Consider the following 142,682-nt stretch of genomic DNA (forward strand, 5'->3'; position numbering starts at 1 on the left):
TGAAGGCTTTGTGTGTCAATGAAAGGAGCATTCATAACAAGGTGGATGAATTGAATGTGCAGATAGTTATTAATGAATATGATATAGTTGGGATCACAGAGACATGGCTCCAGAGTGACAAAGGATAGGAGCTCAACATCCAGGGATATTCAATATTCAGGAGGGATAGACAGGAAAGAAAAGGAAGTGGGGTAGCATTGCTGGTTAGAGAGGAGATTAATGCAATAGAAAGGAAAGACATTAGCCTGGAGGATGTGGAATCGATATGGGTAGAGCTGCATAACACTAAGGGGCAGAAAACGCTGGTGGGAGTTGTGTACAGGCCACCTAACAGTAGTAGAGAGGTTGGGGATGGCATTAAACAGGAAATTAGAACTGTGTGCAATAAAGGAACAGTAGTTATAATGGGTGACTTCAATCTACATATCCATTGGGTGAACCAAATTTGTAAGGGTGCCAAGGAAGAGGATTTCTTGGAATGTATGCGGGATGGTTTTCTGAACCAACATGTCGAGGAACCAACTAGAGAGCAGGCCATTCTAGATTGGGTATTGAGTAATGAGGAAGGGTTAGTTAGCAATCTTGTCGTGTGAGGCCCCTTGGGTAAGAGTGACCATAATATGGTGGAATTCTTCATTAAGATGGAGAGTGACATAGTTAATTCAGAAACAAAGATTCTGAACTTAAAGAAGGGTAACTTTGAAGGTATGAGACGTGAATTAGCTAAGATAGACCGGCAAATGATACTTAAAGGGTTGACGGTGGATATGCAATGGCAAGCACTTAAAGATCGCATGGATGAACTACAACAATTGTTCATCCCAGTTTGGCAAAAGAATAAACCAGGGAAGGTAGTACACTCGTGGCTGACAAGGGAAATTAGGGATAGTATCAAGTCCAAAGAATAAACATAAATTAGCAAAAAAAAGCGGCACATCTGAGGACTGGGAAAAATTCAGAGACCAGCAGAGGAGGACAAAGGGCTTAATTAGGAAAGGGAAAAAAGATTATGAGAGAAAGCTGGTAGGGAACATAAAAACTGACTGTAAAAGTTTTTATAGGTATGTGAAAAGAAAAAGATTGATCAAGACAAATATAAGTCCGTTACAGTCAGAAACAGGTGAATTGATCATAGGGAACAAAGACATGGCAGACCAACTGAATAACTACTTTGCTTCTGTCTTCACTAAGGAGGACATAAATGATCTTCCGGAAATAGTAAGGGACCAAGGGTCTAGTGAGATGGAGGGACTGAGGGAAATCCATGTTAGTAGGGAAGTGGTGTTAGGTAAATTGAAGGGATTAAAGGCAGATAAATCCCCAGGGCCAGATGGTCTACATCCCAGAGTGTTTAAGGAAGGAGCCCAAGAAATAGCGGATGCATTAGTGATAATTTTTCAAAACTCCTTAGATTCTGGATTAGTTCCTGAGGATGGAGGGTGGCTAATGTAACCCCTTTTTTAAAAAAGGAGCAAGAGAGAAACCGGGGAATTATAGACCGGTTAGTCTGACATCGGTGGTGGGGAAAATGCTAGAGTCGGTTATCAAAGATGTAATAACAGCACATTTGGAAAGAGGTGAAATTATCGGACAAAGTCAGCATGGGTTTATGAAAGGAAAATCATGTCTGACGAATCTTACAGAATTTTTTGAAGATGTAACTGGTAGAGTGGATAGGGGAGAGCTAGTGGATGTGGTATATTTAGATTTTCAATAGGCTTTTGATGGCTTTCCAGAGACGATACCTGGACCTCTTATCTTATTCGGTTACCAGACGTCAATATCTTTGATTTGACCTTTAGCAAATTACAGATCTCATGGTTCATCCAGGACTTCTGGTTGGGGAAGACTCCGGATGATTTTGTGGGGACACGCTCGTCTACAATTTTTTTTAAATGAAGTTTGTGATAACTGTGGTGTATTTATTCAGATCCGCAGTTGAGTCCTTGAACACAGCCCAGTCCACTGACTCAAAGCAATCCCATAGCCACAACTCTACCTCCAGCGATCACCACTTTGTCACCTTAGTCTCTGGAGCTTTGCTCTTTAGCTGTCTGTCTGTATGCAGGTAGAAGGACAGCCAAGTGATCAGGTTTACCGAAATGCAGTCTGGGCATGGAACAGTAGGCATTCCTTATCTTAGTATAACAATTATCTAGTGTGTTGGGACCTCTGGTTATATGCTGATTGTAATTCGGCAGGAATTTCTTGAAACAAGCTTGATTGAAATCTTCAACGATGATATGAAATGCTCGAGGATGGACTGTTTCTTCTTTGGTGAGTGCATCATGTAGTATCTCAAGCTCTTGATTATAGTCGGCCACTGGTGCTATGTAAATTGCAGTCAGGATCACGGATGAGAACTTCCTTGGTAAGTAGAATGGACAGCAGTTGATCGTTAGGTGGTCAAGACCAGGCGAACTCGAGTTCGACAAAACCACATCAGAGCACCACCAAGTTTATTATGGAACACATACCTCCATCTTTTGCCTTTTCCGAATCTCAGTTCGGTCCATCGGTCTTTCTGTGAATCTAAAAGCCTTCAGATCTGATCACCACTTTGTGGAGTTCTGGTCACTACATAAGAAAGATGTGATTGCATTGTAGAAGATACAGAGGAGATTCACCAACATGTTGCCTAGATGGGAAATCTCACATACGAGGAAAGATTGAAGAGACTGGGCTTGTTTTCCTTGGACTGTAGGAGGCTAAGGGAGAACCTAATTAAGGTGTACAAAATTATGAGTGGCCTAGTCAGGGTAAATACTAGAAAACCTTTCCCTATTTAACACACAAGTTTAAAAACTAGGGTATATAAACTTAGGATAAGAAGAGATTTAGAAGGGTTCCAAGGGAAGATTGCTTTCACCCAGAAATTACTTGTAATCAGGAAGCGAGTACTCTCACATTTAAGTATACTAAGTAGCCCTTGAAACATTTACTGAGCCATGGTAAATGGGTTTAACATAGATACAATAAGTACTTGATGCTTGGCATAGACATAGTGGGCTGAAGACCTGTTTCTGTGCTATTTGACTGCATGACTTTCATTAATAGCTCATTATTTTATTCTTTCCAGAACTGTCAAAGTCCATCAGGAATTGTGAAGGATTCAATAAGGTCCATAGCAAAACCTCACCAGTTTCTGATATCCAACACCTAAAGGGTTTGGAATTTCCGGAATACAAGAAGACATGTGCTGGAGTTGGAGTGAAGGATTGTACTCTTCCAGATAGTCAAGCCCCTTACCAAAATGTTATGTATTATAAGTACCACAACAGAGAAAATGACTTTCAGGCTAAAAAAGGAAGAATATCTCACAGAGCTGACATGACTATAGAAACTCAGAGATCCATCCCATTCAACAAACCTCAAAGTTATAATCAAGAAAGTAGAAGTAATTCCACTTCAGAATCTTCAGGCTACATTGCTTCAGAATTGTTAACCAAAAGCAAGCATGACCATTTCCAATCGTATGAAAGAGATCACCATGGAATTCCAGCTCAAAACAATGCATCTCACATGAAACCTGATGCTATGAAAACAGGTTCTTTTATTCTAGATAATTTTAAATTGGATTGTAATGAAACAGAATCAATTATCTCAGGCATTGATCGCACCTCCACATTCAGTACCAATGCTGCACAGAAGTTAGATAGATTCTTACGTAGAAAGCTGGATGCTCAAAACAATTCTCCATATCCTCTAGATTCATGTCATGATGCTTCAAATATTTATCAATATACTGATAATCTGCATGAAGGCATAAATCCAAGGTGCCTGCAGGCAAAAAGACCATATGTTTGTCAATCTAAGCAATTGGGCTCCAAGCATGATTCACATCACCTTGTAGCTTCAAGATCACTGGAAAATATTCGACAAGTCATGGACAGAACTAAGCACATTCAAAACCTGCAGGTTCACTTTGAAAAACAAATCCAGAAAAGTAACAAACACAAAGAAAAGGTGAAACAAAACTCAAGGAGAAAACCTACTGAATTAGCAAAGAGGCAATATAACACCAAAGAGCAAAAAAGATGTAAAGGTGAGACAAAACAGGTCAAAACTCCTCAACAAGATACTTGCAAATGTACAAAACTCTCAAGAACATTTTTGAAGGATCTAGATTGTGATTCAGAGTCCAAAAAATTGAATTCTCCTCACAGTAAAGTATATTCTGAACAAAAAGACTTTGACCCACCTGACAAAATTAAAAATCACAGGTTTAAATATAATGCTGCAGCAGACCAAACCTTTGAAAACTATATATGTCAACACATCAGGCAATGTGAGACTTGCCAAAATATAAATAACTGTTCTGAAGATTCATCTACTGAACCTTTCTTCTGTAAGGATGATCGGAATGGCAAGATCACCTTTAAACAACATTGTTCTTCTTGGGTTAAAAGACCAAATTTGCTAAAAGAATGTCAAGTAGAAAGAAAACAAATGAGTGAGAGCAGTGATGAATGTATTGATATGGGCATGAGAAAGTTCTCAGAAACATTAGCTAAAAATAATAATCCTGGTAAAATGCTGAAAGACCATCCTAGTGGTGATTACAGTCAGCCTTGTGCATGCAACACCTGCAGGCCACTTACCAAACAAAGTGAAAGAATTCAAAACCTTCCAAGAAAAACTATTCAAAAATGCAATGACAGTTTGGAATCTGTTGATTCCAATGTCAACTGCAAACCAAGCAAAAGATGGTATGACTCTGCTAAAGATTCAGTTAATCAGGTTCGTCTGTTTCTTGAAATATGGTCCGTCTTATATGAAGCTTGTAGGTTGGTAACCTTTGACAGTGTAACTTAAGTTTACAAATCTGTCTAATGAAAATGCTCTTCAAAGATTAGCACCAGCATTGTCATAGTTTACCTTCTAAAACTGGCACAGACTGAATGAGAACTCCTTGAAAACAAAAACAACTCAATTGAAATTTAAATTAAATGCTATCTCTATATTATCAAGTAATCTCCATGAACTGGAGACAGGACCCTGGTCAGACCCCACTTGGAGTACTGTGCTCAGTTCTGGTCACCTCACTACAGGAAGGATGTGGAAACTATCGAAAGGGTGCAGAGGAGATTTACAGGGACGTTGCCTGGATTGGGGAGCATGCCTTATGAAAACAGGTTGAGTGAACTCAGCCTTTTCTCCTTGGAGTGGCAGAGAATGAGAGGTGACCTGATAAAAGCGTATAAGATGATGAGAGGCATTGATCGTGTGGATAGTCAGAGGCTTTTTCCCAGGGCTGAATTGGCTGCCACAAGAGGGCACAGGTTTAAGGTGCTGGGGAGTAGGTACAGAGGAGATCTCAGGGTTTTTTTTTACGCAGAGAGTGGTGAGTGCGTGGAATAGGCTGCCTGCAACAGTGGTGAAGATGGATACGATAGGGAGTTTTGGATAGGTACATGGAGCTTAGAAAAATAGAGGGCTATGGGTAAGCCTAGTCATTTCTATGGTAGGGACCTGTTCAGCACAACTTTCTGGGCCAAAGGGCCTGTATTGTGCTGTAGATTTTCTATGTTAACTGTTGGTATACAATGCCGCCAGTAACCACTATATTACTAGTTTTTCATTAATTAATCATTACTCTCCTATGGCAAACATGAGGAAATCTGCAGATGCTGGAAATTCAAACAACACAGTCAAAATGCTGGTGGAACACAGCAGGCCAGGCAGCATCTATAGGGAGAAGCGCTGTCGACGTTTCCGGCCAAGACACTTCGTCAGGACTAACCGAAAGGAAAGTTAGTAAGAGATTTGAAAGTAGTGGGGGGAGGGGGAAATGCGAAATGATAGGAGAAGACCAGAGGGGATGGGATGAAGCTAAGAGCTGGAAAGGTGATTGGCGAAAGTGATACAGAGCTGGAGAAGGGAAAGGATCATGGGATGGGAGGCCTCAGGAGAAAGAAAGGGAGGGGGAGCACGAGAGGGAGATGGAGAACAGGCAAACAACTAAATATGTCTGCTCTCAGGAAGAGGCTTTTCATTCCAGGACGAAGGAGATGTCTTCCTTTTTTAAACAAAGGGGCTTCCCTTCATCCACCATCAACTCTGCTCTCAAACGCATCTCTCCCATTTCCCGCACATCTGCTCTCACCAACATCCACCCACCACCTCACTTGGGAAAGGGTTCCCCTTGCCCTTACCTACCACCCCACCAGCCTCTAGGTCCAACGTATAATTTTCTGTAACTTCCGCCACCTCCAACGGGATCTCACTACCAAACACATTTTTCCCTCCCTCCCCCCTTTCTGCTTTTTGCAGGGATCGCTCCCTACGTGACTTCCGTGCCCTCTCATACCCCCCCCCCCCATCCCTTCCCACCAATCTCCCTCCTGGCACTTATCCTTGTAAACGGAACAAGTGCTACACCTGCCCTTACACTTCCTCCCTCACCACCATTCAGGGCCCCAGACAGTCCTTCCAGGTGAGGCAACACTTCATCAGCTGGTGTGGTATACTGCGTCCGGAGCTCCCGGTGTGGCCTTTTATATATTGGTGAGACCCGACGCAGACTGAGAGACCGTTTCGCTGAACACCTACGCTCGGTCCGCCAGAAAAAGCAGGATCTCCCAGTGGCCACACATTTTAATTCCATGTCCCATTCCCATTCTGATATGTCTATCCATGGCCTCCTCTATTATCAAAATGAATCCAAACTCGGGTTGGAGGAACAACACCTTATATACCGGCTGGGTAGTCTCCAACCTGATGGCATGAACATTGACTTCTCTAACTTCCATTAATGCCCCTCCTCCCCTTCTTACCCCATCCCTGACATATTTAGTTGTTTGCCTGTTCTCCATCTCCCTCTCGTGCTCCCCCTCCCTTTCTTTCTCCTGAGGCCTCCCGTCCCATGATCCTTTCCCTTCTCCAGCTCTGTATCACTTTCGCCAATCACCTTTCCAGCTCTTAGCTTCATCCCATCCTCTCCGGCCTTCTCCTATCATTTTGCATTTCCCCCTCCCCCCACTACTTTCAAATCTCTTACTATCTTTCCTTTCGGTTAGCCCTGATGCAGGGTCTCAGCCTGAAACGTCGACAGTGCTTCACCCTGTAGATGCTGCCTGGCCTGCTGTGTTCACCAGCATTTTGTGTATGTTGTTGTTTCTCCGATGGCAATGCTGCTTTCACAACAGCACTGTTCTGCAGGTCAGCATGACATCTCAAGTCAAGTCAAGTCACTTTTTATTGTCATTTCAACCATAACTGCTGGTACAAAACAGAGTAAAAACAAGACAACGTTTTTCAGGACCATGTTGCTACATGAAACAGTACAAAAAACTACACTGAACTACGTAAAAACAACACAGAAAAAAACTACACTAGACTACAGACCTACCCAGGACTGCGTAAAGTGCATAAAACAGTGCAGACATTACAATAAATAATAAACAAGACAATAGGCACAGTAGAGGGCAGTATGTTGGTGTCAGTAAACTGTTACATAATCTGGTCATGAGAGCCATGCTTCGATGCCTTTTCCCAGATGGCAGGAGGGAGAAGAGTTTATATGAGGGGTGCGTGGGGTCCTTCATAATGCTGTTTGCTTTACAGATGCAGCGTGTAGTGTAAGTGTCTATAATGGCAGGAAGAGAAACCCCGATGATCTTCTCAGCTGACCTCACTATCCACTGCAGGATCTTGTGATCCGAGATGGTGCAATTTCTGAACTAGGCAGTGATGCAGCTGCTCAGGATGCTCTCAATACAACACCTGTAAAATGTGATGAGAATGGGGGGTGCGAGATGGACTTTCCTCAGCCTTCACAGAAAGTAGAGACGCTGCTGGGCTTTCTTCGCTATGGAGCTGGTGTTGAGCCACCAGGTGAACACAAAGAAAGTTGGTGCTCTTAACGATCTCTACCGAGGAGCCGTCGATGTTCAGCTGGGAGTGGTCGCTCCATCCTTCCTGAAGTCAGCAACCATCTCTTTTGTTTTGTTGACATTCAGAGACAGGTTGTTGGCTCTGCACCAGTCCATTAGCCGCTGCACCTCCCTCAGTATGTTGACTCGTCATTCTTGCTGATGAGACCCACCACAGTTGTGTCATTGGCGAACTTGATGATGTGGTTCAAGCTGTGTGTTGCAGCGTAGTCGTTGGTCAGCAGAGTGAACAGCGGGGGACTGAGCACACGGCCCTGGGGGGGCCCCTGTGCTCAATGTTATGGTATTGGAGATGCTGCCTCTGATCCAGACTGACTGAGGTCTCTCAGTCAGGAAGTCTAGGATCCAGCTGCAGAGGGAGGTGTTCAGGCCCAGTAGGCTCAGCTTTCCAATCAGTTTCTGAGGGGTGATTGTGTTGAATTCTGTACTGAAGTCTATGGACAGCATTCAAACGTACGTGTCTTTTTTGTCCAGGTGGGTTAGGGCCAGGTGGAGGGTGATGGCCCCTCTGTACCCTCCCAAGAGGGTAGATAAGGGTAAGGCAGAAGATATTGTCTATATAGCCTTTGAGAATGTTATTCATGTTTGTAGGAATATTTATTGAGCCTGGAGGTTAGGTTGCAAAAATTTCATCACTATCCAAGTTGACATCATCAGTGTGCTACTGAATATTGTTTCTGCCAAGTGCTCAGATTTACTGTTACACTGACTGATAGTCTCTGCTGGGACCCGACCAACCAGATAGTTAAGTGATCTCTGCTGGCCGGTATCCGTGGTTATCGATCATTAACACTGACAATGATCGATAACCAAGAATACAGGCCAGCAGAGATCACTCAGCTATCCAGTTAGCCAGGACCCAGTGGTGACTAGCGGCCAGCACAACAGCCAACCAATCCAAACAATGAGTCAGCCAAGTATAAACACAGGCATTCAAAAGAAACAACAGTCAACTGCATAATGATTATGTCACCATGACTGGAGATAAAACATTTGCAACCTAACCTCCAGGCTCGGCAAACAACCCTACAAATAAACAGCCAACCCGAGCTACCAATCGCTCTTTCATTTCAAAGGCTCCTCAAGGTGGGTTAGTCTGCAAAGCCAGATTACATGGGATCCAGGGAAAGACATGGAATAGATTCAAAATTAGCTTAGCAGTAGGAAGCGGGGGGGGGGGGGTGTTGCACAGTTGAGGGCATTGCAAATATAATGTGAGCTAGTTTTAAAGAGCATGGAAGAACTCGTAACAATTTGTATCATAAAGGATAAAATATTGAAAAAAACTAATAAGACTAAAGACAGAAAAAATTACGAACAATCTGAATCACTATATAGTGATGACAAAGATGGCTGTTGGGCAACAATATAGCTGTATAACTCATAGGTTTGAGAGGAGCTGTCTAAGAAAGCTTATCAAGTTTTCTGAGTGATTTTTAAAATTCATCTCTCAGAATGTGGATATAACTGGCAAAGCTATCATTTATTGATTATCACAGTTTGCCTTGAAATTATGGCGGTGACCACTAAAATCCTGATGAAGGTATTCCATTAATGACGTTGGATAGGGAATTCAAGGATTTAGACAAATGACGATAAAGGACTAACGATATATTTCTAAGTCAGGATGGCATACAACCTATTGAACGTGCAGATAACTGGGTTTCAGTGCAAATGCTGTCTTTGCCCTTGGTGATATAGATTACGAATTTGGGAGAAATCTTCAGAGTAGATAAGGCAAGTAACCGCAGGTGGTACTCATTGCAATGACAGTACAGCTGTGGTGGAGGAAATAGTTATTTAGGGTGATAAATCAGCAGTCAATCAAGCAGATTATCCTTTACTAATCTTGGTAAAGTTGCACATCCACTCAAAAGTAGATTTTTCCATTACACTTACAACATGTGCTATGCAGACAGTGGAAATTCTTTGAGGAGTTAGAATACCATATACCTTTCATTGAAGAATGCTCAGGATCTGGTGCTACAGGTAGAGGGTCATTTCAGAGAGCATTAATCCTACACAACATGCAGAAATTGTGAAATGAAATAAATTCATATGTTAACCTTTTAAAAACTAGAATTGGATTTCACCTACTTCTACTATGTTCAATGTTAACATCCATTCAAGCCCTGTGCAAAATGTAGTGTAATTGGCCAAAAAGACAGTAAATCCAGAAATTTTTTAGAAACATAGAAAATAGGTGGAGTAGGCCATTCAGCCCTTCAAGCCTGCACTGCCATTCAGTATGATCATAGCTGATCATCCAACTCAGAACCCTGTACCTGCCTTCTCTCCATACCCCCTGATCCCTTTAGCCACAAGGGCCATATCTAACTCCCTCTTAAATATAGTCAATGAACCAGCTTCAACTGTTTCCTGTGGCAGAGAATTCCACAGATTCACCACTCTCTGTGTGAAGAAGTTTTTCCTCATCTCGGTCCTAAAAGGCTTCCCCTTTATCCTTAAACTGTGACCCCTCATTCTGGACTCCCCCAACATCGGAAACAATCTTCCTGCATCTAGCCTGTCCAATCCCTTTAGAATTTTATACGTTTCAATAAGATTCCCCCCTCAATCTTCTAAATTCCAGCAAGTATAACCCTAGTCAATCCAGTATTTCTTCATAAGAAAGTCCTGCCATCCCAGGAATCAATCTGGTGAAATCTTTGTACTCCCTCTATGGCAAGAATGTCATTCCTCAGATTAGGGGACCAAAACTGCACACAATACTCTAGGTGTGGTCTCATCAAGGCCTTGTACAACTGCAGTAGAACCTCCCTGCTCCTGTACTCAAATCCTTTTACTATGAATGCCAACATACCATTTGCCTTTTTCACCACCTGCTGTACCTGCATGTCCACTTTCAAAGACTGGTGTCCAATGACACCCAGGTCTCGTTGCACTTCCCCTTTTCCTAATCGGTCACCATTCAAATAATAATTTGTTTTCCTGTTCTTGCAACCAAAGTGGATAACACATTTATCCACATTAAATTGCATCTGCCATAAATTTGCCCACTCACCTAACCTATCCAAGTCACCCTGCATCTTCTTAGTATCCTCCTCACAGCTAACACCTCCACCCAGCTTCATGTCATCCGCAAACTTGGAGATGCTGCATTTAATTCCCTCATCTAAATCATTAATATATATTGTAAACAACTGGGGTCCCAGCACTGAGCCTTGCGATACCCCACTAGTCACTGCCTGCCATTCTGAAAAGGCCCCGTTTACTCCCACTCTTTGCTTCCTGTCTACCAACCAATTCTCTATCCACATCAATACCATATCCCCAATACCGTGTGCTTTAAGTTTGCACACTAATCTCCTGTGTGGGACCTTGTCAAAAGCCTTTTGAAAATCCAAATATACCACATCAACTAGCTATCCCCTATCCACTCTACTAGTCACATCTTCAAAAAATTCTATAGGATTCATCAGACATTATTTTCCTTTCACAAATCCACATCATTTGTCCAATGATTTCACGCTTTCCAAATGTGCTGCTATCACATCTTTGATAACTGACTCTACCATTTTCCCCACCACCAATGTCAGGCTAACCAGTCTATAATTCCCCAGTTTTTCTCTCCCTCCTTTTTTTAAAAAGTGGGGTTACATTAGCCACCCTCCAATCCTCAGGAACTAATCCAGAATCTAAGGAGTTTAAAAAAACTGGATCCCACATTACCAGAACCATTTAAATGGAGCTTCCAACAAGTTATGGCAATCTGAGTAGGGCATCTTTACTCAAACTTGTGCTGCATTCCTATTGTAAGTATATTATACCTCAGAGAGGGACACCAGACGTGTAGTTATTAGTCCAGATGGCCCTACCAAAGAGATTAACCTCATGTTTTCCACATTATACTATACTCTCACAATTGTTTACAATTTTTTGGAGGAAGGGATGAATGTAAGTTTGCAGAAAGGCATGTTAACATAGAATATTACAACACAGTACCGGCCCTTTGGACCATGATGTTGTATTGACCTTTTAACTCATTCTAAGATCAATCTATACACACAAAATGCTGGTGGAACGCAGCAGTCCAGGCAGCATCTATAGGAAGAAGTACAGTCGACATTTCAGGCCAAGACCCTTCAGTCAGGACTAACTGAAAGAAGAGATAGTAAGAGATTTGAAAGTGGGAGGGGGTAGGGGATATCCAAAATGATAGGAGGGGACAGGAGGGGGAGGGATGAAGCTAAGATCTGGTAAGTTGATTGGCAAAAGGGATACACAGCTGGAGAAGGGAGAGGATCATGGGATGGGAGGCCTAGAGAAAAAGAAAGGGAGAGGGGAGCACCAGAAGGAGATGGAAAGCAGGCAAGGAGTGATTGTTAGAGGGACAGAGATAGGATAAAAGAGAGAGAGAAAAAAGGGGGATAAAAAATGAATGAATGAATAAATGAATGAATGAATGAATAAATAAATAAATAAATGGATTGACGGATGGATGAATGAATGAATAGATAGATAGATAAGGGGTGGGGTAAGAAGGGGAGGGGGGCATTAATAGAAGTTAGAGAAATCAATGTTCATGCCATCAGGTTAGAAGCTACCCAGACAGAATATAAGGTGTTGTTCCTCCAACATGAGTGTGGCTTCATCTTGACAGTAGAGGAGGCCATGAATTGACGTATCACAATGGGAATGGGACGTGGAATTGAACTGTGTGGCCACTGGGAGATCCTGCTTTCTCTGGTGGACAGAGTGTAGGTGTTCAGCAAAATGGTTTCCCAGTCTGCGTCGTGTCTCACCAATATATAGAAGGCCACACCGGGAGCACCAGACACAGTATATCACACCAGCCGACTCACAGGTGAAGTGTCGCCTCACCTGGAAGGACTGGACAATCTCATTTTTCTCTTCTCCAGAGCCCTCCATTTTTTGTCATCTATGTGCTATGAGTTTCTTATATGCCCTTAATGTATCCCTCTCTGCCATCATCCCTGGCACAGCATTCCATGCAATCACCAGTCTCTGTGTAAAAAAAAAACAACTTATCTCTAACATCCTCCCATACTTTCCTCCAATCACCTTAAAACTATGCTCCACATATTAGTCATTTCTATGTTGCAATGAAGATATTAGGACTCTGCAAATGGAAATTTTAGTGAGTGAGCGAAAACTTGGCAAATGGAGTTTGATGGGGGGAAGTGTGAAGTTATGCCATTCAGCAAGAGGACGCTAAAGGTAGATTGATCAAAATGGAGAAGAATTGCAAATGAGCGAATTGCATGCACATGGATCTTGGTACTCTTGTGAACAAGTTGCAAAAATGGCAGGCAGGGCAGCAAAAAGTAAATAGTTGCTGCATGATCTACTGAGCTCCTCCAGAACTTTGTGTATGTTCCTCAGCACATTGATCATTATTGCAAAATGATCAGCATTGTTACTGGTGAATCCACACCTGGTTCCAAGATTAGGATGCAGTTATTTAAAACTAAAGTACATGTGAACCACTTCTTAAAGATAGTAGTACAAATCTGAAATTCTCTAGCCCAGGTATTTGAGGAAGCTAGATAATGGTTTTATTTAAAGATGAAGCAGAAAAAAATTCTGGAAGTCCAAAGGGCTATGGGAAACTAGCACAGGGAGATGAAGCCTTCAGCACATCAGCTGTGATCATAGTGAATGGCAGAAAAGGTTTGAGGGGCTGAGAGGCTTTCTCTTACTTTCTTATGTTCTCAGTTAAAGCTGGAACCTTAGAACTATTGATTAAGAGGGTATCCATAGATACATGAAAAGTAGTAATACAGGTGAATAAGGTGGTGAAGGCATACAAGATGCTCACCTTCATCAGCTGTGCAATAGAATGCAAGAGCTAGGATGTTATTTTGCAACACTTTAGAAGTCTGGTTAGGCCAAGTCTGAAGTAATGTGTACAGTTCTAGGAGGTATATGATTATGCTGGAGAGGGCATAGAGGAGAATCATCAGGATGCTGCTTGGATTGGTACCTTTCTGTTTTAAGGAGCAAATGGATACACTGGGTTTGTTTTCCACAGGCTGGAGGAGGCTGAGGGCCAACCTGAAAGAGGTATATAAAATTATGACATGGGTGAATGGGGTAGATACTAGAAATTATTTTTCCATTAGTGGGGGTGTCTAAGGACAAAAGGGCATTGATTCACGATGAGAGGTAGGGGGTTTAAAAGGGAACTGCGAAGTTTTTTCCCCATGGAGAGGTGGTTGAAGAGTGGAACACTGCCTTTAGAGATGGTGAAGGCAGATATCTCACAACATCTGTGAAGCATCTAGGTAAGTGCTTGAATTGCCAAGGCACAGAAGGCTTAGCGCAAGTCAGTGGAATAGCGTAGATGGGTACAATAGGCAGCATGGACATAGTGAGCCAAAACGCCTGTTTCAGTGGAGAACAATTCAATGACTCTCTTCTCTATGCTACAGTGAGCAGCAAATTATAAGACATAGCAGAGACCTGCTGCAGTTCCTTGGAAAGATCCTATGACATGAATGATAAAGTTAACTTGACCTGACCTCAATGCAGAGCTAGTTGGCCTGGGATAACAGTGTGGTCAAAAGTCTTCCCACTACACTTCATATATCGTCATGATGTTGAACTCAAAAGAATATATTATTTGCACTCTTTCCAGTTCTGACAAAGGGTCTTTAAGCTGGAATGTCAACTGCCTGATGTGCTGTTTCCAGAATTTTCTGTTTATTTCAGAAAACATGCACATCGCTCATCAGAAAAGTCTAGCTATCAATTAGATAAGGCTCTTCATTGATGACAAGCCTTTGTCTCTTAGCCTGAGGTCTATCACTGATCTTAAGTTGTCAGTCATAAATATACAATCTTCCAATAATAGTGTTGTCATGAGTGTTACTAGTGTTGTCATGAATAGTTGAATACTGAGCCAATGTTCTTGTCTATTTAAGTACACAGTAGGTACAGAAGCTGCCCCTTCTAGTCTTCCAATGTCCCCTCAAATATAAATAAAATCAAAATAGTATGATGTGCTCAAAAAGCAAACAAAATATTGTAAATGCTGGAAATACTTAACAAGTCAGACAACACTTGCTGAAAAAGAACAGAATTAACATTTATGGTTGATGACCTTCCAAAAGAAATATGAAAAGTTGGAAATCAAACATGTCTATGTTATAGGGAGGGTAGAGAGAAAAAGAAAAGGAATATTAGTGAGAGTGGAGACCATAGGGACAGAATGGCATAAATAATGTGGCATAGGCTACGGGGCATGGTGAATAGCTGCTTTTGACAATAATCTGTCTGAGAAGATGGAAATACATGGGGATGAATGAAAACAAAGGAAGGAAAAAATGCATTGGAGATATAAAAAAAATTGCAGATCATAAGTTAAAACAGAAAATGCTGGTAATACTGGCCAGGTAAAGACAAAATGGTAAAGTGCTTAACTGGGGAAGGGCTAACTTTGAAGGGATGAGGCAGGAACTAGTGAGAGTAAATTGGAAATCGATGTTCAAAGGGGAAAGCACAGAAGCAATTTGGGAGAAGTTTAGGGACCACTTGAGCTGGGTTCAGGATAGGTTTGTCCCACTGAGGCAAGGAAAAAATGGTAAGAAAATGGAACCGTGGCTGACGAAACACATAAGGCAACTCGTCAAGAGAAAAAAGGAAGCATATGTTAGATATAAGAAGCAGGAAGTAGGAGGAGCTCATGAGAAATATAGGGTAGCCAGAAAGGAGCTGAAGAAAGGACTTAGGAGAGCTTAAAGGGGGCATGAGAAGGCCTTGACATGTAGGACTAAGGAGAACCCCAAGGCGTTCTATGCGTATGTGAAGAATAGGAGGATGACGAGAACGAAGGTGGGACTGCTAAAGTATAAACAGGGCAACATGCGCCTGGAGGCAGAGGAGGTTGGGGAGGTCCTAAATGAATACTTTGCTTCAGTATTCACAAGTGAAAAGGATCTTGATCAGGATGAGGTTGAAGTTGAGCAGGCCTGTGTGCTGGACAATGTGGAGATTAAGGAAGAAAAAGTGCCAGATCTTCTTAAAAACATTAAGATTGATAAATCCCCAGGGCTGGATATGATACACCCCAGGTTATTGTGGGAATTGAGAGAAGAATTCGCAGGAGCATTAGCCATGATCTTTGAATCCTCTTTGGCTACAGGGGAAGTGGTGGAGGACTAGAGAATGGCAAATGTTGTTCCCTTGTTTAAAAAAGGTAATAGGGAGAAACCTGGGAACCGTAGACCAGTGAGTTTTACGTCAGTGGTCTGCAAACTATTCGAAAGGATTCTTATGGATCGGGTCTATGAGCATTTGGAGAAGCACAGTCTACTCATGGACAGTCAACATGGCTTTGTGAAGGGAAGATCGTGCCTCATGAGCCTGATTGAGTTTTTTTGAAGAGTTAACAAAAGAAATTGATGAGGGTAGGGCAGTGGATGTGGTCTACATGGACTTTAGCAAAGCACTTGACAAGGTCCCTCATGAGAGACTCATCCAGGAAGTCATGAGGCATGGGATAAGTGGAACCTTGGTTGTTTGGATTAAAAATTGGCTTAAAGGAAGAAAGCAGAGGGTAGTTGTGGAAGGAAAGTATTCTGCCTGGAGGTCAATGACTAGTGGAGTGCCGCAATGATCTGTCCTGGGACCCCTGATATTTGTGATTTTTATAAATGACCTGGATGTAGAGGTGGAAGGATGGGTGAGTAAGTTTGCGGATGGCATGAAGATTGGAGGAGTTGTGGATGAAGCTGTAGGTTGTCAAAGGTTACAAGAGGATATAGACAGGCTGCAGAGTTGGGCAGAAAAATGGCAAATGGAGTTCAATCCGGACAAGTGTGAGGTGATGCATTTTGGAAGGACAAACTAGAAGACTGAGTACAGGATTAATGGTCAGTTACTTAAGAGTGTGGATGAACAAAGGGACCTTGGGGTTCAAATTCATACATCCCTCAAAGTCCCTGCACAGGCTGATAGGGGTAGTTAAGAAGGCCTATGGGATGCTAGGCTTCATTAACAGGGGGACTGAGATCAAGAGTAGAGAGGTCATGTTGCAACTCTACAAATCTCTGGTGAGACTGCACTTAAAGAGTATTGCATTCAATTCTGGTCACCTCATTATAGGAAGGATGTGGAAGCTATGGAGAGGGTGCAGAGGAGATTTACCAGGATGTTGCCTGGATTGGAGAACAAGTCATATGAAGCAAGGTTAGCAGAGCTGGGACTTTTCTCTTTGGAGTATAGAAGAATGGGAGGGGACTTGATAGAGGTCTACAAGATTATGAGAGGCATAGATAGAGTGGATTGTCAGTACCTGTTTCCCAGGACACCAATAGCAAACACAAGAGGGTATATGTACAAAATTAAGGGAGGGAAGTTTAGGGGAGACATCAGGGGTAAGTTTTTTACACAGAGGGTTGTGAGTGTCTAGAATGACTTGCCAGGGATGGTGGTGGAGGCTAAAACATTAGGGGTATTTAAGAACCTGTTGGACAGGCACATGGATGAAAGAAAAATGGAGGGTTAGGGGGTAGTGTGGGTTTAGTACATTTTTTTAAGGATTATATGGGTCAGCACAACATGGAGGGCAGAAGGGCCTGTACTGTGCTGTAGTGTTCTATGGTAGTATCAGTGAAGGTAAGGGAGAGAAGCAGAGTTAACATTATAGGTGGATGACTAGTGGTTGACCTCAATGTGAAGTCCTGAAGGGTTTGAGGTGTCAAGTTAGAAAATTGAGTTCTGTTCCTCAAGTTCATCCTGAGCTACATTGGTATAGTGCAAAAAATCAAACTTTCTGTTGCCTGTCCCTTAGTTCTTCATTCCTTTGCTATAACAGTAGCAAATATTGGGAAAGGTTAAAATGATAACTGGATCCTTTATATCAGTAGTCATTACGGGCCATCTTCAATTTACTGTTGATTTAAAAAATCTAGGTGGATGGTAAATCTGCTTCTATTGCTCTTTCAAGAGTGCAATCCAGAACTTACTGCTTAAAAATGCTTACTATATCCCTGGTGCTCAAAGGAAAAGTGCACAAGTATTCAAAAAAGGTTATTGTGAAATGATAGGATAGTGGAAATGGAAGGTTCTTACAGCCATCATGGACGAAATGAGCCAAATGATTTGTTTCCAACTTGAAACTATTTTCATTCACCTAGTCTTCTGTTCTAATGCCAATAACCCTTAATCTGAGCCTGAGTAGCTACAATTCTGGCAACAGAAAAACGTATCTTTTATTTTAAACTCCAAAACTTCTACAACTTTGCTAAGTACCTTTACTTTCCACTTGGCTTTCATCACTCTAAAAACTATTTTTTAGTCTTTCCATAACACTATCTAGCTTATAAAACAATGGTTAGGCCACGAGTATTGTGTGCAGTTCTGAGATTGTGTTTCAGGAAAAATGAGGAGGTTCTGAAGAGGTCAACAAGGATGTTGTCTTGATTAGAGTATTAACTATAAGGAGAGGTTGGACAAACTTGACGATTTCTCTATAACATTGAGGCCAAAGGAATTTTAGAAAATAGAAATATGTAAAATTATAAGAGGCATAGATAGAGTAGGTAATTAGTATTTTTCTGGGTGGAGAAAAGTAGAATTTTAAAGTAACAATTTTAAAGTAACAGTGGGAAAGTTTAAAGGAGATTTGCAAGGCAATTATTTTTATGGGCATAGTAGATGTCTAGAAGGTGCTGAGAGCAAAGCTACACACAGAAAATGTTGGAGGAATTCAGCAAGCCAGGCAGCATCTATGGAAAAGAATAAACAGTTGACGTATCGGGTTGAGACCTTTCATCAGGACTGGATGATACAAAGATTGGACACCTCCACCTCCTAGAAGAAGATTTTCAAAGCTTGCAGAGGGATCTGGACCAGCTGGAAAAATGGGCTGAAAAATGGCAGATGGAGTTTAATGCAGATAAGTGTGAGGTGTTGCACTTTGGAAAGACAAACCAAGGTAGAACATACAAGGTAAATGGTAGGACACTGAGGAGTGCAGTAGAACAGAGGGATCTGGGAATACAGATACATAATTCCCTAAAAGTGGCATCACAGGTAGATAGGGTTATAAAGAGAGCTTTTGGTACATTCGCCTTTATAAATCAAAGTACTGAGTATAAGAGTTGGAATGTTATGGCTAGGTTGTATAAGACATTGGTGAGGCCGAATTTGGAGTATTGTGTGCAAGAGAGAAGAGGCTGGGTACAGGGCTACGGTGGAAAACTTCATCACATGGTGTGAACAGAATCATCTGCAGCTTAATGTGAAAAAGACTAAGGAGCTGGTGGTGGACCTGAGGAGGGCTAAGGCACCGGTCACCCCTGTTTCTATCCAAGGGGTCAGTGTGGACATGGTGGAGGATTACAAATACCTGGGGATATGAATTGACCAATAAACTGGACTGGTCAAAGAAAACTGAGGCTGTCTACAAGGGTCAGAGCCGTCTCTATTTCCTGAAGAGACTGAGGTCCTTTAACATCTGCTGGACGATGCTGAGGATGTTCTACGAGGCTGTGGTGGCCAGTGCTATCATGTTTGCCGTTGTGTGCTGGGGCAGCAGGCTGAGGGTAGCAAACACCAACAGAATCAACAAACTCATTCGTAAGGCCAGTGATGTTGTGGAGGTGGAATTGGACTCTCTGACGGTGGTGTCTGAAAAGAGGATGCTGTCTAAGTTGCATGCCATCTTGGACAATGTCTCCCATCTACTCCATAATGTACTGGTTAGGCACAAGAGTACATTCAGCCAGAGACTCATTCCATCGAGATGTAACACTGAGCGTCATAGGAAGTCATTCCTCCCTCAGAGTGTCAGACACCCTGAGCCAATAGGCTGGTCCTGGACTTATTTCCACTTAGCATAATTAACTTATTATCATTTAATTATTTATAGCTATATTTCTTATTATTAGAATTATTTATTGCTATATTTCTACACTATTCTTAGTTGGTGTGACCGTAACGAAACCCAATTTCCCTCGGGATCAATAAAGTATGTCCGTCTGTCTGTCTGTCAGTTTTGGTCACCTATTTACAGGAAGGATATTAATGAGGTTGAAAGAGTGCAGAGAAGGTTCACAAGGATGTTGCCGGGACTTGAGAAACTGAGTTACAGAGAAAGGTTGAATAAGTTAGGACTTTATTCCCTGGAGCGTAGAAGAATGAGGGGAGATTTGATAAAGGTATATAAAATTATGATGGGTATAGATAGAGTGAATGCAAGCATGCTTTTTCCACTGAGGGTAGGGGAGAAAAAAAACCAGAGGACATGGGTTAAGGGTGAAGGGGGAAAAGTTTAAAGGAAACATTGGGGGGGGGGGCTTCTTCACACAGATTGGTGGGAGTGTGCAATGAGCTGCCAGATGACCATATAACCATATAACAATCACAGCACGGAAACAGGCCATCTCGGCCCTCCTAGTCCGTGCTGAACTCTTAATCTCACCTAGTCCCACCTACCCGCACTCAGCCCATAACCCTCCACTCCTTTCCTGCCCATATACCTATCCAATTATACCTTAAATGACACAACTGAACTGGCCTCTACTATTTCTACAGGAAGCTCATTCCACACAGCTATCACTCTCTGAGTAAAGAAATACCCCCTCGTGTTTCCCTTAAACTTCTGCCCCCTAACTCTCAAATCATGTCCTCTCGTTTGAATCTCCCCTACTCTCAATGGAAACAGCCTATTCACGTCAACTCTATCTATCCCTCTCAAAATTTTAAATACCTCAATCAAATCCCCCCTCAACCTTCTACACTCCAATGAATAGAGACCTAATTTGTTCAACCTTTCTCTGCAACTTAAGTGCTGAAACCCAGGTGACATCCTAGTAAAAAGTGACGGGATCACTTTTAACATTAAGAAAAACTTGGACAGGTACATGGATAAGAGGGATATGGAGGGATATAGTCCAGGTGCAGGTCAGTGGGACTAGGGAGAAAAATGTTTTGGCACAGCCAAGAAGGGCCAAAAGGCCTGTTTCTGTGCTGTAATGTTATATGGTCCTATGGAAAAAAGGATATTAGAAGTCAGAGTAAGAAGATGGGGGGAAGGGATATAGAAGTACAAGGTAATTAGTGAAACCTGGAGAGGGGGAGGAGTGAAGACAAGAGCTGGAGAGTTAATTGATGAAAGAGATAAAAGGCTGGAGAAGGGGGAATCTGATAGTAGAGGACAGAAGGCCATGGAAGAAAGGGAAGGGGAGGAGAACCAGAGGGAGGTGATGGGCAGGTAAAGAGGCAAGGTGGGAGAGAGAAATGGGAATCCTTCATTTCACATTCCCATCTCTCCTCCCCTTCCCTTTCTTCCATGACCTTCAGTTCTCTCTTATCCTCTCCTCTCCCCACCTTCTTCTTCTGACTTCTAATCTCTTTCTTCCACTCCTGATGAAGGGTCTTAGCCCAAAATGTCAACTGTTCATTCATTTCCATAGATGCTGCCTGACCTGTTGAATTCCTCCAGCATTTTGTGTGTGTGGTTCTGAAAAAAACACCCAGGTTAGACCACACTTCGAATATTGGGTTTATTTCTGGGTACCTCATTACAAGGATGTGGAAGCAGGTGCAGAGGAGATTTACCAGGATGCCCTCTAGATCAGAGAGCATCACAAGGATAGGTTGAGCATAGAAAATAAACATAGAAAATCCAGGACTTTTTTCTCTAGAGAAGAGGATGTGAGGTGGCTTGATAAAGGTTTACAAAATGATAAGTAGCAAAGATTTGTGGACAGCCAGAGACATTTGCCCAGGGCAGAAATAGCTGTATGAGGGGGCATCATTTTAAGATGATTGGAGGAAAATATAGAGGGGTTGTTGGAGGTAGGTATTTTATCAGCAGGCCCTCAACAGGACTCATCCTGAAATGTCTTCAGTACTCTTGTCTATAAATGCTGCCTAGCCTGCTAAGTTCCTCCAGCATTTTGTGTGTATTACTTTAACTTCCAGCATCTGCAAATTTTCTCTTGTTTGTGATTCAACAGTAGTAAATCTTTCAGGCATTTAAACGGGCGTCATGTTCAGAATAATCATGGGCTGAAGGGCCATATTCTACTACAATGTAGTTTCCAGAGTTAGAGAAAAGTTCTTACATATCAATAAAGTTTAGCATAATTTCCTTGGCTATTGCTCAAGTTCCTTGATAGCTTGTAACAGACTTATTAAATGATTTACCATCATAACACTTGTGTACATGAATCCCTGGATTGGTATGTTCTCCTATCTTTTACAGCGATTTAGGTATCTAAAAATAGTAAGAAACATTTAAGTGTTTACATTTAATCTTCAATAATGTTCCAACTGGATGAAATTCCTCATTAAGACTAAGTAAATAAAAGATTACTTTTCTGTACAGCCTATAGCACAAATTTCTGATTTTAATGATACTGATGCATTCTAGATTCTTTTTCAGTATCCCTGCAGGTTTTGTGAAAAATGCCAAAAGCATCATATCCCAAAACACGTAGGCCAGGAGATGAAACACAAACAAAGCAGAAACAACTCAAAGCAGAGACGATCCAGGTTGGAGCCCACATCTTCACTAGAAAAGCTAGCACCTCGAATGAGAAGGAAGGACAGAGTGAAATTAATTGCTGAAGCATTTGACAGGAGAGACAGGAAAGACATTGAACGTGTTGAAAAGGAAAAGGCCCAAAGACAATTACAAGAAGAAGAATGGGAAAAGAAGAAACTAGCTTTCAAACAATCTCAAAACAAGCATAGAAAGAAAGGAAGAGAATCATCACCAAATGGAGCATCTGAATACCGAACAAGCAAATGTAATCCAAGGCAAAAATGCCAAGATAACTGGCAGCATGATAAAAGAACAGAGAAAGTGAAAAGCACAAGCCGGTGTCCTTCAAAAGCATATGCAAATGAATGTGCTACACAACCCAGACACAGACATCATAGGCACAGTCAGTCAATTTTCAATTCTTAAATTATAAATAATAGTATACAATCATTGGTTCAGGTGAAGGCTTATGTTGGAGCAGTCAAGGATACAGTTACTAGATCAAAGATAACAGTAATATTTTAAAATCACAAGGTACCAAATTGTTTTGCCATTACATCCGCCTTACACCTATTCCACTATGCGCCCAGGATGTCCCCGATACAGCTCAAATAGCTTGCTTCCTGATCATTTAAGAAAATTTCTGTATTTATTTCTATGCTAAATCAGCTGAAAATTCGAAATTTTCCTTAAGTATTCTGGGTTAAACTCAGAAGCAAAGTGCATTGGTATATCGAAGTATTACTCTACCAAAACAGGATAAACAGCTGTACTAAGTGCTGCTGCTTTTACCGCTAAAAATTTTTATTCATTATGTCTCAACATATCAAGCTAACATTTTATTTCTATGTTAAGTCTCAAAAAAGTTGATCAATTCCAATAAAAAATTACCTTATAAAATAACAGGTTCTTGATTATGTCATCAAGAATTTTCAGCTTTCCTAATTAATTCCCCATCTGATAGCATGACTCTGTCCTGTTCAACATCCCTACTCTCACATGGGATTTCACTTCCTTGAAATTTAACAAATAAATATGGTGCATTTTATGTAGCAGATTAGGGGTGTACGAACACTATTACATTCAGCTTTATGTTTTAATTTGTTTTACTGTTTAAAATTAATATTAAATAAATGTTTAGTTTTACAGTTATGGTTTTAGAGCAACAGATTTAAGTGAAGATTAGATTGATAAACATATAGCCCACGAGTAACTAAAACAATAAAATGATTGGATATCTCAACAATAATGCTGAAATATTTATCCATACTTAATCTGTTGTATACAATAAAACGCCATGGAAACTAACAGCAGTATTTACAAAATATGTGCAATTTTTTGCAATAAATTTTTTTGCAATAAATTTGCAATTTATATATCTATATACCATTTCTGAATATTTATAGTGCTTAGAATATTCTTGACATTTAGGTATGAATTTATGTTACTCCTCAGAAACTGCAGTGCAAAATTTACTTATAAACTCCAACAAAAGTAATTTGAACAATTCACTTACACTGAATAATCAGAACCACAAAACAATTTCAAGGAAGCAACAGAAAGCCTAGAATTCTTCTGAACACACTTAACTTACAAAATTGTCTTTAAGAGATTATAGTTGATTAAAACATCCAATAATTCATTTTATTGTATATTCAAACAAACAATATTGTTTTAAACAAATAAGATCCATTTCTTATCAACTTGACTATAACTACAAGATTAAATACAGTAACTCCTCTCCCTACGGGAGCTAGCTAACTGGATTCCTAATTGGCTTAATGGTAGGAAGCACAGTGTGACGATGGAAGCCATTTCTTGAACGAGCTTGACTAGTGGTGTGCTGCAATGAATATTGCTGGCACATTCGTTCATCATTTATATAAATGATTTAGATGAAAAAGTAAAAAAAGTACGATCAGTAAATCTGTGTATGATACTAAATGGTAAATTAGTACTTTGGATCATTATTACCACATGTACTGGGGTAACATAACTTCCATACTGATCAAGTTATGACAACATTAAGGTAGCACAAGATAAAATAACAGAATGCAGTGTAATACTTTGGTTAGGATTTCTACTGCTATGTTGTAGGTATTTCATTTTTGCAGTTTTCTGCAAAAGTTGTGTGTCCTGCTGGTAGAATGCTTTGGTTTCAGCTGAAGAAGCCCTGTTGTTCAACTTAGGAATGTTATGTCAGCCAGTCAGGATGGTGGGATCGGGAGAAGATTCTGGAGAGAACGGGGTGGCAAGTGATTTGTGACGGACAGAAGAAGTCTGGTTTGGGGTCTTTTGGCGGGAGAGGGAGAGAGAGGGAGGGGGAGAGGGAGAGGAAGAGAGAGAGAGAGATATGATGCCGTCGATCTTCCCATTATCTTCCGCAGTCCTGTTGTGGTCACTGACTATGACCATGTTGTGTACAACCATTCTTCAGTGGTGGAAATATCACCCAGGCAAGGGTGGACACACAAATAATTCCCCACCAGTCGCACCTTTTCACACTGTGAGGCACTGATTGATTTCCCCAAATCAATCCTCCAAAAACCCTACCTTCATGTGGGTGCACAAAGCTCATTCAGTGTCCACAGTGCATGTCTCGTGGTGTGTCTGTGTCCCAATGGACCTGCTTTTTATCACCATATGCTGGACACCGGCTGTCCATCAATTGGCTCTCTCTGCAGAAATCTTAACAAGCAGGCAAAGTGTCCTTGGAGAAAGGTAAACAATCAGCAGAGGAACCATAACATTAAATCTTGTCTTTCTCTCCCTCTCTCTCTCATTTGCGTTGGATGCCTCCCCCCCTCTCTCTCTTAATAGCAGCACAATTCATAGGGTCAATTCTGGACCCCATTTCAAACACGGTTTGCCCATCACAAAAGTAAAATACATTTCTTTTAATGTCAATGGGCTGTTAATTCCAATCAAACGCAGTAAAATTCTATCCAAAATGAAAAAAAAACAAGTCCATGTATTTTGCAGTATATTTGCAGGAAATTCACTCAAGTGATAATGAGCATGGAAAACTAAAGAGAATGGACTTCACTAATTTGTTTTTCTTCTCATATAAATCAGGACGTAGGAGAGGAATTGCTATTCTTATCTCCAGCAAGCTAAATTTTGAAAAAGTATTCGAAATAGGGCTGTGCTCGCTTCGGCAGCACATATACTAAAATTGGAATGATACAGAGAAGATTAGCATGGCCCCTGCAAAATGGGAGATAAAGAGGGCAGATATATTCTGGTAAGGGGAAATATTGATACAAATTCAGTTACTCTACTGAATATACACGCACCCCCAGGAAGTGATTAATTAGTTTCTTTCAGAAAACTACTAATATTGTGGTAACGGAAACGGAAGGTCTCCTGATACGTGGGAGAAGATTTAAATTTATAATTACAACCAAAGTTAGACTCTTCCAATAGAAAAACCTATGAAACAAAATCCTTACATAAGAAAGTTAATACATTTTTTCAAGATGTCCTCTCTTTTGGAAGAGGACAGCGAGGCTTTAGGGTTACGGTGCGGCGCGGCCATTTTCAAATTGTCCAATTGCGTCTCAGATCGGAGTTCTGAGAGGCGGGACTGCGCAGGCGCGTGAGGAGGCCTGGGAAGGAGGAAAGATATAAAAAGGAGAGACTGAGTGAGGTAGTTCTCTTTTGGAAGAGGACAGCGAGGCTTTGAGAGGAAGTGCGGCGGCGGCCATTTTCAAATTGTCCAATAGCGTCTCAGATCAGAGTTCTGAGAGGCGGGACTGCGCAGGTGCGTGAGGAGGCCTGGGAAGGAGGGAAGATATAAAAAGAACGCAGCCTTAAGAAGCGGGCAGCGGAGTGCGCCAGGAGCAGAGTGTAGGTCTTGGGCTCAGGGGGCTTAGGCGGAAGAAGGCACAGTAGGCTTATCTTTTAGTTCTTGTTATCGTCAATTATTCAGAAAGTATGAGTGTGAGGGCAGCTTGTTGTTCTCGGTGTCGGACGTGGGAGGTCCTGGAGTCTCCGAGCCTCCCGGACGTCCACATCTGCGCCAGGTGCACCGAACTGCAGCTCCTGAGGGACCGAGTTAGAGAACTGGAGCTGCAGCTCGATGACCTTCGCCTGGTCAGGGAGAGTGAGAAGGTGATATAGAGGAGTTACAGGCAGGTGGTCACTCCGGGGCCACGGGAGGCAGATAGGTGGGTCACGGTCAGGAAGGGGAAGAGGCAGGTACAAGAGAGTACCCCAGTGCCTGTACCCCTTGACAATAAGTACTCATGTTTGAGTACTGTTGGGGGGGGGACAGCCTACCTGGTGGAAGTGACAGTGGCCAGGCCTCCGGCACAGAGGACGGCCCTGTAGCTCAAAAGGGTAGGGATAGAAGAAAGAGGACCACAGTAATAGGGGACTCGATAGTCAGGGGTTCAGACAGGCGGTTCTGAGGAGGTGATCGGGAGTCCCGGATGGTAATTTGCCTCCCTGGTGCCAGGGTTTGGGACGTTTCTGATCGCGTCCAAGATATCCTGAAGTGGGAGGGTGAGGAGCCAGAGGTCGTGGTACATGACAGTACCAATGACATAGGTAGGAAAGGGGAAGAGGTCCTGAAACGAGAGTATAGGGAGTTAGGAAGGCAGTTAAGAAGAAGGACCGCAAAGGTAGTATTCTCGGGATTACTGCCTGTGCCACGCAACACTGAGAGTAGGAATAGAATTAGGTGGAGGATGAATGCGTGGCTGTGGGATTGGAGCAGGGGGCAGGGATTCAAGTTTCTGGATCATTGGGACCTCTTCTGGGGCAGGTGTGACCTGTTCAAAAAGGACGGGTTACACTGGGGGGACCAATATCCTAGCGGGGAGGTTTGCTATGGCTACAGGCAGACTTTAAACTAGTGAGATGGGGGGGGCGGGAATCAATTTGAGGAAACTATGGGAGAGGAGGTTAGTTCACCAGTAGGGCAAGTAAATAGACAGTGTGTGAGGGAGGAAAGGCAGGTGATGGAGAAGGGATGCGCTCAGCCCGAAGATGTAGGGGAGAAGAAAGAAAAGGATAATAAATTTGAATGCATTGTTAGGGATGAAAAGAGAGGAGGAGGTGGAGAGTATCTTAAATGTATCTATTTTAATGCTAGGAACATTGTAAGAAAGGTGGATGAGTTTAAAGCGTGGATTGATACCTGGAATTATGATGTTGTAGCTATTAGTGAAACATGGTTGCAGGAAAGGTGTGATTGGCAACTAAATATTCCTGGATTTAGTTGCTTCAGGTGTGATAGAGTAGGAGGGGCCAGAGAAGGAGATGTTGCATTGCTTGTCCGAGAAAATCTTATGGCGGTGCTTTAGAAGGATAGATTAGAGAGCTCCTCTAGGGAGGCTATTTGGGTGGAATTGAGGAATGGGAAGGGTGTAGTAACACTGATAGGAGTGTATTATAGGCCACCTAATGGGGAGCGTGAGTTGGAAGAGCAAATGTGTAAGGAGATAGCAGATATTTGTAGTAAACACAAGGTGGTGATTGTGGGAGATTTTAATTTTCCACACGTAGACTGGGAAGCTCATTCTGTAAAAGGGTTGGATGGTTTAGAGTTTGTGAAATGTGTGCAGGATACTTTTTTGCAACAATACATAGAAGTACCGACTAGAAATGGGGCAGTGTTGGATCTCCTGTTAGGGAATGCGATAGGTCAGCTGACAGATGTATGCGTTGGGGAGCACTTCGGGTCCAGTGATCACAATAGCATTAGCTTCAATATAATTATGGAGGACAGGACAGGACAGGACCTAGAGTTGAGATTTTTGATTGGAGAAAGGCTAACTTTGAGGAGATGCGAAGGGATTTAGAGAGAGTGGATTGGGTCAAGTTGTTTTATGGGAAGGATGTAATAGAGAAATGGAGGTCATTTAAGGGTGAAATTATGAGGGTACAGAATCTTTATGTTCCTGTTAGGTTGAAAGGAAAGGTTAAAGATTTGAAGCACCCTGGTTTTCAAGGGATATTAGAAATTTGGTTCGGAAAAAGAGGGATGTCTACAATAGATATAGGCAGCATGGAGTAAAGGAATTGCTCGAAGAATATAAAGAATGTAAAAGGAATCTTAAGAAAGAGATTAGAAAAGCTAAAAGAAGATACGAGGTTGGTTTGGCAAATAAGGTGAAAGTAAATCCGAAAGGTTTCTACAGTTATATTAAAAGCAAGAGGATAGTGAGGGATAAAATTGGCCCCTTAGAGAATCAGAGTGGTCAGCTATGTGTGGAGCCGTGGGAGATGGGAGAGATTTTGAACGATTTCTTCTCTTCGGTATTCACTAAGGAGAAGGATATTGAATTGTGTAAGGTGTGGGAAACAAGTAAGGAAGTTATGGAACCTATGACAATTAAAGAGGTGGAAGTACTGGCGCTTTTAAAAAATTTAAAAGTGGATAAATCTCCAGGTCCTGGCAGGATATTCCCCAGGACCTTCAGGGAAGTTTGTGTAGAAATAGCAGGAGCTCTGAGTGAGATCTTTAAGATGTCATTAGAAACGGGGATTGTGCCGGAGGATTGGCGTATTGTTCATGTGGTTCCATTGTTTAAAAAGGGTTCTAGAAGTAAGCCTAGCAATTATAGACCTGCCAGTTTGACATCAGTGCTGGGTAAATTAATGGGAAGTATTCTTAGAGATAGTATTAATAATTATCTGGATAGACAGGATCTGATTAGGAGTAGCCAGCATGGATTTGTGCGTGGAAGGTCATGTTTGACAAACCTTATTGAATTTTTTGAAGAAGTTACGAGGAATGTTGACGAGGGTAAGGCAGTGGATGTAGTCTATATGGACTTCAGCAAAGCCTTTGACAAAGTTCCACATGGAAGGTTAGTTAAGAGGGTTCAGTCGTTAGGTATTAATGCTGGAGTAATAAAATGGATTCAACAGTGGCTAGATGGGAGATGCCAGAGAGTAGTGGTGGATAATTGTTTATCGGGATGGAGGCCGATGACTAGCGGGGTGCCTCAGGGATCTGTTTTGGGCCCAATGTTGTTTGTAATATACATAAATGATCTGGATGATGGGGTGGTAAATTGGATTAGTAAGTATGCTGATGATACTAAGGTAGGAGGTGTTGTGAATAATGAGGTGGGTTTTCAAAGCTTGCAGGGAGATTTATGCTGGTCAGAAGAATGGGCTGAACATTGGCAGATGGAGTTTAATACTGAGAAGTGTGAGGTTCTACATTTTGGCAGGAATAATCCAAATAGAACATACAGGGTAAATGGTAGGGCATTGAGAAATACAGTGGAACAGAGAGATCTAGGAATAACAGTGCATAGTTCCCTGAAGGTGGAGTCTCATGTAGATAGGGTGGTGAAGGCGGCTTTTGGAACTCTGGCCTTTATAAATCAGAGCACTGAGTACAGAAGTTGGGATGTAATGTGGAAATTGTACAAGGCATTGGTAAGGCCAAATTTAGAATATTGTGTGCAGTTCTGGTCACCGAATTATAGGAAAGATATCAATAAATTAGAGAGAGTGCAGAGATGATTTACTAGGATGTTACCTGGATTTCAGCACTTAAGTTACAGGGAAAGGTTGAACAAGTTAGGTCTCTATTCATTGGAGCGTAGAAGGTTGAGGGGGGATTTGATCGAGGTATTTAAAATTTTGAGAGGGATAGATAGAGTTGACGTGAATAGGCTGTTTCCATTGAGAGTAGGGGAGATTCAAACGAGAGGACATGATTTGAGAGTTAGGGGGCAGAAGTTTAAGGGAAACACGAGGGGGTATTTCTTTACTCAGAGAGTGATAGCTGTGTGGAATGAGCTTCCTGTAGAAGTAGTAGAGGCCAGTTCAGTTGTGTCATTTAAGGTAAAATTGGATAGGTATATGGACAGGAAAGGAGTGGAGGGTTATGGGCTGAGTGCGGGTAGGTGGGACTAGGTGAGATTAAGAGTTCGGCACGGACTAGGAGGGCCGAGATGGCCTGTTTCCGTGCTGCGATTGTTATATGGTTATATGATGTTGGTCTAAGTGATATATGGAGGGACCTTTTCCCCAGCAGAAGGGATTACACTCATTATTCTGCCACCCCCCCCCCCATTCTGTATATACAAGAATAGACTATTTCATAACATTTGGAAAAGACAAAGACAAATTAAACTCTTGTGGAATTGGGACAATAGATGTAAGTGACCATGTAGCTATATATTTATCTGTTGATTTTGACCTACAACCAAAGAATACTATTTAGAAATTAAATTCAAGTCTACTCAATGATCCCTACTTTAAGCAACAAATTAAAAAAGAAATTGGTCTTTACTTAGAATTCAATGATAATGGAGAGGTTTCAGCTTCCCTTCTATAAGATTCTCCGAAGGCTGTTTTAAGAGGGAAAATTATAGCAATATCTTCATATAACAAAAAAAAAGGAAAAAAATTAGAGGAATTACAAAGTAGGCTGAAGGAACAAGAAAAAAAGCACAAATTGAAATTGGCACAGGATATATCAGAGGAAATTTTTTTTAAGTTAGGAATGAAATTAATAGTCTGACTATGCAAGAAACGAGGAAAAGTATAATGTTTCTGAAACAGAGATTATGAAAGTGGATCTAAGTCTATGAAAATACTGGCGTGGAAACTGAAAAAAAATAGCAGAAAATACAATTCATTGAATTAGGGATCCAAGAACAAAAACGATTAAAAAATAAGCTACGTGAAATTCAAGAGCATTTGAAGTGTTTTACAAAACTCTATATTCCAAAGTTCCAGGGGGAAGCATAACCCAAATTGACACCTTCTTGAATTCTCTAGTTACCCACTTTAAGTGAAGAACAAAATAGAACGATGACTGCTGACATAACTGAAGTTGAATTAAAAGCTGCAATTAGTAGGCTTAAATTAAGCAAGTCACCAGGATCAGATGGGTATATGGCAGAGTGGTACAAAGAATTTAAAAATGAGTTAATTCCTGTCTTAGTCCCCACACTGAACTGGGCTCTAAAGAAGGCACAAATGCCACCCAGCTGGAAGGAAGCGATAATCTCAGCTATACCGAAAGAAGGCAAGGATAAAATGGAAAGTGGGTCATTTAGACCAATATCCGTTCTTAATGTAGATTATAGATTATTTACCTCCACCATGGCTAAATGATTAGAAGAGTTTCTACCCATACTGATACATAAAGATCAAACAGGTTTTATACGACAACACCAGACACAAGACAATACACGAAGGACACTTCACATTATGAATCATATACAAAAAAACAAAATTGAAGCAATAGTGATAAGCGTGGACGCTGAAAAGGAGTTTGATTCGGTTAACTGGAATTTTCTTTACAGAGTTTTACATAGATTTGGTTTCCATGACACAATTATTAAAACTATACAGGCAATATATGACAACCCTACTGCTAGGGTTAAAATCAATGGATATTTATCAAATAGAAAGGGGCACAAGACAGAGTTGTGCATGGTCACTGCTACTCTTCGCATTATATCTGGAACCATTAGCTCAATATGTCAGACAAATTTAAGATATCGGGAAATTACTATCAAAGGGACAGAGCATAAATTGGCCTGTTACACGGATGACATTTTGATCTATCTAGGGCAACCAACATACTCTTTATCAAAATTGATGCAATCCTTTGAACAATATGGTCAATTATCAGGATACAAGATAAACATAGATAAAACCCAATTACTTTCATATAACTATAGCCCACCAAGAGAAATTGAAAGTAGATATACCCGGGCATGGCAAACAGAGTCTATCAAATATTTGGGCATCATTATGGCAAAAGATTTGGCAAAATTATCAGAATGCAACTATCAGCCTATATATAAAAAATTAAGGAAGCTATAACAAGATGGAACCCAATTCCTTTTTTCATTCTCAGTTCAAGGATTGAATTTATTAAAATAAATACACTGCCCAGACTATTATATCTCTTGCAGACTCTACCAATTGAGACTAATCAAAATCAATTCAATGAATGGAACAAAACATTATCAAGATACATTTGGCAAGGTAAAAGGCCTAGAGTTCGTCTCAAAACTTGCAATTAGCAAAGGAAAGGGGGGGATGGGGCCAACCTCTTAGAGATTATTATTTTGCAGCACAGTTGAGAGCTGTGATATGTTGGTACAACTCATCATATGACGCTCAATGGAAAAATATCGAGGTGGGGATACTTTCCATCCCCATACAATTTTGGCTGATAACAACCTACAAATGTACATAAATACTATTGATAACCCATGGGTGAAGTGGACTCTTAAAATATGGAGAACTATTATAAAAAAATATAAACTAGAGGAAGATATTGCAATTCTTAAATAGTGTGCATATGACTCAGATTTTACACCGAATAAACTGGATGCTAGATTTAAGGACTGGACAACTAAAGAAATAACAGTTCTTTGCAATGTAATGAAAGAAGGAACACTGTTCAGTTTTGAAATGCTTAAAGAGAAACACTTATTAGAAAAACAAGACTTTTATCGGTATTTGCAGATGTGACAGTATGTTAATAGGAGGGTTAAAAATGTAACCAAGGCAAGTACAGTACATGCTTGATAGAGCTATTTAGAAAAGTACATAATTCAGATAATGGTAGTAGAATCATTTCAAGCGTGTGCAAGGGTTTGTCAAATCTTAAAACACAAAGAATGGACAATAATATGGAGGTATCAATGGAAGTGTACTAGTTCACAGAAATGGATGGAAAAACTTGATATTTTATTACACCCTCTCAGAAATCCCATTATGATAGTAACCTCCCTGTTTGCTGGAGAAATTGTGGAAATCAAAATGCAAACCATTTTCATATTTTCTGGGAATGCCCTGTTATCAAAGACTATTGGAGTGGGATACACAATGCCCTACAAGACATTTTTAAATGTGAAATACCCTTAGAAAGTAAGACCATATATTTTGGATATATACCTCAAGAATGGTTGAAAAGAGATAAATATTTAAATATACTGCTGGAGGCTGGTAAAAAGACTCTTACTAGGAAATGGTTATCATAGGAGAGCCCAACCTTAAGCGCATGGATGAATTACAATTGACATTTACAAAATGGAGAAGATAACAGCATCTGTTCATCATAAGTTGGAACAATTTGATATATACTGGGAAAAATGGTCTGTTTCCGTGCTGTAATGTTCTATGGTTCTACGTTTTAACTACGTAACACCTTTTTGGCCTGATTTTATCCTCACAAATCAATGAGTATGTTGTAAAAAAAAAAGATCACTTGCTACTTGTACATAGTTTTCTCCTTTCACTTGTTCTTTCTTTCCTCTCTTTTCTGTAAGTGTATACCTCAGATAAATATTAAGTGGAGATCTGTGGCATACATGACTATATGATATATATGAACAATATCGGAAATACATCTTATGGAAATGTTTGTTTGATGATGAACAATAAAAAATAAATTACGATAAAAAAGAAAAAAAGAATAAGAGAGAGGAGTGTTAAAGTCTAGGCGGTTACATCTGACTTGTAGGCCTCATCAGTCAGAGCACAGCATTTAAGAGTTAGGATGTTACACTGAAGTTCTACAGGATACTTGGGAGTATTGAATATAGTTCTGGCAAAAACATCATGAGGCTGGAAAGAGTGCAAAGACTGACAAGAATACTGCCAGGCTTCAAAGAGATAAATTACAGGGCAGACTAGGACTTTACTCCCTGGAAAGTAGGAGACTGAGCGGTGACCTTCTAGAGATTTATAAAATCACAGATAGAGCAGATGTACACATTCATTCCTTACCTATTAATGCATAGTATAGAGAGAGTGGTTCCAGGGACAGTACTTGGTACTGCATATGGGATGTAGGAAGTCTGGAAGACCTCCAGTCTCACAGATGAACGTATCTGCACCAGGTGTACCAAGCTACAGGTCCTGAGAGAACATATTAAGTAACTGGAGCTGCAGTTGACTCATACGGGGGAATGAGATGATAGACAGGAGCTAGAGGAAGGTAGTCACCCCTAGATTGCAAGACAGGGAACTGGGTGACAGGAGAAGTAGGGGAAAAGCAGAACCAACACAGAGTACACCTGCAGCCATTCCCCTCAATAATAAATATATAACTTTAGATATTATTGAGGGGGAACAATCTACCCAGGGAGAGCCACAGAGATTGGGTCTCTGGCACTGAGTTTGGTGCTGTGGCTCCGAAGATTACAGAGGTAGAGAGGAGTGCACCATTGTTAGGCGATTCTTTAGTCAGAGGAACAGAAACAAGGTTCTATGGGCACAATAGAGACACCCGGATGGTATGTTGCCTCCCTGGTGCCAGGATCAGGGGTTACGGTGGTATGAGAGAGGAGATGGCCAAAGTAAATTGGAAGAAGCTGCTGGCAGGGATGTCAGCAGAGCAGCAATGGTGTGTGTTTCCATGAAAAATGAGGTACAGAACAAGTGTATTCCAAAAATGAGGAAATACTCAAATGTAAAATAGTACAAGCGTGGCTGACAAAGGAAGTCAAAGCTATTGTAAAAGCAAAAGAAAGGGCATACAACAAAGCAAAAATTAGTGGGAAGATAGAGGAGAGGGAAGTTTTTAAAAACATACTAAGATCAACTAAAAAAAGCATTAGAATGGAAAAGAGGAAATATGAAATCAAACTAGCCAATAATATCGAAGTGGATAGTAAAAGCTTCTTCAAGTATGTTAAAAATAAAAGAGAAATGAGAGTGGATATAGGACCACTAGAAAATGAGGCAGGAGAAATAATAATGGGGGACAAGAATATGGATGATAAACTAAATGAGTATTTTGCTTCAGTCTTCACTGTGGAAGACACCACCAGTATGCCTGATGTTGTAACGTGTGAAGGCGGAGAGGTTGGTGCAGTTACTGTTACAAGAGCAAAGGTGCTCAAAAAGCTGAAAGACCTAAAGGTACATAAGTCACCTGGACCAGAGGAACTGCACTCTAGTGTTCTGAAAGAGGGAGCATTAGAGATCGTGATGGCATTAGAAATGATCTTTAAATAATCATTGGACCCTGGTATGGTGCCAGAGGACTGGACAATTGCAAATGTCACTCTTTCAGAAAGGAGGAAGGCAGCAGAAAGGAAATTATAGACCAGTTAGCCTGAACTCAGTGGTTGGGAAGATGTTAGAGTCAATTGATAAGGATGAGGTGATAGGAGTACTCGGTGACACAGGACACGATAGTACAAAGTCAGCATGGTTTCCTTCAGGGAAAATCCTGCCTGATGAACCGGTTGAAATTCTTTGAGGAGATTACGAGTAGGATAGATAAAGGGGATGCAGTGGATGTTGTATATCCGAAGTTTCAAAAAGGCCTTTGACAAGGTGCCACATGAGGCTGCTTACCAAGTTAAGAGCCCATTGGATTACAGGAAAGCACTAACATGGTCAGAGCATTGGTAGAAGGCAGCGAGAGAGAATAAAAGGATCCTTTTCTGGTTAGCTGCCAGTGATTAGTAGTGTTACGCCTGTGCCACACCCTCCTTTTTTGAGAATCGCAAGATCGCTATTAAGTCAGGGCAAGAGACCCAGGAAATGAGAGAGAGACGTTTGGAATGTCCTGGCCCTCAGCGATACAAAGCCACGGAACAGGTCATTGTCTCTTGGAGACGGAATTGTGTATTGAATACTGTGCTTCGTGGAAGCCCTCAGGCAACGTGGGCTGGTTGGGGGATGGCATCATTCCACCCTGAGTGACATCTGAGACCCCGTGAGTGGGGATAAAAGAGAGTCTGGGGAACGGCCCCTTCAGACGCACCAGGAGAAACACTAGAAATCCTGTGACAGCGTTTAATAGCGACAGCCAGTGGGCTCGCGTGCGGCCTTTTCCTTGGCCTAGGAATTGGTGGGCGTCCACGGAACGGCTTAACTAAAAGGACCAACTACAACAAACAGAACTCTCGAAGGATCGACATCATAAAAAGGAAAAGCTGGCAAGTTTAAACATCTGTCTCTCTCCAACCAAAAGCTGCAGCTTGAATGAACTAAAGAGACTTTTATATTTCCATCGGACAATACATTATCCCTGAGACAACGATAGAACTATTTCTTATTGATTATTATTATACCCGCACTTTTAGATTTAGCATTGACGACGTATATTATCTGTATGTTTGCATTGATATTATTTTTGTGTATTTTTATCAATAAATACTGTTAAAAATAGTATCATCAGACTTCAACGGACCTCTCTATCTTTGCTGGTAAGTGTCTCAGTTACGGGGTACTTAACAATTGGGGTTCTCGTCTCGGGATTTGACACCAAATTGCTGGTAAGTGTCCCAGTTACGGGGTACATAACAACTGGGGTTCTTGTCTCGGGATTTGACACCAAATTGGGAGGCCAGTGAATCGGGCATGTAAGTCCAAACTTGGATCTGGTTACGCGGGTAGCCAGACGGGAAACCAGCAAAGATGGACATGGGTGAATTTATAGAAAACCCGACTCTGGAGGCGCTAGAGGCGGCCACCAAATTGGACTTGATAAATCTGGCGAAAAGGCTAATACTTGCAGAGGTGAGGTTGTTAATGAAAAAGCGGGAGGTGCGAAAGGCCATAACTCAGTATTATATTGAGAAGAATGTGTTTGCAGCTGAGGTATTGGAAAATATCACTGAAAAGGTACCAGTTAGTGGGAAAAGGTACCAGTTAGTTAGAAATTAAGGTTGGAACATGCAATTAAGTTAAAGCAGCTGGAAGCAGCTGAGAAGGAGAGAGAGAGAGAGAGAGAGCTGAGAAAGAAAAGGAAAGAGCCAAGAAGGAGAGGGAGGCAGAGAAACAGAGGAAACATGACTTGGAGAAGTTAAGGCAAGAGTGAAGAGATCAAGGGTCAGACTGAGAGGAGTGGTTTAATGTTAGTCGGGAGTTGAGGTTTGTACCTCCGTTCAAGGAGACGGATGTTGATAGTTATTTCTTGCTTTTTGAAAAGGTGGCAGTGAATCAGAAGTGGCCCAAAAAGCAGATGGTGGCGTTGTTACAAAGTGTGTTAAAAGGGAAGGCACAACGAGCATATACAGCATTGTCCATGGAGGAGGAAGAGGCGGAGAGTTATGACAAAGTAAAAGCGGCCATTCTCCAGACTTATGAACTGGTACCTGAAGTGTATAGACAAAAGTTCAGAAATTTAAAGAAAGGGTGGAATCAGACGTATACCGAGTTTGCCTATGAGAAGGGTGTGCTCTTGGACCGTTGGTGTACAGCAGAAATAGTGGAAGAGGATTTTTGGTGACTCAGGGAGTTAATTCTGATTGAGGAATTTAAAGGTTGTGTTTCAGAGGATATCCGGATGTATTTGAATGAGAAGCCGAATAAGTCCATCTCCGAATTTGCTAGGTTCGCAGATGAATATGCCCTAACCCACAAGACAAAATTTTCCTCGAATAAAGGTTCCCAGAGAGACCGTAGGAACGATATAGAAAGCCTGCCGGCTGAGGCAGAGGTCCCACCAGGAGCTAGTGGTAAGATTGAGGGGGAGAGGCAAGACGGCCAGAGATTTCCGGGCTTGACCTGTTTTAATTGTGGAAAGGGGGGACATATTGCAAAGCATATTGCTTTGTTCCAAGGAAAGAGACAGGAAAAGAGAAAGCAGCAGTCCCTATTGGATGTGCCGTGGTAATCAGTAAATTAACAAGAGAGCCCCGGGTAGACAGAGTACGAGAAGGGTCTGAGACTTGTACGTCAAACGGAACCGTGTCTGTGAGGGAGAGAGACACATCAGTTCCAGTACGGATCTGGAGAGACATGGGGGCTGAACTATCATTGATTAGCAGTAAGGTACTGGATTTTGGTCGCAAGACAGGAATGGTAGCTGTGGAAGGAATAGGAAAAGGGATGGAAATGGTGCCCTTGCATAGGATCATTATGGATTGTGAGCTGGTATCCGGACCAGTTGAAATGGGGGTGCGGTCAGAATTCCCGAGAACTGATGCAGAAGTCTTTCTGGGTAATGATTTAGCCGGTGGTAAGGTTTGGTCAGCAATGACGCTGACAAGACAGCCGGTGGAGGCTCCACCCTTAGATTCCAAGATCTATCCCACATGCGCGATCACTCGCAGCATGTCGAGAAAGGCAGCTGAGAACGAGAGCAGTTTAAATCCGGCCCGTATCGAGAAGGCCGAGACGTTTTTACCGATCCTGTACCACGAGGGTTTAGAGGGTGGTAAAACTAAGAGTAGTAAAGTGAAAGAGAGTAAGGGAGAGGAGGTAGCCCTGCCCTCAGCGAGGAGAAAAGTTATACAGGCACGACGTAAACATGAGAAACAGAAAAAGCTGCTAAAAGGTCCAGAGTTGGACATGGATGACTTGTCTGGTTTGGCAGAACTGTTTGAAGAAGTTGAAAATTCTAAAGGTGTTCCCGATAATGAAATGAGGGCAGTCCTAGATGAAAAGGGTGCCCTTACCTTGAAGAAGTCTGCTGGGTTGGCAGATGAGGTTGCTTCAGCCCGCGGGGGTGAGTTTACTCCGGAAGGGAGTTGCCCAGAGAGTAGCTGGGAGAATCAGGGGAATTTAGAATTTGGACCGGGTATGGGTATTGAAAGCCTGGAAGAGGCAAATGTCCCGTTTGAGTGTGTCCAAGATGTAGATGCACGTGGTATTAAACCTAGTAATGGAGCTCAGAAAAAGTCTGAGGTATTTGATTCAGTTGAAAAGGAATGCAATCCTTGTGGGTCAGATGGACTTGGTTCAGTGAAGAAAGGGTTAACCTTGGTAATAGTGGGAAGTGAGAGTTCCCAGGTGTTTGTGCTCGAAGGTGTGTTAAAAGTTAGTGAGGAGATCAAAGGTGGGGAGATGAATATTATTATTGAAGGAAAAGGGAAATATGTAGTTCCCAAATTGAATGAAGAAAATTTAAAGGCTGGACTGATATCAGAAGCAACCACCAGGCTACAAAGACAATGGCTTGGTACCAGAAAGCCTGTGAATCAATTACAGGTTGAGTTGGAAGGTAAAGGGGCCCCACACGCTATTGTTATTCCAGAGTGTGGTGTAAAAAGGCAGAATTTGAAATGCTGTTTGAACAAAGAGTTTAAACTGAAAACTAATAGCCTGAAGGGTCCTGAAGAGAAAACTAGCAACTTGCTTAAAATTAAAGAATTGGGTAGAGATTCGGAAGATGGTCTAAGTTTGGAACACATTGTTGATAAAATAACTCCTATGGAAGGAGCAGATGAAAGCCTATTTCGCCAGGATGCACAAGCTCCCCACGTGGGAATTAACCGGAAAAGAGGCAAGGGTTAATGGGGACGCCATTTTTAAATAGCAGAAGCCGGTTTTAAGGGATTTCGACAAAGCATGTGAATAATAAAAGACAACCCCCATGGAAGCCTGCCTGTTAAGTTTGAAAGCAACATAAAGATTAGTATTTGCATGAACTTTTGTAGTATACCCGTAAGCTAAGATCACAACTCTTTAGTTTTTATTTGCTAAAGAAAAATAAGACCTAAAAATAGGTGGTTATTAAATTGGAGTCTGATGCTACAAGACTTTAGTAAGGTACAAGATGTTAAGATATTAAAGGAAGTGACAATGTAATCGGTAACCATCTAGATACTGAATTGAATGTATAAGCGTATTACTCTGTAGAGAAAAAAAACTTTTGTATTATGTTAGATTCTAAAATCCTGCAAGACTCTGTATTCGTTTTTTTCTGATGGTAAAAAACGCGTTGAAGAAAGGGGGTGTTACGCCTGTGCCCCCCTCCTTTTTGAGAATCGCAAGATCACTATTAAGTCAGGTCAGGAGACCCAGGAAATGAGAGAGAGACGTTTGGAATGTCCTGGCCCTCAGCGATACAAAGCCACGGAACAGGTCATTGTCTCTTGGAGACGGAATTGTGTATTGAATACTGTGCTTCGTGGAAGCCCTCAGGCAACGTGGGCTGGTTGGGGGATGGCATCATTCCACCCTGAGTGACATCTGAGACCCCGTGAGTGGGGATAAAAGAGGGTCTGGGGAACAGCCCTTGACACGCACCAGGAGAAACGCTAGAAATCCCGTGACAGCGTTTAATAGCGACAGCTATGAATGTGTGGCTGAGGAACTGGTGCAGGGGGCAGGGATTTAGACTTATAGATCATTGGGATCTCTTCTGGAGAAGGTATGACCGAAACAAAAGGAACATGTCACACCTGAATCAGAGGGTGTCCAATATCCTTGCGGGCAGGTCAAGTAGAGTTGTTCAGGTGGGTTTGAACTAATTTGGCAGGGGGACAGAAACTGGAGTGGTAGTGCTGAAGATGAGATAGTTGGATTACAAATGGAAGGAATGTTTAGTGAGACTCCTAGCAAAGAGAGGCCGATGAGAGCAAAGAGGGCAAAATTGCAGTCAACCATTGCAACATAAAAGGCAGACAAAATCGAAAAGGGTGAATACAGGACTGAAGATGGTATGTCTGAATCCATGCAGTATACAGAATAAAGTCAACAAGGAGACGTGCAGTAGTGAGATCGATCAGCGGGTTGAGTGGTGTCACAACAACTTTTCACTCAATTTCAGTAAGACAAAGGAACCGATTGTGGATTTTAGGAAAGGGAAGCCAGGAGAACACACATCAACCATCACAGAGAGGTCAGCGATGAAATGGGGTGTGCAGCTTCAAGTTCCTGGGTGTCGTATCTCAACGGATCTATCCTGGGCCCAAAATATTGATGCAATTACAAAGGAAGCGCATCAGCTATACTTCATTAAAAGTTTGAGGAAATTTGGTTTGTTACTAAAGACTCCAGCAAATATCTACACAAATATGTAGGCTCAGCCAGCTCTATCATCAACACAATCCACCCCACCATCAACGACATCTTTAAGAGAGTGCCTCAAGAAGGTGATATCCGTCATTAAAGACGCCCAACACCCAAGACATGCCCTCTTATTGCTACCATCAGAGAGGAGGTACAGGAGCCTGAAAACGCATTCTCAATATTTTAGGAACCGTTTCTTCCCCCTCCACCCTCAGTTTTCTGAATGGTCCATGAACATTGACATGCTATTCCTCTTTCGTTCTATTATTTATTCTGTAACTTATGTTTCTGTACTATACTATTGCCATGACGTACGTCAGTGAAAATAAACTTCATTCTGATTCAGAACTGAAAAGTTCACCACTTCTCTCTCAAGTGTCTTAGAACCATAGAACACCACAGCGCAGTACAGGCCCTTCAGCCCTCCATGTTGTGCTGACCCATATAATCCCTAAAAAAAAGTACTAAACCCACACTACCCCAAAACCCTCCATTTTTCTTTTATCCATGTGCCTGTCCAAGAGGCTCTTAAATACCCCTAATGTTTTAGCCTCCACCACCATCCCTGGCAAGTCATTCCAGGCACTCACAATCCACTGTGTAAAAAACTGACCCCTGATGTCCCCCCTAAACTTCCCTCCCTTAATTTTGTACCTAGGCCCTCTGGTGTTTGTTAGTGGTGCCCTGGGAAACAGGTACTGACTATCCACCCTATCTATGCCTCTCATAATCTTGTAGTCTTCGCTGACTTTTTTTCGTATTTCCAACATCTGAAGTTTTTTCCTGTCTTCCCCCTAATAGTAGAGGACACACCTGTGGCGCAAGCAACCCAAATGAACTCTAATCCTTACCTGACCAAGGATGGCGGTCCCCAAAGGCTCATTAGACTTCTTTCTCCACAGCGGTTGCCCGATCTACCAGCTGTTACTAGCACTCTGTGGTTTCTGGCACCTGCAGAGATGTGTGTGTGTGTGTGTGTGTGTGTAGGGTGGGGGAGAGACACGGGTTTATTCGAAGCAACAGCCCGCCCCGCTGCCGGGAGTTGGTCTCCTCCTTCCGATGTCCACACCTCACCGCATCCATTCAGGCTGCTCGACCTGCTGAGCTTTTATTTTCCTCCCTCTCCCAGCGGTTTCTTTTAATTTCTTTATCCTCTTCAAACCCGTTCCTTCCACTCATTCTGTGCATCCGACGCCTTCCCGCCCAGGCTTCCGCGCGCACGCTCCCGCGCTTGCTTCAACCGTCCCCGGCCCGCGCGCACCGCCCACCCCTCCCCCACGGGTCCTCCCGCCCCGACCCTGCAGACCACCACCCCCCCCACGGGTCCTCCCGCCCCGACCCTGCAGTCCACCACCCCCCCCCCCCCCACGGGTCCTCCCGCCCCGACCCTGCAGTCCACCACCCCCCCCAACGGGTCCTCCCGCCCCGACCCTGCAGACCACCACCCCCCCCACGGGTCCTCCCGCCCCGACCCTGCAGTCCACCACCCCCCCCCCCACGGGTCCTCCCGCCCCGACCCTGCAGTCCACCACCCCCCCCCCACGGGTCCTCCCGCCCCGACCCTGCAGACCACCACCCTCCCCCACGGGTGCTCCCGCCCCGACCCTGCAGTCCACCACCCTCCCCCACGGGTCCTCCCGCCCCGACCCTGCAGACCACCACCCCCCCCCCCACGGGTCCTCCCGCCCCGACCCTGCAGACCACCCCCCCACCATGTGTCCTCCCGCCCCGACCCTGCAGACCACCACACCCCCCCACCCCACGGGTCCTCCCGCCCCGACCCTGCAGACCACCACCCCCCCCACGGGTCCTCCCGCCCCGACCCTGCAGACCACCACCCCCCCCCCCCACGGGTCCTCCCGCCCCGACCCTGCAGACCACCACCCCTCCCCCACCGGTCCTCCCGCCCCGACCCTGCAGACCACCACCACCCCCACGGGTCCTCCCGCCCCGACCCTGCAGACCACCACCCTCCCCCACGGGTCCTCCCGCCCCGACCCTGCAGTCCACCACCCCCCCCCCACGGGTCCTCCCGCCCCGACCCTGCAGACCACCACCACCCCCCCCCCACGGGTCCTCCCGCCCCGACCCTGCAGACCACCACCCCCCCCACGGATCCTCCCGCCCCGACCCTGCAGACCACCCCCCCCCCCACGGGTCCTCCCGCCCCGACCCTGCAGACCTCCACCCCCCCCCCACGGGTCCTCCCGCCCCGACCCTGCACCTGCAGACCACCCCCCCACCATGTGTCCTCCCGCCCCGACCCTGCAGACCACCACCACCCCCCCCCCACGGGTCCTCCCGCCCCGACCCTGCAGACCACCACCCCCCCCACGGGTCCTTCCGCCCCGACCCTGCAGACCACCCCCCCCCCCACGGGTCCTCCCGCCCCGACCCTGCAGACCTCCACCCCCCCCCCACGGGTCCTCCCGCCCCGACCCTGCACCTGCAGACCACCCCCCCACCATGTGTCCTCCCGCCCCGACCCTGCAGACCACCACACCCCCCCACCCCACGGGTCCTCCCGCCCCGACCCTGCAGACCACCACCCCCCCCACGGGTCCTTCCGCCCCGACCCTGCAGACCACCCCCCCCCCCACGGGTCCTCCCGCCCCGACCCTGCAGACCACCACCCTCCCCCACGGGTCCTCCCGCCCCGACCCTGCAGACCACCACCCCCCCCCCCACGGGTCCTCCCGCCCCGACCCTGCAGACCACCACCACCCCCCCCCACGGGTCCTCCCGCCCCGACCCTGCAGACCACCACCCCCCCCACGGATCCTCCCGCCCCGACCCTGCAGACCACCCCCCCCCCACGGGTCCTCCCGCCCCGACCCTGCAGACCTCCACCCCCCCCCCACGGGTCCTCCCGCCCCGACCCTGCACCTGCAGACCACCCCCCCACCATGTGTCCTCCCGCCCCGACCCTGCAGACCACCACACCCCCCCACCCCACGGGTCCTCCCGCCCCGACCCTGCAGACCACCACCCCCCCTGCAGACCACCACCCCCCCCACGGGTCCTTCCGCCCCGACCCTGCAGACCACCCCCCCCCCACTGGTCCTCCCGCCCCGACCCTGCAGACCACCACACCCCCCCAACCCACGGGTCCTCCCGCCCCGACCCTGCAGACCACAACACCCCCCCCCCACTGGTCCTCCCGCCCCGACCCTGCAGACCACCACACCCCCCCAACCCACGGGTCCTCCCGCCCTGACCCTGCAGACCACAACACCCCCCCCACCCACTGGTCCTCCCGCCCCGACCCTGCAGACCACCACCCCACCCCCACGGGCGCAAATCCATGGTCTATCAAGACTAATGGAGGCCTACTACTACCACTACTTTATATTATTGGCTGGTATTTCATATTTCATCTGTTCTCTTCTTATAGCTTTTTAAGTTGCCTTTTGTTGGATTTTAAAAGCTTCTCAGTCATCCAACTTCCCATCACTTTTGCTACCTTCTGTGTCCTTTCCTTGGCTTTTATGCAGTCTTTAACCTCCCTTGTCAGCCACGGTTGCCTATCCCTGCCATTTTAAAAATTCTTCCTCTGTGGGGCATATCTATCCTGCACCTTCTGAACTATTCCCAGAAACTTCATCGATCTCTACTCTGCCATCATCCCTGCCACTAACCCTGTCCAATCCACCTGGGGAAGTTCCTCTCTCATGCCTCTGTAATTCCCTTTATTCCATCGCCTCCATTTCCTGACATCCAAGCTCTCCCCATCTTCCACCTACCTTTAAGTGATAGAAATGCACGACGTCTGCCATCCCCAAAGGGATCCCACCAGCAAAAATATCTTCCCTCTCTGCAGGGATTTCCCACTCTGTGATTTCCTTTTTCTTTCATCCCTCCCAGCACATAACCCTGCAAATGACTGAAATGCTGTACCTGCTCATCCATGTCCTCCCTTTCCGCTATTCAGGGCCCCACTCATTCCACTTAAGGTAACAACTCACCTGATAACTGGTGGGGCCTCCTAGTGAATCCTGTGTTCCCGATGCAGCCTCCACTACATGGTTGAGACCATATATAAATTGGGAGTATGCCTTAACCGAGCACCTCTGCTCCATCTGCAAAAAGTGGTATTTCCCAGTGGACATATATTTTAATTACTATCCCGATTTTCGTTCTGGACATGTAACCCACGGCCTCTTTTGCCATGATGGACTCTCTCAGGGTGGAGGAGCAACATCTCATATTCCGTCTGGCTAGCCTCAAATTTGTTAGCAAGAGCATCAATTTCTCCTTCAGGTAATTCTTTCCTCTATTCCCCATTCTGGCCTCATGCTACTTTTCCTCATCTGCCTGTCAGCTCCCCCTGGTCCCCATCCTTCCCTTTCTCCCATGGTCTACTCTTCTCTCCATTCAGATTTTCTTCTCCAGCTCTTTACCTTTTTCACCTATCACCTAGCTAGTTCTCCTTCTCCCCTCATATTTTTCATTCTGGCATCTCCCCCCTTCCTTTTCAGTCCTGATGAAGGGTCTCAGCCTGAAACGTCAACTGTTAATTCATTTCCATAGATGCAGTCTCACCTGTTGAGTTCCTCCAGCATTTTGTGTGTGTAGTTCTGAAAAACACACCCTGATTAGACCACACTTGGGATATTCGATTTATTTCTGGTCACCTCATTATAAGAAGGATGCCGAAGCTTTATAGCAGGTGCAGAGATTTACCAGGATGTCTTCTACAAACCCCATTTCCAGAAAAGTTGGGATATTTCCAAAATACAATAAAAACAAAAATCTGTGATATGTTAATTCACGTGAATCTTTATTTAACTGACAAAAGTACAAAGAAAAGATTTTCAATAGTTTTACTGACCAACTTAATTGTATTTTGTAAATATACACAAATTTAGAATTTGATGGCTGCAACACACTCAACAAAAGTTGGGACAGAGGCATGTTTACCATTGTGTTACATCACCTTTCCTTTTAATAACACTTTTTAATCGTTTTGGAACTGAGGATACAAATTGTAGATTTGCAATTGGAAATTTTGTCCATTCTTGCTTGATATAAAACTTCAGCTGCTCAACAGTCCGTGATCTCCGTTGTCTGATCCTCCTCTTCATGATGCACCGTACATTTTCAATAGGAGATAGATCTGGACTAGCAGGCCAGTCAAGAACACGCACTCTGTGTCTACAAAGCCACACTGTTGCAGCCTGCGCAGAATGTGGTCTGGCATTGTCCTGCTGAAATAAGCATGGACGTCCCGGGAAGAGACGTCGCCTTGATGGCAACAGATCTCTCTCTAAAATCCTAATATACACCTCAGAGTCAATGGTACCTTAACATACATGCAACTCACCCATGCCATGGGCACTGATGCACCCCCATACCATCACAGATACTGGCTTTTGCACCTTTCGCTGATAACAATCAGGATGGTCGTTTTCATCTTTGGCACGGAGAACTCGATGCCCGTTTTTTTCCGAAAACTAGCTAAAATGTGGACTCATCTGACCACAGCACACAGTTCCACAGTCTTTCAGTCCATCTAAGATGAGCTTGGGCCCAGAGAACTCGCCGGCGTTTCTGCATAGAGTTCACGTACGGCTTCCTCCTTGCGTAATACAGTTTCAAGTTGCATTTCTGGATGCAGCGACGGACTGTGTTAAGTGACAATGGTTTTCTGAAGTACTCCCGAGCCCAGGTGGCTATAATTGTCACAGCAGCATGACAGTTTCTTAGGCAGTGGCGCCTGAGGGCTTGAAGATCACGCACATTCAGCAGTGGTTTCCCACTTTGCCCTTGACGCACTGAGAATACTCTGAATCTTTTCACAATATTATGTACTGTAGATGTTGAAAGTCCTAAATTCTCTGCAATCTTGCGTTGGGAAATGTTCCTTTTGAACTGACTAACAATTCTGTCACGAATTTTGGCACAAAGGGGTGAGCCACGACCCATCCTTGCTTGCAAAGACTGAGCCTTTAATGGACGCTACTTTTATACCCAGTCATGATACCTCACCTGCTACCAATTAGCCTGCTTAATGTGGAGTCTTCCAAACTGGTGTTCCTTGAATATTCTGTGCACTCTTCAATCTTATTTTAATTCTGTCCCAACTTTTGTTGTGTGTTGCAGCCATCAAATTGTTAAATGTGTGTATATTTACAAAATACAATTACGTTGGTCAGTAAAACTATTGAAAATCTTTTCTTTGTACTTTTGTCAGTTAAATAAAGGTTCACATGAATTAACATATCACAGATTTTTGTTTTTATTGCATTTTGGAAAATATCCCAACTTTTCTGGAAAAGAAGTTTATAGATTGGAGAGCATCCCAAGGATAAATTAAGCAATCTAGGACTTCTCTAGAAAGGAAGATGAGAAGCGACTTGATAAAGGTTTACAAAATGATAAACAACGAAGATTAGTAGATAGCTAGAGACATTCCCCAGGGTGGAAATAGCTAATATGAGGGGGCATCATTTTAAGATGATTGGAGGAAAGTATACGGGGGGGATGTCAGAGGTAGGTATTTTAACACAGAGTGGTAGGTACATGGAATGTGCTGCAGATGTGCTATAATATTCTATGTTCTTTTGAAAGGGTGCAGAGATTTAACAAAATGCTGTCTGAATTAGCGTGTTTTCTAAAGAAAAGTTCAGCAAGATGGGGCTTTTCCCTTTGGAGCAAAAGCAGATGAGAGCTGATTTGATAGAGGTGTATAACATTTTAAGAGGCATAGAGATGACAACTTACACCTTTTACCCAGGGCAGCAATGGTCACATGTTTAGGGTGAGTGGAGGAAATTTTGGGGAAGATGCCTGATGTATTTTTTTTAATATCGTAGTAAGTGCCCGGAATGCATCGTTGGGGTTGGTGGTAGAGGCTGATACATTTAAGAGCTCTTAGATCGGCATGTAGGTGAAAGAAAAATTGAGAATTATAGACTATGTAAGGGAGATGGGTTGATTGATCATGGGGTAGATTAAAAGGTCAACACAACATCATGGGTGAAGGGCCTGTACTGTGTTGTATAGTTCCATGTTGTTTGCTATTATATATGAAATTAAGAACCAGAAATCAGATATGGAATTTACCTTATTTAAAACTACTCTAATCATCTTTTGTCCAGTTAATAGTTTTCTATCAGCAAAGTGGAATGCATGGGAAATTTCAAGTATATTTTTCATTCTCATTAGCTCCTGTTTTTTTTTTGCCTCTCCATAGGATGTGGAGAGCAAAAGACAAAATGTTCATAATGCCCCACATCACTGTGAAGGATCTTAGAACCAACTAGTCCAATTTCTTGTTGTCTCTACAGAGAGAGCCATAGAATGTGACAGCAGAGAAACAGGCCACTCAGCCCATTTTGTACATGCTGAACTATTAGTCTGCCTGGTCCCATCGACCTGCAACCAGACCATAGCCTTCCATACCCCTCCCATCCATTTACCTATCTAAATTCCTCTTAAATGTTGAAATTGAATCAAAAATCTACCTCTTCTTCTGGCAGCTTGTTCCATACTCTCAGCTTGTTCCACCCTCTGAGTGAAGAAGTTTCCCCTCAAACTCCAGTTAAATATTTTACCTTTCATCCTTAACCCATGACCTCTAGTTCTAGTTTCACCCACTGTCAGTGGAAAAGCCTACTTGCATTTACCTTATCTATACCCTTTATAACTTTGGATACTTCTATCAAATCTCCACTCATTCTCATAAACTCCAGAGAATAAATTCTTAACCTAGTCAACATTTCCCTCTAACTCAGGTCCTCAAGTCCCAGCAATGTCTTTGTAAATTTTCTCTGCAATCTTTCAGTCTTACTGATATCTTTCATATTTTACATATTCCTTTTCTCTCATTCCTTTTGCAAGAGAATTCCTTAAGTACCAGTAAGCACATGATAAGCCGACTGCCAAGTAAGTTACTTACCTTAGGAATAGTTGTTCACTGCATTAAGAAAGTTGGATGATGATTTAAATTGAAATTTTAGTCTTGCGTTACCATGATAACAGTATTATTACAATTGCCACCTTCTCCAAGATCATTTCAAATACAGAAAATGATAAATAAGATTGGAGGGAAAATTAATAATTATAGTAATTAAAAGATCTATATTTTCTTTGGTCAAAGCTAAATTCAACACAAAAGAGGAGAATTAACAGCTGGGTCAAGAACTTGTTTAAACTGTTTAGTGCATGAAAAGTTTATTCAAGTAATCACTGCAATGAAGCACAAGTAATAGAGTAATACAGTAGTCTCTGAAGTGTATTTACCTCTGCATTTACAGACCTCTGACCGTAGTGTCAGCTGGGCATATAACCAGTAACAGTAAATTAAGGTGCTGAGAAAACTGGACAGTTAAGGGTGGCTTTGCTCGAAACTTCAGCAAGCTCAAAACATGAATAACGCTGTATACTTTTCATAAGGTGCATAGCGTACATCAAACAGTGAAAACATCCAAAGCCCACTCTCCTACCCAATAAACCAGAAGGAAAAGAGATTGTAGAAAATATGGGTGCTGCAACTTCAGAATAATCCAGGATTTTTTTTTAAAGCATTCAGCAGTCCCGAATTTATTCCAGAAATAAAGCTAAATCTTAGTCTGTATTAAAAAAAATTATTTTGAAATAAATCTCAAATGCTGCACCAAACAGGTTTAAACCATGCATAAAAGACAGGCAATAAATACTCTCAAATCTTATAAAGACTATACATCCAGGGCCAGCTTTAGTTGAAAACTGCATAACTGAAGTGAGGAATTATCAACAAACTCAGATATTTTTAAGTTGTATCAGAGGTGATGTATCTTCAAAAACAAGACATAGAAATCTTGTCAACATTATCACAGAGAAATTAATTCTATAAATAATTGCTTGTGGCAAAGACACAGCAAGTCAAAATTTTCAAATTTGGATTTAATCTGGATTAAGCGACCAAAAGCAAAACCAGATCAATTAGGAGGCAGAAAAAACAGTTCTGGTTGAAACCGCTAAAATGCATCTGGTGTACTCTTGTTCACTTTGGAAAGACACTCTGAAATTAGATCAATTAAATAAATAGGAATTATGATCATATAAATCTTAGGATGACCTCAATTTCTGATTGCAAATTTATATTTCTGAAAAGCTTTTTTGCATAAACAATTTTGAAGTTTTATTGCATTTCTTCAAAGGTCACACACAAACACACATTTTCCCATCCAACTGGCAAAAATCAGCATTATAATATAAACTGTCTGCAGTGTACAAATCACCTATACTACTTTCATCTACTTTCTCCCAATCATCTTAAGGGCAACCTTTTCAATACCAGTCTCATTATCTTTTTGCTGCTAGAATGAGAATGCCTACTTGTTGCCAAGAACACTTTCACAATCCCACTAGAAACCAAGCATATCAACAGAGATTCTTGGTTAGAAAACATGAGGCACCTATTCCACATTTCCAGTTGTATAGGACCCAAGGAGCTACAAGTGAAGGGGAAATGCATCAACTCGCTATACCCAAAAAGTTATGTCATCAGTAAAATTCAACCGCAAAAGAGAGAGCTGGTTGTAATCCACAATATTCCAATCTACTTTACATCCCTGGTATTCACATGTCTTCAATGAATGGAAGAAAGGCACAATTTCACTGGCAAAGGAAAAGGACCTAATTGTATTTTCCCAAAGGCAAGAATCGCAGAAGTTGGAAATTTAAAATAAACAAAAATGCTGCCAATTCTTAGCAAGTCAGACGACATCTGCAGAGAAAGAAAAACAAGGCTAATTTTTCAGGTCAAGTGCTCAAAACCAGACCATGTTTCCATAGTGGCATATGCTGAAGATCATGTTGAGTGGATCGTTTCTTCTGGTTAGAGTCTGGTTAGAAGTACTGCACAGAAATAGACCATTCAGCCCATCTAGTCTATGCCAAACACTAGGACCATAGCCCTCCATACCCCTGCTATCCATATCTCCCCACTATTGGAAACATCCTCTCTATATCCACTCAATATAGGCGTTTCAATATTCCATTGATTTCAATGAGATCCCCAACCCCCATCCCTGCTAATTCTTCTAAACTCCAGTCAGTACAGGTAAAGAGCTATTAGATGCTCCTCATATGCTCCTCACTGAATTTGCTCTCCACTTAGAAAACAGTCTGTGTCTTTGCTCCTTCAACCAAAGATCATGACCATACACTTCCGTGCATGGTATTTCATCTGCCACTTCTTTACCCATTCTCCCAATCTAAGTCCATCTACAGACTCCCTGCTTCCTCAACCCTACCTGCTCCTCCAAGTATATTTGTAAAATATTGAGTGAAATATTTGCAGAATTTCAATCTAGTTGGTTAAAACCACTTCCAATCTTTTTTCTTACATGAAAAAAAACTTTTTTTTCATCTTACCCTTGCACAGTGATTATAGATAAGAAAATTTAGTCAATTGAAATTAAATTGCCAAGTATTCCAGCTAACTACTATTAGTATACAGTGATACCATGGGACTAATCGCAAGTATTAAACACAAAGTCCAAATTCAAACTACAGTCCCCATTTTCCCATCCGAAAAAAAACCTTTAGGCATTCTGTAATACAATTTGATCTGTATTGATGACACTTCCACAAATAAAATGTTTGGACATGTCATTATAATCCTGAAATAAAGAAATCATGCTGGAAATACTGTGGGGGGGTGAGGCATGATCTTTCTAAAAGTAAGTGACTGACTATTCTAACCCTTAGTGGAAATTAGAAACAAGAATGAAATCATTGGAATGCTTTGCAGGCATGTTAATAATTCAAGTCAGAACAAAGTTTTAGTAAAATAATAGAGCAGTACAATACGGAAATAGGCCCAATGGCCCATCTAATCCATGCCAAACTATTATTCTACCTAGAAACATACACAAAATGCTGAAGAAACTCAGCAAGCCAGGCAGCACATATGGAAAAGTGTACAGTACAGTTGACATTTTGGGCCAAATCTCTTCAGCAGGACTCAGCCTGAAACATCAACTGTACTCTTTTCCATAGATGCTGCCTGGCCTGCTGGATTCCTCCAGCATTTTGTGTGAGTTATTTGGATTTTCAGCATCAGCAGATTTTCTCTTGTTTATCATTCTGCCTAGTCCTGGTAGTAGAACAGTTCAGGCTTCAATATATTAGACTATAATATTGAAGTTTGGACTGGTAACCTGAGGCATTCTCATGGTATTAATTGATAATTTTAGCTTATTTAATTTAATAAATCTGGAACTTAAGAGATAGCATCTGTAATGGTAGCTATGAAACTTCCAAGCAGGCATATAAGCTATCTCGTTGATGGAACACCCTTCAGCTAATGAAGCCTGCCAATTCTACTGATCTGCTGAGACTTCAAGCCAAACAGTAACTGGCTTAGCAAAGTGACTCACTTTAAAGATCAACTATGAATAGACAGTTAATGTCAACTTTATCAGTGATGTCCATATCCCATGATCAAATGAAGGACCACAGACATTTTATTCTCCACAGATACTGCCTGTCCAGCTGAGTACCTCCAAAATCTTTTATTTTTTTTTAAAACAGTAGTTTTTGTTTTAAAAACATTAACTACAATTTTAAACTCACAATTGAAAACTAAGTTGAGATTGTGGAACAACCGAATTCCAAAAATAAAATCCTAATATATTAGTGGGCCTGTAGTTTAGTAGTACAAATTGATACTAGCCCAAAACCATAAGTGAACCACAAGTCAGCAGGATTATGTTACAAGATAAAGACAATTTTAAAACCTTACTATTGCTTTTTCATGTCCCATGGCCACCTATGAAAAGTTGTTCAAGCAGTTTCTTGTAAAGTAACGCATTTTTTTTAAAGTCAAACTTGCATGGAATCCAGACAGTAAAAGGGTCATACAGTGCGATAGAAAAATACATAGTATGTTCAGTAGAAAGAAATAACTAAACTTCCACTTGTTCAATTACTACAGCACATTTGTCCAAACACCATTATTTAAAACTAGTTTTACTCATGCATTTTCAACAGCTATACAAGCTCTGGGTTCACAGTGAAAAAAAAACACTTTTTTAAAAATTTAAGCACAATACATTCTTCTCACTTTCATTTAACGGTTATAAATTAAACTATTTTCTTAAAATGTAAATTTATTTGGACCAGCTTCCTTCATTGTCCTTCATTACCTCATGCTTTCTAGTTGTGAAGACTTGAGCATCTAAATGCATGTAACTCTGATTTGTTCAATTCTGTCATATCTGATGCATGGTCCCATGAAATGTTCATGTCAAATCATTTACAACAAAAACAAAAAATATGTACACTAAATGATTATTTTAATTGCAAGAGTTAGGTGCATCACAGAACATTAAAAGCCATTGTCCTTTGCAGGTTCCTCTTCTTCATCAACCTGTGCTAATCCCAACAGTTGAAGAACTGAGATTAACAAAACCCAATTTCTTCAGCTGAACACACTGATAAATGGGACAATGATTTAAACTGAGATCATTACAGCTTGATTAATGAAAGTATAACAAAACCATTTTCAGTTATCTAATTCAACAGAACCCAACATTTAAATCTATTGAGCTATTTTCACACGGACTCAAAACCTACTCCCTAGCAGTGGGAGATGGGGGAAGTATGGCATCACTGACAGCAATCCATGAATCTGAGAATTAAATTGTGAGTATGCAGTTAAATCAATTGTAATGATGCACAGCAATAATACTTGGAAAATACAACTATTCAGCTCCAAAATACAGTTTGCACTCCAAGAACATATCTCCAATTCAACTAGCTAAAGAGCATATTGTATAAATGCTAATTGATACCTTCTTAGCAAGGTCCAAAGCTCTCCCCATTAGTAAAAGTAACCTTCTTTAAAATGAAGAAAAATCACTTCGGTCTACAAGCTCCAACTTCTTTCAAGGGCCAGAGGTGGCTAACTGTGGCTTTATTAAATTTTCTTAACTGCCCCTACAATAGCATGATTCTTTTACAAATTTTCTTCACCTTTCTACTCATTCACATCCACTGCTCAACCTCCCGTCTAGCCTGCAATGTAAAACTCCTTCAATTTTTCACACAGTGTTGGCCTGCATAAGACAACAAGATTAATATATTAAAGATATTGATACTAAATTAAAGTGTCAGAAGTCACAATTTTACAGGATTCACATTTAGTAAGTTAATTTTAATATTGCCAACTTAGAAATTCTAAACGTGCAGGTTGAGGTTGGGATTATACAGACCCTGAACTAGAATTCAGCATGTTTACAGGCATAGGATTTTTTTTCTCAAGTTGCCTTAAGTTCAGAATACTTTAATTTGTTACCATAATAAAAGTATTTTGCAATATAGCTTCAATCTTCCAGAGAAAAAAAAAATCTTCAAATTTAAGTAGACTATTTGCAATCTTCAAATCTCTGTTCTGGACCAAGGGAGCCACTTAAACTCACTGGACTATATGGTGAAAGGGGATTAACCTGACCCCCAAGCAACTGAGATTGAAAGCACTGGTATCCACAGTGAAGCTGTACATTCACAGCTGCCCATCCATGCAAACATGCTTATTCACGGGGGAGGCAATTGGATTGTTCGAAAGGAAGATTCATTAACCTAGACAATACAAGGAAAGATGGCTTTAGGATAATTTATCGTAATGCCAAGGACACGTTCTTCCTTGTCCATCAAGATCTCACTCTCTGCTGTGCCCGATGATCGTCATGAGGAACAAAAAGATATTGATGATGTCGGTATAGAGGTTGAGTGCTGCAAATACATATTCCTCTGGACTGATAACCAGCTTTTTATTCCCCAAGATCATCTGTGTATCAATGGCCAAAAACTGTAAAAGAATTAGAATAGACAGTTAGCATAAACAAGTTCTTCATAGAATCTATACCAAACGTGATGGCTATCTACACTAATCCAATTTGCCTGCATGAGGCCACGTTTCCTACCAAAGTACCTGGCTAAACACCCTTTTAACATTGTTTCTGCCTCTGCCTTGTCCTCTGTAAACTCATTCCAGATAATCACCACTAGGTAAAAAACTTATCCCTTAAATCCCCTTGAAATTTCTCCATATGAAAAGCATTTGATGGCTGGAGTTTAGGAGAAAGGGGGGGAAATCTCATCAAAACTTGCTGAATAATTAATGCCCTAGACAGAGTGCATGTTGAGAGAATGTTTCCAATAGGAGAGTCAAGGACCTGAGGGCACAGCCACAGAATAGAAGGATGTCCCTTTAGAATAGAGATGAGGAGGAATTTCTTTAGTCAGGGGTTGGTTAAGTCTGTGAAATTCATTGCCACAAATGGCTATGGATATATTGTGGTCATTGGGTATAGTTAAAGCGGAAATGAATAGTTCTTGATTAGTAACGGCGTTAAAGGTTACAGGGAGAAGGCAGGAGAATGGGGTCGAGATGGATAATCAATTAGCTACGATGGAATAGCCGAGCAGAGTGGGTGAGCTGAATGGCCTAATTCTGCTATGTCTTTACGGTCTAATGCAAAGTGTGTTTTGTATCATCATTTTAGATAACACCGACTCTCACGTCTAATTAAACATTAGACAACCTATCCTTAAAGCCTTAAACAGAGATGAAGTTGGTAACCTAGGCAAATGTGCACCTGGCTTGGGAAAAATGATAGCTTAGGCTGGGAGGAATCTGTTCCAGTGGCCCCCCTACCCAGAATTTGTTGCCACAGATCCATTCCATGGGCAGTCACAGCTCATTATAAAAAGAGTATAAGTGTCATCTTATAATTTGAGGGAAATGAGAGAGGAAAGAAAAGATGAGCCTTTTCCTTTCGTGAAGCATTTATACTTACCACTGTAAAGATCAGTGCACCAACAGATGCATACACTATCTGGAGAATCCGGTTTTGCATAAAAATGCAAAGAATTCCAAAGAAAAAAAGCACGACAACGGACACCAGCATCACACCCATACAGGAAGTAAAGTCATACTTCGTCTGTGAAGTAGGAAACAACCCCATTAGCAAGCCAGCAGTCCAAGTTCCAAAAATACTAACACTATCCTGTGTACATGGAAACATACAGTGAAACGCATCATTTGTGTTAACAACCAACACAGCCTAAGGATGTGCTCGGGTCAGTGCTCAAGTGTTGCTACACATTCCAGTGCCACCATAGCATGTCCACCATGCTCAGCAGAACACAATAAGCAACAAAGCAACTGCAAAACAAGCCCCATTTCACCCTCCCATCCACAAACATACTCAGTACTTTAACCCCAACTCAGACCTGCAGACACTGTACTTTGACCTCCCAGGTAACAATCATGTCCCAGTTTGACCACAAGTGTGACAGTGAGATACTTACAAAACTAAGTCAAGTTAAAGATAACTCAACCAGCTAACGGAACTATTCATTTACACATCATGTTATGGAATCCAGTTTTTCTTAGATCACTAACGGTCACAATGGGGCCAGATGCATGTATGTAACATGTCTGCAAAGCTTACCTGCATGGAGAAGATCACAACGGTAAAGCAAACAGCTGCAGTGATCCCGACGGCCATCACGACAGATTCCGTATTGTAGAAACTGGCAATCATTCCGACCATGTACGACATACTCAGAGTCAGGATGGACTGCAGACAGAAAAGCCACCGTGAATAAGCTGCGAAGACAATGCTTATACCACTGTGGATCAGGAAGATGCTTCTAAGTTCAACGTTGCACGTTTCTCTATGCTGGGGCAAGGGAGGCAACACGAGTGATGGGCTGAATAAACTGGTTTTGTGCTGTAGCTTTCCAGTAATTTCATTCTAAACTGCAAGCAACTGTAAATTCTCTGGCATTATCATATCAGACAATCATCTTGTAACCAGCATATAAGTGCAATCACAAAGAAGGCACGACACTTACTTACTTAGAGGTTTACACAGGTTCAACATGTCACCTACAACTTTAGACATACTTCTATAGATGCATGTTAGAGAGTGTCCTAACTAGTTGCATCCCAGCCTGGTATGGAAACACCAGTGCCCAACAACAGAAAAAGCATTCCACAGCTCCCAAAAGTTTCTTTTAGAAAGAGGTGGATGCAGCCCAGTCCATCACAGGTAAAGCCCTTTCCACCACTGAGCACATTGACAAGGAGCTAGGCCTCACGAAAGCAACATCTATCATCGAGAACTCCCACCATCCAAGCAATGCTCACTTCTCACTGCTACCATTGGGCAGGAATTACAGAAGCCTTATGTCCTACACCACCAAGTTCAGTAACAGCTATTACCCTTCAACCAACAGGCATGGATAACTTCACTCACTTCAACACTGAACTGATTCCACAACCAACAGATTCACTTTCAAGGGCTCTACAATTCATGTTCTTTGTATTATTTATTTTTTGTTTGCACAATTTGTCTTCTTTTGCTACTGTTTGCAGTGAAAACTTGCACTAAAAAAAATTGGTCAGAAACCTGAAGAATGTTACCAAGATTTTGTGTTTAAAATGCAGCTAATGTGGGAGATGTGGAATGCTTTTTTGTTCTGTATCTCAGCTAATAGTTGTTGTGATTAAATTAAATACAGTTGATCATAGCCATTGCTTTAGGTCAACCTCAGCTCAATGATTCAGCAAAAGTACGGCAAACTAGTTCAAAATCGTAAAGCAGTTTCCAGTTATATCTTCATGTTAAGGAGTCTGAAGGAAATTGAATCATTAAAATTAAGGCCATCAGACCAGTTACCATTACTATTTAATTTAGACCACTATAAGACATAGGAGCAGAATTAGGCTAACTGGCCCCTCAAGTCTGCTCCGCTATTCCATCATGGGTGATCCATTTCCCTCTCAACCCCATTCTCCTGCCTTCTCCCCATAACCTTTGAAGCCCTATCAATCTCTGCTTTAAATATACTTGGCCTCCATGGTTGCCCGTGGCAATGAATTCCACAGATTTGCTACCCTCTGGCTAAAGAAATCCCTCCACATTTCTATTCTAAAGGGATATCCCTCTATTCTGAGGTTATGCCCTCTAGTCCTAGACTCCCCCACTATAGGGAACATTCTTTTCACATCCACTCTACCTATGTCATTCAGTATTTGATAGATTTCAATGAGATCACCCCTGATTCTTCTAAACTCCAGCAAGACCCAGAGCCTTCACACCCTCCTTGTATGTTAACCCTTTCATTTCTGGAATCATTCTCAAAGTTTAAAGTAAATTTATTATCAAGTTCATACATATAACCACATACAACCCTGAGGTTATTTTTCTGTGGGCATACATAGCAAATATAATATACATAGACAAACAAGTGAAAATCTGCAGATGCTGGAAATCCAGTTGATTGTTGAAAGAGACAAAGGGCTGGAGAAGGGGGAATCTGACAGGCGAAGCCAGAAGGCCATGATAGAAAGGGAAGAGGAGGAGCACCAGTGGGACATGATGGGCATGTAAGGACATGAGGTGATAGAGGGAATGGGAATGGTGGGCAGGGGGGTGGCTACCCAGATGGAATACAAGGTGTTGCTCCTCCAACTTGAGTATGGCCTCATCACAGCAGTACAGTAGGCCATGGACTAACATGTTGGAATGGGAATGGGAAGTAGAATTAAAATGGGTGGCCACTGGGAGATCCTGCTTTTCTGATGGATGGAGCGTAGGTCTCCCAATCTACACCAGGTATCACTGATATACAGGAGGCCACACCAGGAGCACTGGATACAGTAGTTGACCCCAAAAGACTCACAGGTGAAGTCTCGCCTCACTTGGAAGGACTGTTTGGGGCGCTAAGTGATAGTGGGGGAAGAGGTGTAAGGGCAGGTCTAGCCCTTGTTCCGCTTGCAAGGATAGGTGCCAGGAAAGAGATCTGTAAGGAGCAATCCCTGTGCAAAGCAGAAAGTGGGTTTGGAGGGAAAGATGTGGTTAGTGGGGGGAGGGATCCCATTGGAGACGGCAGAAGTTACTGAGAATTTTGAGCTGGACACAGTTGGAGCTGGACACGAAGCACAAAATGTAAGAGATGCAGGTGAGGGGAGCATTGATGGTGGCGGAAAGGAAGTCCCTTCCTTTGAAAGTGGACATCCCCTTAGTTCTGAAAAATTCTAGTGAAGCTTCTCTGGACCCTCTCAAATGCCAACATGCCTCTTCTTAGATAAGAGGCCCAAAACTGCTTGTAATACTCCAAGTGAAGTTTGACCAATGCCTAGTAAAGCATTACATCCAGCTTTTACATTCTAATCCTCTCAAAGTGAATGCTAATGGTCTTTTTGCCTCCCTGACCAATGACTCAACCTACAAACAGGAAACTTACTGCTAGTAATTTACATCTACACAGACCACACACAAATATTAATGTTGCTATTTGAATCACCAGAAAATACATGCACCTATTGTTAAATATATGGATAGAGAGCCATATTGTTTCAACAAATTTCAGAATGAATCAGAAAACAAACAGAAGTTAGCTGATAATATTAATAACTTTATTTGTAGAGCACTTTTCATACAGGTGATGTATTTCAAAGTGCTTTACAATAGGATGAAGTGCAAACCTGAAAATAAAAGACAAAAAGATGTTAGTTTAAAGCAAGGTTAAATAAATAGGTTTTGAGCTGGTGTTTAAAAGTGCCAACTGAGTCTGCGTCCCTTATAGTTTTAGGGTTTGAATTCCACAGTTTAGGAATATAGTTCAAAAAAGCTGTCCTGCCAATTATCCTTTGAGGGAGATTGTTTAAAGTTAAGAGACCAACAGAAGACCCAAGAGTTCAAGCAATATTATAAAACTAAAATGATTCTGTGATGTACTCCGGTCCCAGAGCATTAAGTGCTAGTTAAAGAGGAGTTAATTATGCAGTGAGGAAAAAATCTTTAATCAAGGGATAACCTTTTTGTACCCTCTCAAGCTAGCTGCCAGCAGAAAACCTGACAGGTGTTTTCAAAATGTAAAGTGCCCTCTTTGGTCAAAGGGCAAATCATATCTTAATTCAATTCCAAATTTATCTTCCTCCTCCCCCCCCCCCCCCCCCCCAATCTCCTGTTCTCCTATCAAGCTCCTCTACTTTGGAATAAACTCTGGTAAGGCAAACTGCCATTAATGTCATAGTTACCTACCAAAGCAATAAGATTCCAGGGGTGTTTCCTTCTGAACTCTCCACAACAACTGAGAGCAATAAGTGAGACGAAGAATACTCCATATGACACATAGTAAAGCCAGGGGGTGCGCCTCACAAATTCCTTTGCATCAGTCACGAACGTACAGATGCACACAAAGGCAAATGTCACCAGCAGCTGTACAGTCAATACCAAGTAGACCTGAAAGGAAGGACAATAATCATTCTTGTGAATATCAAGAGTTATAAAATCCAGTGCTTCCAACAGATAATTATTAGGCTTGTGCATCCCCCAGCTCTGTTGCTTCCATGTTCTTGTCAAACTACAGTGGGGATATGGTAACAACTGAGACAGCACAGGAAAGATTGACCAGGATGGTGCCTGGAAAGAAAGGCTTTACTTGGAGATTGGATAGGCTTTGTATATTCACACTGGAATGTAGAAGGCTGAGGTGTGACCTTGTAGAGGCTCACAATATTTTGAGGGGAATGGATATGACAGATGATCAGAAGGCTTTTTCTGAGCAGGGGACAATTATGAGATGGCACAGGTTTAAGATGGGAGGGGAGAGATTTATTTAAAAGAGATCTGAGGAGGTGCTTTTGTCCCAAAGACCGAAAGTAGACAGGTTGTTAGATAAAAAAATTTAAAAGGAAATTGGCCAAACTCAGGCAAAAGGGACTAACTCACTATGACACTCTGGTTGCTTTAGATGATTTGTACAAAGAGCCCACTTCCATGCCTATATGATTCTCTGAATGTCAACAGATACAGATTCCTTAAGGATGGTATAGCAGGGGTGGTGGGAGTGTAGTGGAGATAAGCTCCCACTACCTAGTAAATACTCCCAATGGTGTTCATCTCAAATAGCCTGTGACAACCAAGAGCCTTCACATGTGGCTTAGCCACTAAGCTCGCTGCAACCATTTCCACTGACAGGATAAGGGCAAAGGTAGGTTACTGGGCACCTTAAAATCAGACACTTCAGACAGATGAGGCTTGTCAGCCATGGATGGCAGCTCATCTAGGAGAACGAAAACTCTGATCTCAGCCTCCACTGTCTTGCAGCTATATCCACTTGTGGGGAAGGCTTTGAGAGTAAACCCTGAGGAAAAATCCAGAGATTGAAAACCTAGGCAGTCCTATGTTGAGTTATATGCTGACTGGCAACTCTTGCGATGCTGATGGTGCTAAATGTATCATTCTCTGTAGTTTCTTTGGATTCATCGGCTGAATGGAGAGGGGGGAGCCTGTTACATAGGCAACAGTTTGCTTTCCTTATCATACTGCCCCAGCTTGCAAGTTAACTTGCATCGACAGCTAGGATGCAACATCCATAGTCAATCCCACTGAATAAAGGGCCTACCCACTATCAGATTCTTGTTATTCTTGTTCATTGACAAGTTCCATTACTTTTCTGATGACAGAGAAGAGTGATCGAGCAGAGGTGACTGGAATATCAGGATGCAACTGGTTAATTTTCCCACATGGCCTCAAAGTTAACAGTGGTACTGGAAACACTGGCTCTATGTTGCCGTTACCTCTAAAGGCAGTCCTTTAGTAATACATCACGTGGATGGTGTAGAAGATTGTCGTAAGTTACAACAGGATATTTTAAAGAATGCAGAGCTGGGCTGAGAATTGGAAGGATCTGGAGAAGTGTGAGGTGATTTACTTTGGAAGGTCGAATTTGAAGAGTTAATGGTAGGATTCTTCGCAGCCTGGAATAGCAGATGGATCCTGGGGTCCATGTCCATAGATCCCTCAGAGTTGTCACGCAAATTGATAGGGTGATTAAGAAGGCCTTCGTTAGTTCAGGGATTGGGTTCAAGACCAGTGAAGTTGCAGCTAAACAACTGCGCCACCCTTTACCAAAGATTGGACCTAGACTTAATATTTCTGAAAGATGGGCAAGAAGGGAAAGTGTCGTAGCATTACTGGCTAGAAAGATTAATAAAACAGCACCAAAGGATACCAGCCTGGATGACAGGAAATTTGTATGAATGAAGCTAAGAAAAGGCTGAAAACACTAATGAGAATTGAAAACTGAATCGCAAACAGCACTGGTACTGCCAAGAAGACCTTTTAACAGGAAATTAGAAGCGCTGCTTTAAGGGTTCAATGAGCAACATAGTGGCACTGTGGTTAGTACAATAGCTTTACAGCGGCAAGATCATGGTTCAATTCTTGCACTGTCTGTGAGGAGTTTGTACATTCCCCTGTGACCCCGCTCCAGGAGCTCCAGCTTCCTCCCACATTCCAATGACCTACAGGTTAGGGTTAGTGAGTTGTGGGCACTGTCCCCTCTAAGCTCCAGGGATGCATGACTGCACAATAACTGAGATGCTCCCAGACACACAGACCCTGTTGCCACGCAGCTGGAATAAAAACAGATGAGCAAAAGTTTAAAAACTGTGAAAGATTTTCTCTGTTCTACTGTATTTCATTATACCGCTCAATTAATAAATCAAAAGTATGATTTTTCAATTTTCATTCTAAATGTTCATAGTAACATATTACACAAAAAAAAACATTTAAAATGCTGCACAGTTTCCAGACCTTGTAAACATTTCCTGTGTTGGTCCTTGCAACTGAAAAAAAATTAGAGGCACCGTTGGTTATGGGTGTGCTATGTTGGCACCAGAAACATGGTGACACCTCAAGGCTGCTCAACACAACCTTCACTGATTTGATTTGATGAAAAACGATGCATTTCACTGCATGATTTAACATACCAGTGACAAATAAAGCTAATCTTTATCGTCATGGGTGACTTTAATCTGCATGCAGGCTGAGTTTACCACATTAGGAGCAATAGTGTGTGTGAAGCAGGAATTCCTGGAGAATCTGTGGGAAGGATTTTTGGATAATACATCAAATACCTAACTAAAAGCAAACCAACGAAACTGAATATTGTATGATGAGAAGGGATTAATTAGCAATCTGATTGCGCAAGTTCCCTTGGGGAGGAAAGGCCATAATAAGATACAGTTCTTAATTAAGATGGAGAACACCCTGGTTGGTTCTGAGACAAATCAGATTTCAATAAGGTCTCAGAGCAGCTGAAGAGCCAGCTGTCACAGTATGAGATGAACAGATTGGAAAATCTTACTGAGTGTGACAGTGAACAGCAAACATTTAACAAACACATGGATAAACTATAATTACTTGCTCCTGTCAGACAAAAGCAAGGTGATTCAACCATGACAGAAAGAAAATTAAGGGAGTCAAATTAAAAGTAAAATTTTATTACTAAAGTACCTATATGTTACCATATATTACATTGAGATTCAATTTCTTGCATGCATTTGCAGGAAAACAAAGAAATACAATAGCATTTACAAAAAAAATCCTAAACAAGGCTGGTAAACAACCAATATGCAAAAGATGACAAATAATGCAAATACAAATAAAATAATAATGAGAACACAAGTTTTAAAGAGTCTTTCAAAGTGAGTGTGTAGTGTATGGAATTAGTTCAGTGTTGAGGCAAGTGAAGTTATCCAGACCAGTTCAGGAGCCAGATAGTTGTGACTGAACCTGATGATGTGGAACCCAAGGCTCCTGCACTTCCTGCCTAAAGATGGTAGTGAGAAGGGAGCATGTCCTGGATGGTAGAAACCCCAATGATGGATGCTAATTTCCTGTGACAGCACACCTTGTGAATGTGCTCAATGGTGGGGATGGCTTTGCCTATGATGGACTAACATTAAATCCAAGGAGGAGGCACATAGTTTGAGAAAGCAGCAAACTCAAAGGAAGGAAGCAGTTTAGAGCTCAGCAAAGGAAGACCGGGGTAGGGGTGGAGGAAAATAGCACAAGGTAACGGGGACTGTAAACGTTTCTATAGACCCCATGCCATTGGGATGGCATAGTAGTATAGTGGTCAGTATATTGCTATTATAGCACCAGTGATCAGGGTTCAATTCTGCTGCTACTCCTAAGAAGTGTATACGTTCTCCCTGTGACCACGTGGGTTTCCTCTGGGTGCTCTGGTTTCCTTCTGCATTCCAAACACATTCAAATTAGTAGGTTAATTAGTCACACGATTATAACTGGGCAGTACAGGTTCAATGGGCCCAAAGTGGCTGTTGCAGTGCTGTATCTTTAAATTTAAAAAAAGAGAGGAGTTAAAGATTAGTTAAGACTATTGAAGGCCCTAGTAAAGTGGAATTTATAAATGTCAACAAAGAAATGGAAGGCAAATTGAGCAAATTCTTCAGTTTTGCCTAGATCTGGTGAGAGGGAGGAATCAGAGAAATGGCAAAAAATGGAGGGATTGAAAGCCAGTAAAGCCTCTGGGTACACTGTTTGCAACTCAAAGTGATCTTAGAAATACTTGACACATTGGTGGCCATTTTCCAACATTCTTTGGACTCCATGGATTGGGAGATTCGAATGCAACACCCATACTTAAAACAAAGAAGTGAGAGACAAAACAATTATATACTGGTTGGCCTGACAAAGATAGTGGGGAAATGCTAAAATCTATTATTAAAACTGCATTAGCACAGCTCAAGGTCAATATGGTGAGTCTCACGTCTGTGGTAGAACAGTTACAAGAGAAGATTCTGTGGGATAGGACTTACAAGCAATTGGAAAACCATGGCCTAATTACAGAGAGCCAGCATGGCTTTGTGCACGACAAATTGTGTCTTACTAACTTGAGTGAATTTTTAAAAGATCATTAAGGCAGAGTTGTGGATGTTGCCCACATGGATTTTAGTAAGGCATTTGACAGTCCCTCATGGGAAGCTCACACAGAAGATTAAGATGCATGGAATCCATGGTAAATTGGCAGTTTGACTCAGAATTGCCTTACCCATAGAGAATGGGGGATAGTGATCAACAGGACTTATTCAGTTGGAAATGTGTCTCGTGATGTTCCACAGATATCTGCACTGGGATCTTTGTGATATTGCACAAACAACATCATTAATTACCTAGATGGAAATATAGCTGGGTGGGTTAGTAGGTTTGCAGACAATACAAAGAGTGGTGGTGTCATGGATAGCATCGAAGACTGGCAAAGGATATAGCAACATATAAGTCAGTTGCAGATATAGGCAGAGTTTAACCCCACCAAATATGAAACGTTGCACTTTGGAAGATCAATAGTACACTACTGATGACAAGACCCTAAACATGGATCCAGGATCTAAACATGATGGATCTAGAAGGTCAAGTCCACAGCTCCCTGAAAGTGGCTGGACAGGTTAATAGAGTGATTAGAGAGCATGTCTTTTGAGGATAAATTGCATGAGCTAGGGCATTTTTCTTTTGAGCAAAGGAGTTTGAGAGGTGATTTGATAGAGGCATATGAAATAATAAGAAGCATAGACTGAATGGACAGTCACAAATACCTGGGGATACGAATGGACAATAAACTGGACTGGTCAAAGAACATTGAGGCTGTCTAAAATTGAATGCCAACATTGCATTTGCCTTCTTCACTACCGACTCAACCTGGAGGTTAACCTTTAGGGTATCCTGCACAAGGACTCCCAAGTCCCTTTGCACCTCTGCATTTTGACCTCTCTCCCCATCTAAATAATAGTCTGCCTTTTTATATACTTTTTACAGGTTGTGCAGCTCTGCCCAATGCATGATGTTTAGCATGCATGAGTGTGCTACAGCTTTATTCAGCTGGAGTCACAAAATCACAGAGACATTCAGCGTCCTCTCTGCTGGTCCCACTAACCTGCATTCAGCCTATAATCATACAAGCCCCTCCACTCCATGCATCTATCCAAAGGCACCTTAAATGTTGCAATTGTACCCACCTTGATTAGCACTTCCTCTGGCAGCTCATTCCAGGTACTCACTACCTTCTATGCAAAGAAATCACCTCTCAGTTCTCTTAAATCTCTCTTATCTAACCTTGTATCTGTGCCCTCTAGTTCAGGGCTCCTCAATCCTGGAGAAAAGACTACATCAACCCATCTCATCCACATCCCTCATTTTGATGTTACCCTCATTTATATCCCTTCCATTTCCCAGACTTTTGCCCTCACCCCTTTTCCCACTGTCCGAACATGGATAGAATTCCTCATGTCCTTACCTACCACCCTATCACCGAATACATTCTTTACCTCCGCACCCTCCCCCCCGCCCCACAACTCTCTGCAGGTATCTCTGCGATTCTCTTGTCCATTCGTCCCTCCTCAATAATCTTCCTCCCGGCATTTATCCCTGCAAGTGGCCTCTCCTCCATTCAAGGCCCCAAAAAGTTCTTTGAGATGAGGCAAAATTTCACCTGCAAAGCTGTTGGGGTCAGCTACTGTATCCAGTGCTACAGAGGCAGCCTCCTCTACACTGGTGAGGCCCAATGTAAACTGGGGGACTGCTTCATCAAGAACCCTTGTTTCATCCTCAACAAGCAGGATTTTCTGGTGGCCAACTAATTCAATTTCAATACCCATTCCAACACGTTGGTCAATGGATTCTTCTGATGCCACAATGAGGCCACTTTCAGGTTGGAGGAGCAACTCCGCATATTCCATCTGGGTAGCCTCCAACCTGATAGCACGAACATTAATTTTCTAACTTCTGGTAATTCCTTTCCCTCCAACTTCCTTCCTCTTCCAATCCCCACTCTGGCTCCCTTCTTCTTTTCTCCTCACCTGCCTATCACTTCACAGGCACCCCTCCTCTTTCCCTTTCTCCTATCAAATTTCTTCTTCTTCCACCCTTTAACTTTTAAACCTATCACCTCCCTACTTCTTACTTCATGCTCCCTCCCTTGATGGTTTCTGCAGGGCTGCAGGTCTCTTGGTCTCACCCATCATCTGTCAGCTTGTACTACTTCTCACCCCCAACTTCTTATTCTTGACCTCTTCCCCCCTTCCTTTTCAGTCCCAATAAAGGGTCTTGGCCAAAGCATCAACTGTTCATTCCCCTCCATGGATGAAGAGTTCCTCTAGCATTTAGTGTGGGTTAGTCACTTTTAGCTCTGCCTGGCATGCCCTTCTGCACTCATTGAAGCAGGGTTGATCACTTGCATGGATAATGTCAAGGAAATGTCAGACAGACCGTGGTGGTGAATGTTTCTGCTGTTCAGAATTGCTGCCTATGAAAAATCACTTCAGTGTTAAGTAACATGCATTCAAGAAAATGAAGAGTAATGGCTGTGATGTTCTTTGGGTTGCTGTGAAGTTATGAACAGTATTAAACAAATGCAAACAATCTGTTTAATGCAACAAAAAGAAGCTCAGCACAGACTAAATGAGCTGAAGGGCCTGTTTCTGTGCTGTAGTGCTCTATTACAGTTCAGGGCATCAGAGTTCAATTCTGGGATCCTTTGCAAGGAGCTTGTGCATTCTCTCGATAAACAAGTGGATTTCCTCCTGGTTCCCCTGTTTCCTCCAAAAGTCCAAAGATACACCTTTTAGTAGGTTAATTTGTCATTGTAAACTGTCTTGTGATTGGGCTATGGTTAAATTGGGGGTTGCTGGGTGGTGCAGCTCACAGTAGGAAGGGCCTGTTCCATGCTGTATCGCCAAGTTTTTAAAAATGTTAAAATGATTAATTGGCTGGAAGAACTTAGTAGGTCAAGCAACATCTGTGGAAGGAAAAAACTGTTGATGTTTCAGCTCAAAATTCTTTCATCAAATGTTTTCACCCAAACTTCCTTTCCTCCCACAGATGCTGCTCGACCCACTGAGTTCTTCCTGCAGATTGTGTGTTGCTTCAGATTTCAGCAAATAGTCTCCTACGTCTCCATTAACCAGATGCAGTGTCTTTATGAGAACAGAATAGTGGAAAAATGAGTGAACTAATATATCAACAGGAAGTGGAAAATAAACATTTTCTGGAAGTGAAGATTATTACCATGTCTTCAAAAAGCCAGTGATGAAGAAGTCAGGACAGATGTACAGGAAACAAGATTTGTATTTTTAAATAAAGAATCCAACCTGCAGAAGATACCTGCAGCCCCGCAGAAACCAGCGAATCCATCCCCATCTATCATGCATCCTCCCCAAATAATTACATAGTGTTCCCATAAGTCAGGTGTTCACAACCCATAGAAAACTAGAATTTGTTTGCTTTCAGCTTTCTGTAGGGATCACTCAACTCTGTGACCCACTTGTCCCTCCCCAGTGATCTCCTTCCTGGCACTGCCCCCTTCCTATCTAGTCCCACTGGAGGGGCTCAACTAGAAACAGCCAATTGTTTATTCCCCTACATGGATGCTGCCTGAGATGCTCCATAGAAAATGCCTGAGTTCCTCCAACATTTTGTGTGTGTTGCTTTATTTTGTTTGTAAAGTTTTTAGGCTCCAAGTGAGAGACGCTCACCTTTCTAATAAATGCTCGGCGGATGTTCTTATCTTCGAAGTTTGCTGCACTGAATTCCGCGTTGTCATAATAAGATGGAGGGACATCATCATGGTAGCCAGGGCTTCCTAAGCCAACTTCAAGGAAAGAAATAAACACCTTACCACTAGATGGCACATTACTGTGTATACATAGAATGAATGACATTGCAACTGTGAAACAGCTTTTAGATTTGTATTTTTTTAACAAAACGTTTAATCTTGAAATTAAAAAATGAAAATTCCAACAATATTATTTTCTGGATCAATGTATCTAGAATATACATCCAGAACACTGGACAACAAATGTTTTCAGAAGTTGTTTCCTCAGAATTTTTTTCTGTATGATAAGACACTTGAAGCTGAACACAAATATAATTTCAGACTACGTGCATCAGATAGGAATTTGGAGAAACAAGAAATTAACTTTTATTGAATATAATGTGTTTAATTGCATAATGGTCTGATGCTAAACTAAAGAAGTCTTGTTGATTATTTTTATTTCTACTCAATGTCTGAGGCTTCTTGCTTAAGTGTGCAGCAATAATCAGCCAGCATTGATGGATTCAATCCGGCTGGTGGCATGCTGGCATCAGCGCCGGACTTCGGAGCGAAGGCTCCTGAGTTAAAATCCAGCTGGCTCCCATCCGTGCTGGGTTGAACGTCAAGCTAGTAACTTGGCCTCGTAAAAATAAGAAAGCCTGCTAAAAAAAAATGCCTTCATGACAACGTCCAGATGACTCCCTCTTGAACACATTTCCTCCAGACATGTCTATTGAGTGCAATGTCTTTCCAGTTTTTAGAAGTTATGCTGAACTTCTACAGGCTGATTTTGACGTTATCTTTGAAGCATTTCCTTTGCACACCAGGGCTCGCTGAGCTTCCTTCAAGGATCTGATGGGAAAGCGGGAATTTAGCATCTGAATGACATAACCTATCCATTCATCCACCTACCTTTTTATTCTGGTGTCTTCCTCTTTCCTTTCCAGTCCTGATAGAGAGTCTCAGTCCAAAGTGTCATCTGTTTATTCATTTCCATAAATGCTGCCTGACCTATTGAGTTCTTCCAGCAATTAGTATGGGTTGCTCTGTATTTGAGCAACACACACAAAATTCTGGAGGAAATCAGCAGGCCAGTCAGCTTCTATGGGGAAAAAATATAGTCAATGGTTCGGGCCAAAACCCTTCGGCATTGTTTCAATCCGAAATGTCGACTGTACTTTTTTCCACAGATGTTGCCTGGCCTGGTGAATTCCTCCAGCGTTTTGTGTGTGTGTTGCTCTGATTTCCAGCATCCGCAAAATCTCGTGTTCATACTGGAGTTGGTATTGTTTTATTGTGATGGAGTTGTTGTTCAAATTGGCTTCCTTCAGTAAGCTGGAGTTAGTGCACCTGTTCTTTCAGCTAATCCTCAAAGTTTTTCGTAAGGATCTTTAATAGTACTATTCCAGGGTTTTCAGGTGTCAATGTCTTAAAAACTAACGGGCTACTATAAGCGTTCCATGATTCAACTGCTAAAAACTAAAAACTGCACAACTGCATTCCACAAGAACACAAACACTAGGGTCCCAAGGAGGAAGGAAGAAGGGATAAAATGGATGAAACATTTAAATTCTCCATACCGTTTGGATGCATCATTGGAGGTGGAGGCATGGGCGGCTGGTGGAATGGACCCTGCGGATACACTGGCTGCGGTGGCTCTCCAAACGATCCTTGAGGTAGGCCATGCCCATAGGCAGATGGTGGAAAAGGTGGCTGTCCATAACCCGCTACTGGATATGGAGGCTGCCCGTAGTTAGCCTGAGGAAACGCAGGCTGTCCATATGGTGGGGGCTGTTGTGGATAATGTTCATTTCCATACGACATCTCATTACGTGGATACGGAGGCTGCTGTGGATCTCCTGCAACTAGGTACGCCTTCTCCTGAGACATTATCAGCAATATCAATCGTTATCCTTCACCTATAAAGTGAGAAGAAGATCTAATTACTTCATCAATGTAGACATTAAAATAAATGATGGTAAATTCTGTCACACTTAACTTGGGACAATCATTGGAAAAAGTAGATCTCAAATAGCAAGTATTGGTTAAGTCTATCAACTGCAGTTTATCTAACTGGTTATAGGATTTGTTCATTCATTAAGTGCTATGTTGTATGATGTGGGCGATTATGGTGTTTTCATAACCATGACTGTTCTTGGCAAATTTTCTTTAGAAGTAGTTTACCATTGCTGCCTAATGGGCAATGTCCAGCCATTATTGATACTCTTCAGACATTGTCTGCCTGGTGTCAACAGTGGCATAATGGAGGATATACACCAGCTGCTCACATGACACAAGGAATTCAGTTTGAGCACATACCATTGTTAAAAGTTATACCCATCCAGGGTTAGAATTACTGATAGCCTCCTAGCTTCGTAAAGCTTCATAGACTTATACAGAGCAGAAGCTGGTCCTTTGGCCCAACTCAGCCACGATGACCAAGTTCCCCATGTTAACTCATTCCAAATGCCTGTGCTTGGCCCATACCCTATCCCTCTAAACCTTTACCAACCATGTCTGCCCAAATTATATTTTTTAACAACTGCTTCTACTGAAGATAAAGATTGTATTTGTCACATTTACACTGAAACTTCGCAACATACAGTAACATGCATTGTTTGTGCCACATCAAATCAGCGAGGATTGCAGCAGTCTGCAAGAGTCATCATGCTTCTGGTGTCAACGTAGCATAGCCACAACTTACTAACCCTAATCCATACATTCTTGTCTTTTACTTAATGTAGAAGATAAAAGGAGCACCCAGAGAAATCTCACACAGTCACAGGGAGAACATACAAACTCATTAGGACAGCATTGGGAATTGAACCCTGGTTGGTGACGCAGGCGCTGTAAAAAGATGTACTAGGCGCTACACTGCTATGCCATTTCCTTCTACCTCTTCTGGCAGTTCGTTCTATATACCTGTTACCCTCTCACAGTGGCTCGTAACAAATTAAGCTTGTTAGCTATCTCTGGCTAACAGTCGCTTGACTCAGCATTGCATGGGTAATTGTGAGACAGCCAATTACAATAAGCAGCACACATCCAGAGTCAGTATGATTCGGGTTCAACATAAACAGGGAAGTTGCAATGTTCTGCTAAGGAAACAAAAATTATTTTAGGGAAATGGAGCTGCAGCTCAATGACCTTCAGCTTGTTTGAGGAAAGTGAGGCAGTGATAAGAGCTATAAGGAGCTGGTCACCCCAAGGCTACAGGAGACTGATAAATGAGTGACTGTCAGGAGAGGGAAGGGAGAAAGTCAGATAGTGGAGAACACCCTCATGGCCGCATCCCTCAACAAAAAGTACTTCATCTTGAGTACTGTTGGGGGTGGGGAGACCTACCTGGGGGAAGCAACAATGGTCATACGTCTGGCACTGAGTCTGGTCCTGTAGGTCTCAAGGGTAGGGAACTAAAGAGGAACTGCAGCAGTGATAGGGAACTCTAGAGTCAGGGGGACAGATGGGTGATTCTGTGGATTCAAAACAGAAACACAAATGGTAGTTTGCCTCCCGGGTGCCAGGGTCCACAATGCTTTCTGGACACATCCACAATATCCTGAAAAGGGAGGGTGAGCAGCCAGAAGTCATGGTACATATTGGTAACACCCACATTGGAAGAAAGAGAGAAGAGGTCCTAAAAGCAGAATACGGGAAGGAAGCTGAGAAGCTGCAATATGACAGGAGGATAGGAGCCAGGATGATAGAGCTGAGGATGAGCCTTCAGGTTTACAAGTAGATTATGGATGGAACATGAATGTAAGGAAGGACAAGCCAATGATTGGCTATAAATCCAAGCAGAGCCAAGAGTTACATTGTACCACAAAGGCGAAGAATGCAGTACTTAACTGCTGTATTTAAATGCACATAGCATTCGGAATAATATGGATGAACTCGTGGCGCAATTAGAGATTGGTTGGTATGTGGCTGAAAGAAGGACATAGTTGGGAGTTTAACATCGAAGGATGTACTTTGTATTGAAAGGACAGGCAGGAAGGCATAGGCAGTGTGTGGCTCTGTCAGTACGAGATGGAATTACATCTTTAAAAAGAGGTGACATAGGGTCAGAGAATGTTGAATCTTTGAGGGTGGAGTTAACAAACTGCAAGGATAGAAATACCATTACAGGAGTCATATACAGGCATCCAAATAGTAGCCAAGATGTGAGGTTGAGGTTGCAAAGGGAGCTGGAAAAGGCATGTAATGAAGATAATGACACAATTGTAATGAGGGACTTCAATATGCAAGGCGATTGAGAAAATCAGATTGGTGTCGGATTGCAAGAGTGGGAATTTGTTGAATGCCTACAAGGTGGATTTTTAGAGCAGATTGTGCTTGAGCCTACTTGGGGAAAGACTATCTTTGATAGTCTCTTATTAGGGAGTTTAATCTAAAGGAATCTTGAGACAGAGATCATAATAAATTCATACTGAAATTTGAGAGGGAGAAGCACAAGTCACATGTATCACTACTGCAATGGAATAAAGGAAATTACAGAGGCACGAGAGAGGAGTTTGCCCAGGTGGATTGGAGGAGGTAACTGGCGGAAATGACGGCAGAGCAGAGGTGGCTGAACTTTCTGGGAATAGTTCACAGGATGCAGGGTACACATGTCCCACAGAGGGAGAAGTTCTCAAATGGCAGGGGTAGGCAACTGTGACTGACAAAAGAAGATAAGGACAGCATCAAAGCCAAGGAAAGGGCGTATAAGGTAACAAAAGTGAGTGGGAAGTTGGATGATTGGGAAGTTTTTAAAATCCAATAAAAGACAACTAAAAAAGCTACAAGAATGGAAAGGATAAAATATGAGCACAAACTAGCCAATAATATAAAGGAGAATACTAAAAGTTCTTTTCAGTTATATGAAGAATAAAAAGAAGGTGAGAGTTGATACTGGACCACTATAAAACAATGCTGGTGAGGTAGTAATGGGGGACAAAGAAATGGCAGATGAACTTAATGAGTACTTTGCATTGGTCTTCACTGTGGCAGACACTAGCTGTATGCCAGAGGTCTGTGAGTGTCTGGGAGCAGGAGTGAGTGCCATTGCTCTTACAAAGGAAAAAGTGCTAGACAAACTCAAAGGTCTTCAGGTGGATAAGTCACCTGGACCAAATGAACTACATCCCAGAGTCCTGAGAGAGGTAGCTGAAGAGATAGCAGATGCAGTGGTTATGATCTTTCAAGAATCACTTGATCCTGGCAGAGAGGTAGGTAAAAGAAAGAAAATTATAAGCCACTTAGCTGAGTGTCAGTGGTTAGGAAAGTGTTGGAGTCTATTATTAAGGATGAGGTTTCAAGATACTTGGAGACTAATAATAAAATAAGTCAAAAGTCAGCATGGTTTCTGTAAAGGGAAATCTTGCCTGACAAATCTGACAGAGTTCTTTGAGGAAGTGGACAAAGGAGAGGCAGTGGATGTTATTTACTTGGATTTTCAGAAGACGTTTGATAAGGTCCCACACATGAGGCTGCTTAACATGATAAAATCCTGTTGCGTTACAGGAAAGATACTGGTATCTTTAAGGATTCACTGCTAATGTAATGAGTTCTCTGTAATGTTTCACTGCCGAGATAACAGTTTCTCTGCAGCAGCAATGTTTGGGTTATGGCTGGAGATAACAGGGCTGTGGTATGCATGTTAGCCAATCAGGATTCTGCTGCCCTGTCTTGTGAATCTGGAAGGAGATTTTTCACGGACTTTTGCCGGGGAAGGATGAGGAAAGAAGGCACGAATGGAGAGATTTGGTAGACTGCTGGATGGGGTGGACTTGGAGTGAGAGTCCGAAGGGCGGCGACAATCGGAGGAGGTCGATGGTGGATGATCAACTTATCAGCGAGCTCCAACTTTATGCACAGACTGTTTAATAAGATGGGCCCTTTTTTTCGTTTCTTTTCTAACCATATAGTCAAAGTAAGAATTATAAAGCTAAACTGTTTAATCTAATATTGTGTACTGTTTGTTGTTTCAAGGTACTGATTTGTGACAGGGGACACATCGCGCAGCATCCACCCAAACAAGGTTTCTTAAGTTTGGCCGGGCTGAGGGATATCACCCCCTATATTAAGCCATTAGCTAAAGCGAGAGTTACACTGGCATGGATAGAGGAATGGCTGACAGGCAGGAGGCAGCAGGTGGGAAAAAAAAGGAACATTTTCTGGTTAGTTGCCAGTGACTAGTGGTATTTCTCAGGGTTCAGCATTGGAACTGCTGCTTTTCACATTGTTTATCAATAATTTGGATAGTGGAATTGATGGCTTTGTGGCAAAATTTGCAGATGATACGAATATGGGTGGAAGGGTAGATAGTGCTTAGGAAGCAATCCAATTGAAGGAAGACTCAGATAAATCTGTAGAATGGGCAAAAAAATTAGTAGATGGAATATAGTGTTGGGAAATGTACAATAATCCATTTTGATAAAAGGAACAATAGTGGGGATAGTTATCTAAATGGGAAGAAAATCCACATATCAGAGGTGCAGAGGGTCTTAGGAGTCCTCATGTAAGACTTCCAGAAAGTTAATTTACAGGTTGAGTCTGTGGTTAAGAAGGCAAATGCAATGTTGGCATTTAGTTCAAGGGGAATATAATAGAAAAACAAGGAGATAATGCTGAGTCTCTATAAGAGGCTAGTCAGGCTGCACCTTGGAGTAATGTCAACTGTTGGGGGTCCCATATCTCAGAAAGGATAATGCTGTCATTGGAGAGAGTCCAGAAGAGAATCACGGGGATGATTCCAGTAAAGAAGGGGTTAATATGAGGAGCTTTGGGCCTGTACTCACTGGAATTTAGAATAATGGGGGGGGGGGGGGGGGGGAATCTCACTGAAACATATTGAATGTTGAAAGGACTAGATTGGGTAGATGTGGAGAGGATGTTTCCTGTGGTGAGAGTATCCAGAACTAGAGGGCCCAACCTCAAAATTGAGGGGCGACCTTCTAGAACAGAGGTAAGAAGTTATATTTTTAGTCAGAGAATAGTAAATCTGTGGAATGCTCTGCCACTGACTATGCTGGAGGCCAAGTCCCCGGGTATAGGGTATGGCGAGAAGGCAGCTATATGGAGTTGAGTGGGATATAGAATCAGCCATGATGGAATGGCGGAGCAAACTTGATAGGCTGAATGGTATAATTCGGTTCCTATGTCTTATGGTCTCAGGATCTACACAAAATAAAATACTCAAGAGCATAACTGTAATTAATTAAACATGTTCTTAGACAGTATATTATAATCTTCCCCCACCAAAAATAGTCATGTCCTCATGACTTTGTAAGCCTTTGCAGTGTTATTAATACATTATTAATAACACAGTACTTATACTCACTATCACTAGCATTTCTGTTCCCACCCACGTTCTGACAGTATTCAGGGTGCGACTACAGCATTCAAATGAATTACATGATTACAGGACCTCCAATCCATTTGTAAATGGAAGTAACATATCTCACCATTGGGACTGGTTCTAGTCTGTTTCCCAGATGCAGCGCATGTCAGCCAACCTGGAGGTTTCCTGACCTTCTTATATCAGTTTCAGTTTCTTCAGTCTCAGCCTCTCCTTGTGGCTGTTCCTGTTTACTTGGAGATGCCTCACCCTGTCGATCAGTCATACCTTCCAGCAACTCAGTTCCTTCTGCCCCCTGACTGAACTCAGCTTCATCTCCAATTATATTTGCATCTAGTTCCCCTTCATTGTTTAGTATCATGTCTGGCTGTCCGACGGTTGTGCTTCCTACTATATCCAGGTCTGGAATGGCAGATTCAGACATCTCTTCATCAACCCTTGGGAAGTTAGCATAAGGCAAGCCACATACCAATTTCTCTGTCCTCTGGGTCAGTGGGTTCATCTGGTTTCACTTCAGGTCTTTCCACTGAAATTACATCTACCCTCAGCTTGTTGCCTTTCTTTTCTCATTCTCCTTTGCAGAGTTATTTTACTAGATGCAGGTTCCAAGTCAGATTTTGGGTCAACATGCACTCTGCATCCCAGAAGTAAAAGATGTTCCAATGGAGAATTCTGACAGGACCATTCTCATCTTCTGGCTTTAACCAGAAAATTTAGCAAATTTGGAGTAGAAACCCAATGGTCAGCCAACTTACGCTTCCCAAATTAGTCATATTTAATAGAACGCTCCCCAGGCATCAGTTGAAAGAATGATATTTTGATCGTATCTCTTCTCATTTCCTTGGTTTTGAAACAGCCGGTAGCTCTTAAGTTTTTTGCAGTTCTTTCTTTGTATCAGACACATACTTGAGATACATCTTCTGCAGCAAGTCCTCACTGGTGGATCCAAAACAAAGATGCAAAGAAACACACACAAAATGCTGAAGGAACTCAGCAGGCCAGGCAGCATCTATGGAAAAGTGTACTTTCGACATTTTGGGTCAAAACCCCTCGGCAGTTCATTGACTTTGATGTCAACTTCCCCCACTCAGGAGAATGAGATACGATCATCACAAGAAAAGGATGTGCAATCAGCATATTGCATCTGAGGGTAACATCTCTTCTTGATGTGTTCCTGACAAGCCACTGTCACCCTGTTTGCATGGAAAGCCAAAGATAACTGCAGTTCAGACCTCAACAGCACTCCTGCAGGTAAGCGTTACTCTTCTTCCCGATCATCAGGAGCATCCGCCAGGATAGTCTCGGCAAATTTAGGGGTTCTTTTCACTCCAGCTACTCCTCCAGGATGTAACATGACAGATATAGACTGGGAGTACTACACAGTTCCTCATTTATGCTCATCATGCTGCTTAGGAGGAACTTGTACCTTCTCAAATGCAGCTTGAAACACAGAGTGAATGGACAAGGTTTTCAAACAGTACTCTCCATTTCTCTCCTTGCATACTCCCACAAGCCTTTTCGCAACTTAAGTATTTGCTCCCACAGAATGGAAGCTTCTAACTCCTTGTACCATGCCTACTTTGTGTGCAATTGGCTAGCTCACCCTAGATCACATGTTCCAACCTTCCAAACCAGCCAATCATGCAGGACCTTGCCAAAAGGTTTGCTGACAATGTCTATTATCCTGCTGAAAATATTCTTGGTAACCTCTTCAATGAAAAAAAATCAAATTTTTGAGATACAATTTCCCATTTTGACTCTCCAAAATCAGTCCCTATCTTTCCAAATGCAAATGAATCTCTCATATCAAGTATGAGAGTCCTTTGATCTTTAGACTACTCAGCAAAATTTCATCTGGGAGTCCACCCAAATGTTTCCGGAAAACATGTTTGTTACTCAAAGCACCTTGTAAAGCAAAACTCATGCTGTAACAGGATAATTAAGGAACACACAGGAGAGACTGTAGAATCTAGAATCTGGAGCAATGGACAAAACTCTGAAGGAACTCAGCAGGTCAGGCAGCATCTATGTAAGGAAATGGGCTGTCAACATGTCGCTTCAGGTCTGGAATGAAAGAGGAGATAGGCAGTTTAAAGAGGTGGGATTAAGGCAGGGCAACAAATGATGGGTGACAGGCAGACCCAGGTGAGGTGAGGACAGGAGAGAGTGGAAAATAATGCAAGAAGCTGGGAGGTGACAAAGGGCTGAAGAAGATAAAATCTGACAGGAGAGAACAGTGGACCAAGGAAGAAAAGGAAGGAGATGAGGAGGGAAACTGGAGGAAGGAATTTGTGGGTGACAGGCAGATCAAGAGGGCAGGTAAAGGAAAGAGAAGGGGTGATGAGCTGATGGGATAGGGAAAACAAAGGGTTGGCAGAGGGGAATATTTAACAGAAGTTACAGCAATTGATGTTCAGGTAATTTAAAGTCTACCAAGGTGGAATAGAAGGAGCTGTTCCTCTAATCTGCTTCTAGTCTCAATTTGAAAGTACAGGAGGCTGTGGATAGACATATCAGTGTGAGAATAGGAAGTGGAATTAAAATAGCTAGCTAACAGAGGACCTTGCCTGGTGCAACAGACAGAGCGAAGGTGCTCAATGAAGTGATATTCCAATCTGCCTCAGGTCTTGCTGACAAAGGTGGCTGCACCAGGAACACAAGATGCAACACCCAGATAAGTGCTTAGTAAACATTAAAGGAAAGGCAGATAAACATTGTATCAAGTAAAAAAGTAATGGCCTACTTGAAATGTACCTCCTCTCTCAGAGTATATGGAAACCAAGTGAAGCAGAAACCAAATATGCCAAACTGCAGCTTATTACTTCGATGAGTCACGTGAATGGATTAAACCAATAGAAAAATGGGTCATGTGTAAACAATACAAATCCCTGCTGCAATACAAACATGCTCTATGATGCATTAGGTAAAATTCAGTGACTTACACGATGCATCTCACATACATCAAATCTGCAATGGCCAATAAAGATCACTAACATCTCTACTTCCTCAGGTGGCAAAAGTCCCATTAACCTTCACCAATTTTTAATCAAACATCCTTTCCGGATGCATCACGGCTAGGTATGGCAACCATGTGACAACAAGAAATTGCACAGAGTTGTGGACTCATCTTAGCACATCATGGAAACCAGACTCCCATCCATGGGACTCTTGTCTTTTCTTCTCACCGCCTTAGTAAAGCAGCTTAGATAAGCAAAGTCCCCATCCATCTCTCTTCTCCTCTCCCCCACTAGCAGAAGTTCCAAAAGCTTGAAAGCACGTGTCACCAGGCCCAAGGACAGCTTCTATACCGCCGTTATAAGACTATTGATGTCTCCCTGAGCAATGGATGGACTTTCAACCTCACAATATGCCTGATTATGATCTTGTATTTTACTGGTTTACCTACACCGCAGTTTCTCTGTAGCTGTTAAACTTTATTCTGTATTCTGTTATTGTTTTACCTTGTTCTACCTCAATACACTGTGTAATGATCTGATCTGATGAACAGTATGCAGGACAAGCTTTTCACTGTACCTTGGTATTTGTGTCAATAATAAACCAATTCCAAAAAAAGTCACTGAATAGTTTCAAAGATCAACCACTCCTTAACGGAAGCCTTAAAGAAGGGAGAGTAATACCATGTTAAATACCCGATTTAACAACTTAAAAAGCAGGGCCTAGTTAAATACAAATGGGATCAGTACAAAAACAAGCCCTTTGGCTCGTCATGATACCACAAGACTTCCAGTTTGAACTTCAGAAACTTTCAGCCAAAAACTGAGCTGAAAGGGGGAAATATTTAGAAAATTTAACATGCTAAAGATTCCCACTCTCAAATTCTAACTGTATCCTTGTCACCTACATCATTACTCACCAGTAGCATCATCCCCACATTCCGGCTCCTGGCTAGTCTTACCTGATGGCAGGACTGATTCTGCCCATCCAGAACCTTCTGCCCTACCCTAACTTTCACCATTGAAGGCCCCCTTCCTTCCTGCCGTCTGAATGAGTGAAGCCATTAGCAAGAATCCTCTTCAAACAGAAGCTGAGACCTTCATCATAGAAGTTCCAACCGCCAGCTCTATGACATCACCCAATTCAGTCCATGTGCTGCTGAAAGATATGTTAATGTCTTTGCCAGTTATTGCTCATTCTAGAGATTTAAGAGTCAAGATTGTATAATGTCATTTCCTGTGATAAAGCAGTGGTGGTTGGGGTGTGGAGGAGTGGGTTAGTGGTGGAGGTGTTGACCAGCCTTACTGCTTGGGGCCAGTAACCATTTTTGAGTCTGGTGGTTCCCGATGTGGATACTATGTAGCTTTCTCCCTAATGGGAGTGGGTCAAACATCCATGAGAAGGGTGGGTGGGATCCTTCATGATGTTACTGTACCATCCCTTTTCCAGCACCTTTCTGTATATACATCTATAACTGAGTGGTGGGCATCCTTTCATACTCGTCCAATCTTGGCTTGGAGTCCTCAAAACCTAAGCAATTCAAATGCTCATACACTCAAAGCCTGTTTTGAGTGAACTTTGCTTCCATTGCTTCTTCCAGCAGTACATTCTAGGTACTCATCACTCCCTGCATGAAGAAAAGGCATAGGGAGAATTTGTGTGAGACTGGAACTAGAGCTGTTGAGTTAAGGGTGAAAGGTGCAATGTTTAAGTGGAACATGATGTGGAATGAGCTGCCAGTGGAAGTGGTAGGTGCGGGTTCAATTGTAACATTTAGGTTTGGATAAGTACGTGGATGGAAGGAAATGGAGGGCAATAGTCCAGGTGCAGGGCAATGGGCCTAGGCAGAAAAAAAGTTCAGCACAGACTAGATGGGCCAAAGTGTCTGTTCCTGTGCTGTAGCATTCTATAACTCTATGATTCATGTTCTTTTTTTAATTTTTTGCCTCACATAAAATCTGTGTTCTCTAATTTTATGTACCTCTGATACGGGGGGGAAGAGTATCCTTCTGTCTCCATATCTATATGGCTCATAATTTTATATACCTTAATTATGTCCCCGCTTAACCACCTCCACTTCAGGGAGTGCAATCCTAGCTTTCCAGTCTGAAACACTCCATCCCAGGATATGTGCTGTAGAGCACAAGAGACTGCAGATGTTGAAATCTGGAGTAAGAAAAAAATAAGATGCAGGAGAAAACTCAACAGATCAGCAAACAAACAGTCAATGTTTCCAGTCGAGGCCCCTCAGTTCTTCACTCAGAGGGTGAAACGAGTATGGAATGAGCTGTCAGTCAATAGACAATAGGTGCAGAAGTAGACCATTCGGCCTTTCGAGCCTGCACCGCCATTTTGAGATCATGGCTGATCATCTACTATCAATACCCGGTTCCTGCCTTGTCCCCATATCCCTTGATTCCCCTATCCATAAGATACCTATCTAGCTCCTTCTTGAAAGCATCCAGACAATTGGCCTCCACTGCCTTCTGAGGCTGTGCATTCCAGACCCCCACAACTCTCTGGGAGAAGAAGTTTTTCCTTAACTCTGTCCTAAATGACCTACCCCTTATTCTCAAACCATGCCCTCTGGTACTGGACTCACCCAGCATCTGGAACATATTTCCTGCCTCTATCTTGTCCAATCCCTTAATAATCTTATATGTTGCAATCAGATCCCCTCTCAATCTCCTTAATTCCAGCGTGTACAAGCCAAGTCTCTCTAACCTCTCTGCGTAAGACAGTCCTGACATCCCAGGAATTAACCTTGTGAATCTATGCTGCACTTCCTCTACAGCCAGGATGTCCTTCCTTAACCCTGGAGACCAAAACTGAACACAATACTCCAGGTGTGGTCTCACCAGGGCCCTGTACAAATGCAAGTGGATTTCCTTGCTCTTGTACTCAATTCCCTTTGTAATAAAGGCCAACATTCCATTAGCTTTCTTCACTGCCTGCTGCACTTGCTCATTCACCTTCAGTGACTGATGAACAAGGACTCCTAGATCTCTTTGTATTTCTCCCTTACCTAACTTTACACCGCTCAGATAATCTGCCTTCCTGTTCTTACTCCCAAAGTGGATAACCTCACACTTATTCACATTAAATATCATCTGCCAAGTATCTGCCCACTCACCCAGCCTATCCAAGTCACCCTGAATTCTCCTAACATCCTCATCACGTCACACTGCCACCCAGCTTAGTGTCATCAGCAAACTTGCTGATGTTATTCTTAATGCCTTCATCTAAATCGTTGATGTAAATCGTAAACAGCCGTGGTCCCAATACCGAGCCCTGTGGCACCCCACTAGTCACCACCTGCCATTCCGATAAACACCCATTCACCGCTACCCTTTGCTTTCTATCTGCCAGTTTTCTATCCATGTCAATGTCTTCCCCCCAATGCCATGAGCTTTGATTTTACCCACCAATCTCCTATGTGGGACCTTATCAAATGCCTTCTGAAAATACCAAAAGCCTTCAAAGTGGTGGATGCAGGCTTGACTGCAACACTTAAGAGAATTACACAGATGGGGGCTATGGTCCCAGTGCAGGTAATGGGACTAGACAAAACAAGAAATTGGCATAGATTAGATGGACTGAAGGGCCTATTTCTGTGTGCTAGTGCTCTCTCACCCTAAATTCCTACTCAATCTTGCCTATCTAAACTTAAAGCTATGCTGTCTGATTCTCAATTCCCCAATCCTGGGAAAAAAGACTATGCCCATTCGCCCTGCTATTCATATGCTCCATTTTAAGATTTGTAAAACTCTGCCATATTCCCCCACTCACTGAAGTTCAGAGAATTAACTGAAGTTAAAATCCATGGAAATGAAACCAAAATGACTACTGTGGTTCAGAAGTCAGCTGGGCTGTGTAAGTTGAATGTTGATAAGACATGTGTCAAAGTGGCAAAATGTGATTAGAGGTAGGCCAGAAAGATCTGTAATTGCTGGAGCTGTAAATAAGTTCATTAACCAACTGGTGAGTGGATAAACAGCCAGATATCTAGGCCATTCAGCCTATCCAGTCTGCTCTGCCATTTCATCATGGCTGATCCATTTTCCCCTTCAAGCCAACCTGCTTTATGGATCACCCATGCTGACCCATAAAGGATAGAACAAATATTTTTAAATCTGATAGAGAAAAAACTACAGTGGCTATCCACAAAGACTTTGTGTCCAATTAAACATCATGAAAAGGTTGAGCGAGCTTGAGTTTTTCTCTTTTAAGGAAGATGAGAGATAACTTGAGACTTGAGAGGTGGCAATAAGGGTCTGAAGCCAGCCTCTCCCCTGCCTCTGGCCCAGGCAGCCCGACCTTTGCAATCTGGCCCAGTGCTTAAATTGGCTGAACCTAAGGTCGCTCCTCACTCTCAGACCTGGGCCCTGCTGGAAGGGCCCAGATCCGGAGGTGAGGAATCTGCAAGATCTTTAAATTTTCAGAACTCACTGGTAAAACCTAAGTATGTTAAGTATTAATAAGCATAATATTCAACATCGCAGAAAATCTGTTAGACTGGTACAAAAGTCCAATGAGTGACAGATTACTGTTATATTCCAATGGGTATTTAATGGAGAAATAGTAATCCACTTTGGTACAAAGAATGAGATTGAACAATGACCAAGCACATAACACTGGTGTAACACCGCTCCAGTAGCACAGATTTAAACCTCAAGAGCTGGCTGAGCAAAATTTCCTGCAACCATTGGTCTTTCTCCATATGTTCCCGTTTCCTCCGACATCCCAAAGATGTGCTGGCCATTATAAATTACTCCTTTTTGGTTGGGGTCGACCATGGATGTTGCATCTTAGCTGTCTACGTATACACAAGCTAATATGCAAGCCAGTGCAGTACGATATGGAGAGCAAGCGATTTCCCATGTAGTAAGCTCCCCCTCTCCATGCAGCTGATGAATCCAAAGAAACAGCAGAGACTGATACAGTTTGGAACCAGTGGCATCACAGGAATGGCCAGTACAATGTTGTACACATGTTGCCATAGGGTCTCCAGTTCTAGATTTTTCCTCAAGATTTATTCCCAAAACCTTCCCCATGAGTGGATATAGCCACAAGACAGCAGAGGTTCAAAATCAGTTTTTCTTCTGCTGGATGAGCTACCAACCACAACTGACATGCCTTATCTGCCCAGAGTAACTGGTTTTAAGGCACCAGTAACCTGCCTTTGCCCCTTCTCCGGTCAGTAGAAATAGTTCCGCCAGGCTTAGTAGCTAAGCTGCACATGAAGGCCAAAGGTTGGCCTCAGTTGTCAGAGGCTATTTTGAGACACATGACATTGGGATATTTAACAGGTCGTGGGAGCATATTACCACTACGCCCCACCCCCACTGACTCTGACAACCTTAAAGAACCCCTAGGGTCGGTTGGTTTTAGGAGAACTAGGAGGAGACTAATGCAGAAACTCCAAGAGTCAGTTTCAACTTGATAGAATGAATGGCCTCCCCTCATAGAAAACTTGAGAATGGGAATATAGAAACAAAGAAACCCTGCAGCACAATACAGGCCCTCCAGCCCAAAAGCTGTGCCGAACGTGTCCTTACCTGAGAAATTACCCAGGGTTACTCACAGCCCTCCATTTTTCTATTTTTCTCTGTTTTTCTGAAGAGCCAACTACCTTTTACCCATCTCCATCCATCTCTTCAGTTTGGTTCCCATCCCCCTGCAGCACTAGTTTAAACTCTCCCCAATATCCCACCAGGATACTGGTCCCCCTGGGATTCAAGTGCAACCCATCCTTTTTGTACAGGTCACTCCTGCCCCAAAAGAGGTCCCAATGATCCAGAAGTCTGAATCCCTGCCCCTGCTCCAATCCCTCAGCCACACATTTATCCTCCACCTCACCCTATTCCTATACTCACTGTCACGTGGCACAGGCAGTAAGCCTGAGATAACTAGCTTGGTGGTCCTACTTCTCAACTTCCTTCCTAACTCCCTATACCACAACCTCTGGCTGTCCTCCTTCCCACTTCAGGATATCGTAGCCACAATCAGAAACATCCCGGACCCTGGCACCTGGGAGGCAAATTACCATCTGTGCTTCTTTCCTGCATCCACAGAATTGCCAGTCTGACCCCCTAACTATAGAGTCTCCCATCACTACTGCCTTCCCCTTCCTTTCCCTACCCTTCTGAGCCACAGGGCCAGACTCTGTGCCAGAGGCATGGCCATTCTCCCCCCCCCCTCAAGCAGGAGTACTTATTGTCAAGGGGTACAGCCACTGGGTGCTCTCTAGCCTCTGACTCCTGCCCTTCCCTCTCCTGTCTGTTACCCACATCTGTCTCCCAAGGCCCCGGAGTGACTACATGCCTATAGCTCCTCTCTATCACATCCTTACTCTCCCTGACCAGACGAAGGTCATCAAGCTACATCTCCAGTTCCCTTACACGGTCCCAGAGGAGCTGCAGTGTTTATAATATAGCATGCCATTAAATGAATCTTGCTGCTGTACCAGAGGAAACAGGAAATATATAGAAAGCATCCTATCCAGATACATTGTGGCTAGGTATGGCAACTGATTTATATGTGACTGCAAGAAACTGCAGAGATGTGACACAGCTTGTACATCATGGAAACTAGCCATGATAGTCCAAATGTCCATGATAGACATTGTCTTCCCCTCAATTGGGCACAAAAATCTGAAAGCATACACCACCAAGCTCAAAGACAGCTATCCATCTGATAAAAGACAGCTGAATGGGCTGCTAGCACAATAAGATAAGACTCATGACCTCACAGTCTAATTTCACTCACCCCCGCTCTGAACCGTCTCCAGAACCTATGGATCTGGGGTCTACAATTTCAAGGATTCGACAATTCATGTTCTTAGTAGTATTTATTTATTATTTCTTTGTATTTGCACAGATTGTCTTCTTTTGCACATTGGTTGTTTATGTGTAGTTTTCATTAGCTCTATTGTATTTCTTTGTTCTACTGTGCATGCCTGTAACAAAATGAATCTTGGTGACATGGTGACATATACATACTCTGATAATAAATTTACTTTGAACGTTGAGCCTTCTTGTCTGTCTGCACTCTGCTGCTGTAACATAGTATTTTGCATTCCATTGTTTTACCTTGCACTAACTCAATGTGGTGGTGTAATGAATTGAAATTCAACATTACGTCTAAAAACTGGGAAGACATTGCAGACGCACCTGGAGGAATTCTCACCAAGAGGGAACTGTGCTACATGAGAGCGACCTCACTGTGCTGCAGAGAATAGGTGGCAGCTGTGAAAGGAAAGAATAAGCATCCAAAAAAACCCAGCCACTAACCAAAGTCCATAAGACACAGGAACAGAATTAGGCCACTCAGCCCATCGAGTCTGCTCCACCATTCCATCATGGCTGATCCCAGATCCCATTCAATCCCACACACCAGCCTTCTTGCCATATCCTTCAATGCCCTGACCAATCAGGAAACTATCAACTTCAACTTTAAATATACCCACAGACTTGGCCTCCACCACAGTCTGTGGCAGAGCATTCCACAGATTCACTACTCTCTGGCAAAAAAAAAATCCTCACCTTTATTCTAAAAGATTGCCCCTCAATTTTGAGGCTGTTCCCTCTAGTTCCGGATACTCCCACTGGAGAAAATATTCTCTGCACATCTATTCTATCTTGTCCTTCCAACATTCGGTATGTTTCAATGAGAACCTCCCCCCCCCCCCCCCCACCGCATTTTGCAAATTCCAATATGTACAGGCCCAAAGCTGCCAAACATTCTTCATATGTTAACCCCTTTGTTCCTGGAATCACTCGCATGAACCTCCTTTATAAGTTCTCCAATGACAAATCCTTTCTGAGATGCAGGACACAAAACTGTTGACAATACTCCAAGTACTGCCTGACTAGTGTCTTATAAAGGCTCAGCATTATCTCCTTGCATTTATCTCCTATAAATGCCAACACTGCATTTACCATCTTTACCACAGACTCAACCTGTAAATTAACCTTCTGGCAATCTTGCACCAAGACTCCTAAGTCCCTTTCCACTTGTGATGCTTGAATTTTCTCCCCATTTAGATAATAGTCTGAACTAGTGTTCCTTTTAACGAAATGCATTATCATATATTTCCTAAAAATGCATTCCATATGCCAATTGTTGCCCATTCATCCAATTTGTACAAGTCTTCTACAATCACATTGCTTCCTCAGCACTATCTACCCCTCCATTTATCTCTGTAACATCCACAAACTGCCACAAAACCATCAATTCCATTATCTACATCATTGACAAACAATGTGAAAAGTAGCAGCCCCAATACTGAACCGAGAAACACCACTAGTCATTGGCAACTAACCGGAAAGGGCCCCTTTTATTCCCACTCACTGCCGCCTGCCAGTCAGCCATTCAGTTATCAATGCCAGTGTCTTTACTGTAACACCAAAGGATTTTATCTTGTTAAGCAGCCTTATGTGTGGCACCTTAGCAAATGCCTTCCGAAAATCCAAGGAAATTACCTCCACTGCCTCTCCTTTGTCCACCCTGCTTGTTACTTCTGTGAAGAACTCTTAACAGATTTGCAGGGCAGGATTTCCCTGGACAGAAACTATGTTGACTTTGGCTTTTTTTATTATTAGTCCCCAAGTACCCTGGAACCTCGTCCTTAATAATAGACTCCTGTGGTAATATATTCAGTTAAAGGGTTACTTTGCAGGTCACTGTTCTTGAATATACTACTAACGCAATGTCTTATTTGTAAAAAGTTCCAAAAACTCCCTTTATCTACAAAATTATATTTCCTCTGAAATCCACATGACATAAAAATTCAATTCTCATAGAAATCATCTACTGTATTTACACCTTTAATTTTCCATTCTTTCCAGTATGAGATAGTCACAGATATTATTAGACACCAACTAGATTCTACAAAATGGGGATTGTTGATAATAATTTATGCTGGAAATGTAAAAATGAGGGCACATATTTTCACATGACTTGGGAGTGTTCTATGGTTCGTCCATTTTGGTGTAAAGTTCTTGATTTGTTGGTGAATTGGTCGGGTTCCACACTGCCCTTGTGCCCACGGCTTTGTCCCTTGGGTGACAGGACAATGATACCTAATGTAAACAATGACAAATTTACTATTTTAAAGGTGGGTCTCATTACAGCTGCAAGAATTATATTGCAAAACTGGAAAAAACCCAGATGTCCCACAGAGAAGGAATGGACTGAGGAAATGATTAAGATTTGACAGACAGACAGACATACTTTATTGATCCTGAGGGAAATTGAGCTTCATTACAGCTGCACCAACCAAGAATAGTGAAGAAATATAGCAATATAAAACCATAAATAATTAAATAAAAATAAGTTAATCATGCCAAATGGAAATAAGTCCAGGACCAGTCTATTGGCTCAGGGTGTCTGACACTCTGAGGGAGGAGTTGTAAAGTTTGATGGCCACAGGTAGGAATGACTTCCTATGACGGTCAGTGTTACATCTCAGTGGAATGAGTCTCTAGCTGAATGTACTCCTTTGCTTAACCAGTACATTATGGAGTGGATGGGAGTCATTGTCCAAGATGGCACACAACTTGGACAGCATCCTCCTTTCAGACACCACCGTCAGAGAGTCCAGTTCCACACCCACAACATCACTGGCCTTACAAATGAGTTTGTGGATTCTGTTGGTGTCTGCTACCCTCAGCCTGTTGCCCCAGCACACAACAGCAAACATGATAGCACTGGCCACCACAGCCTCGCAGAACATCCTCAGCATCGTTCAGCAGATGTTAAAGGACCTCAGTCTCCTCAGGAAATAGAGACGGCTCTGACCCTTCTTGTAGACAGCCTCAGTGTTCTTTGACCAGTCCAGTTTATTGTCCATTTGTATCCCCAGGTATTTATAATCCTCCACTATGTCCACACTGAACCCTTGGATGGAAGCAGGGGTCATCGGTGCCTTAGCCCTCCTCAGGTCCACCACCAGCTCCTTAGTCTTTTTCACATTAAGCTGCAGATGATTCTGCTCAAACCATGTGACAAAGTTTCCCACTGTAGCCCTGTACTCAGCCTCATCTCCCTTGCTGATGCATCCAACTATGGCAGAGTCATCAGAAAACTTCTGAAGATGGCAAGACTCTGTGTTGTAGTTGAAGTCCAAGGTGTAGATGGTGAACATCGTGTTGGGAAGACTTAACAGTGAGGGAAAAGTGCAAGACGGGTATTTCTGTTTCTAAGTCTTATTTGTTTTCCTGTCATGCGATGGCTGTGTAAATATGCTGTACTGTATCTGCTCTATGATATGCTGGGCTACTTTGTTAAATAAGAATAAATAATAATAAAAATTTGAATTTAAAAAAATGGACTCCAACACCTTTACCAACCACTGAGGTTAGGCTAATTGGCCTATAATTTCCTTTCTTTTGCCTTCCTCCCTCCTTAAAAAGTGAAGTGACATTTGCAATCTTCCAGTCCTCCAGGACCAACCCAGAATCAAGTGATTCTTGAAAGATGATGACCAATGCACCTGTTACCTTTTCAGCAACCACACTCAGGACTCTTGGGTGTAGTCCATCTGGTCCATGTGACCTTCACACCTTTGAGTTTGCCTAGCACTTCTTCCTCTTGTGTTAGCAATGGCACCCACTCCTGCTCCCTGACACTCACAGACTTCCGGCAAGATGCTCGTGTCTTCCACAGTGAAGACAGATGCAAAGTATTCATTAAGTTCATCTCCCATTTCTTTGTCCCCCATTACTACCTCGGCAGCATAGTTTCCAGCTGTCCAATAACAACTCTCATCTCTCTTTTACTCTTTATATACAGGTGAGTGTCTCCCCCCACCCCCCCGCTTTACAAATGTTCGCTTTACTCCACTTCACTTTTACAAAAGACCTACATTAGTAACTTGCTTTCGCATTACAAAGATGATTTTTGCTTTTACGAAAATTTTTGCCAAATAAATTAATGGTTCTTCACTTTATGGCATTTCAGCTTAAGGAAGGTTTCATAGGAACGCTCAACCTTTGTAATGGGGGTGACACCTGTAACTGAAAAAAAACTTTTGGTACCCTGCTTCATATTACTGGCTAGTTTGCCCTCATACTTCATTTTTGGCCTTCTTATAGCTTTTTTAGTTGCCTTTTGTTGGATTTTAAAAACTGCCCCATTATCCAACTTCCCACTCACTTTTGTTACCTTATACGCCCTTCATTGGCTTTTATGCAGTCCTTAACTTCGTCAGCTATGGTTGCCTACAACTGCCATTTGAGAACTTCTTCCTCTGTGGGGCATATCTATCCTGCACCTTGTGAACTGTTCCCAGAAACTTCAGCCATCTCTGTTCTGCCATCATTCCTGCCAGTATACTCCTCCAATCCACCTGGACAAGCTTCTCTCTCATGCCTCTGTAATTCCCTTTATTCCACTGTGATACAGAAATATCTCAATTATGCTCCTCCCTCTAAAATTGCAGTATGAATTCAATCATATTATGATTACTGCCTCCTCAGCGTTCCCTTACGTTAAGCACCCTAATAAGATCTGGGTTATTACACACACGCAATCTAAGATCGCCTTTCACCAGTAGGCTAAAGCATGAGCTGCTCTAAAATGCCATCTTGTAGGCATTCAACAAACTCCCTCTCTTGCAATCCATCATCACTTACTCATGTCCACACTGCACCAAAATATGTGGATTCCCAGACCGGCCTTTACAGCCACCTGAGGACCCATCAATAGACTAATATTGCTTAGGAGAACATTTTACTCAACTTGAGAAATAACACTACAACTAATGACTTAATCCATATAGAAGCCAAGTACACACGATGAAATCTTCAGGTGCTGGAAATTCAAGCAACATGCACAAAATGCTGGTGGAACGCAGCAAGCCAGGCAGCATCTATAGGAAGAAGTACAGTTGAAACGTCCCAAAACGTCATTTGTACTTCTTCCTACAGATGCTGCCTGGTCTGCTGCATTCCACCAGCATTTTGTGTGAGAAGCCAAGTACAACTGGCTTGGAAGGCAAAAGGAAGGTTGTCTTTTATTACAGGTCTATTTGAGTACCACAGCAGGTAAGCCTTCCAGAAACTGGAATACTGAGTATAACGTTGGTATCCTTGTTAGACACATAGAAAACCCACATCACAATACAGGCACTTCGGCCCACAAAGTTGTGCCAAACATGTCCCTACCTTAGAAATTGTCCATTTTTCTAAGCCCCATGTACCTATCCAAAAGTCTCTTAAAAGACCCTGTTGCCGGCAGCCCATTCCATGCACTCACCACTCTGAGTAAAAAACTTAGCCCTGATATCAGCTCTGTACCTACTCCCCAGCACCTTTAACCTTTAGCCCTCTTGTGGCAACCATTTCAGCCCTGGGAAAAAGCCTTTGACTATCTACACGTTCATCTTATACACCTCTAACAGGTCATCTCTCATCCTCCGTCGTTCCAAGGAGAAAAGGCCAAGTTCACTCAACTTATCCTCATAAGACATGCTCCCCAATCCAGGCAACATCCTTGTAAGTCTCCTCTGCACCCTTTCTATGGCTTCCACATCCTTCCTGTAGTGGGGCAACCAGAACTGAGCACAGTACTCCAAGTGGGGTCTGACCAGGGTCCTAAATAGCTGCAACATTACCTCTCGGCTCCTAAATTTAATTCCACGATTAATGGAGTTCAATACACTGTATGACTTCTTAACCACAGAGTCAACCAGCACAGCTACTTTGAGTGTCCTAAGGACTTAAACCCCAAGATCCCTCTGATCCTCTGCACTGCCAAGAGTCTTACCATTAATACTATATTCTGCCATCATATTTAACCTACCAAAATGAACCACTTCACACTTATCTGGGTTGAACTCCATCTGCCACTTCTCAGCCTAGTTTTGCATCCTATCAATGTCCTACTGTAACCTCTGACAGCCCTCCACACTATCCATAACACCTCCAATCTTTGTATCATCAGCAAAATTTACTAACCCATCCTTCCACTTCCTCATTAACGTCATTTCTAGAAATCACTAAGAGCAGGGGTCCCAGAACAGATCCCTGCGGCACACCACTGGTCACCGGCCTGAATGCAGAATATGACCCATCTACAACCACTCTTTGCCTTCTGTGGGCAAGCCAGTTCTGGATCCACAAAGAAATGTCCTCTTGGATCCCATGTCTCCTTACTTTCTCAATAAGCCTTGCCTGGGGTACCTTTATCAAATGCCTTGCTGAAATCCATATACACTACATCTACTGCTCTTCATTCATCAATGTGTTTAGTCACATCCTCAAAGAATTCAATCAGGCTCGTAAGGTACAACCTTCCCTTGACAAAGCCACTCTGACTACAGGCAGTCCCTGGGTTACGAACGAGATCCATTCCTAAGTCTGTCTTTAAGTCGGATTTGTACACAAGTCAGAACAAATACATCCGGTCTTATTTAGCGTCAGTTAGTTAAACGTTTGTCTTAGTATTTAGTATACATTTTACCTTTCTATGCATATAAAACACTTAAAAAACACTTCCAAATACACTAAAATATCTTAAACGTAATACAGTACATAATAATACAGTAATAATAAGTCATCATCATCAATAAGGGTAACTACATATAGTTCCATCGATGTCTTGCATACTGGAAGGGGCATTCGTGAGGTAACATTATGATGGACCTAGTGCTGGAGAGTCAGGGTTTGATTCTGCTGCTGGGGAGGGGGGTCTTACAGAGCTTTGCTTTTTCTTGTCATAAATGGCCTTGTAGCAGCAGAGGTCCTCAGTAACTGCACAGTCTTTGGTGAACCTCTCTGCATTAGAACCTTGCTCCTCTAACTTTGCCATCCCTGCTTCAATGAGACAAACTGCTTCAGCTAACTCTTTCGCCTAGTCTTCTTCTTCCCCAAATGTTTTCATCTGCTGCTCTCGTTCCATAAGGTCTTCATTGGTCTGTTCTTCGGCATGGGAGTTGAGTAACTCTGTGACATCATTTTCACTGATGTCTAACTGCAGTTCATTACCAACATCAACCACAGCTTGCCTGGCTTCAGCAATGTTGTCAGCTGTAAACCCCTGAAAAGCATGCGCGAATTGGGGGCACAATTTAAGCCAAATGCAAAGTTACATAATCACCACAGTGTTAACAGCAATGTGATCCGACTTTAAATGGTGGATGGCATTCTCCTTCCTTGAGCTGACGAACTTCTGAAGCCGCACAATGTTTTCATGAGTGTCACAAAGTAGTGCGTGTGTTCGTTATTACGAACCATTGTATTTAGCTCAAATTTTCAATATAATAGGCTTTATGGCAGTCCGTTCTTAAGTATGAGTTGTCTGTAAGTCGGATGTTCGTAACCCGGGAACTACCTGTATTCCTGATCATATTGTACCTCTCCAAATGTTCATAAATCCTGCCTCTCAGGATCTTCTCCATCATCTTACCAAACACTGAAGTAAGACTCACTGGTCTATAATTTCTGTGGCTATTTCTACTCCCTTTCTTGAATAAAGGAACAACATCCACAACCATCCAATCCTCCAGAACCTCTGTGCACTGATGATACAAACATCATCGCCAGAGGCTCAGCAATCTCCTCCCTCGCCTCCCACAGTAGCCTGGGGTACATCTCATCCGGTCCCAGCCACTTATCCAACTTGATGCTTTCCAAAAGCACCAGCACATCCTCTTTCTTAATATCTACATGCTCAAGCTTTTCAGTCTGCTGCAAGTCAGCACTATAATCAGAGAGATTTAAATTTGTTAGAGGGATAAACTTTCTTTGGGGACTGATTTCACTTGGTTGATTTCTGGGAAGAGCTTGTCTAATGAAAAATGATAAGAGTATGTTAGGTCAATAATACTCCGAGTCAGAACAGTGAAATAGAAAAATTCTGAAGGAACTTTTCCTTACCATTCATTTTTCAGTATGCAGATGTTGCTAACAAAGTCAGCAAGCTTTTATTGCCCAGCCTTCGCTGCTCTTGAGAAAGGGGGAAGCAAGTTTCTTTACAGAGTGCAGTTCTTCGAGGAAGGAACTGCCACAATGCTGCTTCAATGGGGATTTTTAAAGCTTGGACTGAAAGAGTGAATGACTTAAGTTAGGATTTTGCAAAACTCTTTTTCCTGGAAAGAAGAAAGCTGCAGGTACTTTCAAAGCAACTGCAGTTCATCTGCAGTCACAAAGATCATCTTTATTTGTCATATGTACATCAAAACATAGAGCAAAATGTGCCATTTGTGTCAACAACCAACAAAGTCCAAGAATTGTGCTGGGGTCAACCCACAGGTGTTGCCACATTTCCAGAACCAACACAGCATGCCGCCAACTCAGTAATCCCATCTTTGGAATGTAGGAGGAAACCAGAGCACCCAGCAGAAAGTCATGCAGTCACGAGGAGAACGTGCTTGCTCCTTACATACAGTGGTGAGAATTGAACCCACAACACTAGAGCTAATCACCATGCTGCCCTCACAACGGTAAAGGGCATGAATAGTCAAGATTAAGACTGATAGCCAATTCAGTGGTCTTTTTGGTCCTGTATTGTGTTGAACTTCTTGCATTGTTGGAGCTCAAAGGTGGAAAGGTCAGGATATGTGATGGTAAATGTCAAAGGTTGGTGGTTAAACTCTCCTTTCTTGGAAGTGGTCATTGTCCAGCACGTTTGTGAAACAAGTACAACTTGTTACTTACAGTCCATTTTTGAATATTATCTCATTACCTGATGGGTTAACAGAGATGTTAACTATGGTTCTCTCTCCACAGATGCTGCCTGACCCATTGAGTAATTCCAAAATTGGCTACTTCGGCCATCTCTACTTTTTGCCTCTCTGCTTAAATCAGAAAAAATAACTCACAGTAGTAAACACTACATTTAAAAATATTGCAAATGTATTGAATTTGGTAGACATTCATATGCATACATAAATCTTTTCAAAATACAAGCCACATGATGAATGCTTTACAATTCAATGACCTTGGACAATGTCATTTCTTTCCCAATGATTTGCTGCATTTCATCATACTTCAAATTAAACTCCAATTTTAGATTAAGCAAAATATAAACCAAATTCACAAATTTTGTAACAATTTAGCCCAACCAATTTTAAATTTCCTCACAGAGGAAGACAAAAAACATTCTTTTACTGGAGTACCTGACCATTTCCTTACATTGAATCATAGAAAACTTAGAGCACAATGCTGTGCCGAACATGTACTTACTTTAGAAATTACTTAGGGTTACCCATAGCCCTCTATTTTTCTAGACTCCATGTACCTATACAAAAGGTTTCTTAAAAGACCCTACTGTATCCACCTCCACCAACGTCGCTGGCAGCCCAAGCACTCACCACTCTCTGAGTAAAAAACTTACCCCTGACATCTCCTCTGCACCTACTTCCAAGCACCTTAAAACTGTGTCCTCTCGTGCTAGCCATTTCAGTCCTGGGAAAAAGCCTCTGACTATCCACATGATCAATGCCTCTCATCATCTTATACACCTCTATCAAGTCACCTCTCAGCCTCTTTCGCTCCAAGGAGAAAAGGGCGAGTTCACTCAATCTGTTTTCATAAGGCATGCGCCCCAATTCAGGCAACATCCTTGTAAATCTCCTCTGCACCCTTTCTATGGTTTCCACATACTTCCTATAGTGAGGTGACCAGAACTGAGCACAGTACTCCAAGTGGGGTCTGACCAGGGTCGTATATAGCTGTAACATTACCTCTTGGCTCTTAAACTCAAACCCATGATTAATTAAGGCCGAAACACCATTGCGCCTTAACCACACAGTCAACCTGCACAACAGCTTTGAGAGTGCATTTTTCTCACTTATATCTGGTACCCCACACCACTTCCTTACTATTAGCCTTTCTTGGGATATTAACAAAAGCCAATTGCATTGTAAATAATTCAAACTCAATATAACTTCAATATAACTGTTTTCTGGATGTGATAAAATAGGCAGACACAGATTGCATGATCTATTCAAACTCCACCTCAATGTTTAAAACTCTTGACTCGAGACCTCTGAACGGTTTCTCCTTGTCCTGTGGGGCATGCCTTATTCTGATTGTCAAAAGTCACTTCTGTTATGATTGGTTAGTTTACAAACTGCAGCTGTTTTTCCCATTGGATAACTGCCTGGTGCCCAGTTTCAAATATCCTGGGTATATCCAATAGCACATGGAAGGGGCATGCTCTCTTCTTCCTTTGTTTTAGGCAATAATGCACATTGTGATTGGGAAGGTATGCTCTGTGCGCACTCTTAACCAAGTATGTTTGTTGAATATTCAGCTTTGTATTGACTGTAACTTGGGGAACATGAATGTTTGGTCAAATTTTTACTTTTTGTAAATAAATGATTTAATATACCCATTTGAAATCAGTGCACTTCCTGTCTCACTTGCCAGACCCATGAACCTCATTCAAAATTACACTCCTTTGCTGTAGCCTCTAGTGATTTTATTTTAATTTTATTTTATTTAGGAAGGCCCACAGTAACAGGGCCTTCCAGCACAATGAACCTACGTCACCCAATTACACTAATATGACCAAAAAACCCACTAGCATGTACAAACGTATATACATATTTGGAATATGGGAGAAAAGTACAGCATCCGGAGAAAACCCACAACCACAAGAAGAACTTACAAACAGCATCAGAATTGAACTTGGGTCACTGGTGCTGTAAAAGCGTGATGCTAACCACTATGTTACTACGCTGCACCTTTGTGATACGTTGTCAGGTATGGTCAGACCAGATGAAGAATTGTGCTCCTGACCAACTCTGCAAAAATTATTCATTACTGCACTATCACCTTAAAATACAAGAGATTAACTCCTTAACTTCTTTTCTCAACAGATATCTGGAACCTCCTGCCTCATCATCCCTTACCTTCAACAGTTCTGATGCTCAACTTCTTCCTCAGACCAAAAAGATCCAAACCCCTCTCACTAATCCCTAAATTCACACTTTCCTGGTTTCACTCCTATCTCCCTCTTTTCTTTACAACCTCAGCCTGTACCACGAGCCACACCAGTTCATTCGAATTGTATTCCCAGCCTACTGTGAACCATTCAGTCACCCATTCTGGGGCTCACGGCAGACAGAATGGCTCTCTGGATCTCAGGAACACATAAGCCTTTCCACCATGACAAGGTGACAATCTTTGGAGAAGTGGACCCCACAACATTGTAAATGCTCCCCATTTCTCCTACACTCTAGCTCTTGTCTCTTTCTTCAAATCCATTCTAATCAAGTTTCCAAAATAGTAAAACATCTTCTGAATGTTATAAGTAGCATCCTTTGACAATGATGAACCCTCCATCCTCTTCCTCCAACTGCCTACTGCTGACATAATGCCTCCTCTCTATCTTTCAGCTAAGCAATTCTGTTTTCTCCTGGTTCCAATTCTTATCCTTCCACAGGCAGAAAGCCACCTATAAGAAAGAAGGGTCCATTATCAAGGAAACCACCCTGTCCCCCATCCAGGCCATGCTCTCTCCTTGCAACTGCCATCAGACAGGAGGTACAGAAGCCTTTGGTCCCATACCATCAGGTTCAGGAACTCTCACCTCAACATTAAACTGATTCCACAACCTATAGACTCACTTTCAAGGACTTTCCAACTCATGTTCTCAGTATTATTTTTTGTTCATTCAATATGTCTTCTTTTGTACATTGGTTGTTTGTCAATCTTTATGTATAGTTTTTCACAAATTCTCTTGTAAATCTTTATTTTCCTGTAAAATCCTACAGGAAAGTACATCTCAAGGCAGTATATGGTACATTAATACTAAATTTACTTTGACAGTGGCTTCAATTCCTGCACAGCAACACTGAAGATTCCCCTCCCTCTTTCAACGTGTACTGTACTGGTGTTCAAAACCTCTTCTATTCAGATCCCAACTCAGACTGAGACATCTGCATACATCATCGCTGTACTCCCAGTTTAGCAACACATTTTATAACTTATATCCCCAATAATCCTTGCCTCTCCCTGCCTCTGTACCATTCCCCAGCCCTGCAATCCAATGAAATCTCCACAGATCAGATTTTAATCCCTCTAACAAAAATATATGTGTCTTCACCCATCTGGAATCCGAGCCTTCTTACTCTATTACTCCATTCTCCTGTTTTATGACATTCCTTCAAACCCACCTCTTTAATTGAATTGAATTGACTTTATTACTTACATCATTCACATGCATTAGGAGTAAAAATCTTCACGTTGCGTCTCCGTCTAAATGTGCAATTTATAGTCATTTGTAATAAATAGTATGTACAACAGGACAGTCAACATAGTAATACAATTGTATCAGTGTGAATTAATCAGTCCCGGAGCCTGTTGGTCCTTGCTTTTATGCTGCGGTACCGTTTCCTAGATGGTAGCAGCTGGAACAGTTTGTCATTGGGGTGACTCGGATCCCCAATGATCCTTCAGGTCCTTTTTATACACCTATCTCTGTACAGATGTGCTGGGCTGTCCATACCACTCTCTGCAGATTGAGGGAAGTACTGCTCTCATACCAGCCAGGATGCTCTCAATTGTGTCCCTGTAGAAAGTTCTTAGGATTTGGGAGTCCATACCAAAATTTCTTCAAGCACCTGAGGTGAAAGAGGTGTTGTGCTTTTTTCAACACACAACTGGTATATGCAGACCACATAAAATCCTCAGAGATGTGTATGCTAAGGAACTTAAAGCTGTTCACCCTCTCAACCCCAGATCCATTGATGTCAATAGGGATTAGCCCATCTCCATTCCAATTGTAGCCCACAAACAGCTCCTTTGTTTCTGCGACATTGAGGGAGAGGTTGCTTTCTGTGTCAGGGTGAAGACTTCTTCTCTGTAGAGTGGTGATGCAGCAACAACCTGGCACTTAGTGTCAGTAAGACGAAAGAGCTGATTGTGGACTTCAGGAAGGGTAAGATGAAGGAACACATACCAATCCTCATAGGGATCAGAAGTGGAGAGAGTGAGCAGTTTCAAGTTCCTGGGTGTCAAGATCTCTGAGGATCTAACCTGGTCCCAAAATGTCGATGTAGTTATAAAGAAGGCAAGACACCAGCTATATTTCATTAGGAGTTTGAAGAGATTTAGCATGTCAACAAATACACTCAAAAAACTTCTATAGTAATACCGTGCAGAGCATTCTGACAAGCTACATCACTGTCTGGTATGGAGGAGCTACTGCACAGTACCAAAAGAAGCTGCAGAGGGTTGTAAATCTAGTCAGCTCCATCTTGGGTACTAGCCTACAAAGTACCCAGGACATCTTCAAGGAGCAGTGCCTCAGAAAAGCAGCGTCCATTATTAAGGACCTCCACCACCCATAGCAAGCCCTTTTCTCACTGTTATCATCAGGTAGGCTGTACAGCGATTCAGGAACAGCTTCTTCCCCTCTGCCATCCGATTCCTAAATGGACATTGAATCCGTGGACACTACCTCACTTGTTAAAAATATATAATATTTGTTTTTTGCACTTTTAAAAATCTATTCAAAGTACATATATTGTAATTGATTTACTTGTTATGTATTGCATTGGAATGCTGTTGCTAAGTTAACAAATTTCATGTCACATGCCAGTGATAATAAACCTGATTCTAATTCTGTAGGTTGCCTCATGATTATTTGAGATTTGGGCCCCTCATCTTAGAAGAGATGTGCTGGCATGGGAGAGGGTCCAGAGGAGGTTCACAAGGATAATTCCAGGAATGAAAGGTTATCATACAAGGAACGTTCGATGGCTCTGGGTCTGTACTAGCTGAAATTTAGAAGGATGGGGGGGGGGGGGGGGGGAATCTCATTGAAACCTTTCTAATGTTGAAAGGCCTAGACAGAGTAGATGTGGAAAGGATGTTTCCCATGGTGGGAGAGTCTAGGACAAGAGGACACAGCCTCAAGATAAAGCGGCGCCCTTTTAAAACAGAGATATAGAGAAATTTCTTGAGCCAAAGGGTAGTGAATCTGTGGAACTTGTTGCCACATGCAGCTGTGGAGACCAGACCGTTGGATGTATTTAAGGTAGAGATTGACAGGTTATTGATTAGACATGGCATTAAAGGTTACGGGGAGAAGGCAGGGAACTGGGATAGAGGAGGAGAGAAAAAAAAGGATCAGTCTTGATTGAATGGCAGAGCAGACTCGATGGGCCAGATGGCTCAATTCTGCTCCTATGCCTTAAGGTATTATGGTCTAATCAATGTAGTATATTTAGTTATCAGATTGGAGTAGTGGATGGCAACACAGTCATGGGTATACTAAGAGTAAAGGAGGGTAATCGAGCTTTGTCAAACTTCAGCTTACATTTAAGTTCCTTTCTCCGTCCCACCTCCCATCAGGTTGAAGATATAATAGTCTAAAGGCACATACCACCAAGCTCAAGGACAGCTTCTATTCCAATGTTAAAAGACTACTGAACAATCCCTAGTGTGATAAGATGGAGCTGTGCTCACAATCTACCTCATTATGGTATTATTTGCCTATGCTGCACTCTCTCTCTAACTGTGATACTTCATTCTGCATTCTAATAGTGTTTTCCTATAGACAGCACTGCCTCAATGCTACATTGTAATAAAATCTATACAGATGACATCCAAAACAATGTCTTCACTACCTCAACACATCAGAATCAGATTTATTGTCACTGACATCATCCATGAAATTTGTTATCTTGTGTCAGCAGTTCAGTGCATAAACCTTCAGTCTATATACAGTCAAGTCATACCAGAGGTTTTATTGAAGGAGTGAGGGGATCAGAGGTGACACAAAAATAGCTTCTATTAGCTTGATATTATTCCACTATCTAATGAAGTCACACAAACAAAAGCATTTTTTTCAAAAATGTCACTCATTTCACCAAACCTGGATTCTGAGTTTAACTTCAAAGATGTACCAAAAGGTGCAAATACTTGTTAGCACTCCTGTCAGTGAAAGTGTTGGGAAATGAGGTGGGTAGCGGTAGAAAACTGGTGAGGGGGTGTAATATTAAGAAGTTAGCATCTCGTAGGCAGCTTGTGACCCTGGCTATTTTTTGTAAGGATCATAGCAGCTAAGAGCTTGAGAAAAAAACTACAGAATCCCAAATGCTTTCTCGTAGGATAAGCTGAGCTTGAGAAAGAATATAAGCGCACAAATGCTTTCTCATAAGATAAGCTGAGCGGGTGACATCATCTTTGGTACGCGATCTGCGCATAACTTCGGTTTTGCTTAAAGTAACTTGTATCATTGCTTGACTAATTGCTGTGAGAAACCTATTTTGCCTTGTATTCCTTATGGCACCTGCAAGATAAGCATAAAAGAGTGGCTATTTTCAAGGGCAGGAGGCTTTGGATGTGCTTGTCTGTGCTTGTATCCAGACATAGTAGCAATTAAAACTGTTATACGAACAACTTATGACTGATAAAGTTAACAATACTCGTGTGTACAGAAACTAAGGGGGAGAACCCACATGTATCTGTGTATGTGACTGCATTATATAAAGAGAACTGTATTTGCTTCAGGAGGGAGAGACCCTCGAAGCTGCCTCCGAGAGAGTGCTTAAGGAGGGTTCTCTCGAGTAACTTGCTAATAAAGAGTTAAAGTTACTTTCACCGTAGTACATGGCATCTTTGCATCCGGTAGATCAAAAGAAGTTTACAACAGGGGAAGACTTAAAAAAGTCTCCTTACATCAAATGAGATATACTGATCATAGGTTGAACAGATTGTAAAGATAAAGATGAGCTTTATTTGTCACATGCACATCGAAACACACACTGAAACTGATTGTTTGCATTAAATAATGAGGATAGTGCTGTGCTGCCATGCTATCAAAGCTGACTTAACAGTCCCACAAATCACTAGTCCTAACACGCACGTCTTTGGAAACTGGAGCATATCCACGTGGTCATTGTGTATATCACAACCTGACAACAACAGAACAAAGTTGCCCTTAGCTCAGACCAGCAAAATTTGAAACACAGCTGCCAGATTAGAAATGTCAGAAATCCTCCAGTCTTCCCCCAGCTAAAGTGTTGCCGACAATGAACTGATCACGAGGTTAGAGCAGCATGTGAGTGCTTCAGGAACGCAGCATAACTAAAACCAATGAGAAAGGATTTGCATACTACTCAGCATTTAAACAGCTCCATTTTACCAGCAGGACATTAACCAGAAATGTAAGTGTTAATGTATGAGGAGTATTTGATTCACTGTAGTGTAGAAGAAGGAGGGGAGGGAATCTCCACCATAATGTAGCAGTTAGCACAACACTATTACGATTTGGGGTGTTGGGAGTTCAGAGTTCAATTCCAGCGTCGTTTGTATGCTCTTCCTGTGAGCTCCAGTTTCCTCCCACAGTCCAAAGACTTACCAGTTAGTAGGTAATTGGTCATTGTAAATTGTCCTTTGATAAGGCTAGGGTTAAATAGGTAGGTCGCTGGGGGAGGGGGGGGTGCAGCTTGTGGCTTGTTCTGCATTTTTTCATTGAAACCTCAATAAAAAAAATCAACCATAAATTTCATTGAAACCTATTGAACACTGAATATAGTGAATGTGGAGCGATTGTTTCTTAATAGTAGGGAGTCTAGCACCAGAGGGCACAGCCTCAGAACAGAGAATAGGGATGAGAGGGATAATAAATCAGCCATGATGGAATGGCAGAGACAAGTCGAATGGCAAATTCTACTCCTATTGTCTTACGGTCTTAACAAAATCTAATTGTTTGAAAATTCCATTTGGGATGGTAGTGAAGGAATTTTTTTTCAACTAAATCATCATGCTGCTAATGTACAAACACTAGCGTTGCTAGATAATTTATGAGAACATAAGACGTAGGAGCAGAATTAGGCCATTTGACCCAATGAGTCTGTTTTGCCACTCCACCTTCCCTCTCAACTTCCATTCACCTACCTTCTCCCCGCAGCCTTTGACACCCTGATTAATCAAGAACCTATCAACCTCCACGTTAAATATAACCAATTACTTGGTCTGCACAGCCATCTGTGGCAATCAATTCCACAGATACATCACAAGCTGGTTAAAGAAATTCTCCCTTATCTCTGCTGTAAATGGATATCCCTCTATTCTGAGGATATGCCTTCTGGTCCTAGACTCCACTATAGGAAACATCTTCTCCACATCCACTCTATCCAGAACGTTTAGTATTGGATAGGTTTCAATGAGATTCCCCCCCCTCCACCCCCATCCCCAATTCTTCTGAACTACAGCAATTACAGGCCCAGAGTCATCAAACACACAACATGAATAAAATTAAATACATTTGCAAAGTTAACACATTGTATCATCTGATAGAGAAAAATCATGAGTTTTCCAATTCAAACAGGATGAATCGCCAGTGATTTCATCTGCATACTAAAAACAACCAATTAGCACTCAACCACAGCCAGCAGCGATAAAGCAGCTTAAATGAAAAGTCTCAATGTGTCGGGGACAGTGTTGACAAGATGAAACACACTTTTATTTAAAACCTTTTAAGCTACACCCTTCCAAAGCTCAGATCTTGCATGGGTAAGGTCTTAAACAACATCAAGGCACTGAAGGAACTTTGCAGGTCAGTCAGCATCTACGAGGAAATGAATAGTCCACATTCAGGCCAAAGACTCCCAGTCTCAAATGGAAAGATCAGCTGTTCATTTTGTTATGCTCCAGATTTCCCGCATTTGGTGTCCCCTGTGTCTTTTAATAGCACTTTTCAAATAACATTAGCTTTGCCACATGTTCAAAGTAAATGTATGATCAAACTACATATATGTCACCATGTACAACTCTGAGGTTCATTTTCCTATGGGCATACTCAGCAAATCTATAGAATAATAACTACGAGAGGAAGAAGCACAAGTCACATGTATTAGCTTTGCAGATGACACAAAGCTGGGCGGCAGTGTGAAATATGAGGAGGATGTTAGGAGAATGCAGGATGACTTGGACAGGTTGGTTGAGTGGGCAGATGCAGTTTAATGTGAGGTTATCCACTTTGGTGGCAAGAACAGGAAGGCAGATTACTATCTGAATGGTGTCAAGTTAAGAAAGGGGGAAGTATAATGAGATCTAGGTGTCCTTGTTCATCAGTCACTGAAAGTAAGCATGCAAGTACAGCAGGCAGTGAAGAAAGCTAATGGCATGTTGGCCTTCATAACAAAGGGAGTTGAGTATAGGAGCAAAGAGGTCTTTCTGCAGTTGTACGGGGCCCTGGTGAGACCACATCTGGAGTACTGTGTTCAGTTTTGGTCTCCATGTCTGAGGAAGGACATTCTTGCTATTGAGGGAGTGCAGCGTAGGTTAGGACTGTCATGTGCTGAAAGATTAAAGTGACTGGGCTTGTACACACTGGAATTTAGAAGGATGAGAGGGGATCTGATTGAAACATATAAGATTATTAAGGGATTGGACCCGCTTGAGGCAGGAAATATGTTCCCGATGTTGGGGGAGTCCAGAACCAGGGGCCACAGTTTAAGAATAAGGGGTAGGCCACTTAGAACAGAGTTGAGGAAAAACTTCTTCACCCAGAGAGTTGTGGATCTATGGAATGCTCTGACTCAGAAGGCAATGGAGGCCAATTCTCTGGATGCTTTCAAGAAAGAGTTAGATAGTGCTCTTAAAGATAGCAGAGTCAAGGGATATGGGGAGAAGGCAGGAACAGATTACTGATTGTGAATGATCAGCCATGATCACATTAAATGGCGGAGCTGGCTCAAAGGGCCAAATGGCCTACTCCTGCACCTATTGTCTATCTATATTGCAATGGAATAAAGGGTATTACAGAGGCATAAGAGGAGCTTGCCCAGGTGGATTGGAGGAGGATGGCAGAGCAGAGATTGTTGCAGTTTCTGGGAACAGTTCACAAGGTTCAAGATATGTCCCACAGAGCATAAAGTTCTCAAATGGCAGAGGTAGGTTAGGAACACATAAAACACAGGAAAAGACCATATAAGGTAGCAAAAGTTAGTGAAAAGTTGGATGATTGAGAAGCTTTTAAAATTCAACAAAAGACAAATAAAAAAGCTATAAGGGAAAAGATTCAATACAAGGGAAAACTAGCTAATAATATAAAGCAGGAAACGAAAAGTTTTTTCAGTTATATAAAGAGTAAAAGCAAGGTGTGAGTTGATACTGAACCACTGGAACATGATGCTAGTGAGGTAGTATAATGGGGGACAAAAAAAATGGCAGATGAACTTACTGAATACTTTCCATTAGTCTTCACTGTGGAAGACACAAGCAATGTGTCACAGTGTCAGTGAGTGCCATTGCTATTACAAGGGAAAAAGTGCTATGCAAACTCAAAGGGCTAGAATGGGATAAGTCACCTGGGCCAGACGGATTACATCCCAGAGTCCTGAGAGAGGTTGCTGAAGAGAATGATTGCAGTGGTCATGATCTTTCAATAATCACTTGATTCTGGCATTGTCCTGGAGGACTGCAAATGTTACTCCATTCTTGAAGAATGGAGGAATGCAAAAGGAAGAATATCGTAGGCCAGTTAGCCTAATTTCAGTGATTGGTAAAGTGTTGGAGCTTATTATTAAAGATGAGGTTTCAAAGTACTTGAAAGCTAATGATAAAATAATTCAGAGTCAGCATGGTTTCTGTAAAGGGAAATCTTGCCTGACAAATCTGTTGAGTTCTTTGAGGAAGTAACAAGCAGAGTGGACAAAAGAGAGGCAGTGGATGTCATTTACTTGGATTTTCAGAAGGGATTTGACAAGGTGCCACACATGAGGCTGCTTAACAAGATAAAATCCTATGGTGTTACAGGAGAGGTACTGGCATGGATAGAGGAATGGCTGACAGGCAGGAGGCAGTGAAAGGGAATAAAAGAGGCCTTTTCTCGTTGGCTGCCAGTGACTAGTGATGTTCCTCAGGGGTCAGTATTGGGATTGCTGCTTTTCACATTGTTTATCAATGATTTAGGTAATGGAATTGATGGCTTTGTGGCAAAGTTTGCGGATGATATGAAAATAGGTGGAGGGGTAGATAGTTCTGGGGAAGCAATGAGATTGCAGCAAGACTTAAAACAAATTGGAAGAGTGGGAAAAAAAGATGGTAGATAGTATCTATTAGAAAAACCTATTTTATCACTGAAAAGAAGCACTTGCATAGCAACTTACACAACCATTTCAGAATATTTAAAGCACTTACACTACCAATGAAAAACTTCCCAAGTGCAGTCATTAACTGCTCTATTTCCTCAATAAAGGAATTTGTGTACAGCAAGGTCCCTCAAGCAGCAAAATGACTACATCATTTGTTTCGACCATAGTTGTACCGTGGAGAGCATTCTGACAAGCTGCAGCACTGTCTGGTATGGAGGGGCTCCTGCACAGGACTGAAAGAAGCTGCAGAAGGTTGTAAATCTAGTCAGCTCCATCTTGGGTACTAGCCTACAAAGTACCCAGAACACCTTTAGGGAGCAAAGTCTCAGAAAGGCAGAGTCCATTATTAAGGACATCTAGCACCCAAGGCATGCCCTTTTCTCACTGTTACCTTCAGGTAGGAGGTACAGAAGCCTGAAGGCACACACTCAGCGATTCGGGAACAGCTTCTTCCCCCTGCCATCCAATTCCTAAATGGACATTGAATCTTTGGACACTACTTCACTATTTTTTAAATATACAATATTTCTGTTTCTGCACATTTTTAAAAATCTGTTCAATATACATAATTGATTTACTTGTTTATTTATTGTTGTTATTTTTATTTTATTTTTTTCTCCCCTAGTTTATGTATTACATTGAATTGCTGCTGCTAAGTTAACAAGTTTCACGTCATAAATCAGGTGAACTTATCAGCAGAACTTATCTGCTCTTCTTTAAGCAAGCTAAACAGAATGTTTCCTATCCACTGGCCACACAGACAGGAACTCTTCAGTCTAACATCTGAAATACAACATGCTCTCCACCTACTCACAAATCTGACTCAGATGCCAAACACCTACCCACTAAATCATATTAAACATGAGTTATAGGGAAAAACTGAATACATTAGGCCTTTATTTCCTGGAACATAAGTGCATATAGGAAATTTGATAAAGGCAAACAAAATTAGGAAGGTAAATGCAAGCAGACTTTTGCCACTGAGGGGGAGTAAGACGGGAACTAAAGGCCATAGGTTAAGAGTGAAAGGTAAAATATTTAAGGGGAACCTGAGGGGGAACACTCTCTTCAGAGTGTGAAATGAGCTTTTAGCAGAAGTGGTGAATCCAAGTTCATCTGTAAAATTTAAGAGAAGTCTAGATAGGTACATAGATGGCAGGGGAATAGAGGACTATAGTCCAGATGCAGGTCAATAGGACCAGGGTCTGCATGGACTAGATGGGCCAAACAGCCTGTTTCTGTGTTGTAGTGCTCTATAATTCTATGACAGGGTTGACCCGAATCAATGTGAGCAAAAAGGAATTATTTCACAGATACTTCATACTGCAAGCTCATCCTATCTGGGTTAGCTCACCATATTAGCACTGCAAAGTTAGGAATAATTTATAATGACCTCAGGGCACAATATCCTGTGTCATGGAAGTAGTAAGCATTGCTCCTCCTGCTTGATACCTACTTCAATCTCTCATGGCAAGCACCAGGCCCTCTTTCTGTATCCTTCAATGTACAATCCCAAGATACCAGTGACAGCAAATTACTCAAATCAATACCCAAATCAAAAGTCTGAAGAAAATGGGGGGGGGGGGCGGGGCGGGGGGGAAAAAGCAGAAGAGGAGACCAAAGCATAGAGGGCACAATACAGCCAAATTAGGAGAAATCCGTTAGATCATAGACACAAGAACAGATTTACACCTTTCAGCCCATCAAGTCTGCTCCGCCATTCCATCATGGCTGATTTATTATGCCCCTCAAATCCATTCTCCTGCCTTCTCACCGTAACCTATGACGTCCTTACTAATCAAGAATTAATCAACTTCCACTTTAAATATACCCAAGATCTTGGGTCTCCATAGCTGTCTGTGGCAATGAATTCCACAGAGTCACTACCCTCTAGCTAAAGGAATTCCTGATCTCTGCTCTAACGGGGTCTCCTTTTATCTTGATTCTACCCTCGCTGGTCCTAGACTCTCGCATGACATAATCCATATATAATCCCAAAGCTGTTGTGTCTTTTTCTCCTATTGAGATTATTTACCACAGGGCAGAGCTTAATGCCCCATCACATTCAATAACATGGTCAGTCAACCAACCACTAAATCAGGTCCTTTAATGAATATTCAAGTACATATTCTGTGTTACAGAAGTGTAGAAAATGTTGTAAGAATCTGAGTTTCCATTTTCCTGATGAGCCATTAAACTAAAATCCTTTTTGCTGATTCAAAAGGGAAGATTTCATTATTTAAAGTACAGAATTTTCTCAATGCAACATACACAAAAATAGGTGTTGGTGTATGATATTAAATCCCATTGCACCTGTGTTGTGTGTGGTGGGGAATTAATTGATCCGTTATTAGCCAGTGGTGGTGAGGGAGGTGCTGATACAAAAGTTGTTGGGGATGGGGGGAGAAGGAGGGATACGGCGGAGTTGCCATTGTATGTTGTTATTGGGAGTGTGAAGGGGTGTAATTTATTGTTTTGGGGCATACAGGAAACACAAGGAACACAGTTGGTTTAGAGAGGGCCAAGGACAGTAGGTAACTGGATGGCGCAGCTTACGTAGGTCATCTCAAACATATTATAATGTTCTGCTATACAATTATCCAAATGTTTACAAACTGTGAGCTGTCAAAATTAAGTCACATTTAACTCCTGATCTTCACAAATCCAAACAATTCACAACAAATTCACTTCAAAATGGTTCCTAGTTGTAATGTAGTTTATGGAAAATGCCAAAAGAATTCAGCAGATCAGGCAGCATCTACGGAGAGGAATCAACAGTCAACGTTTTGGGCACGACCGTTCTTCAGGACTGAAAAGGAAGGGAGGGCGCCAGAACAAAAAAGTGAGGGGAAGGGAAGGAAGACTAGCTAGAAGTGATGGGTGAAGCCAGGTGGGTAGGAAGGGTAAAGGGCACCCATCTGGCTTCACCTATCACCTTCTAGCTTGTCCTCTTTCCCTTTTTATTCCTTTCCAGTCCTGAAGAAGGAGAAAAAGTAAAAAAATATATACTACTAATAGATTATAATGACAAATCAGACAGAACAATATCACGGAAGGAAGGAATATATATAAAAAAAGGCTCATGATAAGAATCACCTTCCCTATCACCTTCCAGTTTGTACTCAAAGTTCAAAGTATATTTATTATCAAAGTACAACCTTGAGACTGATTTCCTTGCAAGCATACTCAATCAATCCAATAACCACAATAAAAAGAAAGACCACACCACCAGCAGGGCAGACAAGTGTGCAAAAGACAACGGACTGTGCAAATACAAAAAGAAATAAATAATAATAATAAATAAGCAATAAACATTGAGAACATGAGATGAAGAATCCCTGAAAGCAAGTCCATGGGCTGTGGGAACAACTCAGTGATGGAGCAAGTGAAGCCGAGTGAAGTTATCTCTATTGGTTCAAGAGTCAAATGGTTGAGGGGTAATAACTGTTCCTGAATCTGCTGGAGAGCATTCTGATGCTTCTGAGAAAAGAGCATAGTGTAGGTGGTGGGAATCCCTGATGCTAGATGCTGCTTTTCTGCGACAATGCTCCATACAGATGTGCTCAGTGGCGGGGAGGGCTTTACTCCTGATGGACAGGGCCATATCCACTACTTTTTGCAAGATTTCCCATTCAAAAGGCATTTGTGTTTCCATTCCAGGCAGTGATACAGCCAGTCAATATACTCTCTGATACACATCTAGAGAGGTTTGTCAAAGTTTTTGCTTTCATGCTGAATCTTTGCAAACTTCTAAAGACTGCCATGCTTTCTTCGCAGGTCCTCCAAAATAACACCAAGGAATTTAAACTTGCTGACCCTCTCCACCTCTGATCTGATGAAAAATGGCTCACGGACTTCTCATTTCCTCCTTCTGAAGTCAAAAAACAGCTCCTTGGTCTTGCTACATTGAGTGAAAGGTTATTGTCGTGGCATCACTCAGCCAGAGTTTCAATCTTCCTCCGACACGCTGATTCACCTTTGATTTAGCCTATGGCAGTGGTGTCACCAGCAAACTAAATATGACATTGGAGTTGTGCTTAACCACACAGTCATAAGTGTAAAGCAAGTAGAGCAGGGGGCTAAGCACATAACACCATGGTGTAACCGTGCTGATGGATACTGTGAAGGAGTACAATTGTGGAGGATTGTACAATCCAAACTAACTGGGGTCTGCAAGTGAGGAAATCCAGGATCCTGTTGCACAATATTGAGGTCAAGGTCTTTGCTGCCCAGGTGTTCCAGGATTGAGGGAAGAGCCAATAAGATGGCATCTATTGTGGACCTGTTGCTCCAGTAGGCAAATTGGAGTGGATCCATGTCACTTCTCAGACAGAACACTCCATCACAGGCAAATTACCATATTCTTCTTCGGCACAGGCATAATTGAAGCCTGCTTGGAGCAGGCTGGTACCTCAGACCGCCAAAGCAAGAGGATAAAGATCTCAGTGAACACTACAGCCAATTGATCAGTACAGGCCTTTAGTACTTGGCCAGGTCCCCATCTGGGCTGGATACTTTCCATGGGTTCACCCTCCTGAAGGATGCTCTCATGTCTACCTCAGAGACTGAAGTCACAGGGGGCTGTGGGATTACTCCTTCCCCTCCCCCGCTTCTTATTCTAGTTTCACCTCCCTTCCTTTCCTGCCCTAATGAAGGTTCTTAACCCAAAACATCAACTGTATATTCCTGTCCATAGATGCTGCCTGACCAGCTGAGTTTCTCCAATATTATGGGTGTGATACTCTGGATTTCCAACATCTACAGATCTGTTTAAAAGATCCCAGGCCATTTTGGCTACACAGACAGAACTTAAAGATCTGGGAGCAACTTGATGACAAGTATGCTAATTAAATGCCTGGCAACAGGAACTTTTTATTTCTCTTTCCCAACGTTCAGGTGGACGTCAGCAAAAGAAATCAATCAGCATTGATCCATCCAAGATATATTAATTCAATCCACGAATTGAATAATAAATTCAGTTAGAAAAGGTGTCTACTTAACGGGAGGAGATTAAAATGATGAACAGGACATTAAAAACTTGCATCCCATCCAAGGACAATCTCTGCATTCTGGTGCATTACATCACTTGTCTGGTCTGGCCTGCAGTTTCACACTGAATATAATGGGTTTTTCACTAGTCATACTACAGATCCTTCCAGATTATCAACGGACAACATTTGTTACAAGAGCTATGGAGGGGGCATTTTTCATCTTTAGGAACTTTTGAGTTGTCCATTAAAGAGGCTTTAAACTCACTCTATTCAATACAGGGACTACAAGATGATTCATAAAACTGATAAACAGATTGATAACCTATCTTTTTAATGAAGAGTTCTGAAGGAGCAACCAGAGAGTAGATTTTTAAAAAGTCCAAGTCACTGATGGAGATTAAGAGGTCCTTAATTAAAGAACTGCAGTGTTTAGAATAGTTTATTGCCACAATAATATTTATACAAATGGTTTAGAACATGGAACAATACAACACAAGTACAGTTTCTTTGACCCATGATGTTATGCCATCCAAGATCAACATAACCCTTTGCTCACTCATCTATCATCCATGTGCCTACCTACAAGTCTCTTGAGGGCTTCTAATGCACCACCCCCCTGGCAGGGCATTCCACTCTCTGGATAATAAAAACTTAACTCTGACTCCCGCGCTCCCATACTTCCCTCCTATCACCTTAAAGTTATGCAGGCTTTAACAAGGAACTCTACATAATCAAAAGAGAAGCAAGAGTAATGTGGAGAGAATCTATTATGAGAGACAGCTAAAGCAGATCAACAAAATGGAGATGTACAACTGGAAAAGGAACAGCAAAAGACAAACTGACAAACAAGAACAAAATTTTAATATGAATATTCCAAACCTAAAACTCAGTATCAGCAAAAAATTGTAACAGACAAACTGGAGTCACAGAGCACTACAGCACAGAAACAGGTCCTTTGGCCCATCTAGTCCCATCGCCCTCCGTAGCGCTCCTGTCCATGTACTTATCCAAACTTCTCTTAAATGCTGCAATCAAACCCACCTCCACCACTTCCACTGGCAGCACATTCAACTCTCTCACTAACCTGAGTGAACAAGTTGCACTTAAATATCTCATCTTTCACCCTTACCCTACTGTATGACTTCAGGTTCTAGTCTCATTGAACGTCAATGGAAAAGCCAGCTTGCATTTGCCCTAACTAGACCCCTCATAATTTTGTACACATCTATCAAATCTCCCTTAATTCTCCTACTTTTCAGGGAATAAAGTCTGAACCTACTCAACCTTTCCTTACAACTCAGGTCCTCCTTAGCAACCTCGTTATAAATTCTCTCGATACTCTTTTCAAATTTTCCTTTTGGTAGGTGACCAGAACTTCACACAATGCTTCAAATTTGGACTCAGTACAGATTAAGGTAAGAGCTTAGAAAAGATAAGAGAAGGAATTTTGCTTAGATAGAGGGTAGTTAATCTATAGAATTCATTACCACAGACAGCTGTGGAGGCCAAATTTTTTGGTATATTTAAAGCGGAGATTGATAGTTTCTTGACCAGTAAGTGCATCAAAGGATTTGGGGAGAGGGCAGGAGAATGTAATTGAGAGGGATAATAAATTAGCAGATTCAACTGGCAAAATGGCCTAATTCTGCTCCAATGCCTTATGGTATTATTGAAGCTTCAGATTAATTCTAAAAAGAGTCAGCAAGGACAATAGTGATACCAGAACAAATAAAATCTCAGCAAACGAGACAAGGCAAAATAAAGCCACAGCATGAAGATGGCAAAGGATGGATGTATGGTCAGAAGCTCACAACACTAACAATGTGAACCACACCAAAACACAGGAGGAATCAGCAGGACAGGCAGCATCTATGGAAAATTGTATAACCCATGTTTCTGTTTGGCCCCTTCATTGGGACTGGTGGAAAATGACACATCACTACAGCACTGAAGACCGAAGAAGACTGCATCAGTGTAGGGTCTCCAGTCATCCTGCATGCCATGCCACTGGACCCTGACCCTGATCTGTCAAGGATTGTGTCGTGGCTGTCCCTGCATCAGACTGCTCCTGGCAAACAAAGTCACACAGGTGTTCTCCATTAATGGAATAACCCCTCTGGAGAATATTGTACTTAACTAAATATGCTACTACACTTCTTTAAAATCACCTCTCATCCTCCTCTCTACAGAGAAACCCTCTCTTGCACAGCCTATCAGCCTGGTAAATCTCCCCTCTATCCTCTCTAAAGCTTCTACATCCTTCCCATAATGAGGCAACCAGAAATGAACACAAAACTTCAAGTGTGGTCTCATCAGTTTTATGGAGCTGCAACCCAATCCCCCACTAGACACCATACACCTTCTTAACTTATGGTACAAATTTGAGAGCTCTATGGGCATGAACCCCAAGATCCCTCTGTTCACACTGTTAAGAATCCTCCAATTAACCCTGTATTATATCAAATTCGACTTTCCAATTCACACCTATTCAAACATTCATTATCATTATGAGTCGTGTCATGGTCTTTGACTTAGCAAATTTTTCTACAGAAGTGGTTGGCCAATGCCTTCTTCAACAGAATCTTAACAATGTCAAATTCACTCATCCAATGCAAATCATCCCATTAAAACAAGATCCCAAACTTGTGGCCAACCTGAACCAGACATCCATACACAGATGATTATGAACACTGGCTTATTTAAGAAATGTGATGCACCAGTTCAATATAAAAATTACTATGCTAGGCAATTAACATCACCTCCCACACAGAACCATTTAAAATATCAAAATCCTCTTTCAACACAACTGCAGACGGTTGAGATTTAGAAAACAATCTAATCTCAGCCTTCCACTGTTATTGTTCCAACATATTCAAAGAACATACACACGGCCGAATGATTTAACCCAAGAAATATCCGGTCTTTGATCACAATTATATCACTTCCAAACAGTCCAGGATTGGATAGTACCTACCAGCATATTAAAAAATATGCCTAGCAAGTGTAAGTGGTGCTCTGAATATCAAACTGGTCTGAGTTTAGTATTTCCAAATACTGAATGCATGATAGCATAACAGTTAATGCATCACTTTAAGATCTAGGATTAATTCCCACCGCTGTCTGTAAGGAACTAGTATGTTTTCCTCGTGAATGTGTGTGTTTCCTCTGGGAGTTCCACATTGCAAAGACATGCACATTAATGATTTGGATGATGGAATTGTTGGCTTTATTGCAAAGTTTGCAGACAATATGAAGGTAGGTGGAGGGGCAGGTAGCTTTGAGGAAATAGGCTACTGAAGGACTAGGAGAATGGGCAAAGAAGTGGCAGATGAAAAGCACTGGTGAGGCCCCAATTGGGAGCATTGAGAGCAGTTTTGGGCCCCTTATCTTAGAAGGAATGTGCTGAAACTGGCAAGGGTTCAAAGGAGGTTCAAGAAAATTATTCCAGGTTTTAATGGTTTGTCATATGAAGGGTGACTCTAATGGCTCTAGGCATGTATTAACTGGAACTCAGAAGCTTGAGGAGTGACCTCATTGAAACCTATCGAATGGTGAAGGGCCTTGACAAAGTGAATGTGGAAAGGATGTTCCCCATGGTGGGAGAGTGCCAGAAGACAGCCTCAGAATAAAGGGGTGTCTTTTTAGAACGGAGAAATTTCTTTAGCCAGAGAGTCGTGAATCTGTGAATTCGTTGCCACAAGCAGCAGTGGAGGCCAAGTCTATATGTATATTTAAGGCAAAGGTGTATAGATTCTTGATTGATCAGGGCACAAAGAGATACAGGGAGAAGGCAGGGGATTGGGGCTGAGAGGAAAAATGGGTCAGCCACAATAGTGATGCAGACTTGATGGGCCAAATGGCCTAATTCTGCTCCTACATCTTATGGTCAGGGCTAGTGAGTTGTGGACATGCTATGATGGTGCCAGAGGCATGCCAACACTTGCAGGCTGCCCAGCACAATCTTTGCTGGTTTGACTAGATGCAAACAATGCATTTCACTCTGTTTCCATGTACACAAGCCAAAGCTAATCTTTAAGTTTCAGCAAGACCACATCACTCTGGGGTTCCCAACCTAAGGTCCAAAGACCCCATGCTTAATGGTATTGGTCCACACAATAAAAAAGGTTGAGAACCTCTGCTCTACACAGTCAAAGGCACAATGTTAACATTCTATACAGTCCTATACATTGCAGTCCTCTCTCCTGTCACCTTCATGTCAACCGCAATACTCATTTTAACTAATGCCATTTTCCATACCTTCGCAATTCCAAAGCTCATCTATTAAGGACATCAATTAAATGGCAACTGCTGTGAGCAGAGCTGCATGAACAACAGTCTAGATAGACAAGTTACTTTAAACGCAAGTGTTTCCTATAAACCATACACAGGAGCACAAGCCCTGACAACCATTCCATGGAGGGTTGTGCTTCTAGTCAGTGAATCTAATCGCCTGTCCTGTCAATCCCAAAGGCCGACCAGGTTAGAGAAAAACATGCCACAAAACCTCCACACCAACACATTCACTTCCTTACTGGTGACCATTTCCCCCTGAGATTGTTCCTCCTCTGACACTCTCTCAACAACATTCCTACCCCACAGAGATATCTCCATACCCCTGACTATCTGTTCCTCCAGTCCCACCTCACAATACCATAGCCTCCACCACCACAACCCCCTCTGATGCCCCTACCCCACAGATACCTCCATGTTCCCTTCTATCCCCTCAATCCCCTTCCTCACCATTCATATCCCACCTTCTCACCCACATACCCCCCTCCTCCATCAAAACCCCATTCTCCTCCTTCAATACCCCAATTCCTCCTCCTCTTCAATCCCACTCATCCTTCCCCTTCCAATCCCTCTCAAACCCCCTCCTTCTCCTACCCTGCCCTCTCCGTTTCCTCCCTCTCAATCCCCTCCTCCTTCTCTCCCCATCCCCCAATCCATCTCCATCAATCCTCTCCTCTTCCCCCCCGCCGCAAAACCCCATCTCCCCCTCCATCTCCCTGTAGTTTACGGTAGCGCCTCCTAATCCTCTTTGACGCAACAAGAAAAAGAAGTTTAGACGACGGAGGACGAAAGCCACCAAATTAGCCGCGAGCTAAATTTTATCAGCAATAAACACGAATCATTCGGCTGCGCAGCGGAGCATCAACCACGACGGCCCATCCCTCCGACTCCCCAACCCCAACGAGGATGTTTCCCCCATCTTTCCCCCTTGGCCCATGGACACTAATCGAGAGGACGAAGCCCTTGCCCAGGCCTACCTGCGGCGACCCGACTCCCGCAATGCCAAAGTCGAAACGCACCTCGAGCTCTTCCTCTGCCGCCCGCTCGCCGGGGTGCGCGCTCCCGCTCGACGGTGGCGCGCAGCGAGGATCGGTGGCGGGCTGCGCTAGGGGGCGCATTTGGTGGAGTGAGGTAAGAATGGAGGGGGAATACGGGAGAGGGGATGAGGTAGGGATGGAGGTAATCGAGGAGGGAAAATCAGGTAAGGATGGAGAGAGATAGGTAAGGAGAGAGGGAGTCAGGAAGGCAGAGAGAATACTGGAGAAGGGTGAGATAGGGATGAATAGGGGAGAGGCAGTGAGGTAGAGATGGAGGGAATAGGGGAGAAGGGGGTCAGGTAGAGATGGAGGGAGATCAGGGGAGCGTGATGGAGGGGGAACAGTGGAGAGGGAGTGAAGTAGGGTTGGAGGGGGAAATGTGGAGAGAGTGAGTTAGGGATGGAGGGATAATAGAAGAAGGGGAGTGAGGTGGAAATTGAGAGGCCCGCAGAAGTGAGAATATGGGTGGAGAGGATGCATGAGGTTTTGGTGGAGGGAGAATGGAAAAGAGTAAGTGAGATAAACATTGAAGGCTTATAGAGATAGGGGACAGAGAGTGAAGTGGAGGGCCCAGTTAAGGTGGGAATGGAGGGGAACAGGAAGAGTGAATGAGGTATAGGGGACGTGAGGGATGGGGAAGTTGGAGAAACATGGAGGGGCATGAGGTGGGGGGAGTTATTTATTTAGATATACAGTGCAGAACAGGCCATTCTGGTCCACTAAGCTGCAACGCCACCTTTTTAACCCCAGCCTAATCACACGACAATTTACAATGACCAGTTTAACTATTAACCAGTACATCTTTGGACTGCGAAAGGAATCTGGAGCTCCCGGAGGAAACTGCGTGCTTTGATTTTCTTACAGAGGATGCTGGAATTGAACTCTGCCACCCCACGTATGAGGTGTGGAGTCGCAATAGGGGAGGGATGTGGGGGTAGAACATGGGACAGAAGGATGAAAAGTAGCTGGCAAAAGAGTTTTGTGGAGGGCATTCGGGTGCCGAGGTGAAAGGTGTCAAGATATGGATAGGATGAGGAAGAGAGAAGAATGGAAACAAGGAAAAAGACAGAGGTAAAAAGGAATAAATGCAAGAGATTCTGCAGATGCTGGAAATCCAGAGCAACACACACAAAATATTGGAGAAACTCAGCAGTTCAGGGAGCATTTATGGAAATGAATAGATAGTTGATGTTTCAGAACAAGGCTATTCATCGGGCGAACATAAGAAATAGGAGCAGGAGTAGGCCGTCTGGCCCATCAAGCCTGCCCTGCCATTCAATAAGAATGATCTGGCCATGGACTCATCTCCACCTACCTTCCTTTTTCCCATAACCCTTAATTCCCCTACTATACAAAAATCTATCCAACCTTGCCTTAAATTTATTACTGAGGCAGCCTCCACTGCTTCATTGGGCAGAGAATTCCGCAAATTCACCACACTCTGGGAAAAGCGGTTCCTCCTAATCTCCATCCTAAATCTACTCTCCTGAATCTTGAGGCCATGTCTCCTAGTTCTACCAATGGAAACAACTTTCCTGCCTCTTTCTCATCGATCCCTTTCATAATTTTATATGTTTCTATAAGATCTCCTCTCATGCTTCTGAATTCCAGTGAGGACAATCCCAGGTGACTCAATCTCCCCTCAGAGTCTAGGTGAGAGGAAGAAGGGATGGGGAAGATAAGAGGAAGCTTTGAAATGAGATGGTAGGATAAGATGATGTGAAAAATATGGGGAAAGGAGCAGAAAAATAAATGAGGATGTATGGAGGGAGGACATAGACAGGGAGGCAAGGGATGGTGGCAAGAAGGTATCCTGTCTGACTGCATTGTGTGGTACGAAACAGCAAGGCATTGAACCACAACATCCTACAGAGGTAAACCATTGAGAATATCACTGGGGTCACCCTCCCGCTTATTTGTGACATTTTCCAGGATTGTTGTAGACAAAGGGTCCAAAGCATTGTTGAGGATCCCTTCCATCCATCACACAACCTTTTTAATCCACTACCATCAGGAAGGAGGTGCAGGATCGTCAGGACTAAGACTGCCAGACTGGGTAACAGCTTCTTCCCTCAGGCTAGGAAACTAATGAATACCCTTCCACCACCGAGGTCTCATCAGTAGGACAGTGAGCTGTTTACCGTTTACCTGTGCTGTGCGCTACATGCATTTAGAATTATATTTTATTCACTTATTTGCAGTAATATTTTGTTTGATGTGCTGTGTGAGATGTAAGTTTTGTGGTGCACTGAGGTCTGGAGGAACGTTATTTCATTTGGTTGTAAATATGTACAGTGAGATGACAGTAAATCTGAAGATGATGGGGAAAAGGGTAGGGGAAGAAAAGAGGGTAGAAGGAGACTGAAAGAAGAGTGTATTGAGTCTAAAAACCAGGAAGACATGCTGTGGACATAGAAGAATTGTAGTTCGGCCACATTTGGAGGGTAGTGTTCACTTGGTGTCACCACACTATAGCAAGAATGTGGAGAGTTTGGAGAGAGCGTTCACCAAGATGTTGACTGGACTTATTTAGCTATAAGCAGAGTTTGCACAACATTAGATTTTATTTCTGAAGCACTGGAGACTGAGGAGTTAATGCACCATCAATAACTCTCCGAGACGTGAGGCAAGATATTGGCTTTTATTGACTGGAAGAAAGAACAAGCAGTAATTGACCACCATGCTACATCCTGGAGACTGAGGGCAGGGCTCAGGCCTCAATCGCCTTTATACCAGGGTCTGTGGGAGGAGCCACAGAAGCAGTCAGCGGGGGGGGGGGGGGGGGGGGTGTCCAGACAGGTAAATGTAGTAATGTAGTTCACCACAGGAGTGGCCTGATAGAATTATATACAATCCTATAAAACACAGGCAACTGCAGATGATAGAATCTGGTGCAAAATAAAATCAAATGGCTGTAAGAACTCAACAGACCAGACATCATTTGTGGAGACAACGCAACAGATGACAATTGGTAGTGGTTTATTATAGTCAAATGTACTGAGATGCAATAAAAAGCTTGTATGCTGTTCACACAGATCAGATCTTTGCACAGTGCTTTGAGGTAGAACAAGGTAAAACAATAACAATGCAGAATAAAGTGTAAAAACTAGTGAGAAAGTGCAGTGCAGGTAAATGACAAAGTACAAAGAGGTAGACTGTAAGGACAACGATACCTGCAAGAAGTGCATCCAGCTACAGCTCCTAACAGACCGCATTAGGGAACTGGAGCAGGAGCTGGATGACCTCCGGATCATTCGGGAGATAGTAGCTTCCGGGAGGTAGTTACACCTAAGGAACAGGGCACAGGTAATTGGGTTACCGTCAGGTGAGGGAAAGGGCAGGTAGTGCAGGGTTCCCCTGTGGCCATTTCCCTGCAAAACAAGTATACCAATTTGGATACTGTTGTGGGGGATGGCTTACCTGGGACAAGCCGGAAGGGAGGGAGGAAGAAGAAGAGGAGAGTGGTAGTGATATGGGACTCCATAGTCAAGGGTACAGACAAGAGATTCTGTGGTCGTGACAGACTCCCAGATGGTTTGTTACCTCCTGGGTGCCAGAGTCAGGGATGTCTCTGATCGCATGCACAGCATTCTGAAATGGGAGGGTGATCAGCCAGATGTCGTGGTACACATCAGTACCAATGACATAGGTAGAAAGAGTCAGGAGGTCCCAAAGAGTGAGTACAGAGAGCTTGGTAGGAAGTTGAAAAACAGGACCTTGAGGGTAGTAATCTCCGGATTGCTGCCTGTGCCACGTGCCAGTGAGGGAAAGAGTAGGATGCTCTGGCAGATGAACACATGGCTGAGAAACTGGTGTAGGGGGCAGGGTTTCAGATTTCTAGATCATTGGGACCTCTTCTGGGGCAGGTGGGACCTGTACAAGAGAGACAGGTTACACCTGAACTACAAGGGGACCAATATACTTGCAGGGAGGTTTGCTAGTGTTATTGGGGAGGGTTTAAACTTGATTTGCAGGGAGATGGGATCCAGAGTGCCAGAGTAGATAGTGGAACAGGGTAAAAATAAATGATGTTAGTAGTTCATGCAAAGTCATAAATAGTAAGGTTGTGTGTGGTGGTAATAATCTTCTGAGGTGCGTATATTTCAATGCGAGGAGTATTGTGGGAAAGGCAGATAAGCTGAGGGCATGGATTGACACATGGAATTATGACATCATAGCCATTACTGAAACTTGGCTACAGGAGGGGCAGGACTGGCAGCTTAATGTTCCAGGGTTCTGATGTTTCCGATGTGATAGAGACAGAGGGATGAAGGGTGGGGGAGTGGCTTTGCTAGTCAGGGAAAATGTTACAGCAGTGCTCAGGCAGGACAGATTAGAGGGCTTGTCTACTGAGGCCATATGGGTGGAGCTGAGAAACAGGAAAGGTATGACCACATTAATGGGGTTGTATTATAGACCACCCAATATTCAGCAAGAATTGGAGGAGCAAATCTGCAGAGAGATAACAGACAACTACAGGAAACATAAAGTTGTGATTGTAGGGGATTTTAATTTTCCACACATTGATTGGGACTCCCATACTGTTAAAGGTCTAGATGGGTTAGAGTTTGTGAAATGTGTTCAGGGAAGTTTTCTAAATCAATATATAGATGTACCAATTAGGGAGGATGCAATATTAGATCTCCTATTAGGAAATGAGTTAGGGCAGGTGACGGAAGTGTGTGTAGGGGAACAATTCTGGTTCCAGTGATCATAACACCATTAGTTTCAACTTGATCATGGATAAAGATAGATCTGGTCCTCAGGTTGAAGTTCTAAACTGGAAAAAGGCCAAATTTGAAGAAATGAGAAAGGATCTAAAAAGCGTAGATTGGGACAGGTTGTTCTCTGACAAGGCTATGATTGGTAAGTGGGAGGCCTTCAAAGGAGAAGTTTTGGGAGTGCAGAGTTTATATGTTCCTGTCAGGGTTAAAGGCAAAATGAATGAACCTTGGTTCTCGAGAGATGTTGGAACTCTGATAAAGAAGAAGAGAGAGATGTATAACATGTATAGGCAACAGGGAGAAAATAAGATGCTTGAGGAGTATAAAAAGAGTAAGAAAATACTTAAGAAAGAAATCAGAAGGGCTAAAAGAAGACATGAGGTAGCTGTGGCAGTCAGGGTGAAGGATAATCCTAAGAGCTTCTACAGGTATGTTAAGAGCAAGAGGGTAGTAAGGGATAAAATTAGTCCACTTGAAGATCAGAGTGTTCGGCTATGTATGGAACCAAAAGAAATGGGAGAGATATTAAATGGGTTTTTTGCTTCTGTATTTACTAAGGAAACTGGAATGGAGCCTATGGAAACAAAGCAAACAAGTAGGGAGGTCATGGAAGTTATACAGATTAAAGAGGAGGAGGTGCTTGCTGTCTTGAGGCAAATCAGAGTAGATAAATCCCCAGAACCTGGCAGGGTATTCCCTCAGACCTTGAAGGAGACTAGTGTTGAAGTTGCAGGGGCCCAGGCAGAAATATTTAAAATATCGGTATCTACGGGCGAAGTGCTGGAGGATTGGAGGATAGCTCATGTTGTTCCGTTGTTTAAAAAAGGCTCAAAAAGTAAGCTGGGAAATTATAGGCTGGTAAGTGTGACATCAGTAGTAGGTAAATTATTGGAAGGAATACTAAGAGATAGGATCTACAAGTATTTGGATAGACAGGGACTTATTAGAAAAAGTCAGCATGGCTTTGCGCATGGTAGGTCATGTTTAACCAATCTATTAAAGTTTTTTGAGGAAGTTACCAGGAAAGTGGATGAAGGGAAGGCAGTGGATGTTGTATACATGGACTTCAGTAAGACCTTTGACAAGGTCCCACATGGGAGGTTAGTTAGGAAGATTCAGTCGCTAGGTATACATGGGGAGGTAGTAAATTGGATTAGACATTGACTCAATGGGAGAAGCCAGAGAGTGATAGTGGAGGATTGCTTCTCTGAGTGGAGGCCTGGGACTAGTGGTGTGCCACAGGGATCAGACACAAATAACAGGGTCCATTGTTATTTGTCATCTATATCAATGATTTGTATGATAATGTGGCAAATTTGATCAGCAAATTTGCTGCTGATACAAAGATTAGAGGTGTAGTGGACAGTGAGGAAGGTTTTCAAAGCTTGCAGAGGGATTTGGACCAGTTGGAGGAATGGGCTAAAAAATGGCAGGTGGAGTTTAATGCGGACAAGAGTGAGGTATTGCACTTCAGAAGGTCAAACCAAGATAGAACATACAAGGTAAATGGTAGGGCACTGAGGAGTGCAGTAGAACAGAGGATCTGGGAGTACAGATACACGATTCCCTAAAAGTGGCATCACAAGTAGATAGGGTTGTAAAGAGAGCTTTCGGTACTTTGGCCTTTATAAATCAAAGTATTGAGTATAAGAGTTGGAATGTAATGGTGAAGTTGTATAAGATATTGGTTAGACTGATTTTGGAGTATTGTGTGCAGTTTTGGTCACCTAATTACAGGAAGGATATTAATAAGGTTGAAAGAGTGCAGAGAAGGTTTACAAGGATGTTGCCGGGACTTGAGAAACTGAGTTACAGAGAAAGGTTGAATAGGTTAGGACTTTATTCCCTGGAGTGTAGGAGAATGAGGGGCGATTTGATGGAAGTGTATAAAATTATGATGGGTATAGATAGAGTGAATGCAAGCAGGCTTTTTCCACTGAGGCCAGGGGAGAAAAAAACCAGAGGTCATGAATTAAGGGTGAAGGGGGAAAAGTTTAAAGGGAACATTGGTTGGGCTTCTTCACGCAGAGAGTGGTGGGAGTGTGGAATGAGCTGCCAGATGAAGTGGGGAATGCGGGTTTACTTTTGACATTTAAGAAAAACTTGGACAGGTATATGGATGAGAGGTGTACGGAGGGATATGGCCCAGGTGCAGGTCAGTGGGACTAGGCAGAAAAATGATTCGGCACAGCCAGATGGGCCAAAAGGCCTGTTTCTGTGCTGTAATTTTCTATGGTTCTAAGGTCAGGAGTCCAGTTTATCATACTTGGGAACCATTCAATAGTCTAATAACAGTGGGCTAGAAGCTGACCTTGAGCCTGGTGATACATGCTTTCAGGCTTTCTGCCCAGTAAAAGAGGGGAGAAGCTGTAGATGTGATCTTTGTTTATGCTGGCTGCTTTCCTGAGGCAGTGAGAAGTGTAGACAGAGTTCACGAAGGAGTGGCTGGTGTCTGAGCTGTTCCCACAGCTTTGCTGTTTATTGCTGTCACATGCAGAGCAGTTGCTGTGCCAATATCCAGATAGTATGCACTCTATGGTGCATCAAAAAAAAATTGTTAATGGCTGACGGACATGGCAAATTCTCTTTAGCCTCCTGAAAACATAGAAGTGTTGGTGAGCTTTCTTGGCTGTGGTGACTATGTGGTTGGATCAGGACTGGTTATTGTTGATGTTCACTCCGAGGAACTGGAAGCTCTAAACACCTTTAACCTCAACACTGTCGGCACATGTCCACTGCCCCTAGCCACTTCCTGTAGTCAATGAGCAGCTAACATTGAAGAACATGTACTCTGGCTCACTGTTATTTGAGGTACAGTGGCTGAACAGGATCTGACCACACAGTCATGAGTAAAGCACAGACGCAGCCTGGTGGGGCACCAGTGTTGAGTGTAATCGCAGCGGAGGTGTTGCCCCCTATTCTTACCAATTGCAGTCTGTTGGTAAGGAAAACAAGGATCCAGTTGCAGAGGGAAGTGTTGACTGCCAAGGTCTGGAGACTGGTGATGAGTTTGCTTGGGATTATAGGGTTAAAAGCAAAGCTGTAGGCAATAAACAATACTCTGACCTACGTGGGTATCTTTAATATTCAGAGATGAATGTAGGGCCAGGGAGATAGCATTTGCCTTTTTCGGCAGAAGGCAAATTGCATTGAGGTGGTCTGAAGGGCTGGAGTTGACATGTGCCATGACCAGACTCTTGTCAGGGCCATTTGGCAGCTGTTTTAAGGCTCATTGTTTCAGGTTGTGATCCTGCATCAATAGAATTGTGAGAGCCATGGATTCAAGATTGTTTAATGGCATTTCCAGTACACAAGAGTAAAGGAGAATGAAATAATTGTTACTCCAGAGCCAAAGCAGCACAAAGAAACACAATAATAAAAACAACAATAGATATAAACGCATTAGACTGATTGTGCTTCCATAAAGTGACACAAGGCACAGCGTCACTTCTGTACACAAGGTGACAGACAGGAAATGATAAAGTTTAGGTGGTCGAGGTGTGGAGAGGTGGGTTAGAGGATGGAGGTGATGCTCAGCCTTACTACTTGGGGAAAGTAACTGTTTCTGAGTCTGTGGTCCAGGTGTAGATGCTACATAGCCTCCTCCCTGATGGGAGTAGGACAAACAGTCCATGAGCAGAGTTGGGGGCGTGGGGATCTTTCATGATGTTACCGGCCCTTTTCTGACAGCTTTCTGTATATACGTCCTTGATGGCAGCTCAGCTGGTACCAGTGTGGTGTAGAGCAGTCTTGTTTCATTTTCATTTTTAGAATCTTTTTATTGGTACATAATCTTCTACAGCTATAAAATGATACAAAACTTCAACAAATTAATATATATAATTAATAAAGCTGAAGAGTAAAAAAAGCTGATCGTAATGTATGAAAATGAAAAACAAGTTTATATATAAAGAAAAGAAGGAAAAAAAAGAGAACCCCAACTAAGAAAAGAAAACCAACTGACTACAAAAAAAGGGAATTAGGAATCAACCCCCAGAGCAATACGTCTTACTGTCATTTATATATGTAAAGAAAAAGAATCATCAACCGCCAATTTATGTTTATATAGAATAAGATTGGAAGGAAACTATATAAAATAATTCAAATCAAATGATAATACTTGGGCAGTTTTGACTACCTGCTGAAGCGCCTTCCTATCCACCACAGTGCAGTTCCTGTACCACCTATCACCTGTAGAATGATGTGCAGTAGAAACGTCAAATACCAGAGGGTATATAAGTTTAAGATGAGAAGAGAAATGCTTAAAGGAGATTTGCAAGGCAAGTATTACTGAACAGGGTGTGAATTACCTGAAATGTGTGGACAGGGTAGATAGTGGAAGCTGATAGCAATGTTTAAGAGGTACTTAGATGCACACGTGTAAAGGGAATGGAGGGATAAAGGCTATGTGCAAGCAGATGGGATTAGTTTAGAATTAGAATCAGATTTATTATCACTGACTTAAGTAACATGAGATTTGTTGTTTTGCAGCAGGGGTACAGTGCAGACATAAAACTACATTAAATTTCAAACAAAATATCTGAAGGAACTCAGCAAGTCAGGCAGCATTGATGGAGAGGTATGAACAGTCAACTGTTTAAACTTCAGGGTCTAGGCCCAAAACGCCGATTGTTTATTCCTCTCCATAGATCTGCCTGACTTGTTGAGTTCCTTCAGCACTGTGTCTGTGTTCCTCAAGATTACCAGCATCTGCAGAATCACTTGCTTTGTAAGTTTCAAAAGTAAACAAATAGTGCAAAAAATAATGAATAACGAGTTGGTGCTCATGGGTTCAATGACTGTTCAGATATCTGATGGTGAAGAGGGAGGAGCTACTTCTGAACCATTGAGTGTGGGTCTTCAGGCTCCTGTAACTCCTGCCCAGTGGCAGTAATGAGAAGAAACCATGTCGTGGATGGTGAGGGTCCTTAGTAATGGATGCCACCTCTTGGGGCTCAATGGTGGAGAGAATTGTACCTGCGATAGACCTGATCAGTCATGACGGTAATGGCACCGTTTTTGAAACAGACATGGGGCCAAAGGGCCTGTTCTGTGTTGTAAGAAGAGGAGGGGTGAAGACAGAAAAGGAGAGGGGAAAGTGACAAAGGGAAAGGGGAAGTGTAGAACAGTAAAAGGGGACTGGGAAGTAAGAAATTAGGAGAGGAGTGGAAAGGGAGGGGAAACAGAAGCAAAGGGGAGGAAATGAGAAAGGAGGGAGAGAGGGAATGGGAAGAAAAGTGTAAGATGGTGAGAAGGTAGAAAGAGGGAGTAATAGAAGCTGGAGAAGGAAAGCAAGAGGGAAAGGAGTGAGGAAGGGAAGAGGGAGAGGTTGGGAGGATAAGGCAGAAAAGGAAGAGAAGGATGGAAGTAACGGGATGAAGATTAAAGATCAGTTTTATTTATCACATGTACACTGGACATACAGTGAAATGCGCTGTTTACATCAAAGACCAACACAATCCAAGGATGTGCTGGGTTAGCCGGTATATGTCACCAAGCTTCCAGCACCAACGTAACATGCCCACAGCCTACAAATTCTAACCCGTACATCTTTGGACTGTGGGAGGAAACTGGAGCACTGGGAGGAAACCCACATGATCACAGGTAGGACACGCAAACTCCTCACAGACAGCAGTGGGAATTGAACCTGGGTCGCTGGCACTGTAATAGTGTTACTCGCTATTAAATCGAGGAGTGTGAGGGGGAAGGATGGGAGAGAAGAATGTGAAGAGGAAAAGGGTAAGTCATCAAAGAGAAAGAATAGGCACATGGCTACAGGAGTAAGTCAGTGAATAGAAAGGGAGAGATAAGATGGAGGAAGTGGGAAAAGTGAAAATAGAAAGGCTAGACAGAAATGTTAAGAGGGCAGCATAAAAGGAGAGGAAGAAGGGAAGGAGAAAGGATGGAGAGTTGGAAGGTATAGAGATGGGGAGGGCGGATAATTGAGTTAAGAGGGGAGAGAGTGCAAAGGAAGAAGGGTTGAATAGCAGACAGAGGTGGAGTTTGAATCACAGAATCTGAGCACAGAAACAAGCTCTTTTGCTGTCGATTTTCTGCCTAGACCCATTTACACCTGCCGAAAGGAATGGAGGGTTATGGTCTGCCTACACCTGGACCATAGCCCTCCACACCTCTCTCATCCATGTACCTATCCAAACTTCTCTTAAATGTTACAATCAAACCAGAATCCACCACTTCTACTGGCAGTTTGTTCCACACTCTCACCACGATCTGAGTGAAGAAGTTCCCACTCACCTTCCCCTTAGATATTTCATCTTTCACCCTAACCCTCTTGCCTCCAGTTCTAGTCTCACCCACTCTGAGGGGAAAAGCCTGCTTCCATTCACCCTGATGGAGTGATCACAGAGATATGACACAGAGAGGAGTACTCCTCAGAAAGGATAGGAAGGTGAGGCAACAATTAATGCAGCAGTCTCACGACTCTGGAGACACAGGTTCTGAAATGATGGGTGCCCTCTGGGTGGAGTTTACATGATGGCAAAAAGAATCAATGGGATATTTATGTGCGTGGGTGAGAGAAAAAGTTTCAGAAGTATGGAGAAATAAGGGGATGGAAAATGAAGACACAAGAGACTCCAGGTGGTGGAATCTGTGTGAAGTATCTTGGTGAACCTCTTCTGCACCCTCTCAAAAGCCTCCACATCATCCCTGTAAAGCAGTGACCAGAAATGCACACAGCACTCTAAACATGGTTTATTTTCTTAAGGTTGTCATTTATGGGGAGGGTGTGGAAGGGAAGTGGGGATAACCACCCACTACTTACTAAATGCTCCCAATGCTGTGCATCTCAAATAGCCTCTGACAAGCAAGTCCAGCTCCTAGCCTTCTCGTTTAACTCGGCTACTAAGCCTGGCGGAACAGTTTCTACTGACAGGAGAAGGGGCAAAGGCAGTTGCTTTGGGCAAATGGAACTGATTAGCTATGGTTGGCAGCTCATCTTGGAGAAGGGAATCTCTGATCTCAAACCACTGCTGCCTTGTGGCTGTACCCACTCATGGGAAAGGCCTCAGGAGAAAATCCCGAGGAAGAATCCAGAGCCACCCTGCCTCTTCCTCCACCAACTTCATCAACATTACCTTCCATTCCTTTCTCACTTGTCTGTTTCTGTAGCTTCACTTTAAAATTCCACATAAAAATAAAGATTGCTTTCATTAATATCTCCTTTAAGGGGAGGAGGAGATAAAGTATACACACACACAGTGTAAACTATTGATAATCTCTTCACACCAGCTGTCTTGTATGAGTTGTTGGCAAAGCATTATACGGAATTTACTTATCAGGAGAGCACATACTGTTAATGGGCTGTGTGTCATTCACTCAATGGTCACTTTATTCAGCACACCTGTTGCTAGTGTGATTTTTGGGTTTTGGACATATACATTTAACAGCTGACTGTCTACCACTCTTCCCATCTGAAATTTATTGTGCATTTAATTTGGAGTGTGGCTGTGAACAATGGGTTTCTAAAAGCTGTGAATCCCAGTCCAGACAATGCTGATTAAATTTCACAAAATGCTGGTGGAACGCAGCAGGCCAGGCAGCATCTCTAGGAAGAAGTACAGTTGACGTTTTGGGCCGAGACCCTTCGTCAGGACTAACTGATAGAAGGGATAATAAGAGATTTGAAAGTTGGAGGGGGAGATCCAAAATGATAGGAGGGGGAGGGATGAAGCTAAGAGCTGGAAAGTTGTTTGGCAAAAGGGATACAGAGCTGGATAAGGAAGAGGATCATGGCTTGGGAGGCCTGGGGAGAAAGAAAGGAGGAGGGAAGCACCAGAGGGAGATGGAGAGCAGGCAAGGAGTGATTGTGAGAGGGACAGAGAGAGAAAAGAAGGGGGGGGGGGAGAGAGAGAGGAAGAAATAATAAATAAATAAATGAATTTATCCAGTTGGAATCCAGCACCAACTTGATTTTCCCAATCTACCTGTATATTGAAATCCCCCATGACTATTGTCCTTTCAGCATGCATTTTCTATCTCCCATTGTAATTTGTAGGCCATATCCTTCCTACTATTTGGGGGTCTGCATACAACTCCCACTGGGGTCCTTTTACCCTTGCAGTTCCCTAGGTCTATCTACAGTGATTCAACACTTTCCAACCCTATCTCAGCTCTTTCTAATGACTTGATTTCATTTTTAGCGATAAAGCAATGCTGCCCACTCTGCCTTCCTGCCTGTTCCTTTCAATACAATGTGTATCCTTGGACATAAAGTTCCCAGCTATAATTTTCTTTCAGCCGTGATTCCGTGATGCCTGCAACACCTTACCTGCCAATCTGCAACTGTGCTGCGAGTTCATCTACCTTAAACTGCGCACATTCAAATATAACAGGCTTAGTCCTGTATTCACCATTTTCGATTTTGTCCACCTTTTGCATTGCAACTCATTCTGTTGACTGCAATTTTACCCTATCATTACACATTACCTCTGTTTATAAACCAAATACCTCAGCTTCCTCCACCTTTCCTATGATACTTCTTGCACTGAAATATCTGTAGCTGAGGACATTAGCCAAATGTTTCACAGTTCCTCCAGTTCCAGCTCCAACTCCTTAATACAAATTGTTAGAAGCTGCAGCTGGATGCACTTCTTGCAGACGTAGTATTCAGGGACACTGGAGGTCCCCCTGTCTTGCCACATCTCAGAAGTCAAGCATTCATCTATCCTGTCTGGTATCTCCGCTGTGCGAGCTGAGCAGATATAAACAAAGAAAGGAGAAAAAAAACTTAACATTGAGCTTTTCTTTGTTTGCTTTCTCTGACTGAAGCCTCTCTTCACTGAAACCTTGAAGAGCTAAAGCCTCAAGATCACCACTCAGATGACGGCCACTGTGACAATGGCTGCTGCATTTGCCCCACCATCCTTTAATTTGCTCTTGTTAATCAATCCCAATGCAGATTAGTTGCCAGTCAAAGCTTATTCCACTGCCGCTACTGGCTGTTCCCTTTTCTACTCAGGCAGTGGACCTGAGTGAAATCCCCTCTTCTCAAAATTTCCAGTGTCCAGATTGGTCACTGGTCAAAACTGACAACGGGTAGAATCCAGCAAATCACATTGTGTTGGTCATTGATGTAAAACAATTTATGTTTCAATGTTAAATGTACATGTGACAAACAAAGCTAATCCTAAAAGAGTAACACCCCTTCAGCACTATCTTCTGTCTTCTATGACCAAGCCAATTTTGAACCCAGCCTATCAAGTACCTTGTCTAATGCTTTACTAAAGCCTATGTAGAGGACATCCACCATCCTACCCTTATCAGTCATCTTCCTTGTCTTCTCAAAACACTTGCGAGACATGACCTTCTCCTGCTGACGATTAAGACCATAAAACACAGGAGCAGAACCATTCAGCCCATCTAGTACGCTCCAATATTCACTCATGGCTCTCTCAACGCCATTCTTCTGTCTTCTCTCTGTAACCTTTGATGCCCTGACTAATCAAGACCCTGTAAACTTCCATGTTAAATATACCCAATGACTTGCCCTCCATGGCAGTCTGTGGCAGTGCATTCCACAGCTTCACTACCCTCTGGCTAAAGAAATTCTTCCTAATCTCTGTTCCACAGGGACATTCATGAGACACAAGAGCAGAATTACGCCAATCCACCCATTGAGTCTACTCTGACATTTGATCATGGCTGCCTTATCCCTCTCAACTCCATTCTCCTGCCTTCTCTCCATAACCCTTGACTTCCTTACTAATATGAGACCATAAGACATCCTTATATTCTGAGGTTTTGCTCTCTGTTTCTAGAGTCTCCGACTACTTGAAACATCCTCTCCATGTCCAGTCTATCCCTAATAAAATAGAACCTGGTGGCATGGTGCGAAGACAATAACCTATCCCACAACGTCAGCAAGACAAAGCAATTGGTTGTTAACTTCAGAAGGAGAAGCGGATGGCACGACCCCATCTACATCGGTGGTGCGCAGGTGGAACAGGTCAAAAGCTTTAAGTTCCTCGGGGTGAATATCACAAATGACCTGACTTGGTTTAACCAAGCAGAGTCCACTGCCAAGAAGGCCCACCGGCGCCTTTACTTCCTGAGAAAGCTGAAGCAATTTGGCCTGTCCCCTAAAACCCTCACTAATTTTTATAGATGCGCCGTAGAAAGCATTCTTCTAGGGTGCATCACAACCTGGTATGGAAGTTGTCCTGTCCAAGACTGGAAGAAGCTGCAGAAGATTGTGAACATAGCCCAGCACATCACACAAACCAATCTTCCATCCTTGGACTCACTTTACACCTCACACTGTCGGAGCAGTGCTGCCAGGACAATCAAGGACACGACCCACCCAGTCAACACACTTTTTGGCCCTCTTCCCTCCGGGAGAAGGTTCAGGAGCTTGAAGATTCGTACAGCCAGATTTGGGAACAGCTTCTTTCCAACTGTGATAAGACTGCTGAACAGATCCTGACCCGGATCTGGGCCGTACCTTCGAAATATCCAGACCTGACTTGCACTACCTTACTTTCCCTTTTCTATTTTCTAATTATGATTTATAATTTAAATTTTTATTAGATTTACTTTGATTTGTACTTCAGGGAGCGCGAAGCACAGAATCAAATATTGCTGTGATGATTGTATGCTCTAGTATCAGTTGTTTGGTGACAATAAAGTAAAGTAATAAAGCAATGCTTGTATAAAATGTGAATAAATCCTACTCTGAGATTTTTCTCTAATAATTTCCCTACCATGGATGTGAGGCTCACTGGCCTATAATTTGTTGGATAATCCCATTTTCCCTTTTAAAACAGGAAAACTATTGGCTATTTTCCAGCTTCTGGAACCTTGGCCAAGCCTTTTTCAGGATCCTGGTTCTGAGTACAAGTTCTGATAGAAATGAGAACATCACCACCTGATAAAGGGTCTCCAATGCACAGAATCAAAAGGAGCTGAAGAGGGCTGTAGACTCAGCCCACTCCTGCATGGACACTAGCCTCTCCACCATCAAGGTGCTGCCTCAAGAAAGCAGCATCCATTATTATTAACCCTCACCATCTGGGACCAGCGCTCTTCTCATTACTACCATAAGGAAGGAGGTACAGGAGTCTGATGACACACACTTAACAAGTTAAATAATCTCTGGTGGTCTAGTGGTTAGGATTCAAATCACAAAAGGTTGGTTTGCTTTCAAGAAGGCAAATGGGATGTTGACCTTCATTGCTGGAGGGATTGAATTCAAGAGCAGGGAGGTACAACTGTACAGGGTACTGGTGAGGCCACCCCTGGAGTACTGCATGCAGTTCTGGTCTCCTTACTTGAGGAAGGATACACTGACTTTGGAGGTGGGGCAGAGGAGGTTCACCAGGTTGATTCCAGAGATGAGGGGGTTAGACGATGAGGAGAGATTGAGTCACGCAGGACTGTAGAAGAGAAGAGAAGAGAGCGATAGTTTTAGGGGACTCTATAGTTAGGGGGGCATTTAGGAGATTTTGTGGGGCAGATCGGGAGTCTCGGATGGTATGTTGCCTCCCTGGTGCCAGGGTCCGGGACATCTCAGATCGGGTGCAGGCTATTCTTGAGAGTGAGGGCATGAACCCAGATGTAGTGGTCCATGTAGGGACCAATGATGTAGGTAAGGTGAGTGAGGGGGTCCTGCTTAGAGAGTTCAGGGAGTTAGGAGTGAAGCTGAAAGGCAGGACCTCCAGGGTGACAATCTCAGGATTGCTACCTGTGCCACGTGCGAGTGAGGTGAAGAATAGAATGATTATGCACATTAATACGAGGCTGAGAGCATGGTGCAGGAAGGAAGGGTTCAGGTTTTTGGATAATTGGTCTTTGTTCCAGGGACATTGGGATCTGTTTCGAAGGGATGGTCTACATCTGAACCGGAGGGGTACTAACATTCTTGCAGGAGTATTTGCCAGTGCTGCTCAGGGGGGTTTAAACTATATGTGCAGGGGGCAGGGATCCAGATCCAGAGGGTTGGTCAGAAGGTGCATGGGGTTAAATGTGTACAAGGTTTGGGTGATCTTGAGAAGGTCATCAAAATTCAGGGTGCAGTTTGCCCGATGGAAGTTCAAGGAGCTGGGTTAGGTACACTAGACAATGTTTTAAGCAAAGAGAGGAGGAATGGGCTAAGAATTCTATACTTGAATGCGCATAGTGTCAGAAATAAGACAGATGAGCTTGAAGCTCAGATGAAAATGGGGAACTACGATATTGTTGGGATAACGGAGACATGGCTGCAAGGGGATCAGGCCTGGGAATTGAGTGTACCAGGGTATACGTGCTATCGTAGAGACAGAAATATGGGAAGAGGGAGTGGGGTGGCCCTGTTGGTGAGGAATGAGATTCAGTCCTTAGCAAGAGGTGACTTGGGAACAGGGGAAATAGAATCTGTGTGGATTGAGCTGAGGAACAGTAAGGGTAAAAAGACCCTAATGGGTGTTGTGTACAGGCCCCCAAACAGTAGCAGAGATATTGGGTACAAGTTGATTAGGGAGTTAACATTGGCATGTGCTAAAGGTAATGCAGTCGTTATGGGAGATTTCAACATGCAGGTGGACTGGGAGAATCAGGTAGGTGCTGGACCCCAGGATAGGGAGTTTGTGGAGTGTCTAAGGGATGTATTTTTGGAACAGCTTGTGCTTGAGCCAACCAGGAACGAGGCTATTTTGGACTTGGTGATGTGTAATGCACAGGAATTGATAAGTGATCTTGAAGTAAAGGAGCCATTAGGAAGTAGTGATCATAACATGATAAGTTTTTATCTACAATTTGAGAGGGATAAGGGCAGATCAGAGGTGTCAGTGTTGCAATTAAATAAAGGAGACTACGGAGCCATGAGGGAAGAGCTGGCCAAAGTTAAATGGGCGGATGCCCTGGCAGGAAAGACAGTGGGTCAGCAGTGGCAGATATTCTTGGGCATAATACAAAAGATGCAAATGCAGTTCATTCCAATGAGAAGGAAGGATTCAAAGAGGGGGAAGGGGCCACAGTGGTTGACAAAGGAAGTCAGAGATTGTATAGCATTAAAGAAAAAGAAGTATGACAGGGCTAAGATGAGTGGGAATACAGATGATTGGGAAAGTTTTAAGGAACAGCAGATCTTAACTAAAAAAGCAATACGGAGAGAAAAAATCAGGTATGAGCTCAGTCTAGCCAGGAATATAAAAGGGGATAGCAAAAGCTTTTTTAGCTATGTGAAGAGAAAGAAGATAGTTAAGAACAATGTTGGCCCCTTGAAGAATGAATTGGGAGAAATTGTTATGGGAAACAAGGAAATGGCAACAGAATTTAATGCATACTTTAGATCTGTCTTCACCAGGGAGGACACAAGCAATCTCCCAGATGTATGGATGGGCCAGGGTCATAAGATATCAGAGGAATTGAGACAGATTGACATTAGGAAAGAAACTGTGATGAGTAGACTGGTAGGACTGAAGGCTAATAAATCCCCGGGTCCAGATGGTCTGCATCCGAGGGTTCTAAAAGAGGTGGCTCAGGAAATTGTGGATGCATTGGTAATCATTTTCCAATGTTCCTTAGATTCAGGATCAGTTCCTGAAGATTGGAGAGTGGCTAATGTTGTCCCACTTTTCAAGAAGGGAGGGAAGGAGAAAACGGAGAACTATCGCCCTGTTAGCCTAACGTCAGTCGTGGGGAAGATGCTTGAGTCCATTATTAAGGACGAAATAGTGGCATATCTTGATGCAGTAATAGGATTAGGCCGAGCCAGCATGGATTTACCAAGGGCAAATCATGCTTGACTAATCTGTTGGAGTTTTTTGAGGGTGTAACAAGGATGTTAGACAAGGGTAAGCCAGTAGATGTTGTGTACCTAGATTTTCAGAAGGCATTCGATAAGGTGCCACATAGGAGATTGGTGAGTAAAATCAGAGCTCATGGCATTGGGGGCAGGGTTTCAACATGGATAGAAAACTGGTTGGCAGATAGAAAGCAAAGGGTAGCAGTGAATGGGTGTTTCTCAGACTGGCTGGAGGTGACTAGTGGGGTACCACAGGGCTCTGTATTGGGACCACAGCTCTTTACGATTTATGTCAATGATTTAGATGAGGGCATTGAAAACTATATCAGCAAGTTTGCTGACGATACTAAACTGGGTGGCAGTGTGACATGCGAAGAGGACGTTAGGAGAATACAGGGAGACTTGGATAGGCTGAGTGAGTGGGCAGATACTTGGCAGATGTCATTCAATGTGAATAAATGTGAAGTTATCCACTTTGGAAGCTGGAACAAGAGGGCAGAGTATTGTCTGAATGATGTCGAGTTAGGTAAGGGAGAAATGCAAAGAGACCTAGGAGTCCTAGTTCACCAGTCAATGAAGGTGAATGAGCAAGTGCAACAGGCAGTGAAGAGGGCAAATGGAATGTTGGCCTTTGTTACAAGGGGAATTGAGTACAAGAGCAAGGATGTTCTTTTGCATTTGTACAGGGCCCTGGTGAGACCACACCTGGAATATTGTGTACAGTTTTGGTCTCCAGGTTTAAGGAAGGACATTCTGGCAATTGAGGAAGTGCAGCGTAGATTCACTAGGTTGATTCCTGGGATGGCAGGGCTGTCTTATGCAGAGAGATTGGAGAGATTGGGCTTGTACACGCTGGAATTGAGGAGATTGAGAGGGGATCTGATTGAAACGTTTAAGATAATTAAAGGATTTGATAGGATTGAGGCAGGAAATATGTTCCAGATGTTGGGAGAGTCCAGTACCAGAGGGCATGGATTGAGAATAAGAGGTCAGTTATTTAAAACAGAGTTGAGGAAGAGCTTCTTCTCCCAGAGAGTTGTGGAGGTGTGGAATGCACTGCCTCGGAAGACGGTGGAGGCCAATTCTCTGGATGCTTTCAAGAAGGAGCTGGATAGATATCTGATGGATAGGGGAATCAAGGGATATGGGGACAAGGCAGGGACTGGGTATTGATAGTGAATGATCAGCCATGATCTCAGAATGGCGGTGCAGACTCAAGGGGCCGAATGGTCTACTTCTGCACCTATTGTCTATTGTCTATTGTACTCACTGGAATTCAGAAGAATGAGAGGAGATCTTACAGAAACATATAAAATTATGAAAGGGATAGATAAGATAGAGGCAGAAAAGTTTTTCAACTGGTAGGTGAGACAAGAACCAGGGAACATAACTTCAGATTTGGGGGAGTAGATTTAGGATGGAGATGAGGAGGAACTGCTTTTCCCAGAGAGTGGCGAATCTGTGGAATTCTCTGCCCAATGAAGCAGTGGAAGCTACATCAGTGAATATTTTTAAGACAACGTTGGATAGATTCTTGCACTGTAGGGGAATTAAGAGTTATGGGGAAAAGACAGGTAGGTGGATATGAGTCCGTGGCCAGATCAGCCATGATCTTATTGAATGGTGGAACAGGCTCGACTGGCCAGATGGCCTACTCCTGCTCCTATTTCTTATGTTCTGATGTTATATTCCTCTGCGGCCCAGGTTTGTTTACCGGTCAGGGAAGAGAATGGGGTGGCATAGTAGTGTAGCGGTTATGGTAACACTATTACAGAGCCAGCAACTCAGGTTCAAATCCCGCCACTGCCTGTAAGGAGTTAGTATATTCTCTCCATGACTGTGTGGGTTTCCTCCCACATCGCAAGGACGTATGGGATAATAGGTTATTAGGTTACGTGGGTGTAATTGGGTGGCATGGGCCAGCAGGGCCTGTTACCTTGCTGTATCTCTTAAAAATATTAACATTTTGGGTATAGCTTCTTTTTCCATGCCATCAGGTTTCTGAATGGTCTGTGAACCTAGGAATATTACCTTTTTTTGCACTTTTAAAAATTTTTTATCTTATAATAATGGGGTGTATGGGGAGTCCAGGGAGGGTATCACCTCTGGTGGATGGGCTTGGTCATCTCCATTCTGGGACAGCTCACTCACCTTTGCTCCTCACTGGACACTCAGCTCCCACCTGTGGCTCCAACTGGCTGTTCCCCTGTGACAGTGGCCATACCCTGGTACAGCATTTCAACAGGCGGGTTAAACCAGGTGAGGGTAGTCAGTGGCCCCATACCCCAGCAAGATAGGGAAATGCCTGTTCTAGCATGCAAAGTCAGCTCCAGCAGACTGGGTGGATGAGATCTACAGTGAGATCCAATGGCCAGGAGGTGGAGAGCGAAGGGCATGAAAAGGCCTTTTGATGTCTTGCACTGTACTGCTGCTACAAAACAACAAATTTCACAACCTATGCCAGTGATAATAAACCTGATCATAAGGGGTTAAGTCTCCAGTATAATATAACTGATACAAATATTATCTGGTTGTTATTATGCTACTTTTAAACAAGCTCATTAACACAGAGAGATACAACACTGCAGATGCTGGAATTTGGAATTAAAAACAAACTGAAGGAGGAGCTCAGCAAAGGGATTGTTGACATTCAGGGTTGAGAGCCAACATCAGGACTGAGAATGCAATCCCCCACCTCATACTCTCCATTGCTCCATCTCCACTACATCTATTGTAGAGCTGAGGCTTGTTGGCCTGAAGAAATTAAACATCTGCTATGCAGCAAGCTAAACAAGTCATAGATGATGAACAAGTAGACAAAACACTGTTCCCACTGTTAGCAGACTCTTGAACAGACCTCTTATACGATAAGATGGATTCAGTCTCACAACCTACCTCATAATGATCGTGCATTTTATCATTCACTTCTTCTTCTTAAGCCCATGACCCCTACTGGGGCACAGGCCACCAACAGCAGCTGACCAGAGTCCTCTGTCCTGGGCCAGTCTTCCTGTCTTTCAAAATGTAACCCATCGAAAATCCTTCCACTCTCAGGGATGAGGTCTTTGGATCTTCTGTTGGCGTTTCTGTATCTCTGGGATTTTACGGGATGGGGTCGCCAGTCCCATGCCCAACCCTCCTCCTTTCCTAGCCAGGCTTGGGACTGTCCATGGCAGAGTTTTATCATTTACCTGCACTGCACTTTTTCAGTAGCTTTTAATCTTTATTCTGTTTTACCTTTCTCAAGCTCAATGCACTGAGTAGTAATTTGATTTGTATGAATAGTACGCAAGATAAGCTTTTCACTGTATCAGTACGTGTGACAATATTAAACCAATAATGTCTTTGTTCTCTCTATGTGGTGGAAGAAGTAGGTTTGTGAGACTGCTCTTGTGAGTGCCATTTTGGGAACTGGTTTCTGAACTAACTCTTGCTGGATTAAGGTATTCAGGAGTGGGCATAACAGAAGTTGTACCAATGATTTTGTATATTAGAGATCATTTGCAAACAAGAAAATATTTGTGTGATTCTCTTCAATAAAGCAGACGTATCAATAGTCTGCGTCCATGGACTGGAATAACCTGATCCTGGTGTCATTACTGTGAGGTAATGTTGCAATCCGTCAAACTCTGGATAGACCATGTAAATGAAAACTGTTTTAAAATTCATTGTGTATTTCCTGGTTCAGCTTTGAGTGTTCACTCAAGTATGTATTCACAAACAAAAGGAGACGACGCACATGTTCAAGGCCACACGAAAACACTTGATTAGAAAGAACACCAATGCAATACAAAAGGAAAAACAAATCTCTGTAGCAGTAAGTAGTAGCAGTACAGAAATCAAAATAATACCTATCATCCTCTAAATGAGCTGATCTGCGGAATGCCAGCAGATTTTCACACATCTTGTCCTCTCTCTGTCTGTCTAATTCTGACTTGACATACTATCTTCCAAATACTAGCCACCAGTCATGACCTCGCCTGAGATAAGACACTCCCTCACTATACAAAGAGAATACCCTTTTTTATACCCTTCAAAACCCCTTACCCTGGTACTTTTCCATACATTTGTTATCTGCACCTGCACAGTGACCTTGACTTCCTTAGAAAAAACATTTTCCACTGTAGACTTGTACTCCCCTAACTTTCTGAGAACATTGCTGTGCACTGGCTCTCTTGTACTTTCTAAAACAATCCCTCCCCAAGCTAACACTATTTTGTCTTACTGACTTGCATTTTATTTTAGACTATACCAAGGAGGAATCACATGCAACTTTTTCCTTACAGACCACACTTGGAATGTTGTGTTCATTTCTGGACACTTCTAAGGTAGGGACATGTTCGGCATAGCCTTGTGGGCCGAAGGGCCTGTATTGTGCTGTAGGTTTTCTATATTTTCTATGTTCTTGTTTCATTATAAGAAGAATGTGGAAGCTCCAGAGAGGGTGCCTTATGAGGATAAGTTGAGTGAGCTTGGGCTTTTCCCTTTGGAAAGAATAAGGATGAGAGATGACTTGATAAAGATGTACAAGATGATAAGAGACATAGATAGGATGGACAGCCAGAGACTTTTACTCCAGGGTAGAAATAGTTAAGAAGAGGGGGGATAACTTCAAGGTGTTTGAACAAAAGTATAAAGGGGATGTCAGAGATAGATTTTTTACACATAGAGTGGTAGGTGCATAGAAGGCTCTGCTATGGGTGGTGGTAGAGCTTTAAAAAGCAGGAGGTTTTTTGGGGGGAATCTTTGATTGGAGTACTGTGCAAACACAACAGCAGCATTCCTGTGCAGATCTGGTGGAGAGCTTTAGGAACCCAGTCTCGAAAAAGAGAAGTACCACCAAGTGGAGAGGTCGTCGTCAGAGTAGTAAAGATTTGTCTCAAGGCTTCGGAGAGAACAGGCAGAGGCAAGGTAAGAAGGTAAGTTCATTCCCTTTTTTTCTGAATTAACTCTTGAGAGAATAGGGAGTATGTCTGCAGGGTCAGTCTTCTGTTCTGGGTGTCAGATGTAGGATTTCCAGGAGACTTCCAGCCTCCCCAGTGGCCACATCTGCACCAGGTGCATAAAGATGCAGCTCCTTAGAGACCGAGTTAAGGAAATGGAGCTGCAGCTCAATGACCTTCAGCTTGTTTGAGGAAAGTGAGGCAGTGATAGGAGCTACAAGGAGCTGGTCACCCCAAGGCTACAGGAGACTTATAAATGAGTGGATGTCAGGAGAGGGAAGGGAGAACTTCAGATAGTGGAGAGCACCCCTGTGGCCACCCCTCAAAAATAAGTACTCCATTTTGAGTTCTGGTGAGTGGGGTCTGCAGAGTGACCTGCCTGGTGGAAGCAACAGTGGCCGTGCCTCTGGCACAGAGTCTGGCCCTGTGGCTCAGAACGGCAGGAAACTGAAGAGGATGGCAGCAGTAGTAGGGGACTCTATAGTTGGGGGGGGGGGCAGATAGGTGATTCTGTGGATGCAAAAAGGAAACAGATGGTTGTTTGCCTCCCAGGGTTGTCTCTGAACATGTCCACAATACTCTGCAAAGGGAAGGTGAGCAGCCAGAAGTCATGGTAAATATGGTACCAACGACATTAGTAGAAAAAGGGAGGAGGTTCTGAAAACAGAATACAGGAAGTTAGGAAGGAAACTGAGGAACAGAACCTCAAGGGTAATAATCTTGAGATTGCTGCTTGTGTCATGCAACAGTGACGATAGGAATAGAATGAGGTGGCGGATAAATACTTGGCTGAAAAATTGGAACAGGGCCAGAGATTCAGATTTCTAGATTATTGGGACCTCTTCTGGGGCAGGTGTGACCTGTACAAAAGAGATGGGTTACACTTAAATCTGAGCAGAACCGATATTCTTGCGGGCAGATTTACCAGTGCTGTTGTTAGTGCTTTAAACTAATATGGCAGGTGGATGGGAGCCAGGATGATAGAGCTGAGGATGATTCAGCAGTTTACAAGTAGATGATGTATGTGATGTGAATGTAAGGAAGGACAAGCCAATGATTGTACAACTGCAGAGAGAGCAAAGAGTAAATTGTACTACAGAGGCAAAATTCAAAAGGACAAAGAATGCAGGAATGAAAGTGCTGTATTTAAACGTGCGTTGGATTTGGAATAAAGTGGACAAACTCGTGGCACAATTAGGGATTGGTCGGTATGAAGTGTAGGCATCACTGAGTCATGGCTGAAAGGCCATAGTTGGGAGCTTGATATCAAAGCATGTACTTTGTATCGAAAGGACAGGCAGGAAGGCATAGGCGGGGGTGTGGCTCTGTTGGCAAGAGGTGGAATTACATCTTGAGAACGAGGTTACAGGGTCAGAGAATGACAAGTGGAGTTAAGAAACTGCGAGGGTAGAAAAACCATTATGTGAATCATTTATAGGCCTCCAAATAGTGGCCAAGATGTGGGGTTGAGATTGCAAGGGGAGATGGAAAGGGCATGTAATAAGGGTAATGTCACAACGGTAATGGGGGACTTCAAGGGGATTGGGAAAATCAAGTTAGTGTCCAATGGTAAGAGAGGGAATTTATGGAATGCCTACAAGATGACTTTTGAGAGCAGCTTGTGCTTGAGTCCACTTGGGGAAAGGCCATCTTAGACTGGGCATTGTGTAATAATCCAGATTATTTTAGTCACCTTAATGTAAAGGGGCCCTTAGGAGGCAGTTATAATATGGTTCAATTCATACTGCAATCTGAGAGGAAGAAGCATAACTCACATGTATCAGTATCACAATGGAATGAAGGGAATTACAGAGGCATGAGCAAGAAGCTTGCCCGGGTGGATTGGAGGAGGATACTGACAGGGATGACAACAGAGCAGAGATGGCTGAAGTTTCTGGGAATAGTTCACAAGGCACAGGATTGATATGTCTCACAGAGGAAGTTCTCAAATGGCAGGGGTAGGCAATTGTGGTTGACAAGGGAAGTTAAGGAAAGCATGTAAAGTGAGTGGAAAGTTGGATGATTGGGAAGCTTTTAAAATCCAACAAAAGGAAAAAGATGAAATATGAGGGCAAACTAGCCAATAATACAAAGCAGAATTCTGAAAGTTTTATAAAAAATAGAAGGGAGGTGAGAGTTGGTATTGGACCACTGGAAAATGATACTGGTGAGGTAGTAATGGGGAACAAAGAAATAGCAGATGAACTTAATAAGTCCTTTGCTTCGGTCTTCACTATGGAAGATACTAGCTGTATCCTAGAGGTCCGTGAGTGTCAGGGAGCAGGAGTGCATGCCATTGCTATTACAAAGGAGAAAGAGGAAATTATAGGCCAGTTAGCCTAACCTCAATGGTTGGGAACAACAACCTGGCACTGCACATCAGTAAGACGAAAGAGCTAATTGTGGACTTTAGGAAGGGTAAGACAAAGGAACACATACCAATCCTCATAGAGGGGTCAGAAGTGGAGAGAGTGAGCAGCTTCAAGTTCCTGGGTGTCAAGGTCTCTGAGGATCTAACCTGGTCCCAACATATCAGAACAGTTATAAAGAAGGCAAGAGACAGACAGACATACTTTATTGATCCCAAGGGAAATTGGGTTTCGTTACAGTCGTGCCAACCAAGAATAGTGTAGAAATATAGCAATATAAAATGATAAATAATTAAATAATAATAAGTAAATTATTCCAAGTGGAAATAAGTCCAGGACCAGCCTATTGACTCAGGGTGTCTGACACTCCGAGGGAGGAATTGTAAAGTTTGATGGCCACAGGCAGGAATGACTTCCTATGACGCTCAGTGCTGCATCTCGGTGGAATGAATCACTGGCTGAATGTACTCCTGTGCCTAACCAGTACATTATGGAGTGGATGGGAGACATTGTCCAAGATGGCATGCAACTTGGACAGCATCCTCTTTTCAGACACCACCGTCAGAGAGTCCAATTCCACCTCCACAACATCACTGGCCTTACGAATGAGTTTGTTGATTCTGTTGGTATCTGCTACCCTCAGCCTGCTGCCCCAGCACACAACAGCAAACATGATAGCACTGGCCACCACAGACTCGTAGAACATCCTCAGCAACATCCAGCAGATGTTAAAGGATCTATACAGCAAATA

The 142,682-nt window shown here is 42.7% G+C and overlaps 1 protein-coding gene and 1 pseudogene across 6 annotated transcripts; one reads left to right on the forward strand and one right to left on the reverse strand.

Moving 5' to 3' along the window:
• The first annotated feature begins 25,522 nt into the window (after positions 1-25,522).
• LOC132396220 (U6 spliceosomal RNA) lies at positions 25,523-25,621 on the forward strand (annotated as a pseudogene).
• Positions 25,622-53,338: 27,717 nt separating this feature from the next.
• Positions 53,339-116,242, reverse strand: LOC132395292 (protein lifeguard 1-like). 6 transcript variants are annotated; one of them, XM_059971664.1, is made up of 8 exons: positions 116,095-116,181; positions 80,822-80,941; positions 70,059-70,397; positions 68,420-68,535; positions 60,123-60,323; positions 56,520-56,648; positions 55,863-56,006; positions 53,339-54,871 (listed from the first exon to the last, which is right to left on the reverse strand). In XM_059971664.1, exons 3-8 carry the CDS (start codon positions 70,366-70,368, stop codon positions 54,722-54,724), a joined length of 1,050 nt encoding a protein of 349 aa, XP_059827647.1. In that variant the 5' UTR covers positions 70,369-70,397; positions 80,822-80,941; positions 116,095-116,181; the 3' UTR covers positions 53,339-54,721. The 6 variants fall into 6 exon arrangements, with proteins under 6 accessions (XP_059827647.1, XP_059827646.1, XP_059827645.1 ...); XM_059971663.1 differs by lacking the exon at positions 80,822-80,941 and adding an exon at positions 94,463-94,571 and having other exon boundaries at positions 116,095-116,167; XM_059971662.1 differs by lacking the exon at positions 80,822-80,941 and having other exon boundaries at positions 116,095-116,242.
• Between the last annotated feature and the right edge of the window lie 26,440 nt (positions 116,243-142,682).

Source organism: Hypanus sabinus, chromosome 6, assembly GCF_030144855.1.
Source record: "Hypanus sabinus isolate sHypSab1 chromosome 6, sHypSab1.hap1, whole genome shotgun sequence".
In the NCBI taxonomy this organism is placed as follows: domain Eukaryota; kingdom Metazoa; phylum Chordata; class Chondrichthyes; order Myliobatiformes; family Dasyatidae; genus Hypanus; species Hypanus sabinus.

Coding starts and splice junctions, on each gene's coding strand:
- LOC132395292 (XM_059971662.1), bottom strand. CDS start 70,368: ATGTCTCAGGAGAAGGCGTACCTAGTTGCAGGAGATCCACAGCAGCCT. Junction 68,536..70,058: donor TCCAATGATGCATCCAAACG/GTATGGAGAATT, acceptor CTTTCCTTGAAG/TTGGCTTAGGAAGCCCTGGC. Junction 54,872..55,862: donor GTGCACTGATCTTTACAGTG/GTAAGTATAAAT, acceptor ATTCTTTTACAG/TTTTTGGCCATTGATACACA.